This window comes from Heterocephalus glaber, unplaced genomic scaffold (assembly GCF_053883595.1).
Source record: "Heterocephalus glaber isolate CG9 unplaced genomic scaffold, H.glaber_assembly_v1.0 deba00001452, whole genome shotgun sequence".
NCBI lineage: Eukaryota > Metazoa > Chordata > Mammalia > Rodentia > Bathyergidae > Heterocephalus > Heterocephalus glaber.
Window position 1 is genome coordinate 21,021,230 of NW_028258302.1, and position 143,530 is coordinate 21,164,759.

At 43.3% G+C, this 143,530-nt stretch overlaps 4 protein-coding genes and 4 pseudogenes across 8 annotated transcripts; 4 read left to right on the forward strand and 4 right to left on the reverse strand.

Moving 5' to 3' along the window:
- Positions 1-5,407: 5,407 nt before the first annotated feature.
- Positions 5,408-13,544, reverse strand: Pla2g2f (phospholipase A2 group IIF). The gene is made up of 5 exons (XM_004851065.2): positions 13,324-13,544; positions 12,701-12,753; positions 8,969-9,113; positions 7,955-8,064; positions 5,408-7,320 (listed from the first exon to the last, which is right to left on the reverse strand). The coding sequence occupies exons 1-5, from the start codon at positions 13,437-13,439 to the stop codon at positions 7,100-7,102; spliced, it is 645 nt and encodes a 214-aa protein (XP_004851122.1). The 5' UTR covers positions 13,440-13,544; the 3' UTR covers positions 5,408-7,099.
- A 4,605-nt stretch (positions 13,545-18,149) lies between these two features.
- LOC110350462 (small ribosomal subunit protein uS15 pseudogene) lies at positions 18,150-18,593 on the forward strand (annotated as a pseudogene).
- An 8,699-nt stretch (positions 18,594-27,292) lies between these two features.
- On the forward strand, positions 27,293-32,854 carry Pla2g2d (phospholipase A2 group IID). The gene is made up of 4 exons (XM_021262957.2): positions 27,293-27,383; positions 30,624-30,768; positions 31,363-31,469; positions 32,615-32,854. The coding sequence occupies exons 1-4, from the start codon at positions 27,344-27,346 to the stop codon at positions 32,797-32,799; spliced, it is 477 nt and encodes a 158-aa protein (XP_021118616.1). The 5' UTR covers positions 27,293-27,343; the 3' UTR covers positions 32,800-32,854.
- Positions 32,855-49,751: 16,897 nt separating this feature from the next.
- Positions 49,752-62,243, reverse strand: Pla2g5 (phospholipase A2 group V). Of its 2 annotated transcripts, none has more exons than XM_087215674.1 (5): positions 62,146-62,243; positions 57,560-57,609; positions 55,051-55,195; positions 51,681-51,787; positions 49,752-50,995 (listed from the first exon to the last, which is right to left on the reverse strand). In XM_087215674.1, the coding sequence occupies exons 2-5, from the start codon at positions 57,597-57,599 to the stop codon at positions 50,871-50,873; spliced, it is 417 nt and encodes a 138-aa protein (XP_087071800.1). In that variant the 5' UTR covers positions 57,600-57,609; positions 62,146-62,243; the 3' UTR covers positions 49,752-50,870. The 2 variants fall into 2 exon arrangements, with proteins under 2 accessions (XP_087071800.1, XP_004850513.1); XM_004850456.3 differs by lacking the exon at positions 62,146-62,243 and adding an exon at positions 60,654-62,110.
- Positions 62,244-72,376: 10,133 nt separating this feature from the next.
- On the forward strand, positions 72,377-108,264 carry LOC101711672 (phospholipase A2, membrane associated). 4 transcript variants are annotated; one of them, XM_087215675.1, is made up of 6 exons: positions 72,377-72,552; positions 72,854-73,006; positions 101,376-101,577; positions 105,341-105,485; positions 105,745-105,854; positions 107,905-108,264. In XM_087215675.1, the coding sequence occupies exons 4-6, from the start codon at positions 105,382-105,384 to the stop codon at positions 108,045-108,047; spliced, it is 357 nt and encodes a 118-aa protein (XP_087071801.1). In that variant the 5' UTR covers positions 72,377-72,552; positions 72,854-73,006; positions 101,376-101,577; positions 105,341-105,381; the 3' UTR covers positions 108,048-108,264. The 4 variants fall into 4 exon arrangements, with proteins under 4 accessions (XP_087071801.1, XP_087071802.1, XP_087071803.1 ...); XM_087215676.1 differs by having other exon boundaries at positions 72,854-72,988; XM_087215678.1 differs by lacking the exons at positions 72,377-72,552; positions 72,854-73,006; positions 101,376-101,577 and adding exons at positions 104,200-104,230; positions 105,107-105,156.
- Positions 75,598-76,687, reverse strand: LOC106009861 (bcl-2-like protein 13 pseudogene; annotated as a pseudogene).
- LOC147827272 (bcl-2-like protein 13 pseudogene) lies at positions 76,722-91,093 on the reverse strand (annotated as a pseudogene).
- Positions 99,712-101,378, forward strand: LOC147827273 (mitochondrial import inner membrane translocase subunit Tim9 pseudogene; annotated as a pseudogene).
- Positions 108,265-143,530: the final 35,266 nt, after the last annotated feature.

The window sequence follows — 143,530 nt, forward strand, 5'->3', positions numbered from 1 at the left end:
AATAGAGTCCAGACATAAAATAGAGTCCTGACATAAAATTTGCATTGAGAAAGCAAGAGGTGTGAAGACAGAAAGGGAAGCAAGAAAGGGACAGTTGCAGAAGGTCTAGGAACCAGGGCTCATGGCTTCTTGCTCAGCCTGCAGTTGCCAGTAAACTGGTCTACCCTCCGTCCTCCACCTGCATGTGTTTACAAAGAGCAGCGGCAGAAGGGATGCTGGAGGCCTGTGAGCACCAGGGAGGGTCTGAGTGATCTGGGGGAAAGATGAGTATGGAACCAGGGTGAGCAGGCTGAACCAGCTGCACCTCACCACCTGGAGGGTCCTGATCACAGTCAGGGCCAGCCCTGTTCTGGGAAGGTATCTGGCTGACAGCCATGGTGGAAGAAGAGAGGCCAGGCTGAGGCTCAGTGTGGGGAATGAGAGCTTCAGTGTGAGATCCAGGACGTCCCTTCCATTCCCAGGGCCTGGCTCCTGGTCTGGTAGTGGAAGGGATAGGTCTTGGTATTATATGAGCCCTGTTGTAGTATGCCCTGCCTCTGAGCTGGGGCTGTCCAGGGATGACCTTGATGCTCCCTGGGAAATCTCACAGTCCTCAGAGGGAAGGGTTTTATATGTATTGAGGATCAACTCCAAGCCAGGCCCTGTGCTAGGGGCAGAGAGGTAAAGGCACATCATACTCCAAGGGGGTGACACAACAAAACATGATTGCAGAGCATGCTCGGAAATGCTGGGATTGGGGTCAGCTTGGGAGCTCTGACCACTGTCCAGGGAGACTTACTCAAGGAATGCTGCAAAAGGGGGAGGAATTAGGAGGACCAAGTGGGAGTGGGCAGCACATCCCAGATAGAGGGGTTGAAGAGAATTCAACAAAGGAAAACACAGGCTCCTCATCCACCTGCCTCCTGCATTGCAGCTGAGGGTCCTTTCTCCAACTTGGCCCCTCTAGGACAAGAATCAGGCTGCCATCTTCTTCTTAAATCCCCTGCCCACATTCAAGCTGTTGGCATAACCTTCCCAAGACATCTAGATTCTGAAGTTTTATAGAACTTTAGTCAAGTGTTTATGTGGAAAAAAATAAAAGGGAACGTTTTAGAATCTGGCCAAATCCTACCACATTCACTGTCTCCCGCCATCTTGGGGTCAGACTGCCATTGCCTGTGCCTGGGTTACTGCAACTGCTCCTAATCACTCTCTCTGCATCCACCTCACCCCTCAGTCTTCTCCACATAGCAGGCCAACAGGATGACTGGGTCTATCCATTTCACCCCTATGCCCATGTGCCAATGGCTTCCCCAGCCCCTCATCTTTTCAAAGCTACCTACTTCCTACTGCCCTGGCCTTTCTTGTCCTCTCTGGCTTTCCCTTAAGTTTTTTCTACCCCATCCAATGTGCTGCACACTCACCTATAGTCCTTTTTGTGGCCTGTCTGCCCCACCAGAATAGACAATCATGAGGCAAGGATCTTTATTCTTTGAAAAAAAAATCTCTGATATATTTATGGAGTGACTAGAGGTCAAGAGAACATAAAGAAGGTGAGGGAAATAGCTGAGTAGGAAACAGCTGCCTATGAAGGGCAGCAGAGGAGAGTAGTGTTTAGAGCCAGCAAAAGAGATGAGGGGTTGGGCCGTGGATTTAGCTCAGTGGTGCCATTTCCTGCCTCGAAAGTGTAAGATCCTGAGTTCGATCCCCGGTACCAGAAAAAAAAAAAAAAAAAAGATGAGGGTCAGGGCTAGAACAAGAAGAGCTTGTGGTCACTCAGAAATCTGGCCTGAACCCTGGGAGCAGCTGTCTGCAGTGTTCCGGGCATCCCACCACTCTCCCCACTTATGACCTTGGGCAGCCCGACCTCCTGGAACTTCAGGGTCCTCAGGAGCAAGGTGGAGCCTGAAACCATGTGCAGGCTGTGCCCTGTGGGAGTGAGGACTCCTGCTGTTAGCTCCCTCCACTACATGCACTGCTCTTAGAGGCTTTGAAAACAAATGTGTTTTTACAGCAACTCTCTTTAGATTTTACCCGTGTTTCTTGAGGTCTGGATGAAGCTGTCAGATGTCAGGGTGGTGGAGTGGTGATCTCTCCATGGCGGGCTTGTTTGGGGTTCGGTGTCTCACCCAGGAGTGGCTGTTGCTCTTTGTGGCTGGCTCTGTGTGTGGGAGCTGAAGGAGGCAGACTTGCTAGTCTCCATTCCCATGCCAGGGTATCTGAAAAGTCAGGAAGGGGATGACAGCTGTTGGGGAGTGGGGCCTCCAGCCCTGCAGGGGGACAGCCAGCTGGTGAGAAGTGGGCGACTGGGTTTGTGGGTCACTAACTGTGTGGACTGGTGGCTCAGGCCATGGGCCAAGCATTATGGCGGTGTGACCCAGCCCCTGAGAGCCTGAGCTGGGGAGCGGGGAGTCCAGATGTGCTCTCCAAGCTTTGGTAGTTGGAAGAGACAGACTCCAGGTACATGGAACACCTGATCACCAGTCCACGGACAGGTGCCACTGAAATCCCAATCCACTAAGACTTGATGCGGTGAAGGGCTTGCCCGGGCCACACAGCTAGCACACTGCAGAGCAAGTGTTTGAACCCAGTGCCATCCGACTTTCCCTTTGGGCTCCTCTTTGCAAGTTTGTTCCAGAAGAAACCCAGAACAGGAGAGACCCAGGAGAGGGAGAACTAGGAGGCTGCCCCAGGGTTCAGCACTGCAAGAGGGAGCCTCGATTCTGGTTCTGGCCGGTGCTGGGGCCGGACAGGGCTGGTGCAGCTGGAGAGAAGGACCAATCTCCTGTGAAGACAGCTGTGGTGAGAAGGATCTCACACAAGCTTCCTCTTCTCTCTGGGCCTCAGCTTTCTCATTGCAGTGAACACTGATATTCGCGTACTGGTCCCCCTTCCGAGGGTGCTTTCTGGCCCATTGTCATATTGACCATTAGAGGTATCTCAGGCATCATTTATGCCCATTTTCCCTGATGAAAATGGAGAGCCAGTGAGGACTAGGGCTTTGTGACAAGTGGCCCACTAGTGTGTGGTGGGCTGCAAGGCAAAGCCCATCTTCTGATTCTGAATCTCTCGACTCCTTGCTTGGGAGTAGGATGTTGAACCAGAATCTTTCTAAGGTTAAGACTTAGGAGTTGGATTCAAATCCTGAATGACCTTGAGAAATAGACTTAACGTCTCTGGGCCTTAGTGTCTTCATTTTATAAACAAAGTTATGAATAGCCCCCACTTCAGAGGGCTGCTAGGAGGATGCCATGAGATGACATACACAAAGCTCTGAGCACAGTGTAGGACATACACATGCTCAATTCATCCTGCTTTCTTTTTCCTCTTGGCCCTGAAATCCTGGGATCCCAGACCCCTGCCCAGGCAGGATGTCCCAGCAGGTTGGCCATTGTCAGCACCATATATTGCCTTTTTCTCCATCTCTCTACCTGTCTATCTCTCTGCATCTATCTATCTATCTTGCTGTACACACCTGCCTCCTGGTGCTGGAAGCCTTGGTGCTTTTCCTCCAGAACTTTATTTGTCGTAGTTGGTGGCATTATCTGCATGTTAGAAAGGCACAGTTGGGGGAGCCGAGGGCAGTGTGGCTGTGGCAGCCTCTGGGGCGGAAAAGGCTGCCTCTCCACAGTCACGGTCAAGGCTGGGCAGAGGTGGCTTCAGGATGCCGTTGAGGATCGGCTCAGGTAGTGCGCCAGGAGCCCAGCTATGGCTTGGGGACAATAAGCGCCCTCAGAACCTGCTTTCTCTGTCCCTCCTCTCCTCCTCCTCCTCCTCCTCCTCCTCCTCCTCCTCTTCCTTCTCCTGTTCCTCATCTTTCCCCCTCACACCCACGTACAGGAAGCCAAGTTTCTTGCTAAGCTGCAGCTTTGATTCTGCCAAGTTTCTGTTTTGGGGAGAAGGTCACAGGGATCCACTCCCACCAACAGCTCCTCTTGCCTGCTCCTATTGGCCAGCCCGACCCTGAGGCCCTTCAGCCCCGCGCCTGAGCCAGTCCCCATCTCTGACTTAAAGCTTCTGTCCTCCATGCCAGGGACATTCTCATCCCTGACCTCACTCAATCCCCAGACCTCTCATATGCACCTCAGTATTAACCACACTGTACAGAAGGTGGTAAACTGAGGCTCGGGGGGAGCTGTGACTTGCCCAGGGCCACACAGCCTGTGTGTGAGTAGCTGAGCTTCGAGTGCCACCCAGTCTGCTCGGTGCTTCAAGGCCTGCTCTTTGTGAGAGCTGTTGGTGGTAATAACAAGATGGTAGAGGTGACGCTGATGATTTCCTTGTTTCTGCTGGGCATTGTCTGCCTGGGGCAGGGTCTTTTCAGAGCCCAGGGTTAAGGTGTGGAGCGTAGCACTGGTGGTGACCTCTAATGTCCACTAGGTGTCGCCCAAATTCTAGAAAAGAATTGGTTTTAAAAAGGAAGGTTCCAAAGCTATGAAGAGGGGAAAAAGAAGAAAGGATGAGTCTCTAGGGAAGTGAAGAACAGGGATGGACCTAGCTCAGGGAAGGATGGGAGCCCCAGGCCAGCGAGGAGCAAGGACAGCCCCTTCCTTAATCCTCAGTGTGGAAAACCTCACCAACTGGGAAAGAATGACCAGAAGGAAGTTCTAGGAAGGAAACCCTCAGACTGTAGGAGCCAGGAGCCTCCCCGAAGAATGTGACCCCTGCTTCTCCCACACCCTCAGGGAGACCGAAGATACCACCCCAGCCCTACTCTGATCACCTCCGGGGCACCTTGGGGACCACCACATGGACTTGGGGTGTCTGTCTGTGCTCTCCACACCGTGCAGTGCCATGGGAAGGTCGTGAGCTCCGAGTCCATCTCCCCTTCCAGCCCACTGCCTCTCACCACCCCCTTTCCTCCTCACTGTCATTACACCTGCAACCCTTCAGGCCAGAGGCGTGGTCCCAGGTCACGGACAGGACAAGGGATAACAGCTGCAGAGAGAAAGGAGACTGGCTGCCATCCAGGACCTTAGTGACTCTTTCTTGGGGCCCAGCTGCCTGTCATCATTAGGGAGGCACAGGGAGGGTGGTTTCAAGTCAGACACTTGGGATTCAGAGCCCAGCTTAAGGCCTGTAGGGCTTTGGGCCAGCTCCTTTCCTTCCCCGAGCCTCAGTTGTTCAGCATAAAAGAGAGCCCTGTAGAGATGGACACCTGGGAAGCCCACAGCCTGGCCTTGTTATCATTGTCCCATGGTGGGACCACAGGCCTGATGCCCTTGGCCTTGGCGCCCCTTTCTAGCCTTTGCCTCTTTTTTCTGGAGCAGGGCAGCTTCACCCCCTGGCAGGGGCTGGGAGGGGCCAGATATGCCAGAGCACCTGCCTTTCCCAGCTCTGATGACCTTGGAGTGATTGATCCCTGTGCCCTCCAGACCCTGGCCAAGGAAGGCCCAGAGCGTGAATTGAGGCAAAAGGCCTTTATTAATTTGAGGAGGGGGTGCCAAGTCCTGTGGAGATTCTCAGGGGCTGCAGCATCTGGGAGATCTGGGGTGGGGAAAGGGGGGAGGGACCCCATAGCTGCAGTCTCCTCCCTTATCAGGTGTGGACCTTCAGAAGAGGAAGCTTTGCCCAGGCGGACAGTCCATGGCCCTGGGGCCACAGGAGGCTGGAGTATCCTGTTCATCCCACCCTGTCCTGGCTCAGAGGGAGAAGGAGGAGGCTTGCTGGGCAGACTCCTGAGAGGGCAGATGAGAGATCCTGTGACTGGGCAGGTCGGGTCACAACACAGCTGGAGGAACTGGCCCTGGAAGGGCCCCTCCTAGTCACAGTGACTCCTCAGTCCCAGGGCTGCTGTTCTAGGAGCTTCTGCATGGCATGGGGAGGCTTCTGGCACGTTCTGCTGTCTTTGCCGATGTCTCTCCCTGCTTCCACCTCCATCTGGGTTTGGCTCTCTTCCCCAGTGACAGTGGCCCATGGGATACCGCCTGAGCAGACCGAACTTCCTGGCAGCTCTTCTCAGTGTCCAGGCAGGGGGTAGCTTCTCTGGGTCCTCGGGATGGACACAGATGAAGGCAGAAGAAGATGGGAGACAGGGTTGGCTGTGTGGCATCCCTGACTCCACGTGGAAGTCGAGGCCAGCCAGGGACAGAGACCTGGAGAAACAGCACTGGGGACAATGGGGCAGGCGAGCTGTGGAGCCAGGTCCCTCACCTCTGCCGGCACCCCAGGTGCCTCCATCCTGCACTGTGCCTTTTCTGCCCACTTCCCTCTTAACCACATTGCCCTCTCTCTACTGGCTTCTGCAAAGGTCCTCCAGCCTCCTGCCCTGACCCTTTTCCTTTTCCTTTTCCCTTTTTGTTCCTCTTCACTGAGTGGGTCTCACCCTCAGCCTATTCTCATGGACAGGATTGCAGACTCCTGGCCTCTCCCTGCACTGCAGAGGGTCAGTGTCCTCTGTCCTGGCCTGGCTGCTTCAGTGCAGCTAGGAGGGCTGGCCCTGCCACTCTCTGTGCTGGGGGGTGCTTAGGGTGCTCCTCAGAGCAGTATGTGGGCAGGGCAGGGTGCATCTCTTGTGTGCATGGGTCAGAGGTCAGGGAGAAGAGCTGTGCATATTGGGGTGTATTCCATCCACCCCCACCCTAGTTCTGTGTACTCAGGCCAGTGTCACTGGCACAGGGACTTGGTGCCCAGGAGCCTGCACAGAAGCTCTTGGACTTCAGGACTGGGACATCTGTTTGGTGCTGGGGTGGGAGTGCTGAGCCACCTCCATGACGGTGGGGGAGCAGCCACCTGCTCTGTTAATAGGCTCTAATGTGCCAAAAGCCCCTGAGGGAGAGATGTACCATCCTGAGCCAGGTTTCCTGGTGGCCTGAAGAGGCTAGGTCTCAAAGACTTTGGAATCGGGCTGGGACCAGCAATGGAGCCCATTCTTCCTTCTCAGGTCTTGCCTTCCACACTCTGGAGAGACCCCAACAAGCCATGTGCTTCCTACCAAGGCCAGAACTAGCGGTAGGAGGAAGGCCCCACTCCAGGGCTGAGCTGGAAGAGCTGGTAGGGTCTCTGTAGGACTCTGGGGAGGGGGCAGCAGGGCAGCACTGGGCTCAGACCTGGCCCACCTGCATATGCTCCATCCATCTGGTACCCCAGCCAGACCCTCCTCCCTCTTGGCTCTCTGACCTCAGAGGTGCTGGGGCAGGGCAGGAGCTGCTGAGGAGCCATATCCACAGGTGACCTCCTCTGGGGGTGGGTCATAGATGCTACAGTTGGGCATGGGGCCCTTGCAGTAGATGTTGAGGTAGCCACGGTACTCCTCCCTGTATACCCGGTTCTTGAGGCACAGAGCCACGCTTTTGTCACACTCGCATGTCTGCTTATCACACTCTGTCTTGTTGAGCTCACCTGGGGATGGGAAGGGTGCAAGGCTTTGACCGATGGGGCAGCAGCCACACCAGGATGCAGGGGGATGGGGGCCCAGACCTTGAGAGCCTAGGGGCCCTCAGAATGTGGCCCTATCCCAGGCTGTGGGGCTAGCTGCTCCAGATGGGGTCCCTCAGTTTGTTGTAACAAATCCTGCAGTGGCTCTAGTGCAGGCTAAAATTGAGAAACCACTGAAGTCCAACATAGGCATTGTATAGTTGCACAGAGGCCTGGAAAGGGGAAGGTTTATCTAAGTCACCCAGAAAACCAAAGTTCCACCTCTGCCAATAACTTTACTCTTTCTCTTCTCCCAGGCCTCCCCACTTCAGTCCCAGGGTCAAAACCCTCCACCCTGGAGGGAGGGATTGAGTGGCAGAAAGTAGTACTTCTACTAATTTGTACTTGTGCTTATTAGTTCTAATACCAAATGCTTGCTTGTGCTAATTCTTAATTTTATGCTAATGCTAATTTTAGACTGACATTTAATTTTTAGTGTCAGCTTGTCCCATGCAATATTTGGAACACACTTATACCAAATATTTTTCATTGTTTGCCTGAAATCCCAATGCAATGGGGCACAACACAGGGTGAGACGAGTGTTGAGGGGGTGACTCACTGCAGACAATCACAGTGTCATTCTCGATCACATAGTCATAGTGGTCCACATAGGGGCGGCAGCCCTGGTCAAAGAGCTTCTGGTAGCAGCAGTCGTGGGCATGACAGCACCTGGGAGTGGGCAGGGGTGAGCAGGCAGGTGTAGCCAGCTGGTCTATCCCTCCTCCCAGCAGAGAGCTCAGATCATCTGTCCTGTCCCTCACGGGTCAGACCTTTAGACTGTAGCCCAGAGAGGGGCAGTTGCTCGCCTGAGGTCACACAGCCAAACACAGCTGGGACTGGTGTCCTGGGATCTTGTCCTTACTATCACCTCATCATCCTATCCTCAGAGTCCCTACCTTCCCCAGCTGGAGCCTAGCATACAGCTGCTGGGGTATGGGGTGCATTAGGGGGTGCAGAAATGAGGTCAGAGTGGGAGGCAGGGCTTGGGTTCTGTATGGAGAGGCTCCACCTGGCTATGCCTGGTGTCCAGGGAGGGATATGGTCTGGAAGGTCAGTGGGCATTACCAGGAGTGGGGACGGGCAGTAGGTGCAGAGTGGCTGTCCCTGTCACCTCTAGAGGAGTGAAGTCAATGGTTAGCATGCATTTATTAAGTCCCCAGTGATGCCAGACTCGGTACTGACTATTGTAATGGGAGTAGAAGCCGTGGCGTGGAGAGCTTCCAGGCTGGCAGAGAAAGCACAACCCTGCCCTCCAGAGTATTCAGTCCAATGGAGCAAGTGTCATGGTCCTCACCTTTTAGAGATCAGCTGTGTGACTGTTGCTCCTTTATGCATTTGAGGACCCATCAAAGGTTCCATGCACTTCTATGCCCGAGACTTTGGAGGAGGAAAACAGAAAGCCTCCAAGCCAGGTGGGGAAGACATGGTCAAAAGTCAAGATCCTCACCGCTAACATTAAATAGGCCCTGTCCTTTGGGAGAGGGCTTCCTTTGTCCTCACAAACATGGAGGCCAACATGGACCTTCAGCTGTCCCCCTGATCCACGACAAGAGCCCAGAGCACCAGCACCTACCAGTCCACTTCATCCTTGGGCTGGCCGCGTCCCCCCAGCCCACAGTAGCAGCCGTAGCCCACGAAGGACAGGATGGCACCTCTGCCCGTGATGGCCTCCACCATGGACTTGAGGTTGAACAGGCTGCCATGGGCAGTAGACAGAACTGCAAGGGAACCGAACGGTTGTGTAAGCCCTACCCACAACTGTCCTCCCCCTGCCCAGGGCCAGGGGAAAGGGCAGGAAAGGGGGAAAGCAGGAGAGGGAGGGTAGTGGCAGAGAGCAAAAGAGAGAGGAAATCTGTAAGGTCTCAAAGATGATGCATTACCAACATCCTGCATTACACCTTATTTTCCTGAGGAACCAGCATGTTCATTCCAGCTGAGAGCACGTTCCAGGCACTGTGCTGAACTCTTCCATACACCACTCTTGGAGTGCTCACTGCAGCTCTACAAGTAGTCATCTCATTTTACAGACAGGGAGACTGAGGCTGGAGCGATTTTTAACTTGCCCAAGGTCAAGTTGTCAAAGAGCAGTGGAGACAGAATCAGGACCCAGGCAGTGAGGATTCCTCACCCACATCCTGTACCACTTGGCTGTACAAATGCTCCTCTGCTTATGATGGCACATCCTGATAAACCCACCATGCTAGTCTATGTATCACTAGCCTGGGGAAATATACTAATTCAAAATTCAAAATATGGTGTCTAATGAATGTGTGTTATTTTTCACCATCATAAAGTCAAAAAACCATTCAAGTCAAGCCATCATGAGCTGGGGGCCATCTGAACACGGTCCCTAAAGAGGGGCTGCCCACATGCCTCACACACTGGAGGGGCTTTGCAAATACCTCATGTGGTTAGAAGCTAAAGTGTCCTTACACTCCTTTCCTGACCCCTGTCTCTGTCCCCAATGGGAGTTGGGGTCCGCATCCCAAACCTGGAGTTGGTACATCTCAGTTTAATCCTGGGAAAACTCAGAAAAAGTTTCCTATTGCTGGCTCAGACTGGCTGGTGGTTGGAAGAAGCACACATACGCATATTCATGCACATGTACATACACACACTAATGGATGCACAGAGGGAGCAATAGTGTAAGGGCACTTCCTATATCAGTCAAATCCACTTCCTGGTGCTCACCAGGCCCACCCAGTGCAGGGATGTATGGTCCTAGTGCCCAAAGTCCTTTCCTGGGTGAAGCCACCCTACACACCAGCAGGAGAGTCATTCTATCTCCATTTATGGATGAGAAAATTAAGGCCCAGAAAGATGAAAGCTTGCCTGGGTCATACAGACCAGAAGTGGTAGAGCCCAGGATGGAACCTGGGTTTATCACCCCAAAGCTGAGATGCTCACCAGCATGTAGTGCAGGCCCTACCTGCAGTCTCTACCCTCGGACTCCTTCAGCTGCACCCAGAGTTAAGTGCCTGGCTCAGTGCCTGCCTCCTGCTCCCTTCATGTTCCCCACTCTGCCCCACTGCATGAAGCAGGAAATGTTCTCAGAGAGAGGAGGTTGAGGATTTCAGAAACTGGAGGCTGGGTAGACCCCAGGGGCTACACTTGCTTCTTTTTTTTTTTTTTTTTTTTTTGGTACCGGGGATTGAACTCAGGTCCTTGCGCTTGCACAGCAGGCGGCGAAACCACTGAGCTAAATCCCCAGCCCTACACTTGCTTCTTGAGATATGGTTGTCCAAAACTTCTAGTGATGGAGAACCATCACCACCTCAACCAACTTGGAAGAGCTCAGACTTTGGAGTCAGGCAGACTAGAATCAAAAACTACAGCTCCTTGGGGCATCATTTCCCCATCTGTACAACAGGAATGACCGTTTGGACCGGGAGAGACCTGCGGGCCAGTGCTTGGCTTGAGCCTGGCACATCCCAGGTCCTTGCAGTCACCACAGTGCCCCCTCTCAGGGGTTGGTGGGGCCCTGGGTCAAGCCTGTCTGACCTTTAGGGTGTAGAGGTTGGGAATCCTGCTCCCCCAGAGTCCTCCTGGGTTTGGCTCTGTGGTTTCCGTCATTCAGAGAACAAAGAGCAAAGAAGAGGAAGAGGAAGGACAAGGGAAAAGTAAAAGATGGCTCTGAGGAGAATGGCTTAGCACCTCGGAAGGTGGAGGCTAAGGTCCTAGGCTGGGATTCAGGGCCGAGAGGGAGGGCACTGGCTCCGGTAGTCCTTAGCCCTTCTGGATGCAGACAGGGGCTGGCCTGAAAGGCCTGTTGCAGAGAGCAGGTGACGGGGCTTCTCCCTGCCCCACCCTCTTACTGAGTCCTCTGGAAGAAAACTGAGTGTGAAGTTGCTTGGGATCCACCCAGGATTGGGCTGGAAAATGGGTTTATCCAAGTTCCTGGCGAACTTCACTTCAGTTCCAAGATCTGAGGACTGAAGAGAATGAATCCCCCTTACAGGGTCCCTCAGAGGTTTAAGGGCCAGCATGAATGTGCAGAGAGCACCTCGCCTGCAGCACCTTGAGGAGGCACCTGAGGGGTGAGGCCCTGGCCACCACCTCCTCCATGCAGGGTCCCCATCTCCCCATCTGTTGTGTAGAGGTTATGGGGGGCATGGTGGCTCCAGGCCCCAGACTCCCTGACTGTCAGCTTCCACAAAGCAAAAGAAGAGTAGGAGCTTACCAGGTCACACAGAGGGGAGGCGCATGCTCACAGCCTCTCTTACACAGACCTGCTTCACACTGTATACTAATGGACACCCTTGTGCTCACACAGACATCTTATACACTCACACACTTCACACACCTGCACACACTCATATTCTCACGCATCACAAGTGTGCTCACACGCTTGGTGCCCAGGGGAGAATCAGTGGCCTGAGCCGAGGTCACATCCACATGCACACTCCGAAAGACACCCAACCTGGAGTCAGCCCAGCTGCGGGCTCTTGGGCTGGACACAGCAGTAGTTTTATAACTGATAGGTCACTGTGCTCAGATGCAAATAACCCTTCCTCATGGGCAGCCACATTAAACCTCATATTTGTTTCTGGGATTTACTTCTCCACAGTCCAGGCTGTGTTCAGGTGCTATTTAACAATGATGTGAAAGGCCTGCGAGAGGTTCAGGCAACTTTCCACACACCGAGGAGCTGCTGAGGGAACATCAGGGTACTTGGTGGAGTCAGGGTTGTCTCAGGAGCTTCACTTGACAATCCCAGGGGGCAGCTGACCCTGACCCGTGATGACTGGACCACCGCCCCTTGGAAAGGAGCCCACAAACCCACACCCACCCTTGTGCAGAATTGTGTGCCTTACATTCACACTCACATTCTGGAGACACATACCACAATTAATGCACACTCACACAGATACACAGACAGGCTCACACATTCAGTGTCAACCCTGACACATATTTTATGGACATGCGTTGCACACACAGACATTCCCATATGTTCTGACACACCCAAACAACATACTTATTTGCATCTAGCTGCAGTGTACAACCTCATTAACTCTTGCAGACACATACACACGCTTAAGTACACAAACACTTGCCAACATTGCCACTTTACGATGCTTGCTTAGCAATGCACCCTGCTCCCTCAAGGCTCATAAATGCCAAGGCCCCTGGCGTGTTTACAGGTGGCTGAGGAGTAAACAGCCCCAGAGGAGAGGATGAAGCATGCCTGGGAAGTGGAGGCCCAGAGAGAGGAAGGAACTGCCTGGCCAGTGGGGCAATAATGCAGGTGCCCAGGATCACAGGAGGGAGGCTGGGGTGCTGGGGGGTGTCCCAGAGCTATGCTCACCACTGCTGGCCAGGATGGCGATGGCCAAGAACTTCTTCACACCCACGCTGGACCTGAGAGAGGAAACTGAGTCTGAGTCTTCACCCTGCACCATCCTGCAGTTCTGGGCCCCACCACTGGCATCACCCGGGCTGCTCCTCAATGCTCCAGTAGCTGCCACCCAGCTCTGTGATTAACACTTCACCTGCCCACCCTGAAGGATCACACCAGGAAGCGCCGAGACCAGCTTCCCTCCACCCAACAGCTTCCAAGCCAGGGAGCTACTGTCTCAGATCAGAACCCCTCCCCTTCATACTCTGGGGAGTTCTGGGACCCGGAGTCATGTGACCTATCCTGGAAGCTGGGTCTTGAACCCAGAGCCAAAAGACCTGGGTTCCTGGATTCTAGTGTTGGCTCTGCTTCCAAAATGTTGAGTGACCACAGACAGATCCTTTAGCCTTTCTGGGCCTCAAGTGTTTGCAGGATTCAAGGTCCCCAAGGCCCTTCTAGGGCTGAAAATGCAATGACATTCATCAACCCAGCACTCACAGACTCAGAGCTCTCCTTTCAGGAGAAATGGACCCTAGGACCCGGCACAACCCCCGATCCCTGGCCCTCTCCATCCTGGGGCAACAGGCACCTACCTGGAGTGTCTTAATGGAGAAGAGGCCCCAAGGCTTGGGTCCTTCCACCCAGAGGACCATCTAACCAGCACCTTCTTCCTGAACCCTTTGGGGCTGGCCTGCACCCCATCTGCCATGTTCTGGGTTCCGGGAGGCCAGTGACATAGGTCTTGAAATCTCCTTGACGTGCTCCGGAGGTTCTGGGGAGTGGGCCCCAGCTTCACACTGCCATGCACACTGGCAGGGTAGGGCTGGGGCAATGCCCCTGGGCAGGAGGCAGGTGACAGATGCCCTAGAAAAAGCAGGCTCCGCCTCCTCCCTCCCACTGTCCTGCCCTGCCCACAGTCCCCGCCTCCAATGTGCGCTCACTTGCCCTGCTGAGGGGTTTAGGTACCTGTCAAGGAGTTGCCTTCTCTTGCTTGGTGTCTGATAGGAAATGAGCCCAGAGGCCTCTCTATCTCCATCTGAAGATGCTAAAGAAAAAGTTCTTCAGTGACACTTGTCAAAGCACAGTAGAGTGGAATTTATTCAAGGGTGGGACATTTATTCAAGGGTGTAGGAACCACAGCAATGGAGTCTTATGGTGAGGAGGAGAAACTGGACTCAAGCCCGAATACAGAGGGGAAAAGGGGAGTTTCTAGCTAAGGAGTAGGGTGGGGGTTGATGAATGGAAAATTACCAAGAAGGAACCCAAGGGATGAGGGAGTTCTTACTAAACTGACCTAACAGGCTTATAGCTGAAGGGGCTGGAGAGATCAGACACCACCCAGAGGGTGGTGGAGGCTAAGGACCTGATCAGACACCAGGGGTAATCAAACAGATATGGAGGACTGAGATTCTGGCTAAACTAACTCAGAATGATCCTTGCTATAACGGGATGATTTAGAGAGATGGAAGTCCAGGCAAGTAGACCCAGTTGAAGAGAGTTCAGAGGGGTCTGAGTTGAATCTGGTCAAGGAGAAGACTTTTGTCAGAGGGGCCCATGTACGTCTGTCTGGAAGAGAGTTAGTACAAAATTTGTAGCAGGCTCCCTATTCACATCTGGAAGGGGGCTATACTCCTCTGGAAGCAGGTCGGTGTCCATGTCCACCCAGGCTAAGACTAGAGGGGCCTGGGCACATGCTTCTATCAGGAAGTGCTCCCAGCTCACATCCGGAAGGGCAATCCTGCTTGGCCTGGCTGACCTGCTGAGTGCAGACCTCCTTTCTGTGCTTTCCAGGAGGCAGAGTAGCATCCTTGTGCTGCCTTCCCTCCACCCACCCTGGAGCTGTCACAACCAGAAATGTCCCTCAACATTTGAATGGGAGGCACCATTGCCTCTGGTTGAAGGCCAGATACACTCAAGAGTCAGCACAAATTGGTTCTTGCTTGGAAATGAGGTGTGCATGGAAGGAGTGGGCAGAGGAGAATAAAGGGGGATCCTGAGCTCCAGGAGCCACTCCATCAGACTGAGAAGTCATGCTGATGGGGCTCCCATCCCTAGCATCCCCAGTTTCTGGTGCAGACCTTGGCAGGAGTCTTCCTTCCTTGTTCTCTGTGTCCTCAGCTGTGCAATGAGTATACAGGCCTCAAGAGTAAGGACTGTCCTAGCAGATGTCAGGCTCCCTGTAGCCATGGTGCACATGGCTGGTGCTCAGTTTTAGAGACCTGTTCGTTACAAAGTAGAAGCCTTCTCTCCAGTACTGAGGTGAATTGGGTGGGTGGGATGGGAGAGAAACTGACACTCCAATAATGTCTCCCTTGTACAGTGATCTTTATCTCTTAGTGGCCCCCAACATGCTGACAAGGGACAGAAAGGAGCCTCCTGGAACTTCCTTTCCTGCTCGCAGCTTTGCCAACCTCCTCTTCTGGTGTCGCAATCCAATTGGCCCATCTCATGCAGCATTCGTTCTCCCTCCCCCAGCCCCCACCTTTGCTCTGCCCAGTTCCTCTCCAAGGAGCCAGGCCCCTCCTTCCCAGGAAGTTATCCTGCAAAAACTTCACTGCATCCACTCACACATCCTTACATGGGAAGGTGTTAATTTGCACTTGCTTCGCATTCCTTTGCAGACATCCATACATGTTTTGGTTTGTGGATCTTGACACTTCCCTCCAACTGTGGCTCCTCGAGAGCTGAGGCCCTATTTCCTCCAAAAGCCCTGGGATTCCCCATGCAACAGGACTGGGAGTGGCAGGACCGCTCCCTGCCATCACGTGTCTGCACAAAGGGGGGCTTTTATTTTTGCTTGGATGATACAAGCATGCCCCAAAGAAGGAAGAATGAAGGGCCTGTGCAGTCCGCAAACTAAGATACGGCCTCCAACCTACAGGTAGCAGAGAGCCACAGAGATTTATGTTAAGGATGTGAAGGCCAGGAGCCCTGACAGCCTGTGAGCAGCACCACTGCCACTTTGTCCTCTGGAATTCCCATTGCAGGCACTGGTTGGGCCCGTCTTTAGAGAGGCCTGATCCTCCAGGCGAAGGATGAGCTCTTCCGCTCCCTGCCCTCCTCCTGCAGAGTGTAGTGTGCTCAGTAATGAAGTCAATAATAAACTGGTCAACCCAGAAATGCCACTCCTGGGACTATAAACCAAGATACAAACTTAAGTTGTCCCCAGAGACAGATGAGAAAGGATACTGACTGGGGTACTTTTATGAGGGACCCCCCCGCCAATCAGAAGCAATTTAAATGAGGAGATTTGTTAAGCAAATTATTAAACATTTGTCTACAATTATATTCTTATAGAATATTTGATGATATGACAAAAACCTACCCATGTATATACAGGGTAATAGCAATTGTTTCCAAACAGAGGGGATTGGTGTATACCTCTAAACAAGTCATTTGGAAGGATTTATACAATGTATTAGTAAACGGTCATGTGTAGACAGTCAGATGACTTGTGATTTTTATTTTCTTATTTTTAATTTTTGTATGAATATGAACATAGGAATATATTCAACAACTAAGATAAAATGGTCAGTTTCCTTAAAAGACAAACTCACACAACTGGAAATAGTCTTACAGCTATAGAGTATATAGTTTAAACCTTTCCATAAACAAACACCAGGTCCAGATGATTTTACTAGTGAATTCGACCAAATACTTAAGAAAGAAATAATGCTAATTGTATTAATTAAGTATAGGGAGGAATGGAGGGGTTGAAAGGAGGGCTGGGCAAGGGTGAAAAATAAGAACTAAGAGAGATTATGTAAAGGTGCAAATTTCCAATGATGATTGTCATTATGTTGTATACCTAAAATGTACCAATGATTAGAATGAATAATCGATAATGCACAATAGGAAGAAAAGGTCCAAAAGAGTAGGGGTAGTGGGAGGGGCAGGGGAAAGGAAAGAAGGGAAAGGAAAACTGATGAGAAATGGAAAAAATGGAAATAAAGTCTTTGTAAATAGGGAAGGGTGGAGGGGGTGAAGGGAGGGCTAGGAATGGGGAAAAAATAAGAACCAAGATGCATTATGTAAAGGTACAATTCCCAATGAGAAATGTAATTGTGTTGTATACCTACAACGTACCAATAAAAGAATTTAACAAAAAAAAAAAAAAAAGAGAGAGAGAGAGAATGCCACGGGAAATACCACAGCCTGGGGCTTAAACAGCAATTTTCTCATAACTTTGGAGGTTGGAAGTCCAAGATCAAGGCGTTGGTGGGGCTGGTTTCATTTTGAGGTCTCTCTCCTTGGCTCATGGAGGGCACCCTTTTCATGGTGTCCTCACATGGTCCTTCCTCTATGCAAGCTCATCTCTTAGGTCTCTTTAGATCTTCAAGTTCCCTCTTTTCATAAGTACATCAGTCGTGTGCACTGCTTGGCTTCTGTGTTCATGGAAAATGGAAAGGATTAGGAGTCACTCTCATTTTAATATAATCACCTCTTTAAAGGCCCTGTCTCCTAGCATGGTCACATTCTGAGGCACTGGGTACTAGGACTTCAATACATGAAGTCTGAGAGCACACAGTTTAGCTCATAGCATTAATTATACACAAATCCCTCCAGAAATTTTAGGTGGATCAAGTGCTTTCCAACTCACTCTAGTAAGCCACCATTATTTTGATACCAATGCTGGATTAAGACATTATAAGAAAATATATCTACAGACTAATATCCCTCATGAACATAGGTACAAAAATTCTTAACTAAAAGTTGACAAACAGAATCTAACAATATGTAAGTGGGAAAATATACTATGACCAAGCTGAGTTGTTTTTTTTTTTTTTGAGACAGGGTCTTACCCTGTAGCCCAGACTGGCCTTGAACTTGTGACGATCTTCCTGTCTCACTCTCCCAAGTGCTGGGATTATAGGCCTGCACCGCAACATCTGGTCCAAGTTAAGTTTTATCCCAGGAATAAAAGGATGATTTTACATTAAAAATCAGTCAATGTAATTACAATGTTAACAGACTAAAAAAAAGAAAAAAGTATGATCTCCTCAATAAATCAACAAAACAACACCAACCAACAAACACCATTTGATGAAATCCAACATTCATTTCTGATCAAAAGTTGTCCACAGACAGAAGGGAACTTCTTTCATTTAAAAGAGGGCATCTCTAGTAAATTGACAGCTAACTTCATGCTTGATGGTAAAAAACTGAAAGCTTTCTCCCCAAGATTAGGAAAAGACAAAGATATGTACCCCCTCTACTTCTATCCAACATTTTTACTAATGGCTTTAGTTAGTGCAATAGGTAAGAAAAGAAATAAGGCATGAAAAAAAGGACATTCAAATCAGAAAGGAAGAAGTAAGAGCATCTCTATTGACACATCTCTATTGACATCTCTATCGATGGCATAGTAGTCCATGTAAAAAATCATGTAGGCTCTTTCTGCTCTCTGACCAACACCGTCATGAGTTGGTACATTCCTGGGAAGGGCCTGTCCCAGATGGCTCTGCCCTATCACATCAGTGTCCCCACCTGGCTGAAATTGACATCTGATGACAGGAGATAGAAAATTTATAAACTTGCCAATAAAGGCCTGACTCCTTCACAAATCAGTGTGCTCCTGAGGAATTCATATGGTATTGCACAAGTGTTTGGGGATGGGTGATGTAAGCTTGAGAATGCATTAAGTCCAAAGGGCTTGCTCCTGACCTTCCTGAGGATCATCATCATTCAGCTAAGAAGGCAGTTGTCTATAAGCATCTTGAGGGGAATAAGAAGGAAAAGGATGATAAATTCTGGCTGGTTCTGATAATCAAATCTATTGATTGACTCAATATTATGAGATCAAATGAGTCCTCCCCTAAAACTGGAACATGAGTCACCCACAGCCTCTGCCCTGATTGCATAAATTTGTCTATGCACCCAAGCAATAAAGTCATTGTTTAACTAAAAAAAAAATTCCACAGAATCTATTAAAAAGATACTGGAACTAATGATTTTAGCAAGGTTACAAGATATAAGAGAAAAATACAAGACAGTAATAATTTTACTTCTACCTACTAGCAATGAACAATTGGATATTGAAATTTAAAAATGTATGTGTGATAATATCCAAAAATATAAAATATTTTAGGAATAAAGTTGACAAAAATATGGAATATTTGTACACTTAACACTATAAAACAGTGCTCAGAGAAATCAAGGAAGATCAAAGTAAACTGAGAGATATACCATGCTCATGAAATTGGGAGATTTAAAGTCCTTAAGAGGTCAGTTCCCTTGTTCTCTCTATGGAGTTAAAGCCCTCTCAATCACAACCCTAACAGAATTTTCTTGCAGAAATGGGTAAGCTGATCCTAAAATTCATACGAAAATTAAAAAGATCTAGAATAGCCAAGTTTATTTCTCTAAAAAGAAAAATAAAGTTGTGGGACTTACACTATCTGATTTTAAGAATTGTAAAGTTACTGTAATCAAGACAGTGTGGAATTGGCACAAAGAGACAATTAGGTCAAGGGAACAGAACAGATAGTCCAGAATTAGACCACAAATGTGTGGACATTTTATTTTTGACAAGAATGCAAAAGCAAGTCCTTAGAGGAAGAATATTTTTTTTCAACAATAGTGCCAGGACAATTGGCTGTCATTTTGAAGGAAGCGAAGAAGGAAGAGAGGAAGGAAAGACAGGAGGGAAGGTGGAAGGGATGGAAAGAAAGTGAAAAAACAATGATTTCAATCCATACATCTCCCTATATACCAAATTTAAGCAGAATGGATCATAGTTCAACAAAGTTGTTAAGACAATTGAATAGGAAAAATGATCTTTAAACAAAATGCCCGAGATAGCTGGATATTCACTACAAAAGAATAAAGTTGAAATTCTTCCTTACAGCAGATATAAAAGTTAACTCAAAATTGACCAGTGACCTAAAGGTAAACTATAAAACTCTTAGAAGAAAACACAGAAGTAAATCTTTGTGATGCTGGATTAGGCAATGATTTCCTAAATAGTGTAACAAAAGCACAAGTGACTAAAAGAATAATAATTTGAACTTCATCAAAATTAAAAACTTTTATGTTACAAATATACTGTCAAGAAAACAAAAAGGTTAACCCATGGGAAGGAAGAAAATCACATGTCTGATAAGGACTGTGTATCCAGAATATATAAAGAACTTTACAACTCAATAGTAAAAAGATAACCCCATTTTAAAATGGCAAAGGATTTGGATTGACATTTCTCCAACTAATGACGAATAAGCACATGGAATGATGCTGAACATCATTAGTCGTTAGGGAAACACGAATCAAAACCACGGTGTGATACCATGTCACACCCACTAGAATGACTCCAATAAAAAAGATAAAGAGTGAGTGTTGGTGAGAATGTGAAGGAACTGGAGACTTTACTCTTACTGATGGGATTGTAGGATGGCACAGATGCCTTGAAAAATGTCTAGCAGTTCCTTGAAGTTAGTACTTTGGAGTTTCCATGTGAGTCGGCAATCTCATTCCTGGGCATACTCCCAAGAGAAATGATAAAATATATCCACAAAGAAATTTGTACATGAATCTTCATGGCAAAATTACTCATTATAACCCAAAAGTGGGAAAGCTGAATGTTCATCAGTTGGTAAATGAATATATAAAATGTGGAATATCAGTACAATGGGACATTATTCAACTGTTAAAAAGGAATATAGTATATGCTATAAGATGGATGAAACATGTCAAAGGAAAGAAGTCAGCCACCAGAGGTCATATACTATATGATTTCATTTACATAAAATTTTTGGAATAGGCAAATCTATAAGAGACAGGTAGATTGCTGGTTGCCTAGGGCTGAAAGGAGGGAGTGAATGGTGGTGGTGGTGGTTTAGGAAGTGACTGCTAATATGTTGGCGCTCTCTCTTCCTCTCTCTTGAACTAGGGATTTAATCCAGTGCCTCACCCATGCTGGGCAAGCATTCTACCGCTGGGCCACCTGGGCTCATCCCCAGCCCTTTAAAAATTTTTGAGATAAGGTCTCACTAAATTGCCTAGTCTGTCCTAGAACTTACCTTATATGGTAAGAAGACAAACTTCTGGGCCTTCAATCTACTAGTCATTAAAAGCATAACTTGTTTATTCTTATGAAGCAGTCAAGGACTTGAAAGCTGCTTTTGCTTTTGCTAAAACTAACACACACACACACACACACACACACAAAACAGTGACTCTTCCTTGGCCCTTCAGATGCGCCATAGATAACTAAAAGCAGAACAAAACTTGATTTTCATTTCATGTCTTTCTCCTTTATTACCTTAAAATTTGGAGTCAGATCAGGTGTGCATAGGCATGTTAATCATTTAGGAAATGTCTAAAACCTGGCCATGCAAGGTTGATTAGCCTTAAATTTGCATAATCTATCTCACCCGCCCTCCCCCTTTTCAAAACTGAGAACAAGATAAGAGGTTTATAGGGACATTCAACTACCAATTGGTGACCAGGAATCTCCAGTCATTCTCCTAAACCTATTGTCACCTTGGTCTCCAGCAGAGTTTCTGCAAAACAGAGACTGCCTCAAGCAGAAACAATCCCCTCTGTGGAGACTTGCCCCTTTCTTCAATAAGGATTTCTCCAGAGCCTTCTTACCAAACTAGACCTGAGATGATCATCAAGCAGCCTCTCACCCACCTCAGGCCCTTTGTAAAAACTGGCCTGGTTCTTTTGTTAACGGGCCAGTCTGATCTCCCCATTGGAGCTGTGTTCCCTCTGAGACTCAAGCTGAATTCACTTTTCTCTTACTTCGTAACTCTTGAGTTATAAGTTTGCCTAATCTCTCACTGACTTGTCTTTAGCAACAGGAATCAAAGACCTGCCTGAGCCTACTTGAAGTCCCTCTCTCTTCTTTAGAAGGACCTCTTCGGATCTCTCTGGTGACAGAACTTGCAATCAGCTTGGTTGGGTTTCTTTTTGGGGGTATCAACGATGTTCTAAAATTAGATCAGAGTGGTGGTTTCATACAGTGAATATACAGAAACTGAATTATACGCTTGAATGAGTGGTTTGACATATGCATTAACTCAGTAAAACTGTCTTACATGGATCATACTATTCAACCTTTCATTAAAAGGAAAGAATTTTCAAGATGTAACCTGTAAGGACCTTAAGGACATTGTGTTTATGACAAAATAAGTGAAACAAGTCAATCATAAAGAGACAAATACTTTGTGATCCCACTTACACGAAGTACCTAGAGTAATCAAATTCATAGGAACAAAAAATAGAATTGTGGTTTTCAGGGGCTCAGAAAGGGGCATAAGAACTTATGTTTACTGGATACAGAGTTTCAGTTTTGTAAGATGAAGAGTTCTGTGAGTGGATGAGTCTCAAAATAATTATGCAGAGTGAAACTAGGCAAAACATGTACATTTTGTGTTATTTTATACATAAAATTCTAGGAAATGCTAATTGACCTATCATGATAGCAGTTTTCCGGGAGCCAATTTGGAAGCAGGGGTACATTTAGAGGCAGTGGATACATTCTTTATCATTATGGTGATGACCAGTTCACTGATGTATATAGAAATGTCAAAAATTCATCAAAATTATACATTTCAAACATAATCATCTCTTAGTGTCTGAGGAGGAGGTGTTCTAAGACATCCACCTTGGATACTAAAAATCTGGGGATGCTCAATTCCCTTCTATAGAATGGCATAGACTTTGTAATCCTTCCATGGGATTTCCTGGAAGTGTGCTGGGTCCCATAAACTGACAGTAGTAATACCACCAGCCATCATCCCCAGGAGCTTACTCTGCACAAGGCACATTGCCCAGCACTGTGCATTCCCCGTGACTTGGAATTCTTATAACAATCCCACTAGCTGTATATTAATCATTTTCCTCTACCCCATTTCACAGAGGGGAATCAAGATAGATTGGAGGTCAGTCTGCCCCTGGATCTCCTGCTTCTGCCAGGCTTGGCTGCCTCTCAAGCCTTAGATACAGCCTTGGAAAGGCAACAGGGGACTGGGCCAGGCCTGAAAACAAGCAAGAACTGTCTAGCAACAATCATACCTGGAAGGTCCTGGTCATGGGGAGTTCAAGACCATTCTTGGATCACCCTGAATGAACTGAGAGGCCGTAGTGGAAATTCCCCAAGCCAGTGGCCAACTGGCTTAAAAATAAGAATCTCTGGGCTTGGGCTGCAGAGAGAGGTCAGCTTGCCCAGCTCCTTCTACCAGTCAGCACCCTAGGCTTTCTGTCTGCAAGGAGGAGTCACCAGGTGTCATGCATTCACTGACCACCTACTACGTACCAACCATTCTACCTGTAATCATGACCACAAGCCTGCAGAGTCCCATGGGTCCATTTTTCAGATGGGAAACTCAACCCTCTGAGAGATGAAGCAGTATGATCAAAGGTGACACCGTTCCTAAGCTGGAGTTCAAAGCTAGAGTTGTGTGGAATCAGAGCAGCCACTTTATTTCTACTATATGACCTCAGTTCATAATCTAGTCAGTCCCATCATCTAGATGGCTCTCTGAAGTGCTTCTGGCTGAGGTTTGAACCCATCATTTTAATATCATCATCACTGTTATCATTCTGATGTGTTGAGATATAACATATACGGGGAAATGCACAAACCATAGCAAACAGCTGGATGCATTTGGACAGCACAAACACGTCTGTGTAACCATGAGACATTACATCAGCTGTACCTCCTGAGGTCCTCCAGTGATGCCTTGCAATCAGCATGCACACCCATGGGTAACCACTTGTGCAAGCAAAAATTTGCTGGACTAGTTTGGAACATCATCAAGATGGAGTCTTTCTTACAGTCATCCTCTTTCACGTCCTTAAGCTTGTGAGAGTCATCTTCCCTTCTGCAGTGGGTTGAGCAGCAGGTGTCCGGGTTCTTTGTTTCCACCTCTGGCTAGGCTGGAAGGATGGGAAGCAGGTACGGTGGAGCTCCTGCACACAGTGACTCATCTGTGATGTGGGAATCGGGCCGGTGCCCACTTACTTCACACATGTTCGAAGCATGTAAAACCTTTGCCTCACACCTAGTAAAGGTGCTAACCTCAATTCTGCTAGGTACGTGCTGTGGGACCCTGCACAAGTTTATAACCTCTCTGAGCCTCTGTGTTTACCCATGTGTAAAATAAGGATAGCAGTCTCTCCTTGCTGGTATGATTGTGATAATTAAATGAGATAACACTCAGTGCCTGGCACAGGGGAAGGTCCAGACAATGGTAACTATTATTAATAGAATTTTCAATCCAGCATCCAAGTTCCCTCCTGCTCCCTTCCACCCCTCCACCTGGAAAGTGTGCTGTATTGAGGCTGAACAGTACCAACAAGGGTTTTTCCAGCAGTGAGAAGGGAAGTGAAAGTACAGACTTCTGACAAATCTCAAGAAATGCTCCGGCTTAAAGGCACTTGAATGCTGCAGCCAGAGCAAATGTCTGGGGTGTGTGAAGGGTTGAGGGTGGGCAACCTTCTAAATCCACACTGACATGCTCTGGCTTAAAGGCACTTGAATGCTGCAGCCAGAGCAAATGTCTGGGGTGTGTGAAGGGTTGAGGGTGGGCAACCTTCTAAATCCACACTGACACGCTCTGGCTTAAAGGCACTTGAATGCTGCAGCCAGAGCAAATGTCTGGGGTGTGTGAAGGGTTGAGGGTGGGCAACCTTCTAAATCCACACTGACATGCTCTGGCTTAAAGGCACTTGAATGCTGCAGCCAGAGCAAATGTCTGGGGTGTGTGAAGGGTTGAGGGTGGGCAACCTTCTAAATCCACACTGACTTCTGCAGAATGGAAAAGGCTTAAAACCCTTGTGCCTTCTGACCCAGCAACTTCACTTCTGAAAATCTGTTCTAAAACCATCAAATAATAGAAAAAGATCCAGGTATGGCCAAATGATAGAATTAGTAGATAAAAATATGGAAAGACATACCTGCACGTTTAAGAAGTTAAAGGAAAGCTTGAGCATGTTGAGAAGGATAGAAAATATTTAAAAAGACACAGATTAAATTTGTGGAGAGAAGAAAAACGCAGATGTGAAATATACAGTGGAGAGGATCAGCAGCAGATTAGACAATGCAGAAGCAAAGGTTAACTATTTATTCTGTTTACTATGAGCAGCAATGGTGAGGGCAACCAGGATGCTGCTGATGGGAGGAGTAACCCTAGCTCCCACGTATTGATCTATAGCTGTGGACCAAGCCCTATTATGTGTTGCATTAGTCCGTTTTCTGCTACTATAATAAAATACCTAAGATTGGATACTTTTTAAAGAAAAGAGGTTTTAGAGGCTGGACGCCCCAGATTGGGTGGCCCCATGGATTCTGCCTCTCATGAGGTCCCCTCAGCTGGTCCCACCGTGGCAATAGCATCATGGCACGTATGAGAGGGAGAGACTGCGTAGTGAGAGAGGAAGCCACAGGGGCCGGAAGGAGTCTGTTTCTTAGAACTCCACACGGAGGACCAGGCTCCCAGTGCGTGAGTCCTTGGAGGACACACTCATCCATTTCCAAAGCAAAGCACACATCTGCTCCCCTGACCCTCATCATGATCCTTAAAGTCCCACCATGCTCACTCCTGTCTGACACATGAACAAGAAGCAGAGGAACAACTAAGCCATTTGTTCCAGGTTGACAACTGGGACATTGGGAGGATCAGGTTCCCACTCCAGGCTGTCTGGGTTTGCATCCCACCTCCTCTGTCCTTGTAACCTCCATGTAACACCATAGTGAGCCATCGTGTTGTTGTAACAGCGTATGTCCCTGAAGGAGGCTAGGTGAGCAGGCTTTGTGTGTATTATCTCCAAACCTCCCAGCAGAGAATCAGGCAGGGGTGGGGAGGGGATGGCCTCATTTTACACAGGAAACCAAGACTTGTGGAGGTGAAGTGATTTTCCCAGGGTCCCACAGCTGGTAAAAAAATGTGCCCGAATTTGAACCAGGTGTCTCTGATTCCAAACTCATTCTGCTAGATGTGCCCTGGAGCTGCTAGAAGCGCCTGGGAAACTGTGTAGTTAGAGTTTTTAGGGCCTCGTTGCAGCATCAAAACATCCTTCTCTTTCACTAGGAAGAAGTTTCTGGAATCAACAAAAAGCTTGTGGTTTTGCCTATTTATGCTGTCACCCGAGGCATACAGAGTAGTAGGAGGCAGCCACATGATGCATCAAGATCCCAGATCTAGAAGACGAGTTTTAGCTGGGTATGGTGGCGAATGTCTGTAATCCCAGCACTTGGTGGAGCTGAAGCAGGAGGACTGCACATTTGAGGCCAACCTGGACTACATAAACCCTGTCTCAAAACAAACAAACAAACAAACAAGATGGTTTTTAGGGTAAAACACTGTTTAGACCAGTATGTGAGGATGACTTTTGGGTATACTGAGGGAAATGTAACAAAGAAAATATCAGATGGGAGGAAACTTCTGAGGCAATGGACATTGTATGGCCTGATAGTGGTGATGGATTTACAGGTTTACATTTATTCTCAAATTCATTGAGTTGTATACATTAAATGTATATAGCTTATGGCATACCCACATAGCTCCATAAAGAGTTTTTTTTTTTAAGAAAAAGAACATTCCAAAGATATCTACTTTACCTCCTGATCAATTATTTTGTATAGATTGTCTTCTTGAATATGAGGTGGTCAGTTGGTTGACTGAGTCGAGGAACAAAGGCAAAAGGATTTTAAAGAGAAAGGGAAGAGAGATAGAGAAAGAAAATCAAACACAATAAACCTCCCAGCAGTAACAGTTTTGGGTGTGAGCTGATTAGTCAGAAGCAGTGAGGTCAGCCTGGAAATTGTGTCCTTGAAGAGCCTCTGACAAACATCAAAGTACCGCCTTCTGCTGTCTGTGAACAAGGTCACCAGGGAGCCCTTGAGGCTGATGTCTGTGTGCAATGCAATGTCTCGAGTGCATCCTGACAGCTGCACCTCTACCCTTGTTGGGCTGGGCCCTCATCATTTGTCTCAGTAGGACTCTCACACATCATCTGGGGCAGACCTTCCACAGGCTCAGTGTCAACACACATCCCTTCCCTTCAAACTGTGTGTGTGCCTTTGCTCAGCAAGTACGAGTGAGGAGACTGTTCTGCATGTGAAGTGAGATATCTCTTCTTCCACTGCACTAGGATGGTAAAAACAGGAAACGACATATGTGTCCATCAATAAGGGATTCATTAAACAGTATAGCTATATAGTGGAATGCGAGGCTGCCTTTGAAAATGTTACTGCAGAAGAATAGAAATAGGTTCAGATTTTATCAGTAAATGGAAGATAGTCTACATGTATGTGTGCACACTACAGAGAGTAGGTAGATGGGTGGATAGACAATAAGACCAGGACATACATCAAGATGTTAATGCTGTTTAGCAGAGTTACAAGTGACTCTAAATTTCTTGTTTATGTTTTCCAAATCTTCTACACTGGATATGTGTTTCTTTTATCAACAAGGAAAAAAACTCAGGTATTTCCCACCCCCAGAAAAGAGGAAGTAGAAGCCTCATTAGTCACTTCTGCTGGAGCTGGGGGGGCAGGGGGCGGGAGGCGGGGGGCGGGCGCTAGGCTGGGGGGGGCATGTTTCACATAAGGGGCTGCCGAGGTGGAAGGGGACCTCCAGGGCTCCCTGCATTGCTCCTGCTGGCATCATGGAACTTGTCCTGCTGTGTGGACTGCTGATGATGACTGGTGAGTGGGGACAGGATGCATGGCTGGCAAGGAAGGAGGAATGAGAGCAAGCCCGATACCAGTGGTGGTGAACCTATGGCACACATGCTGCAGCAGACTGTTATCACTGAAAGATCTAAAAGGTTCACCATCACTGCTCTCCTCCCTAGACCCGCAATGCCCCAGTCTCCTACCCTTCCACACTGTAAGGAGCCATCCACGGCTACCAGTCCCTGGGAAAGCAGCTTCAGCCCAGTGAGATGTGGGCAGCCAGCCTGTGTGGTGTGCCAAACCTGGGGCGATGGCGCTACAGAAATGGAATCTCCGTGTCCCCACTTTTGATGGGATTAATGGCAATCTTTAGAGTCCTTTGAAGTTCATTATCACTGAACCTGGGAATAGGGTTCCCTTAAACTGTGGCAGGAAGAGGAGCTTGGGGGCAGTTTCTATTCAGTATTTAGCAGATCAAATGTAGAAATGTGGCTGCTAGCAAATTGGCCTTCTTCTTCTTGTTGCATCTTTTAAAAGGTCTTGTATTTTTGTTTTTTTTACTTTTTTCCATTAAGTTTATTGGTACATTTTAGGTATACAATACGGTTACATTCATCACTGGGATCTTGTACCTTTACATGATGTATCTTGATTCTTATTTTTTTCTATTCCCCTGCCCTCCCCTATTTACAAAGACTTTGTTTTCATTTTTTCCTTTTCTCATATTTTTTCTTTTCCCTTCTGTCCTTTCCCATACCCCCCCCCCACTTAGAATGGTCTTATATTTTTAAAAAGTGATTTTATGTGTTGTGGAACTCCCAAATTGTTCAAACTCCTCCAAAGTTAAAGTGAAAACCATTAAGAAGTTTCCAAATAAATAATAAATTCATTTCTGACATAGAGATCCAGTAGAGTAGCTGGGCATGGTAGCATATGCCTGTAATCCTAGCACTTGGGAGGTTGAGGTAGAAGGATCTGAAGTTCATGTATGGCCTAAGAAACTTAGGAGACCCTGTCTTAGAATAAAAAATAAAAAGGGTTAGGGATGTAGCTCAGTGGTAGAGCACCCTTGGATTCAATCCCCATTTCGGGGTGGAGGGAGAAGAACCAATACAGTTTAGAGATAAAATTTATAAATGAACCCATTTCCTGGCAGCATGACCTCGGCCAAGCCACTCCACCTTTTCATATCCTCTCCATGGGGATGTCAGAGGGACTTAATGAGAGAATAGATACCAAGTGTTGAGCAAGTGTAAGTGGGAGTAAACAATTAATAGTGTAACACATGGCACGAGCACAAAGATAGTAGAGATACTGCCTGCTGCCATTCTGCCCCAGGCTACCAAGACAGGAATTGCTAACAGAGCGAGCCAGGTCTCCAAAGCCCCCATAAGCTCCATTTCCCAGGCTGAGTTGTCCTCATCAGAAAATTATGAGAAATAAGGACCCCTCCACCCCTGCCAAGCGTTCAGAATCAAAGCTGAACAGGATTGCTTGTCTGCAAAGGGGGAGCTGGGCCATTCCTGTAGGGGAAGAGGTTAGTGAATCTGTGAGTCCAAATTAGAAGGGCTGGTTTGGGCAAATAAAAGAAAAATGAGCAGAGGAACACTGAGAAAGCAAGATTCTGAATTCAGGTCTTTGGTTGGTCCGCAAGGTGGCTTCTAACTCTCTTTGCCTTGAGATTCCTTATCATGCAATCTAGGAATCCAGGAACTCCAGCTGGGAATCCCGGATGATTCCATTCATCAGCACAGTTAGAGCATCTACCAGATTTCTCTTCAGTGTTCCATTCAGCTAGAGCCAAGGTGTCAGACAGGACTGGCAGTATGGATGCCCACACACCAAGGACACAACAGGCCAGTCACGTCCAGTTGCAGCCCAAGGCCACCTGCTTGTAATCTCACCTTTTGTCCACAGCATGAGACCCTCCCAGCCCCCTTCCTATCTTAACCTCCTCCATGTGGGGCTCACTCCCTCTTCACTGCTTACTCTGTGTGCCTGGGGAGTTTCACTATAATCTCATTTACCCAGGGGTGAATGGGGAGGACTATAAACCATGGTCACCCAAATGGGGCTGCCCCATCCCATCTCCCTGTGACTCAGCTGCATCTGGGCATGCATTGGCTGTGTTCCTGAAGGATCTGCCAGAGTGGCACACACATACACTTCCATCCTCTTGTCTGTTTCTCCCACCTTATCCCTGAATTCATTGACTTAATGTATTTTATTTTTCCTAACTCAGCATAATGTATCCCTCTGCCTCAATAAAATAGATTCCCCTTATGATTGATTTTTGCCAGCAGCTATTATGCCTGAAATGAAAATCATTGATTTCTAGATCACACTGCTTCCCAGGAGAGCCGCACATGCTCTTAATGCTCAGATTTCTCCAGGGGCTGCAGGGAGGGATGCGGGAAGAAGAGTGAGTCAGGGTTCTTTTTCCTGTTGTGAGTAGGAAGTCAATGCTCAGACACAGAATAGATCCAGACTGCCTTGGGTCCAATTCTGGCTCCATTTACTACTCACCATGACCTTGAGCAAGTTAAAATAGGGATTAAAAGCTGGGCATGGTGGCGCATGCCTGGAATCTCAGCCTCTAGGGAGGCCGACGCAAGAAGATCTCATGTTCAAGGCCAACCTGGGCAACTTAGGGAGACTCTCCCTCAAAATAAAAATAAATAAACAAATAGTGCTGGGAGGGATGTAGCTCTGTGGCAGAACACACCTGAATCCTATTCTTTGAACCAAAGGTGGGGGATTAAATGGTATCCTCCTCCCCTTAAAGATATTCATTATACCAATATTAATTTTAACCAATGCACCATAATTAAATAAGATTATAACATTAGAAGAAACTGGATGAGGGGAATATGGGAGCCTTGGTACCATCTTTGCCATTTTATATCACAACTATTGCAAAACAAAAAGTTTATTAATGTTAAAAAATAATATTTATCTTCTGGGATGGAGTCAATAAATCAATGCACAAAGAAATATATAGTAAGCACTCAACAAGTCATTGTATTTATATTTTATTTTTATTGCTCTGGTTCTGGGGATGGAACACAGGGCCTGGTGCCTGCTAAGCTTGTGCTCTACCATTGAGCTGTACCTCCAGTCCCACTATGCAGCAGCAAAAGTAGTTGTCATTATTTTATTACCGTTATCATTCAAGGTCACTCATTTGGTCCAGGCACAGCAGAGGTGCCCGCCTTGTGGCCCCTGGCATTCCTATGACATTCATGCTCTCTCCTCATTGCTGCTTGGCAGGTGTGACTCCAACCCAAGGAGGGATCCTGAACCTGAACAAGATGATCTGGCAAATGACTGGGAAGGTGGCCTTCTTCAACTACTGGTCCTATGGCTGTTACTGTGGCCTTGGTGGCAGAGGCCAGCCCAAGGATGCCACAGACTGGTAACCCCCTCCCCAGGCCTGCAGGTGGCGATCTTACCCTGGGACTTTCTCCTTTCTTCTCTAGCAGTGACTCATTTGGTGAATTCCTCTCATAGAGCATGTGCTATGTGCTCGGAAGTCCTGAGTCCCAACCCTCTTGGAGCTGACCTTCTAGAAGTTTCCCCAGAGTCTCTGAAGGCCTGACCCCTTGCACTCCCACACGCTAATCTAGATACAGTGCCCACACACTTATTCACATCACACATTGTTTTCAAAAGCCTCACTTCTTTTTTTCCATCTCATTTGAGATATGCCAGGGGAGGAGGCCAGCCGAGCCTGGGGCCATTTTCCTTGACCTCCCTGAGTCTGTGTCCCAGTACCTCTGCCATGGGGTGATCATGAGGTCATGGGAGAATATTCGGAGATAAAGCAGGTACCTGGTGCATTGGAAGCACTTGATCAATGTCAGCTCTTGTGATCCCAAGGAAGACCAGAGCCCTGAAGGCCTTGCCTCTTCCAGGGTGGGCACAGGGGAGCAGTAGCCAGAAATCTAAGCCAGCTAATGACCCTTGCAGCTGCACCTCACCTTCCCCACCCACTGTTCTCTCCCGCTAGGTGCTGCCAGGAACATGATTGCTGCTATGCCCTCCTGAAGACCCACAGATGCAGGAGACAGACAGATTGCTACAAATACACCTTTTCCCAGGGCGACATCCAGTGCTGTGAGTGCCCCGGCCTCAGCGCTGGAGCTGGAGGTCCAGGAAGGGAGTTCTGGCCCTCACTGCCTTTATAGGCTGAGTGACAATGCATCTGTGACTCAAGCTCTCTGTTCTTGTCCTGTGTCCGGTGACAGCAGCAGGGGTGCGGAGGAGGGGCAGGAGTGGACGCTGGGGTGTGGAGAGGTCCAAGGGGCAGTTTGACCCTTTTGGCACCTGGAGGTGAAGCCCAGTACTGACCAGCTCACGTGACCAAGAGCCCATTAACTTAACCTCTCTGAACCTCAGTATTCCAATCTCTAATCTACTCCCTAGTTACTCAGGGACTAAAATGAGACCAGCAGGTTGGACAGGCTGCCCATTTTACTGTAACTCTTTTCGCCATGACTGATCCACATAACACCTCAGCAAGGAAGCCGAGACTTTGATCCTCTCCATTCTTACAGACAAGAAACCCCAAACTGGAGTGGGGAAGTGTTTTCCCAGGCCATACAGCTATAAATGACAGGCTCTGCGCTGATACCCAGGCCGTCGGGCCCCTGGGTGTGCTGTGTTCCCAGCATGGAGAAAGATGGCAAAGGGCTTGTCCCCCTAGACTCTATTCATTGAGGACTTAAGAACAACATCTGGCATTTATTGAGCACATACTGTATGCTAAGTGCTTTGCCTTCTTGCTTTCTTACTCAAGCCTTCTGAGCTGCTGCTACTATGAACCGTACTTAACTGATAATGAAGCTGAAGCTGGTGAGCCTCCTGCTGGTCTTGGTACACACTGTTCCCAGCCTGGACTGCTCCTCTCTCCACCCCAGATTTCCCTGGAAGGCGCAGCCCCTTCAGATCTCAGTTCTGGTGGCTCCTGGCCACCCTCCTGCTTCCATCTGGTGCACTTCATGACTTCATTCTGCTATTCTGTAACCCCTGCCCTCACTCCCCCCCGGTACATTTTATTCTGACCTCTCCCTCTGGGACCAGCCTTGTGGCAAGTAAAGGAGGCAGGGCACACAGGGAGGTCACTCACATGCATGCCCATGGCCTTGCAGTCAGAATCAAAGTTGCTGAGCAGGGGCTGCACCACCTTCAGAGACCCTAGTCCCGCCTCTGCTCTGCCACAGTGGCAGACAGGCACTGAGCTGCCCCTCCTCCACCCACAGCTGACAAGGGGAGCTGGTGTGAGCGGCAGTTGTGTGCCTGTGACAAGAAGGTGGCCTTGTGCCTGAAGAACAGCCTAGACACTTACCAGAAGAAACTGCGGTTCTACTGGTGGCCCAAATGCAAGGGCCCGACTCCTCCGTGCACCAGTGCTGCCAACCTGATTGTTCCCGGCCTCCCAGAATGAAGGGGAGCTGCCCTGGGTAGCATACACCATGCATAATATAGTTAATGTATGTAAACCGCAGAACTTCCTGTTTATTTTTATTGATTGATTGAGTTTTGAAATAGGGTCTCACTCTGTAGTTCAGGCTGGCCTTGACCCCACTATATAGCCCAGGCTGGCCTAGAACTTGCAGCGATCCTCCTGCCTCAGCCACCCTACTGCTGGGATTACAGGTGTTTACCACCATGCTTAACAAAACTTCTGTTTTTAAAAATATTTTTTATTAGAATACAGGCATGTCCAACCCAAGGGCCCCAGGTTAGGAGGAGACAAGACCCCTACCCTGTTCCAGGACATCTTGGGCTATGGAAGTCCTACAGCATTGCAACATCCCTCCTGACCAGTCCAGCTTTCAAACCCAACAGCACCCCGGAAGGGAGTCTAGCCTTGCCCAAACCTGCTGCTTTGACCTTCTGAATCTCTAGCCCCACTCCGGCCCAGGCAGCAGCAGTTTCCTCCAGGGAAACAGCTGGATCTTGGGGAAAGCTGAGGCCAGGCAGCCCCAGGGATGATACTTGAGTCAAAGTGTGTGTCTGTGCATTCGGTGGGGTTCTGGGGGGAAGTGTGGCAGGTTCTCTGTGTGGCCCCGTCTCACTCCCTCCAGGGCTTTCCAAGATGCACTCCAAGTGGCTGCTATAAAGGGCAATCCTGGTCCTCCTGTCCATGTGCCTCTCTTTTAAAACCCCAAGTTCCTCCTCAGGCCCAGGATAAAGACCCTCAAAGTGTTTGGATCCCACCATCTGATGCTGTGTCCGTCTCCCAGACTAGGCTCTGAGGTCCCTGCAGGCGAGGCCTCGGCCTGTCTCTGGCTCAGTTGTACCTTGGTGTCCAGAGAAGCCACAGAGCTGAGCCTGTTTTTCCCTGACCCTGGTATGTGCTGGGGTGCTCTCTCCCAGACTCCTCGGGGGTGGGGGGGAAGGGCTGCTTCCCAGGAGACTGAGATGTCTCCCTGGATGATTCCTCCTTCCCAGGTCAGATGGCTCACTTCCTCCTCCGAGGTTCCCTAGCACTTTCTGGGGCTGCCTTTACCAAGCTTTGCTGTGAGTGATAAATGTGACTAGACTAGAGCTCCTGGAGGCCATCTCTGACTTATCCCACATACTAGGTATTCAGTTAATGCTGTGGCTCAGATGAGCCCATAATGGGTGGAGGAGATTGGAGCAGATGTTGATATCCCACCCAGCTCTCCTGACCCAGGCTCTCCCTTCCCAGTAAGGCCCGGAACTGTCTGCTGAGTGCTCCAACCTGCCTCTCCTCTCTGACAGACTTCCCTATCTCCTGGGAGCTACCTCACCCCAGTCCCCACCCCTACCTGCCAGGAAGCTATCTGTGACAGAGGACCAGGAGGGTACAGCACTGTGGGGGGATAAGATCCCATCTGCCTTGCCTGTGTGCAGGGCTGTCTGGGTGGTACAGCGTCCCAGAGTCCCACCTGGATCCAGGTGTTAGGATGCCCCAGACACTCTTCTTCGCTCATCCACCCCTGGCCTGGCCTGTTCTCCTGGTTCCTGTACAGGTTTCCCCAGACAGCACTCCTTCAATAATGCACTTGCACAAGAATCCTCATCTCAGGCTCTGCTCCCAGGAGACACATTTCACATAAATAACCTTTTCACACATAAAGATCCCTGATTGTTACTCATGCATGATTGGCTGTGCTTCCAGCCACCAGGCTGAGGCACCTGGGGCCATCCACACTCTCTAGCCTGTGACCTACAACTGTACAGTGACTGATGGAGGAGTTTTCTCCAAGACCACTGGCTCCAGTAAGGCAATGTGGGAAGAACACAGAACCATAGGCTCTGAGTGCAGAGTCTTACTTGGTGTCCCACTCTAGTGGGGGACAGTTAAGGTGAGGACAGGTGCATGGGTAGAGATGGGGTGGGGAAATCTCTGTATCTTCCACCTAACTTTGCTGTCAACCTAAGACTACTACTTAAGAAACAAAAATTTTAAAAATTTAAAAAATGTTTCCACCCACTAAGCAAATGCGCCTTACCTAAGGAACTTCAGTTTCCTTGTGGGCAAAATCCAGACAAAAATTAGAAGGAAACAAGCAGAAGTCAGGACAATTAAGGGTCCAATAAGGTTAGTGTGAGTGAACTCTGAGGACAGTGTGCCTGGCACATGGTGGCCCTTGGAACTTGGTGACCAGATCTCAAGTCACTCCCAAGGGGAGAATGAGTTCACTAATGTTCATCGATGTTCCCTCTTCCCATCCAGCTCTTCTTTCAGCTGGATTCCCAGGCACAGTGTGCTCTTATCAGGAGCTTGGAGCCCCATTTGTCCCTCAGAGTTCCCTGCAGTTCTGTGCAGCGCCTCTCTTGATCTCAGTGTCAGCTGACAAGGGCATTATTGCCCTTTTTTATACTTGAGGGATCTGAGGGTCAGAGAGAGGACAGAACCTCCCAAGGCCCCCAAATCAGCAAAAGACCCAGCCAGGAGGATTCTACCCCAGGGCCTTTTCCCTCTGCTCCTGTGTCACACCCCCTTTGTACTGGTCGAAGAGCTTCCAGTCAAGGTTTGGGGCTGTAGCTCAGTGGTGGAGCATTTGCTTAGCATGTGTGAAGTCCTGGATTGGATACCCAGCACCCCTGCCTGGGCTCCCCTCACTCTCCTAGCTTTGGGCAGAGGGGCAGGAGGGTCATGGCTCCAAGATGGCAGCCATGGCTCTAGCCCTCAAGCCAGGATGAGCATCCAGTGAAGATACTGTCTATTCCTGTGTCTGGGAACCAGTGCACAACAGAGTTCCCCCTTGGGACTGGTCACCCTAAAGCAGCTGTGACCCAAGACAACAGGAGTAGCCTGGTTGGTTTAGATTCCTTGGGATTTATTTACCTCCTAGAGGGTACAGAGTAAAATTCCCTGCAGGGCGGGTAGCTGTTGGAATCAGCATGTTGGGGTTGTTGATAGAGTTGTAAGCCCAGGCTGAGGACTAAAATGTACTCCCCGGGAAGGTAACTTGGGGTCAGAAACAGGGCATCACTTCCCTGCATGACCACCTTGTCGCTTGGTGCAGGCCTGGCGCTTTGTGGGTGTTCAGTGGGTGTTATGTAATGAGTGCTTTTAGATAGGTAAAGAAGTGGGCCAGGAGGCAATGGGGACAGATGAGGCCTCAGGCAGCCAGGACTTGGTTGGGATCAGGGAGATGCTCCCACACTGAGTTCTTGTTCTGAACCAATTCTGGATGATTCAAACTGAACAAGAGCCAGAAAGGAAGGAGAGACTCCAGGGGGTATCTGCTCTCCACCCACACCTCTCACAGACACCTGGATGAAGATGGCCAACTGAAAGGTGCAGCGCTAACTTCCTGTTTCCGCCTGAGCTAGGCTCTGCAGTGGGAGCAGACGAGGGCAGACAGTGGGCACCTGACATCAGACACCCATGGTGCCCACCTACTCACTCTTCTCCACAACCTGGAGACGCTGTTATTGTTCCCTGCATCATACAGATACAGAAACTGAAACTTTAGGAGTGAGTCACTCTCTGATAAGTGGCAGGGCTGGAATTCGAACCCAGGTCTCTCTGGCTCCAGGGTTATGTTGCACCCTAACTCCTACACTCTTTCCTGGGACAGCTCCTGACTCAGCCCTTTGTTCCTGAAGAAAATTAGCTACACCTAGGGACCATGAGGTGGAGGTGGAATGTAGCAAAGAAGGAAACCAGAAAAAATAAGCATAACAGTCACAAGGATGCCAAGAATGGCCCTCAACTGGAGCCTTCTATTCAGAGGTCCCCCTCAGCCCCAGCCCACCCATTGGTGGGTGTCATCCTCAAGCTTCCTGGGTCCAGGGTTCTCCTTCCAGGGGCCCAGCTGGGCAGAGTGATGGCCCATAACATGTCCAACCCCCTGACTGCTTTTCCAGCTGGATTCTTCTGCAGAATGCCGAAGCTCCTGTCATCCGTCATCCACTTCTGTGCAAGTGGGCTGGACTCTGGTGCCACCCACCTTGCTTCAGTGCTTCCTGGAGGGAGGTGGGGCATCTGCACTTGGGGTCCCAGACATCCTTGCCCCTTCCTGAGGTCAGCTCAGAGCCGTCCTGACCCCAGGGCACCCTGGATGGCTCAGAGTTGGGAACTGGCTACTCCGCTCTCCAGCTGGGGAAGCCCTGTGCTTTCTCTAGAGTTCTCTGATTTTTGAAAATTTTAAATTAAAGAAGAGATTTTCAAACAGTTTGAGGAAGCTCACTGTGGGTCGCAGAAGACAGACTGAGCGCTCCTCTCTATTCTCTTTGAGCTTTAGGTCCTGTGTGAGCCCTGCTGTCTCGGGGCCTCTGCTTGGAGATGCTTCCCAGCTCTAGGCAAGATGCTTTTCTCATCCAGAGCCTCATTTTCCCTCTGAGAAAATCCCCCACCTCACCCCTGAAGCAAATGCCTCCAGACACTGGGCTACTCCCCTCTCCCTGCTTTACACATTTTGCTGGTTCTTACTCCCTTCTCTGCTTTACACATTTTGCTGCTTCTTACTCCCTCCTTCACACAGCTTTCTGTTTCCCTCACCCCTTGCTCACCTAGAATGTGAATTCCTGGAAGGTAGGGGTGACTACAATATTCCTAGCATCAAGATGAGTGCTGGGGGCAGAGGATATTCAGCTGAATGAATGAGTAGGGACTGATTAAACCCATACTGTTTCTCTCAGCTGGGCTCCTTTCCAGCTATGTGACCTTGGGCTAGTGGTCCTCTGATCCTCAGTTTGTGATTAGTAAAATAAAGAGTGCTAATGCCTGCCCACAAAAAGGTTTTTGTTTTTGAGACAGGGTCTTGCTATGTAGCCTGGCAAGACTCTGAACTTCCAATCCTCCTGCTTCAGCCCCTCAGCTGCTGGGATTATACTATGCCCAGAACCATGAAAGAATTTTTTTTTTTTCACATAACTCTTAACTGTTCCTCAAGGGCACTTCCTATTGTTGAGAATTTGGGACAAGGTAGAAATGCAGGTGGGCAGCTTGGAAGGGGGCTAAAGTGGTATAATTATACCACTCCCAGCTCCTTTCCTCCAACAAAGAGACATCAATCCACTCTCTGCCAAGAATACTCTGGATACTTCTTGGGAGGCCACTGGATTGGGGCTAAAGTCCAATCTCCATGTGGGATTCTGAGACCCTTTCAGGAGCTGGGCTGATGCAAAAGGAAGCCAGGGTGGTCCTCTTCCCCTCAGGGACCAGCCTGAGATGAGCTGTAGACCTCTTGGCTCAGCTGGTGGCCTGGAGTAAGTGCCATTCCTGGCCCAGGCACAGCACTGGCACCTGCAGAGCAGGAGGGAAAACGAATATTCCACCATGGTAGTGTCACTGGCTGGTTTGGGTCCTTGCTTTGAGAGATCTTGATGGGAGGTTCCATTCCCAAGAAATGATTGTCTCTGTCCTTGGTGGTTTCAGCTGTGTGGGGCTCTGCTTTTCCAGGTGATCAAGGTTTAGGATGATGGTTGGACACTTCTGGGTGCAGCTGATGCCCTATAATTCTCTTATCCTGGGATCCTTCATCTTGAAGCAGGAGATGAGACAAGCTGATTAGACGGACACTCCCTAATGACTAAGGAGCCTGTACACAGAGCTTAGCAGGCTTTGAGCCAGACTTTCACAAAACGAAGGTCAAGATTTGTTCTTCTTTCAGTTTTCTATAGGGCATTTGCAGGCCCAAGCGAAGGGTCACATTTTTCAGCAAGAAACACTTTTAAATCCTTGACTGCCATAGGAGAAACCATAAGTCATGTTTTTAATGAGTAGCAGGCCAAAAGAACTAGGATTCTGCCCACCACCCCATCCCTGTGGGGGTCTTTGACTGGGTCAGGAGCCCCTGCACCTTGAATAGGAGATGGGAAAACACCAGTCCCAGGATGCCTTGAGCTAAGAGCCTCCTGGGAGTTTTCTCATCTGCACTGCATTATGCATGGCCCTGTGGGGTACTGTTACTACTGGTCCATTCTCCAGGTGGGGACAGGGTGCTGAGGAAGGAGTCTGGCCTCTCACCCGAGGTCACTCATTCAGCAAGAAGGGGCAGGGGCCTGGCCAGGCTGAGTAGAGTCTATGTTAAGCCTCAGCCCCAGTGCCAGGCTGCCCTCCCAGATAGGCACTCACGCCCAAAAGCAGTGGGCCCTCAGCTTTATGGTGGACAAGAATCCCTGCAGCCCTGGGGGAGGTTAAATGCAGGTTCCTGGGCCCTGCTCCATGTCCATGAATCTAGATTCAGACACTGCAAAAATAAAAAAGACTGTATTTGATGAGCTTAGGAATTGTTCTCTGTAAACAGATGCAGAGAACTCCAAATCAGAGTTCCAAAGAACATAGAGGGTGAGGCGAGCTGGGAGCAGATAGAACATGTTATATTACAAGGCAGTAGAAATTCTTTCCTGGGGAAACTCTTTTAGGAGCTGAAGACAGGCGGAGGGACTAGGTGCCTGAGAAATAATATGTGTGTGTATTTAGTAAAAATGTCCATTAAAAGGGCTGGGGGTATGGCTCAGTGGTGGGCTGTGTGCCTGCTATGTGCCAGGCCCTGGGTTCAATCATCAGTAAAAAAAAATCTTCCAACGTTGCCTTTGCCAAAATATTTTCTTTTATTTTCACAACCCAAAGAATTATTCTGTGGACCTGGGGTGGGGTGAGGAACAGAAACCTGTATTTTTAACAAGATCTGCTGGATATTCTCCTGCATTCAGCTAGGGATGAGAATCACACTCTGAAAAGCGTTGTCCCCCTCTCTGTCGCTGTACCCACAGTGTCCCCACCATCCTGCTCCTGGCACCTGGAGACTCACCCCACTGCTAACCTAGGGAAGGACCTGTCTGTTAACACCAAGGTTGTTCATCCTGCCTGGGCAAAGCCACTGGGTTGAAAGACTGGCGACCTCGCTCTAGATCAAATTGCACCCCAGCCAGTTCTGTTGGCCTCCACTGCTTCCTCTGTCAATAGGAAGCGCCCAGGATGATGTTCTCAAACCCCAGCTTGTCACAGGGCACCTCCCTGAGGTTTGGGTGCATATTTACTTTCTTGATCCCCCTACTTTTCTTAAGCTAAATAATATATCTAAGAAGGTAATTTATATCCATCTGGTATAGAGAAAGTCAGTTTCACGTGGGCATCCCAAGGTGACTACTAAGTATAAATATAATCAGGGGCTGGGGCTGTAGCTCAGTGGATGAGCTCTTACCTAGCTGGTGTGAAGCCCTGATCTCAATCTCTGAACACTCCTGGGGCAGCAGGCAGGCTGGTGGAGGCTGAACAGAGCTTCCCTGGGTCCAGTGTTGAGCAAGGGCAGCCAGGATGGTTCAGTACCTGTTCACTGGCACAGGGTGGGCTCTGGGGGCAAAGCATCATGCTGTTCCCCAGGGATGGCTCTCAGGACAAGCTCCTTAGGAGAAGGAGAAGAAGAAATAGAATAAAAACTAATTGGGAAGATCCAGGCAGAGGCCTAACTGTCCTTTTGAGGGAGGGGAATCCCCTCCCCTCCTCTTGTAGCAGGGAAAGAAGCATGATTCTTACCACTGAAGACAGCTGTTGATGTCAGTATGAGTTCAGATAAATAACCATTACTAAAGAAGCCCTTCTCTTCCATTCTTTCTCCCATATATTTTCTGGTTATTTTCCCATAATTCATCATTCCTTGAAGCCCAAACTCACTTCTCTTTGTTAAAAGGGCAAATAAGCCCTGGAGTCAAAAAGCTTCTTTGTTTCACTTTTTTGTGAATTACCATGCACAGACCTAATAATAAAGATAGTGAAATGTTAATCTGTCTTTTGTTAGCTTAATCCTGGGGCGAGGGATGAATGAACCTAAGAGGGTAGAGGAAGAGTTTTTCCTTCCCAACACCAAAGTGACTGAAGTAAAAAAACAAACAAAAAGCAAAAAAACTCCCATTAAATAAAAAAAAGAATAAATAAAGCTAAAACTACATGTACCACAGCCTGTCCACCTTTTTTTGGTACCAGGGCTTGAACTTGGGTCCTTGTGCTTGTGAGGCAGGCAGCAGAACCACTGAGCTAAATCCCCAGCTCTGTCCATCTTGATTCCATGGGGAAATGTGCTGTATGAAAGGCTGGCAGGAGAATCACTAACATCATCATTGAGAGCAAGGGCTTGGGGTCCCACATGCCGTCTTCCCCAGCTCTAGGGTCTCCCAATTTCCTGTGTGGAACTGTGAGTACAACTTACTGAAATTCCCTGAGCAGGTGTGTCTTTACCCATGGAGAGAGGATTACAGTACTATCCCCACAGGTGTGATGTGGCACAGGTGACAGAATGTATGGAAAGCACTTAGCACCCAATGTAGCATGCAAGGACTAATGTGGAACTTGACAGCTGGCATGGCCACTGTGGAGGAGGTGTTGTGAGTGTCGCTATCAGCACTGGAGGTGGCAGCAGCAGCTGCGTTTACTGATGTTTCCTTCCTTCCCTGCAGGCCTCATCCTCCCCCAAGGCGGCTTGTTAGATCTGTACAGGAGGATGGGATGATCACAGGGAAATGGTCCCTCCTTAGCTGCCTCACCATGCTGTCACTGTGGCTTGGGGGCCAGGGGAGCCCATGGATAGGTAACTGTTCCCTCCTGGGACGGCAGGCTGGCTGGCAGAATCTGAATTGAGCCTCCCCTGGGCTCCATTTGAGCAGGGGCAGCCAGGATGATTCAGTGCCTGTTCCCTGGCACAGGGTGGGCTCTAGGGCCTGAAGCCTCATGCTGCTCCCCAAGGATGGCAGACAGGACAAGCTTCACAGCCTCTCGATGCCTCAGTCTCTCTGTGCCCAGGAGGAACGATGGTCATGGCTGCCTCATAGGGTGAACAGGAGGATTCAGTGGAACCATGGGGCAGGGCACTTAGGACCTGATTACACAGGGATCTGATTGGTTGTGCCAGGCACCAGGCTGGGCACTGGGGCACACCAAGGAGCCCATCCCTTTGACGAGCTCTGTAATGCTTCTGTAGGAACCAGCTCAGGTTGGTGGGACTCTGCCCAACTACAGGATCCAAGAACTTGTTTCAAGTCAGGGCTCCACCACTAGCTTGGGCCAAACCTTCATCAGACACTTTATCTCTCAATTTCCCACTGTGTAAAATGGGACATTGTGAGGCTTGAACTGGGGTCCTGGGCTTGAGAACACTTTGAACAGCACAACTTTAAAAGGTGACTCGGGGTGTTCTTTCTGCGTGGGGCTCTTGCTGAACTGCATCTTCTCAGAAATGTGACTGGATACCCCCACAGAACAGACAACTGTCTTGGCAAAGAGATGCTCACAGAATATAATCACAGGTTCAAGGTTTACAGCCAACAAATTTATTGGAGACCTGTGTAATCTCAGCGTCTGGCAGCTGGCTCACTTTGATTTATAGGGAACCAATTGTGCAACATTCTGAATTTACTAGATCAGCAGTTTAGAAATGGTGACTCCAGAAGTTTTAGACATAGAAACACCATTTTTCATATTTTCTGCTCAGACTTGACAAATGAGTTGTTTGCTGATGCCCTGTATTTCCCAGTTTGGAACTGACAGATAGGTGACTTTGAGAAGTATAAGAATCTTTGTGTAAGATCTTGAAGGTTTATCTCAGTTTCTTCCCAGCTTCTTGCTGGGCCAGGAATGGGGAAACCGTAAGCATTAACTCGATGACCTAGAACTATCCAGGAAAGGGAAAGGAAGTTAAAGAGGCATATGCAGTTCAAAAAGGCAGAGAAGTGAGTAATACATTTTAAGAAAATGTTTTATCATGAGAGATGAAAACTGTTGTAAACATATAGATACTGTTGGGAGAATGATGGTGGTATGCCCCCTATTCATTAGGAGGATACGCCTCCTATAGCCTGACCCCTGGGATACTGTACCAAATTTAGAGACCTGGAAAATTAGTGCCAGGACCATAGGTTTTCTCAGTTTCTAGGGATGTCATCAGGATACACCTGTGGGCATGTGTGACCTGTACGGCCTCCATGTCCTGTCCCTCTCTCCAAGGTCCCCATACGGTTGCTAGAGTTGGTTTGAAGATCCACATTTCCAGAGCAGCAGCTCTGACTCTGCTTGGGGACCTGGACACTCTGAAGTGTTCCTTCTAGCTGGGCACCCTTGAACTTCACCGTGCTCCTCCTGTCTCACAGAGCTCTCTCCACTCCACTAGGCTGCGGGGGTCATGCTGTCCCGGTGGAGATTGTGCTGTGCCATGGGGACGTTCTCTGACTAAGAGTCACAGGTCCTGTATTGGAGGATGGTGACATACATCAGGTCCCTCAGCATGTGTCACTCTCTTGCTTTGGTGGAGATGGACTCCAGGAGTCCAGGTGGAGTCCAGACCACCACCTCCTGCCCAGAGAGCAGCCTCTCCCGGCCTCCTTCTTCAGCCTCCCACCCTCCTCACAGAGGACTTGTCTACTGCACATTGGTTCTTTCCCAGGCCCAAGGCTCTCAAGGGACAGACAAACAAGGTGGTTGTGACTGCTGCTGTATCTCTGAGCCGCCCTGCCTAGCCCAGTCCTGGTACAATCAATGTGTGTGGAAGGACAAACCTGTGGGTGTTCAGTTGGATAAAGGAATGGGACTGTAGGAGTCCCAAAAGGGGAAGGAGGACCCCTGCTGGGAAAAGTGGGAAAGGCAGCACTGGAGGAAGCTTTCGAGCTGGGCTGAGGACTGGTATTCCAGACACCACTGGTCGGTCAGGAAAAGACTGGGGCTGTGAGGACTTACAGTTTTGGGGGGTTGGTTGGAAGCCTGCTGGCCCTGGGCCCAGTTAGGGTCTCCCAGTGGGTGCTGCCTGGCCCATGACAGCTGCTACTCGCTCCCGAGGATTCAACAATGCTCCCCCAAAAGGACTCATGCAATCACAGTGTCACTGCTGTGAGTGCATCACAGGACAGCTGAGACTGTGAGAAAAGAGTCACCTTCCTCTCCTCTACCTCACACCTCCCTTGGCTCCCAGGACTTATGTTTAGTACTGACTGTTGGAATCAGACTTTTTGGGTTTGGGGTATTCTCCTACAACAGATGCCATTTATTGAGTGCCTGTGTATGCCAGGCATTGCAGTGCTTTATGTGCATCATTTCATCAAATACTCTCGGCAATCTAGTGAGGAAGATGTTATCAGCCCACTTGGCAACTGAGAAAACTGAGGCTTAGAGGCTTGAAAGCACAGGTCTAAGGTCACGTGGGGATGGTGTGAGATCACTCTGACTCTAAAGCCAGCACAAACCCTGCGTGGCTGAAACCCAGTGGCATGGCTCTCTGTCCCATGGAGGGGTCAGGCCTGTGCTTGTGCATCCTGTCCCTGTGTCAGGTGGTTACTGAACATCTTGGGACTGACGCCATCAGAGGCTTGGAGGTCTCAGGTCAGAAGGCCACATCTGATCTGACATTTGAAGGGGAGGATGAGGGGTCCGGGAGTGTCAAGGAGCATCCAAGAGAACCTCTGGGGTTTTGTATAATCAGGGTTAAGATATGGAAGTCACTCATACGCCTGCTACCTCAGAACCAGAAAGGCCTGAGAGGAGAGGTCACGGGGACAAGGGTTTCTTAAACCTCTTGATGGTTAACCACAGAATGTAATGAAGTCGACTCCTGGACCGAGTGACCCATGCATACACAGCTGCCAGAGAAGCACAGATTGCTGAAGCCACAAGTTAATGCTTGTGATCTATTAACATACATGTACCCACATGCACACGCACACACACACACACACACACACACACACACACTGGATACCACCCTCCACATGGTTGTGACAACTCATTAATGGATCAAGACTGCAGTTTTTAAATTACCTGTCCCACCTGCTCTTATAAGAACAGAAATGCTGAGGTTCAAGAAGGTAAGAGTACTGCCTAAGGTCATTACATGTGCAAGGTCACAACTAGATCCTAGATTCCCAATAGTTGTAGTTACCCAAAACTGATGAATAGGTTATGAACTGTGTGTTTGACATATTTGTATGATTTTGGGTACTAGACACTGTGCTTAATCTATAGCTAGAGAGGATCTCCTTCTGTACTTCTATTATTAGTGTTGTTGCTGTTGTTATTGATAGAAAAATGCAATTCACAGGTAGAAATAGGGGATGAATCTTCCAGAGGGGAAGAAACAGTATGAAACGAAGAAGAGCAGAAAGGAGGAAAGCAGAAGGGAAGATCAGAGGAGTGGATGGATTTCGAGGTAGGGAATAATTTGGAGATCAGACTGGAAGGGCAATGTAGCCACTAGCAAAAAATCTTAAATGTCAGTTTGAGAAACTAGACAATGGGGAGCCATTGCACGTCTTAGAGAAAGGAGCTCATGAAAGAGACCATGGTTAAACAACATTTGACTGATAATAGCCAGCTCCTCCCAAGGAAGACTTTTTGGATAATTGTGGGAAACTATATTTCCAGCATAAAAAGAGACCCTGGCACCATCCTGGGAGAGTCTTGCCCCTGGTTCAGAGTGAGAGCTGGATGGGTCTTTCTAACTGGCTAATGACCCTCAGCTCCTGAAGATGCTGCCTAACATGCTATCTAAGGAAGTGCCCACCCCTCGCCTGGCACAAGCCCAGAGCTGGGAAGTACCAGTGACAGGGAGGCCAAAGAGGGAGCCCAACCCCGTCCAGACAGTCCTAGAGATGTCAAAATCCCAGAATAGCCAAATTGTCCACCAGCAGGTGAGGCCAACATGCCTCAGCTGCAACCTCATGCCATGCCCTGCCCCAGCATTCTGGCCTACAAACTGTATGACTGACACTCTTCATCGACTTCTGTCACTCACTCACAGTCCCTCTTGGGACCCGTACTAACCTTGGAAGAATGCAGGGATGGGAATTTTAGGAAATGTAGTTTCAGCTTAGCTAAGTGACATGACACAAATCCACAATGCGCTACCTCTTGTTGATTGGGCATCCCTATATGCTTTTTCAACTGTAACTTCCAAATAAAGACAATAGCAAAATCATCTTTCTGCCCAACAGGGTGCAGTTATTCCTTACATAATCAGAAACAGCATGGCCTTGAGGACAGTCCTTTCCTCCATCATTAAATGATATTCATTTCTATTCTAGTGTGATTCTAATCATCACAATCACCTTTTGATAACCTCTAATTGAAGCTCTGAGATATAAGATTAACTACATTGACTCACATTATGCAAACAGTTGGCCCACCCTGGGGGTTATGACTATCATGCTACAGCCATCCACTTGCAGGGAGTGCCAGCATATGTATGTAAAACGAGTCCAGATCCTCTTCCCCAGTCAATTGGTGACAGGGAATTTGCCCATGAAGTCAAACATACAGATTAAGGAGGAGGAGGAAGCAGCATGTCAGGTGTAGCACCCATGGCATCTGGGGCCCTTGTTCACACAAATGACTCACACCTTCAGGACCTGTTCCAGCTCAATCTCATATCCATTTGGTGGTGGAATTGCTGCTGTGCATGTCCAACTTTATGCAATTCAGGTCTCATCATAACTTGATCACCCAAGGTCAAAGTCTCTGCCTAAGGCCCATCACCAAGCAGATGTTCCTGAAAAGGGGATTAGTTCTCTGTAGTTGACTGTATAGTTTACCCTCAAATCCCAAGGGTCTGCCTGTGCCTTAGCCAGGGACTGTCAAGGTTCCCACATAGTGTCTCTAGCTGCACACATTTTAAGCACCATTGGATCTTCCAGGTCACATGGCCTAAGTGGCAGAGAAGCTTGTGTGCCATCTGTTGGAGGGCCTGGACCCCCACTCACCTGGCAGCCATTCAGGTCATAGGTTGAAACAATACAACCAGATGAGCCACAAGTCTCCAAAATGCAAAGAGCACACAGGGTGTTCATTATGTGTATCTATCTCTGAAGGGAAAGGTAAGATGCTGGTTCTTGTCCTTCCTCTTGAAAGAAGGATCTCAACAACCCCTAGACTCCAGGAATCCTAGAAATGCTGTGGAGGCAGCAGGCCCCTGCATTTTGAGAGAGTATATATCCCTCTAAACACATGAGCAGAGGTTTACCATTGACTCTGAAGTAGCTGTTTCTTCCTGATTACCAGGTGCATCCAGCATGATGTCACCAGTGAACCAGACCAGTGTGATGTCCTGTGTGTGGAGAGATGATTGAGGTCCCTGTGGGGTGGATCACGATCAGGTCAGAGAGCTGATATCTCTGGGCAATAGGAAAGTAGAGGAAGATCATGGGCCCCAGAAGCTGAAAGCAAGGACTTCTTTTGATGGTTTGACTAACACCTATAGAAAACAAGTCGTTCTGTGGGTGAACAGTCACAAAGTAGGGAGCAGGGGAATGTGTTGATGTGCTTAACAGCAAAACCACTTCTGGAACAGCCACTGTGATTGGAAGCTTCCTTCCTTCCTTCCTTCCTTCCCTCCTTCCAGTTAATTAAGACAAGCTGGCTTGCAATACTTGGTGCTCCTGCTTCAGTCTCCCAAGCGCTGGAATTACAGGCCTAAGGCTCATCTTAGCTTACAGCGTTCCTTCACTGTCTTCCTCTAACAGCTTCCATCATCTTCCCAGGCAGGTGAGGAAGCCTTCCGGTTCCTTAGGTGAATCTTAAGTGAGAACTGAAAGCCTTGAGCTCATTGTTTTCTTCTTCCAAGTTCTCCAACCCCATATTACTTTTTATTTCCACTGAAATGCTTTATGGCATCTACTCCCCAGAGCCAGTGGAGGCAAACCCCTTGTGTAGGGGTGTGTATAGGTGATGGTGTGAGTAACTGTTTGATCCCTGCGGGCCACGTATGGTCATTGTCCCCACTAACAGCCAGTCATTAATGCCTTTAATAGATAAGACAGTCAAGCCCAGCTCACTCTGAAGCAAGTCAGGGAGCCTGACCTTTAGGTTCTGTCCCTTGGGAACCATGTTCAGTACCAAATTCTGTGTCACCAGGGGACTCAGGCAGGAGCAGGAGCCCTGTCTCTGGTGATACACCAATGTAAGGTTTGAAGTTGGGCAAAAAAAGGAGGGAGCTGGCTTAACACATGTGAAGCTCTTTCTCTACAGCCCTAAATTAATAGGGCAGACAATTGGGAAGGGAAGTCGGATGTGACGGGTACTGAACAAGGACAAATGGGAACCTGTGAAGATGGGTGGTTCCCAGAGGATGGGCTGAACCACGTGGGTTTCCACACCTTCAGGCTCCAGCTTGGCTGTTCTGCACTTGGTGAAGAAGCTGGCTCCCTCATCTGTGGAACAAGTACACACCTGGCCCAACACTTGGAAAAGTCAAAGGAACAGACCCAGCAGGCTCTCCCAGGCAAGGCAAGCCAGCTTGTGACAGCATGTCCCAGCTGCAAACAGATCTGCCTCCCTCTGACCTTCCAAGTGCAAGAAAATACAGCTGTACTTCCCTTCTGCCTTCCAAATCTTGTACACAGCACCTCCCTGGCCCTAATAGCCCAGAACTTTGCAGAGAAAGGAATTCTGGGAAATAGAACTTAAGCTAAAGTTATACTATCGGAACTCACTGCACCAATCCTGAACAGAAAAAAATGTGTTTTCCCTCTGTGTCTGTCACAAGACCTGGCCCAGGTTCCCAGCTTCCCCATGTGATGCCATCTGTCCCATGCCCCAGGAACACAGCTTTAGAATCAGGCAGCCTGCTGCTTCCTTCCCACCTGTTTTCCTTATTACCTATGTGGCCTCAGGCAAAGCACTTTAGCTCCCTGAGCTTCCCTCAGCTCCTACTTCGGGGATGAGAACTCCCACCTCAGAGGGTAGCTGGTAACATCTAGGTAGTAATCTAGGTAGTATAAGGCACAGAGGAGGAACAGGACACCCGCTACCACATCAGCTTGCCTTAGCTCTGTCCTCCCTGCTCTGTCTCCCCCAGTAGACTTCCTGTTTGACTCCTTTTCAGTTTGGGGACAGCTGTGAGCACCCTGTCCCCCCACGGATACACATGCTTGCACAGATCATGTTACATATGCTGCAGGGTTGCATTTGAATCTGAAGCCCAGTTCAGACACAAGCAAAGGACCTGTTGTAACAAGGCAGGCTGTCCACAGAGTGTGTGTTTATGTTCTCTGCCTGCTTTTATACACAGGTCTGTCTAGGGAAGCACAAGCAGGCTGCTCCACACCATCCAGTGTCTCTCTTAAGAGGAACTGTGCAACTGTGGGAGAGATGGTTTCTCTGATGTGCTCCTGCTGGCCAGGGATAGGTGACTCAAACAGTTCAGGGTTGTTTCCGCAGTACTGTTCACAGCAGTGAGGATGGGTCCTCTGGGGTTTCCTCCAGGGAGGATGAAGCCTACAGCCCCATACAGACTGACAGCCCAGAGACGGCCTCTGGGATCCAAACAGGTAGTTAGGACAGAGAAGAAGTGGAGCTGGCTCTTGGCTGGAATCCAGAGAGAATGCCCAAGGTGTGTGAGTTCCTGAACTTCCATTTTCTTCTTTCATGAGATGGACTTGAATACAGTGTGGGATAGTGGGCAGATCCCAAGGTTTAGTATGGCCAGGACCTGAGGTCTAATCTGACTTCTCCTGTTGATGTGCTGTGTGACTTTGGGAAAGTCTCCTAATTTCTCTGGTCCCCAATTACCTACTAGATAAATAAAGGTTCTCCATGGTCCTTCCAACTCAACCATGGCTATGTGTTTGTATTAGCCAGACTGATGTTGTTTTCATAACCTCACAGCATCCCCTCTGGTCTGAGCTGCCTGGATACGGGCTGAGTGGGGATCCCTGGTGACCCAGCAGGTCCACAGCCCCCTCCTGCAGAACTTGTCAGAAATACCCCACCCTGCCGGTCAGTGGCCCCTGATGGGAGAAGGGAGAAGCTTCCCCTGGAGCCTCTTCTTGTCACCCAGAATGTTGCAATTAGAGAAAACTGGCACTCAAAACTAGATCTGGGAAATGGCTTTGATTTTTAAAAATTTCATGAGCAAATTGGGCATTTGAGCTCCATTCTGTATTGCATTGCTAAATATAGCACTGAGTCTATACCAAAACACTAGTATATTCAGGGTAATCTCATAATTAAATTTTATTTAGAAAATGTTCAACACTGAAAGTTTGTGAGTATAGATCCCATTTATCATGGGGTTATTTTTGGGTATGTCAGTGGACAGAAGCCAACTATCCTTTCTTGGAAAGGATTCTCTTTTGTTTTGGAATATGACCTTTCTGCCTGTAGTCTTGGTATCAGAACGCCCTTTCTTTTGTAAATTGATAGATGAGTTGGGCATTTAAGTGTCCTTACTTGGTAAAAATAAACCCCATAGTTGCTAGTTTAAAAAAAAATTCTGGTGTAATGAAATCCCAGAGCCTCGGCATCCCCTGAATCCACATCAAAATGGGTGTTAAGAGCCTCAATTCACCTTGCAAGGAACATGACAATTGCTTTTTCAAAGAGATTGAAAATCAGAGAAGTTAAGTAATGGACCCAAGGCCATGTCTCTGGAGAAGCCATCTGGGATTTGATGCTGCCCAGAAGCCCAAGTTGGCAGAACATGGGCTGCCAGTTATCTTCCCCACATCTTCTGGAGGAAGAGTGAGACCCAGCGCTTGGATTGGAGGAGCCCAGGTTAAAGGAAATGAGCCCAAGAGAAGGCCTGAAGCCCATTCCAAAAATCCTCCCTCTGTTACTCATTTTCCCTCTGTCTCTGAGTGAATGCAACTAACTTTGGGCTTAGGGTTTGATGGCAGAGAAAGAGCCCCAGGCAAACCTCCACAGCAGAGAAAATAGCTGTGTGGTTTTTATTAGCCTTGAGAATGAATTATATTTAATATCTATGTAGCAGATTTATGGAGTCAATTTGCTTCTACTTGAGTGAAAATTCCCTGGAGGGGATGGTGATAATCTCACCACAGAAGTTTAAAACGAAATGCAGCCCTGGCTCCTCCTGAGGGGCTGACCAAACAAGTGGAGGCCCAGAGTCCCTGGGACCTTGCCAAGTCATTGAGCAGAGTTACTCTCTCAGGATCCTCTAGAAGGTGAAGTGTGGCCATGGGGCTCCTCCCACCCCAATGGAACTCAGAGAAAGAATGAGGTCTGAGCATCTTGCAGAAGGCAACCCCTGTGCTGTAGAAGAGGATGACACCAGTCGCCAAGGTGGCATGATGTCTGTGGCTGCTCACTGAGGGCGACTAACTGCAGAAGACGTTGGGAAAATACTGGTAATTAGGATTGTAGCTCCACAGGTTTCTCTTCAGGCAGTAGACAAGCTTCTGGTCACAGGAGCAGAGCTGCATTGGGCAAAAAGACTGGAATTCTGTAAAAAGGACACCAAATGCAGAAGGGGGATGAGAAGGATGTCCTCTATCCACCTTGACTTGCTCAAACTCAAGTCTGAGGACAGACAGAAAGCCTGTGCAGACTCCCTGTCTAGTTCCCTTTCTAGGAAGCTCCTAGTATGATGAAAGAGGCACAGCTCCTAAACTAAGGGGATTCATGATCTGATAGAGGAGCCACAGCAGTGGCTGCTGTGCAAGGTGAGGTTTTAGTCCACAAAGTCCCAGATCCTGTCCTCAGGGAGCTTCCCAGTCTGATGGAGGAAACATACCCCCTCCCCTGGATGCTCCCAGCTTGAGGATGGAAACGGCCTCAGCTTAGGAGGAACCAATTCTCATAGAGGAGATGCCATCCCCAGGCTTAGTTTGGAACTCAGAAGACCTGAGCTTGAATCCTGCTGTTCACTGGGAGCCTTTGAGCTTTGTTTTCCCCATGAATGAAATGGGGGGAGACTAAATGTGCTCCATAGGTTATTTGGGGGGAGCAAGCAAAAGGAAGTCTGAAAAACACTTGCACCCAGTAAGTGCTCAGTCTAAGATACGCCAGCCAGTCCCCAGAGGTCTGATATGGCTGTGACAATCCTGGCCCTTTTGTCCTCAAATCTGTCCCCCAAGATACAGGCAGCTGATCTCAGAGGCAGGCCTAAACAGGAAGACCATGCTTACCGCAGGTAACCAGGCCCTGTGTGACTCTGTAATTGTAGTACTGTGATCGGGTATCGCAGCCTTTCCTCTCCAGCTGCCCATAGCAGCGGTCATGCATCCAACAGCACCTGGCAACACAAGGGGACTTGGGTCCTGAGTGGGAGGGGCACTTTCTCGACCCCTTGTCTCTGTGAAAGATAATAAGATGAAATTGTCCTTGTCGAGCCTAAACAAAAGTAGAGCTAGGAAGTAACCAGTGTGTGTGGGGGGAGGGGCTACCTCCCTGAGATAAGCACTTTCTCAAGGACTATTTAAAGCCCCCCTAGGAATTACTGTTGTCCTGCATGCACCTCACACTTTGCACAGCTTGCCTGTATCCACAGATTACAGGAACGAAGTTATCTTTAACATTCCTTAAGACTGCGACAATTCAGACAAGATATTCTCCACGGAGTACTTGCCCAGCAACAGCACCTCCACCAATGAGGTTGCGCCAACTCCTTCCTCACATCTCCGGGACCAATGAGCTTTGTCTCTAAGCAGTTTATATATGTAAATATTTCCCATGGGCTGTTAAACTTCCCCTTGCTTCCACCTCCTCGAATATGCCCATAGTCTACTAAGGCACTTTCATTTTCATTGCAATGTTCTGCTGCCTCCAAATTAATATCATTATATTTTGGACTCTCTCTTTCTCTCTCTCTCTCTCTCTCTCTCTCTCTCTCCTCTTGATTGCTATATAGATTGACATTTTGAACAGGTGTAAAAATTCGCCCATGCCCCTTTAGCAGAGGCCACCTTAGTGGGTGTGAGTGAGCAGAGACAAGATGGGTTCTGATAATATGGCTGAGTACTGTACTCTCTTCTACTAGGGTTGCCACTGACCAACTAGTTCCTCATGAGATAGACTACATTTCCCAGACTCTCTTGCAGGTAGGTGTGATCACGTGACTAGGCTGTGGCCAGGGCACTCTGGGCAGAAGCCATGTACACTGCTTCCAGACCTACCATAAAACCTTCCCATCTATCTTCCACTTCCTCCCTTTCTTCATTTTAGGGTGTGGCAAACTGGCTGTTCAGGCAAACATGATCTGTCAATCACAGCCAGGACATATAGCAGAACAGCTTCTAAGCCCTGCACCTGATACCAACAGGAGAATGCAGTTTTCAATTCTTCTGGCACAAGATTAAACAAATTTTTGACAGGATGGCTTAGATATGACATCAGAATGGAGGCATAAAAGATGGCAGCCATTGGCCTTTGAGGAAACTGTCTTCTTTCTTTTGCAATGACCCACTCTGCATGCAGGGCATATTTTGTTTTTCCACACTCACTCTGCAGAGCACTTTTTTTCAGAGTACTTCTTTTCTCTTTTCTCCCCACTTTTACCTTGAATAAATGTAAAACCTCTATATTCTTTCCTTGTCTTGTCCAGTTCTTTGAACAGGACAACACAAGCCTGGAAGGGACCCTTGGGAACCCCAGCACCTGTTAACAGTATGATACATTTGTTACAATTGATGAACCAATATTGATCTCTTAACTAAATAATAATACATCATTGTTTCATTGACCCTAAAATGTCCATACTTACTTTTCCTTAGTTTTTATTTAATGTCCTTTCCCTTCCAAGGATCTTATACTGAATATCACATTTAGTTGTCGTGTCTTCTCAGGTCCCTCTTCACTTGTTTTTGATAACATTGTTTGGAGGAATGTTGGTCAGGAGTTTTGTAAAATGCCTAGTTACTGGGATTTGCCTGATGTTTTTTTCTTTCATGGTAAGACAGGAGTGATGAGTTTTTTATTTTGTTGCTCAAATGGTTCCAGCTTTGACTATTGAGAATGCTTCCAGTTAGTTAGCACCTGTGACATACCTTTATCAATGTGGGATTTTGTTTTCTTCTGAGCAATTCCTTACTTTTTGGCCCTATGAGAGGTCCCAGGCTCATCTTGGACTAGTCCTATAGTAAGCCACATCTGCAAGGAGCCTTGGTTCCTTTGATTGAAGAAAAGCATAAGAAACCAGATCTAGGCACTAGGTGTGCTATTTGCTACAGGGGTGTCATTTCTTTTAGCTTCTTTCAGCTGCCAGGGCAAAATATGTATGTTTATATTAACCTGGGTATACATACATATTTCTCTATTTCTATATGTTACCATCTATATCTATACTACGCTAAAGGGGAGTTCATACTGATGTCTTCAACACTAATCCATTGGGTCATTCAAGAGTGCCCTTGTTTGTCTGTAAATCCCACTCCAGAAGCAAGAAACCTGGCTCCAATCACCTGCCGTCCATTTGTCTGATTATGCCACTTGCCTTCAATTATGTACATCCAGCAGTATCAGAACTATTAACTCAGTAGGATGTTTTCCAAGGTAAAGTATCTCCCACTTCTCATGTCCTTCTAGAACTGTTGACACTTCCCAATTAAGACGTGGAATCTAGGTTTCCCCCTCTCCTTCTGTTTTTAATTGACACATAATAACAGTACATGTTTATGAAAGACTATGTGTTACTTTGATACATGTATATTATACAATGATCATATTAGGGTAATTAGCATTTTTATCACTTCAAGCACTCATCCTTTCTTTGTTGTGAGACCATTAAACTTCATCTCTCCTAACTTTTTTGAAATATTTATTACATTATTAACTATGGTCACCTTATATGTAATAGAATCTCAGAATTTACCCTCCCTTCCTAATTGTATTTTTATACCCACTGATTAACCTAGGTCTCCTTCTTAAAACCTCCATATCTGCTTCAACCAAGAGGATAGTGTAAACAACACTGGAATTTCTGAGGTTAATGATAAAAATGCTTTTCTCTCTTATCTTATAGTTTGGAAACATACGATTTTAGAACCCAACAGTTGCCATACTGTAAGGAAGTCTAAATATCCTTGAGAGTCTGCAATGAAAGGAACTGAGGCTCCCAGCTCACAGCCTTGGCTGGACTCCCAGCCAGGATACAGGAACAACAACTCACCTGCCATAGACATGAGCCTTGTAGGAAGTGGATCATCCAGCCCCAGTCAAGATCCCAAGAGGAAACTGAGTGAAGCAGAGATAAACTATCCCACCACACCACACCCGGAGGGCAAATTCATAACCAAAACAAATAATTGTGATTGTTTTAAAGCACTGTATCAGTACCATTTTTCATGATGCAATAAAATCAAGTGACTCATTAGCCATGGAGATCTTGGGTTGTTTGGAGATTACTTGGCATATATTAGCAAGCCAGTTAACTTTTCTGAGACACAGTTTTCTCAAATATAAAATGGTGTTTTAATACTTCTAGAACAAACATGGAATTGGATGAGATGATGTGAGTGCAGAACCTGGACCATAAGAGGGCAATTATGACAATCAGCTCACCAATCAGTGCCATCCTTGGGGGTCCCTTGGCCACCCCAGCCACAGTAACAGCCATAGAAACCATAGTGCATCAGGGCATTCTTCCCAGTCACCTTCTCGATCATGGACTTCAGTTCTAGCAAGCTCCCTGGCACGGCAGGCACACCTGCAAGACAGCCCGTGTCCCTAGGTGACCCTGGGTACCCTGCTGCAGGCCCACCTTTCAGGATCTCCTGCCCTTTTACCTTACCCTCTTTCATTCTCCCAATTACTGGGAGGGGAGCAAGAAGATGAGGGCAAGCAGTATAGAGAAGTGATTAAGAGTTTAGACTTGGAAAAGGAGCAGACCGGGGTTCAAATCCTGGCCCTGTCACTAATCTGAAGTATGGTGAACAGCCACTTAATCTCTCAGAGCCTCAGCTTCTTCATCTGGGAAAAGGAATCCAAAGTTAGCACCTACTTTTTAGAGTTATTGTGAGGGTTAAAGTAAGACAGTATGTAAATTCTGAGCACAGTGACCCATCATAAGTGACAGAAATATTCGGTATAATCCACAGGGAAGCAGGCAGCCAGACAGGAGCTTCCTGTTCTTCCCAGCAATACCCCTTTCTCCTCTTGCCTAAGACCTTTTAGAATATAAGTTACAAAGTCTTACTAGAATATATAAAGAACTGAAAAAAATCAGACCCCCCCAATTCAAAGACCCAATTCAAAAATGGGCATCTGAAATGAACAGACATTTCTCACACAAAGAAATAAAAGCAGCACATAAACATATGAAAAAATGTTCAACATCACTGGTCATTCGAGAGATTCATATGAAAACAACACTGAGATTCCACCTCACCCCCGAAAGAATGGCTGCTATCAAGAAATCAACCAATAACAAATGCTGGCAGGGGTGTGGGAAGAAAGGAACCCTTCTCCATTGTTGGTGGGAGGGCAGACTGGTGCAACCACTGTGGGAATCAGTATGGAGATACCCCAAAGAACTAGGACTAGAGATCCCAGTTGACCCAGCTATTCCCCTGCTGGGTATCTTCCCCAGAGAATTAAAAGAATCATACCACAGCGATATATGTGCACCCATGTTTATAGCAGCACAGTTTGTAATAGCTAATACTTGGGAATAGCCCAAGTGCCCATCAACTGAAAAATGTGTAAAGAAGATGTGGTTTTTTTTATAAAATGGAGCACTACTCAGCCATAAAGAATGAGAAACTGGAGACATAGCTAAATGGATGCATATTGAGGCCATACTTTTAAGTGAAATAAATAGGACACACGTGTAAATACCAAATAGCTTCTCTAGTGTGAGAAACTGAAAGTGTAAATAAGGATTAAAACGAATAATTGATAATTTGAAATAGGAAGAAAAGGTCCAAAGGGGTAGGGGAAGGGGAAAGGAAAGAAGGGAAAGGAAAAATTATGAGAAAAGAAAAAAAATGGAAACAAAGTCTATGTAAATAGGGAAGCAGGGGGAAGGGCACACAGATAATGGGGAAAAAAAATAAGAACCAAGATACATCATGTTGGGGCTGGGGATTTAGCTCAGTGGTGCCGCCAGCTGCCTCGCAAGCGTAAGGTCCTGAGTTCGATCCCCAGTACGAAAAAAAAAAAAAAAGATACATCATGTACAGGTACAAGCACCCAATGATAAATGTAAACGTATTGTATACCTAAAATGTTCCAGAAGAGTTTTTTTTTTTTTGGTACCAGGGATCGATCTCAGGTCCTTGCGCTTGAGCAGCAGGTTGCGAAACCACTGAGCTAAATCCCTGGCCCCCTAAAATGTTCCAATAAAAGAATTTAAGTATAAGTTACAGAGCCTTAGATCAGAATGGGAACCTTAGTAATCACTGACATCATTTCACCCAGTTTACAAATTGGGAAACTGAGGCTCCTTCTGAGGCTGGAGGGTTCTCAGTGGGCCCGAGGTGCTCTCCCTGCACTGTCTCTGGTTCCTCCTGGAGACTCCAGAGATCTGGCAAGACATCAAAGGCATGACAGCCTGTGGGGAGAGGGGCTGTGTGCAGGGTTACAGGGTTGCGGCAGGGGAACGAAAACCAGGGGATGGTCACATACCAGCTGGGAAGTGGCCAATGGTTGGGTAAGTAGAAGACCTGGACAGGCCTGAGCAGAGTAATTTAGGAATCAGGGGCGATTATTTCCATACAGATCTTGTGGTCTATTTTGAGATCACTGTTTTGTTTTTGGCCTTCTTTTGTTTTTCATTGCAAGAAAAAATCCACTCCCCAGATTTTCAAGCTGTATATCTTCATGTTCACAACTGACATGCGGCATCTGGACCTGCCACAGCCCTTCCTGTCCACAGTATCACCCTGTGTCTGATGAGGAATCCAAGGGTCAGGGAGATGAAAGCTCCTGTTAATGTCTACGTCTACATGGTAAGTGCAGGGCTGAGACTCAAATGCCAGTCTCTATGACCTCAAAGGCTGGTCTTCTTTCCACTACCCTATCCCTCCCACGGGATGGAAGGTCATTCAGGGGTCATGAGGCCAGCACTTACTGTAAGCCAGGAACCAAGCCAGTGTGAGGAGGCCTTTCATCTCTGGGGTTCTGGAAAAGAAAACACATCCATGCCATGTCTTTCAGCTGTCGCCCCCAAGGCCCACTCAGGCCCACCCAGCTCCACACCTGGCCCCTCTAATCTGCTGCTCCCCCATGTTGGGCAAGAATGAAGACGGAAGAGGCAAAAGACATCAGGAGTTGGTCCAGTGGGGGGCTCTGGAGGGAGAGCGGCATTAGTGGAAGCATTCATGAAATGCTGTCCCCACCAGAGGTGGCAGCGAACTTGCCCATCACGAGCGCTTCCAGCCACAAATGCCCGAAACACATGCCCTCTGCAGAAGATGTCTAAATGACCCAGAGAAACAAATGGGTGGGGCTCTTCAATGGAGATTTAGTGGTACAAATTGAAGGGCAGGAACTGACATAACCTAGATGAGCTGTTGATGAGAGATGGAAGAAGGTGCAGGGAGAGAAGAGGCCGGATGCCGCTGAGGGAGGAAGGGTGGTAGGGAGCTGGAGTTTGCATCAGTGTCCACTGATCGTGTGGTGCTGCAGCTGCCTGTTTTCAAGGCTGTTTCTCAGGCAAGTCCTCTGAAGGCAGAAGCTGGTCACTCGGTGCTAGAACTGAGGGCAATGCCCACCCAGAATGGGTGATCTGGGAATGGACCCAATTATCCACCATGTGCTAGGACCTTTCAAGGCCTCTTATGGCTTTGTGGGCCCCTCCCTGCCTCTGTCTCTCTCTCTGTCTCTCATATACACATGCAAATGTATATATATATATGTGTGTGTGTGTGTGTGTGTTTTATATATGTGTGTGTATGTCAAAATATATCTATATTTGACAGTTGTGTTGGTAGAAAAAACAAATATAAATCAAGCAGTGCTCATTATTACATATTCATGATCATTGCATTACTCCTAATTTTAAAAGAATTTAAAACAAAGATGTTCCCCTAGACCCTCAGCACTGTGCCCACCTGAAGAGCAAGTGGACCCCAGTGCTTTTGACAGCACTGTCAGTATCACTGTCCCCATTTTTCAGGGAAAACTGAGGCTCAGAGACTGCACAGCTAGTAAGGAGTAGAGACTGGATTGAAACCCAGGCCTTGTGTCCCTCACCAAACTGCATTATCTCCCCCACCAGAGGGACAAATTCTCTCCACCAGAGCTGGGTCCCTTCCTGTTCTCTGCCTTCGATACTTCCCTCCTTAGAATCTGTCTTTGGCAAAAGCCACCATTGTTCTGGAGACCACAAGTAGTCACACTGAAAAGGTAGAGGAAATTCTGTGTTGCAGGCTGGTACCTGGCTCTCATTTGGCCCCTTGGTGATTCCATACCAGCAGCTACTTGCTTCTGTCCCCTCCTAGCATCCTAGTCCCTGTTTATCCACAACTTCTCAGTAGTCCTGTGGGCTGCTAGGACTTCCCCCTTTGGTGCCATGAAGTCTTCATGTCCCTGAGTTGAGGGGTCCCTTGTGCCAGTGCTCTGCCTGAGCCCCTGGCACCTCCTAAGGCCTGGCCTTCAAACACACAGCTTCACACCCTCTGAGCTGGCCTTTGTCCACCAGCTCCTCTGAGTTCCAAGAACATTCCTGAGGATTCTGTCCAACCACAGTCCTTGCTCTAAACAGCCAAGGAAAAGGATCCTAGACCCCACTGTCCACACCAGTCTTTCTGTTGCTTCCTGGAGTTGTGACAGGCCAAAGATGCCAGCTACCACTCACTGGTTATTTCCAAGGTGCTAGGTTCTGTCCACTGTTTCTTTAAAATCACCAATGACCTTGACAGGCAGATAATGGAAAGCCTGCCATTGGTCCCCTTAAGTGAATGAATGAATAACAGTTATTGATTTTACAGATTCAGGAAATTGACGCTCAAGAGGGTGAAATGAACTTCCCACAGGTTTCACCCAGGCCTGTGCATCTCCTCCTTTGACTGACTGACTGACTACTCCACTGTCTCTGAGCAACCTCTGGGCACTGAATATATTTTGTATTTTTTATCTTCTATGATGCTTGGACAGCTTGGGGACTTTGCTAACCAGAAAGAGCCTGCCCTTCCTGGGGTTTGTTAATCCCGAGACCTCAGATGACTCCTCCGGGAGCATGACTTCCCTGTGTAAATCAACAGTCCAAAGCCTTTATTCCACTCTACTTTATCTAACTCTTAATGCCAGCTGCTGTCCTGGGCCTTCAACCCCTAGGGCCAGGTTCAGGACAACTAGGGAAGCCTGGAGCAGCAGAAATGATTCAAACTAGCCACTCCTAAGCTGCCTGCCCTGCTGTGCCTTTCATTCACAAGCTGCTCACTCTGCTCCCCTCTTCTGCATCCTGACCCACGCTGGTGCTGCCCCCATGTGACCTGGGTGGTATTTCAGGCCCCCTTCTCCTGGGAACTGTAAGTAACAAGCCCTTAAATGGCATCATTTTCTGATCTGTTGGCCTCACCGAACCCAAACTAACATCCAGGCACACTGCAGAGGTCCCTGGGCTGCTGCTGTCAGTGGCTGGCAGCAGCTGGAGACCCCAGCAAATAAGTCAGAAAGAGTAAGATAAGTTTCATGGATCAGTGGAGGAGGCATCAGAAACAGTGGTCTGGGATCCCAGACCACTGGGGCCCAGAGCATCCCCCCAGCAGGAGGAAATGGCCTTGGCTATTTTTATCAAATGGCCACAGAGAGGAGTAAGAACAACCACAAGTTAATTCCAGAGTGGAGTGGTGGCTGCGGTAATGAGAGGTGGAGAGCACAGAGATAGACTGACGAAAACACAAAGTCCGATGTGGAGGCCAGAAGCAGTCTGGTCACAGGGGGGACAGGGGCTCCAAGCCCACATACAAGAAAGAGATCTTGTGCTCCCAGGGACCCCACTTCATGTCCCCTGGCTGAGAAGGACCAGCAGCACCAAAGCCCACCATTACAGATGTTCACTGAGACCTCCCGGAAAGTAATGCAGGAGGCAGCGAGGCCCGCCCCTCTCTGGGCCCTGCTCCCCTCATGGAGTGGCCAGGGGGCTCCTCTCACAGCCCCTCTTCAGCCTTGCTCCCTGCACCCCCACTGGGTAAAGGAAGCCCCAAGAATGAGACTCTTACCAGTGAGCCCTCTGTGTCCTCAGGCCTAGGGAGAGGCTGTGGCTGGCCCGTCTGGTTTTAAGAGCCTGTGTCAGCCTGCCACACTCCTGCCTGGAGCAGCTCCAAGATTCCTGGTAACTCACACAGGAAGTCTACTCCCCCTACTCCCAAGACCCCTGGGGATTTCTTTTGCTGTATTCAGAAGCAGCTATTTCCTGCAGCAAGTCAGTCAGGGGTGGCTTTCAGGACAGACATCAAGGAGGGTCTGTCTTGGGCCATCCATAGTCCAGGGCTCTTCACCAGGATAGAGGCCTAGAACCCCTCCTGGGCACAGCCTCCCTTCCTGCTCCACAGCAGGTCTTTGAGGAGTCCCTCTGCCATGGCTCCTGTGGTTTACTAGCCCTTGGTGCCTGCTTCTATTTCATTCTGTGTCCCTCAGCCTCAACCCAGGGACAGCCACTGGAGCCAGGTAGCACTGGCTACCCCCATTTACTGCCTGTTCTTCCCAACTTGCCAGCCCCAACTTTCTCTGAAGCTTATAAAAGCCCCTCTGGAGATACTGGAAAATGTTACCTCCCACGCCCAGCTGGTACTTCTGGTCTACCTCACTACTGAATCGGGAAATTGCTAGGTCTGTGGGTAGAGAAATGCAAGCTGCCATCCCAGCTCAGCAACTTAGTAACTGTGCGACCTGGACAAGTCACTACACTTCTCTGTTTTTTCATGTGAAACATGAAAACAAGGCCCCCTCCTCTCCAGCCCCAGAAGCTCCTGGTAAGAAGTTACTATAGAAACTAAAGTGTGTACAATAACGTGGGTCAGAGAAGCATGTGGCTCTATGTATATCACAGGCCCCGAGTCCTGTGATCAAATCCTGGATCCCCACATCTTTCTGAGGAGATTTGGGGGTCACGTTCTCTCTCTTCCTGTCCTGGCCACATAAGAGAGGACCCCTCCTTGGGGGAGCACTTCTCTCCTTGGGCCTAACCACTGAGCTCCCTGAGGGGCCCTGTGGATTCAATTCAGTCCAAAAACTATTGATCGAGTGTCAACCACACACCAGGCACAGGGGCAAACATCATTAAGGCACCAAATAAAGAAACATGCTGTCCAGTGGGGAGAATCCTCTCTTTTCTGTATTTTTCTTTCTCCTTTTCAACCAATTTCCATATCTACTCACAAGTGCTCACTCACCTTGCTATCCTAAGCCAGACAATCTGAGCCAAAAACTGCAAACGTAAATTAAAAACTCCCTTGCCTTCCATGACCTCTTTCTCCAGCTTTCATTTTCCTCTGAAAGCCAACTTTGTGCTCAGAGAGGCCTCCACTTTGCCTTGCTCACTCCTAATCCTTCCTGGCTTGGCTGCTGCTTTCTGGGACCTCCAAGCTTGGCGTTGCTTGGAGGTTTGGGTTTGCTCCTTGATCTCTCAGGGTGTCCCACCTCTAAGAACACCACCTCCTCCCCCAAACTGTCTCCCTCTGTCTTCCCAGGGCCCCTGTGCCCACTGCCTACCAATGCCTGTCCCTCCCACTCTCCAGGAGCAGATGTCTTCGCTTCTCCCAGGGACCTGTTCTCAGGAGGCAGCTTCTCTCTTCACCCTCCCTGAGTGAGCTCTTCAAGTCCAGGGATATCACCCCTATTTCTATGCAGGTATCTGGGTGGTGCACTGGGGCTGAGCAGGGTTGGGCACCAGCTCTGACTCAGCAGTAACGCTCAAGGAAAAAGTGATGGGATGCATGGCATACACGGCATGGTGCCATGCCAGGACTGAAAACCTAAGCTTCGAGTCTCACAGGACTGGGTTCAAACCTGTTTAACCTCTTCAGGTCTCAGTTTTCCCACTATAAAGTAGAATAATCCCAGAGGCAGCTGCAGTTAGAAGTGGTGATAATCCAATGAAGTCGGGCAGAGGGTACCTCGAACCTCCATGCTGTTGTGTCGTTCCAGGAGACTGAGAAGCCCATGAGGGTAAATGTCAAGTCTACAGCCCCTCTATGCCCTGCCTGTGGCACACAGTAGATGCTCAGGAAGAGGTTGCCAAGTGAATGCATGATTCCTTTGGATCCAGCTCCATGCCTACCTCACTGTCTGAGGCCATACCTCAAATATCATCTCTCTCTAGATATAGAAATGTACACATGCCTGTCCAATATTCTAGCTAAGTGACCCTTGGGGACCTCAGAACCAAATACTTGACCTCTTTTACATTTGTGATCTCCTTAATCCTCACAAAGTCTCGAGGGGCATTAGGTAAGCAGATTGAGGGGTAGGTGCAGGTAGTGTGCCCGAGGTCACACAGCTATGTGAGAGTACTCAGAACTGTCAGCCTAATCCACCTGTCACCCAACCCATGTTCTTCCATCACACAGAAAGGCTGAGGCTTGTGATTTTCACAAGACACCTGACCAAAGGGTCATGTGATTTCCTTACAGCAAATGGGGAAGTGAAAGCTGAGTTCCAGCTGGCTAGTGAGATCAAGATTTGAACTCATGGCTTGATGCATGGGACTGGATTTGTTTATAAACTTTCATCCTAGGGTTATGAGCACCCATAGGAAAGGTTTGGCTTGGCCTACATAGTACTTTAAGAAAGTATTCTGTTCCTAATATATAAAATTTAAGAGATCTTAGATAGGAATCCAAACATCCATCTTCTCCTTAAAAAACCTGCAATCATGTGTTGGCCAGGGATCTACAAATTGGTGTGGTAGCTCAGATGTAGGAAGTGATATGTTAATCACTATCTATGAACTGATTCTTTGGGGGCAAAAAGTCCCCCCCTTTTTTTGCCAGATTCCAAAGCATAAATGTTCCTACCATGGAAAATTTCATGCTACCAGCATAAAAGTCACTGAATGCAGTTGGGAAGAGACACCTGGCGATACCATCACAGTGTAACCCCACCCAATCCAGTGGACATAGATTTTCTCAAGAACAGACATAATACTAAAATAATTAGGAAGAGTTTTGAGTACTTGTTATCTTTGTTTTTAATACTGTTCATCAGTTTATATGATTTAATTTTTAAATGATGCCTGCATATTAACAGCTACCTTCCAAAATTCCTGAAAATCTGAGCATCAGCCCGAGTAAGCCAATACAAGCTGTCTCCTGCACAACACTCACTGAGACAGGGTGCCACAGTGGTGAAGAGCCCATGCTCGGAACCACCACTGTGCAACAAACTGTGCAAATTTCTTAACTGTTCTGTGCCTCAGTTTACTGACATGAATAAGGGAGTCATTAATTTTACCTGTTTTGAGGTGTCACGTGGCAGGCATGTAGGCACATATTAAGGTGCAATAAATGTAGGCTATTTCAGTAGGAAGGAAAGACTTTCCCCCACTTGACTTCTCAGAAGAAGGAAGTGTGTGTTAAATGGTTAGCAGGATTCGGGCATGGCAGGAAGGGCTGGCTGAAGAGATGCAGCTGGGGAAGTCACAAGGAATCGTGCGGGTCAGGCTAAGGGATTCATTCTGAGCCTGTCCCAGAGTGAAGTTGACCAATGGTAAGATGATCTGAGTTCAGTAGAAGGCATTGTACACATCCTAACCTGAGCTCTCCTAGTGGATATGCACAAGGCCGGGGGATAACACAGCTCAGTAGTCACAGGTGACCCCCAAACCCAGTACCAGTCACATCCTGGAAGCAGGAGTCACCATTGGCAGTGATGACGGAAGCTTGGTGCCCAGAGTAGGACTTCCAAGCAGACTATACCCAGGGGTGCTGTCAGTGCTGAGCCTCCTCGGAGGTGGTTTCTGGAAGAGCAGGAGATGTCTAGGTCACAGGGGATAGCCTGGAGGGCATGGGGTGCCCTGGTTTTTGGAAGATGGAGCAGGGGCACTCTTCTGTCTCCAAATTTCTGAAGGGGTATTGGGGGTAAAAGGAGTCACAGTTGCTGGTGAGTTTTTGCCCCCAGCAGGCACTTTTTATTTAACATTTTTCAATAAAAGTAGTGTAGCATGGGAAATGGGGACAGAGTGGGTGGGACACACCCCCACCTGACTTCTCAGGAGAAAGGACTGTCTTTAAGGGTTGGGAACATCCATGACTTGCCAAAGCACATGAAATCAGTTGTACCCATCATGAGGCCTAAGTGCTATTCTGTAAAAATGTTTAAAAATTTTTGTTTCAACAATTTTTTTTGTACCAGGGATCCAACTCAGGACTTTGCACTTGCTAGGCAGGACTGGTGCCACTGAGCTAAATCCCCAGCCCAACAATTTTTTTGAAAGAAGAAAATTATGAACCCCTAGGTTGCTGTGTGACATGGAAGGAGCTGTCAAGGGTTTTGTACTCCCTGCCCTCTGGGCCCACCCCCACGTCAACATTTTTATCATGTTTCAGGGTGCTGCAGAGAGCTATATCTATTGCATGGGAGATGCATTGGCTGAGCCTGAGGTGCCAATAAGTTCTGACCTTCCATGGCAGGGTATACGACTCTGCTCTGGAACCTTCCAAGCCTTTCTACTGGAGGTTCTACACTTGTCAAGGCTCTAAGAATGCTTAGAAGTCATGGTATCCTTGATTCTTTAATCCCTGGTATCACCTTAAATGCTACCTCTCAGGAGCCTTGCCCTTTCCCTTATGCAAAGTCATCCCAATTCTTCCTTTCAAAACACTTTAACTCTCTTTACCTGTGTATTCTGTCCATGACTTACACCCCAGTCCCTTCCTTTAGAATGTGAGCATTTGCGGCAGGAGAATCATCCATCCTGTTCTTCATCAAGTTATCAGCAAATAACACAGACCTTAATGGCAACTTGGTGGTTTACACTTATTTTTGGAGTCAAAGAGTGGTTGAATGGATAAAGCCATTTAGTCCAGAGAAGGCAGCAGCCCTATCTGGGTGTGGAATGGCAGCTGGCTCCAAAGATAGACACAGCCAGCCCTTGCTGGGTGGCAGTTTATGGCATGCACATGGCTTATGTGGATGTCACAGCCATTGTTCAGTAACAGGCTCAAGATCTACTTTCACCAACAACTTGGCTAAAAATAAGAGTCAAAATATTGAACTAATAGTGAGCATATATTTTGTTTTATCTTTGAAAACTCAATCAATTCATCTGTTCACTCTCAAGAAACATACCACAGCTTAGCCTTCCTTTTTGTTTTGTTTCTATTCTTCCCTCCATCTAGAATATTCTTTGTTCTCTTTTTCTGACTGGCAAATGTCCACTTGTTTTTTTTGGAAGATGGAGAAATCTTAGAACAGGCTGTTTCTCTGGCTGCCGAGATCACAGATGCACCCAAGGTTCTTGGCTCACCAGCCCAAGACACAATTTCAGTCCATTCCACTAGTCTCATCCCAGGCCAAACCTGGAAACATTTGTTGAGTAATTTCTCTGGACAGAGTTCCCATTAAGGCACCACAGGAAACACATGCAAACCTAAATCCATCACCCTGTGTTTCTGAGGGAATACCTAAAAGAGCCCTCTTACCTCACTTGCTTTTAATTGACTTGAAGATCAGTAATTTGGGAAGTCATACACCTGAGTAATACATTTTTAATTTCCTGCTAGTTTTTATTTTTTGGTACTGGAGATTGAACTCAAGATCTTCATATACCACCCTCCTTTTAAATTTTGAAATAGGGTCTCACTAAGTTGTGAAGTTGCCTGGGCTGGACTCAAATTTTCGATCTTCTTGCCTCAGCCTCCTAGAGTACTGGGATTGCAGGTGTGTGGCACTACACACAGGTGCCCATTAGCTTCACTGTATATTACACACCTGATGTGTGAGTTATGATCAGTCACCTACCTTACTTCTCAGGGACCTGAAGGTCACTTTTGCTGAAAACACTGACTCCTCCCTTGCACCTGAGATGTCTGGCAGGTTCCTAGAATGGGATCAAAAGGCATGGCCCCTCTGACTTCATACTGTGTCTTTCTCTCTGCTGCCTTAACCATCAGGTCAGATTTTCTCAGCTCTGCACACAGACAACTTGACTGCTCATTGGAGCTGGTATGTGTTTCCTTCACCCCACCCCTGTGCTTCCCGAAGCTTCAGCAGCCCAAGCACCTGCAATCCTTTGACGGCATCATGACCAAACCACGAGGCCAGAATGTTCACACGGGCTGATAGCACCTGTCGCAAAAGTAACTCGACAGTTTCTGGCACAAGATGACTGCTGGGTGGTTAGGTCCTTGCACAAGAAGAAAACATCTTTTGAAACTGTGCCCATGGCCGATGGAAAATTACCAGACATTAATGGACCCCAGAAAATCAAGAGAAGCTTGCTTCTCCTTCTGTTCTGAGAACAGCCTGGTCCCTCTTTTGATCATTGGTGACTCCCTGCAGCTCGAGCTGAAGTCAGGCAGCTCAGACTGATGTTCCAATAAATTCTCGCCTGTATGTTCCCAGCATTTGGCTCAGTCTCATTTCTATCGTCTCCATGCCCAAAGTCTCCAAGAACACCCCACTTATGACTGCATAACCCAGCAGTTAGGAAGAGGAAATCGGAACAGGGCTTCCAAGTGTCCACTGCACCTAGAATAACATCTGAACTCTTTCTCTTGGCTGGATGGGAGGCGCTACCTCTTCGGAGATGCCTGCCCTGAGCCCTCCCAGGCAGAGGAGATGACCTCCTCGCCTCTCAAGTCAACTTTTGTCACCCCTACAACAGTGTATAGCATGTCCTGCCCAACTCAGAGGTGAGGTTCCCCCAGTGCAGTGTGTCCCTGTCACCCTCTGCCATGCTCTCCAGGCTTGCTTTCTCCGCCCGCTCCTCAGGACCTTCCCTCAGCTTTCTTCTCTTTCCCTACTGCTGCACATTTCTCTAGACTTAACATCCTTATCCTCCAGTAACTGCTTGGCAAGCACCTTGTGTGCTGGCATGAGGAGACAGACATAAGAAAGCAATGGTTTGTCAGCTAGTAAATGCTATGGAGAAAAATAAAGCAGGGAAGGGAGATGGCAGTGTGTGTGTGTTTGTGTGTGTGTGTGTGCATCCATTCTCTTGTGGGAGGCCTGTGGACAGCAGGAGCAGCTTCTTTAAATTCGCTAGGTAGAGAAGGTGACACTTGAACAAGCCATGAAGGATTTTCTAGCGAAGAAAGTTCTAGGCAGGAGGAGGGGCACATGTAAAGGCCCTGGGTAGGAGAAACAAGGAAGCTAGACCTCCCTTTGCCACAATCTTCTTGTGAACTTGTGTTACCCTGAACTGGATGGGTCCCCCTCCTCTGCGCTCTCCCAGGTCCTGGTGCTCTTCCTCATCTAAGCACCAATTAGATTATGTCACAATAGCCTCCACCAGACTGGGAGCATCTTGGGGATAGAAACTTCGTCTTTTATTTTGTTATCTTCAGCACTCCATTGGGGCATAATACTTACTTATTAACTAATTGAATCAATCAATGCATAGACAAACTGACTGTACTTGAGGATGTCTCATCCATCTATCTACTTGGAAGTATTAGTACACTGTATGAGACAGATTTGGCCCTATAAAGATGTTTGTTGAGTGACTAACAGAAATAGCATTCTGGATGTGGCGGTGAATACTTGCACTCTGGAAGGCTGAGACAGGAGGATCAAGCCCAGCCTGGGTAACTTAGCTAGACTTTGCTGGAGATGTAGCTCAGTGCTCAGGCCCTGAGTTCAATCCCCAGTATCACACACACACACACACACACACACACACACACACACACACACAGAGGAAAGAAAAGACCGAGAAGCAGAGAGAGAGAATAGCTACTACCAAGCACAGTTAACATGCTAAGTTCTTCACATGGCTTATCTCATTTGCTTCTTAAAAAGATCCTATGACATACACGCTATTATCATATTGTTAAGTTGATTGGCCTAAAGCTGCCTCCATACATATTTTAAGTTTGGCCAAAAGATTTATCTGTAAATAGTGAAGTGAAACCTATCTTGATATGAAAACAGACTATACCTACTAAGAATAGGAACCTACTCTTATAGGAACTGAGTCTCAGCCAATCACAAGCAACCAACTGTTCAAACCATGTTCAAATATGACAGACGTGAGCTGTAACCAATCAGGCTGTCTCTACCTCACTTTCTGGTGAGCACTTCTTTTTCTCTGGCTATAAATATAACTGGTGCCCATGTAGTAGGACTGGGCACTCTGAACCATTTTTGGTCTGCACTCCTGTCTGATTCTAGATTCACAGCAGCAACAACAATAACAAAAGTCAATTAAAGTCTGTAAAACTAGATCTGTTGTCATTTTCTCTTTTAGCAATATGCACCTTGTAGATTGGGACACTGAGGCTCAAAGAAGAAAAAATAGCATCCCATATCCTACAGCTGGTGGCAAAGCTCTGAAAGGAACCTGACCAGTTTGACTCCAAGGCCACATACACTTGGCCCAAAGCTGAACAGCCTGGCACAGGTCAGGGCTTGGAGATAGAGCAGGGCTGGAGAGAGTTGGGAGGAGGCCTACTCCGCCAGGAATAGCATGGCACTCATCTCTAGGTTCCTTTGTGCACTGAAGTCCCTGACGTGTGGTGGATGTAGTTAAGCAATGCTAAATAGATGATGATGATTCCTTTTCCCAAAGGGGAATGTTTTCTTGTGGTTTTGGTTACCAAGAAACTCAGGCAATGCCTCAGATTAACATAAACACAAGTCATAACCCACCCTGTTCAAGCCCTGGCCTGGCTTTGCCCCCCATTTTAGGAATGATCTTCCAGGTAGCCTCCATCTTTCCTTTAGGCATGGCCTGGCTTTGCCAACTACCCCAGCCCTCAAGGTCTGACAAATGATGGGTAGAGGACCACAGCAGCCCTAGGGAGGCTCCCCTGGGAGGGATGTGCCTGCCCACCCTGCTCTGGGCCCCTCTTGGGCTTTCCAGATCCCACCTCCCTCTCCAGCCACTTTGCCCCTCCTCAGTGTGTGGAGCCCCATGCTGTAACTGACCTCTGTGGCCTGGCCTCGGATCCTCTCCGGGGACCTGTCCCCAAGGACAGCCTCGTTGGGCAGAGCCTGGAGCCCCAGGCCCTGCAGGCCATCCACATCCAGCCTGAACACTGGAGCCCATAGGCTGTGGATCCTAAAAGAGAAGATCTGTGGTTTCCAAAAATCTTCAGGCAGTGAGTGGGAACAAGCGATGGAGGCAGAGCCTGGAGATGATGAGAAGAGATTTCCTCCTGGGCCCCACTAAGTGTCACTTTACTCAACCCCAGCTGCCTTTGCAGGTGCAGAAAACCCAGCAAAACTCCACTGTGGCACTGGCCGCCCTGCCCTGAGTTATCCAGGTCACGGCTTTATCCACTTCAGAAGCCTCTACTAATTCCTCCAGCCCCAAGTAGCCCCACCTTGGCCTGAACTTTCTTAAATACCTCACAACCTGCTAGTGTCCTGGCTATTGGAGGATTGGGGCTTCTCAGGCTTGGCTGGGATGGAATCGTGAATACAGAGCCTGGAGACTAGATGTCCAGGACCAGCGCCTGAGGATGGGACACCCAGGCTGTAGGAAAACAGACCAGTGTGACTGCAACCATCACAGAAGCAATGCACTTCCGTAAGGGAGTTCTGAGAGCAAGATCAACGGTCAGAAATGTGCTGTGTCACTCATTTGGAAATCATCTGCTGAGTGTCTGGTTGGGAGATGTTGGAGCAAAGTCCTGACCCTTGGAGAGTTTGGAGTTTAGTTTTGGAGACTGCATGTGAGCACACCACCAAAAAACATTGCAGGAGTGAGGAATGAATAATCCCAGAGCAGTAGGTAGGATGACAGCAGTTCCCTGCCAGGCCAGCCAGAGCTTGCCAGGAATAATAATAGCAGCTGCGACAATCACAGTGGTGGTAATTAACACTTTCTTGGTGCTTACCATGTGCAAAGTGTAACACTTGATTTATCCCGTGTATCACAGACATTAACTCCAAGGGAGAATCAGTGTTCAGAGAGGAGGTCCAAGATCCCCTAGCTAACCAGAGGCTCTGTAATCTTACAAGGACTCAATGTCTTTTCAGATTGGCACCGCACCCCCTACTTGGATAGAGTTCTTGGCACAATACAGATATTAGTTCTTTTTCTTTCTTAAAAACTAGAAATATGTGTTGTCAAAAGTAAAATTTGCTCATAGTTCATCAAAGATAACTGTTGAGAACACTTTCTATTTTCCTTTCTTTTTATTTCTGTCTGTATGACTATTAAAAAAATAAAGCTTTACAGATTAAGTTCACAATCTTCACAGTCCCTTCTCCCACCTATTTCTAATTTTCTTTCCTTTCCTTCCCAAAGATAACCAGATGGTGAAATTGATGAGTATTCTGTCCAGCCTTGATACTCCTGCAACATATATGTGTCTATAAATGATGCATAACCTTGTTGCCTGGTTTTCATTTCACATGAGGGGCATGACAGTTGCCTTAACTTACTTTGATAATAGATAGATAGATAGATAGATAGATACCTCTAGATCTGATTTATGCTAAGGTATGTAATGAAAAGTATAATATTGGATCATAGAGCAATTATATTTTCCCCAAAATTTTACTTTGAGAAATTTTAAATCGACTGAGAATTTCCAACAGTAATACTGCAACACTTCATCAGTTGCTGACATTTTTGCCATAATTGCTTTATCGCTTTACTTCTGCCCTCCCCACCCCCCCCCCCTGCCTCTCTCTCTCTCTCTCACACACACACACACACACAATTAGTTGAGGATAAATTACAAACTACAGACATAGTTTCTAAATAATCCCTATCCTTTGTATCCAGTTTGTTTGCTTTTTCCAAGTCCAGAATTCAAATAAGAATCAGGCATTGCTTCTAGTTACTGTAGCCCTTTAGTCTCCTTTAATCTAGAAAGTTCTTCATTGTTTTTCTTTCATGACATTGACATTCAAATCCAAGCCAGTTGCCTTGCAGAATGCCTCTCAATCTGGGTTAGTCTGGTTGCTTCCTTGTGATTATCAGCTTAACCATTTTTAGTAGGAATATGATGTAGGTCAGATTATTTGCTAGACCCTGCAGGCCTGGGTCACTAATGGCCCTTGTCCCTCTGGAGCTCCAAGTACCTGTAGCCCTCAAACCAAACCCTGGGTTACGGATTGCTGCCACTGGCCTCTGTAGCTCTCAGACACTGCCTGGTGCTGCAGAATGCTACCATTCTCCACTGCAGACCTCTTGCTGAGTTTTGCTGCTGGTCTTTGGAACTTTTCAGGGATGGTGGCCCCTACTGTTTATATCTCTTTTTCCCCACTGTGCTGCTGGGTGGGGATTGAACTTCTAACCACACTGCCAAGATAAGAAACCTGAGCAGATTTACAGGCCTGTTCCAGCCCACACTACCCAAGAAATAAGTCACAAGCAGATTTATAGGACCCTCAGAGTGAGGCTTTATTTGAACAGGGCCTGTGATGTAGCACAGAGGTAGAGGGAATTGGCGATGGGAAGGGGTGTCAGTGTGTAAGATGAAGCACTCTTAGACCAACCTGCTTGCATGGGAGCAGCAGGCCTGTGATTGGTCCAAAATGGTCCAAAATGAAGCTTTCTGATTCAAGCAAAATCACGTCTTTGGTATTTTAACTTGCTTTCCTTGGCTGTTAGTGCAAATGAGCACTTTGGCATGTGCTTTGTGACCATGTAGACTTCCGCCTTCATGAACAGACTGTTTATATCTGTGTTAACCACTTACTAGTCCAATTATTTAAATACAGAATGACCCAAAATTGCATAATTTTTGTTTTTTAAAGATATATTATCTAAATTATCTATATCAACAGAAACTATAAAAATGACAATTTTATCAAATTTATTCAATACCAGAATGAACTGGTTGAAATGACACCTGCCGAGTGACGCTCAGGGTAAACTGCTAATGGTTAATTCCGACCATTTTGCCCTCCCCTGCATCCTGGTCCCTCCCTGCTGTCCTCTGTTGGAGACTTGGGGAGCAGGGAACAGGCTCCTTCTCTGGAATGAACTTCTCCCGGGAGGTAAGAAATTGGTGACCAGGACAAAAATCTTTTGCTATACGTATTGCAAATATATTCTTTAAACATGCCGGTTGTTCTTTAACTTTATTTCTAGTATCTTTGTTTGTATCAAAACTTTAATCTGCTTTTAATATCTTGTTTGAAAAGTCCTTTACGAGCCTGGGAACATTAAGATACTTTTCTTAATTTTCTTCTTTTCTAAAGTTTTAGATGTTTATACTTAGGAATTTAACCCTTTAATACATTTCAGTTTATTTTGGTGTGTGCTATTAGGCTGAAATTTAATACATTTTGTTAACAGGCCAGCCTTTCCCCATTGATGATTTGCAGGACTAAGTATGGAACCCAGAGCCTCTTGCGTGCTAGACAAATGTGTACTTTTCTACCGAGTAATCCCCCAGTCCCTTCCCTTCCATTTTAATGCATTCTCGATCATGTAAGTTTCCACCTATGGGTAAGTCTATTTGTGGATTTTGTTTATATTGCTTTGATCCATTTTTCTATATTTGCACTGATATATTTCTGCCTGATTATTATAATTTTCCAAAGACAAGCGTGATGGTGCTCACCTGTAATCCTAGCACTTGGGAGACTGTAGAAGGAGGATCACCACTGGTCTGAGTTACATAGTGAGTTACATAGTGAGTTCAAAGCTAGCCTGAACTACATAGTGAGACCTTGTCTCTAACAAACAAACAAAAAAGTTTTTAAAAAATCTTCATACATAAGCTAAAAAAAGACTTCCATTCCTAAAGGACTTTCTTCTTCTTTAGAAATGTCTTGGTCATTCTTTTTTTTAATTCATTAAGTTTATTAGTACATTTTAGGTATACAATATGATGACATTCATCATTTGGAATTTGTACCTTTACATGATGTATCTTGGTTCTTAATTTTTCCCATTCCCCTGCCCTCCATTCAACCCCTCCACCCCTCCCTATTTACGAAGACTTTGTTTCTGTTTTTACCTTTTCTCATATTTAATCCTTTCCTTTCTTTCTTTTCCCCTACCCCTCCCACTTCCCCTTCACTTTGGAACTTTTCTTCCTATTTCACATTATCTATTCCACATTTTGATCCATATTTACACTTTCAGTTTCTCACATCAGAGAAACTGTTGCATATTTACACACGTGTGTTCTACTTATTTCACTTAAGAGTATGGACTCAATATGCATCCATTTAGCTATAAATGTCGCTAGTTTCCCATTCTTTATGATTGAGTAGTACTTCATTTTATATTAAAAAAAAAAACCAAACACATCTTCTTTAACCAGTCTCCAGTTGATGGGTAATTGGGCTGTTTCCAAGTTTTAGCTATTACAACTGTGCTGCTATAAATATGAGTGTGCATATATCACTGTGGTATGATTCTTTCAGTTCTTTTGGGAAGATACACAGCAGAGGAATCATTGGGTCAAATGGGACCTCTAATCCTAGTGTTTTGAGGTATCTCTATACTGATTTCCAAGTGGTTGTACCAGTCTAAACTCCCACCAACAGTGAAGAAGCTTTCCTTTTTCCCCACAACCCAGCTAGCATTTGTTATTGGTTGATTTCTTTCTGGTCTGAGGTGGAATCTCAGCATTGTTTTCATATGCATCTCTCGAATGACCAGTAATGTTGAACTTTTTTTATATGTTTATTTGCTGTTTCTACTTCTTTGTCTGAGAAATGTCTGTTCATTTCAGATGCTGATTTTTGGATTAGGTCTTTAAATTTATCTGATGTTTTAAAGTTCTTTATATATTCTAGATAGTAGGCCTTTGTCTAAGGAACAGCTGGTAAAATTTTTTTCCCACATTGTGGGTTGTCTCTTCACTCTGTTGGTGGTTTCTCTTGCAGTGTAGAAGCTTTTTAGTAAGATGAGATCCCAGTTGTTGATTCTTTGTGTTAGTTCATGTGGACTGAGGTTTTGTTCATGAAATCTTTTCCTATGCCAATGTCTTCAAGAGTTCTACCTAACTTTTCTTTTTTTTTTTTTTTTTGGTGATCAGGGTAGGTAAAGTATTTTTATTATAAATCTCAGGATCTAAAAAGTAATTTGTTACATTGACTAAGATAAATCTGAGATGACTTCTTATCAAGCTTGTGGGCCCTGCAGAGTCACTGTGCCCCTCAGCTGTGAAAGGATACAGCCTAACCCCTCCTGAGGGGTGGGATCAGCCATGCTGCCCCTCAACCACACAGTGGCCTGGGTCCCTCCAACTTCTTTCCCTTGGCATCTGGGCCGTGAAGAGTTCAGGTGAAGAGGACTCCATACTGTGAAGGCCAAACTAGAACCTCACAGTAGCCTCAGACTTAAAGTTTAAGCTTTTAATTCTTACTTTAAATTTCAGTGATATTTGGGATTGATAAAATATTTATCATTTTATTTCAATGATAGCACAGTTAATATGTCCCAATTCGCTCTGTAAGTCTGAGGACAACAATCCTCACTTACCACATAATAAGAGACCCACAGAGCTGGACGACCAGTCCTGGGACAGGCCAGATACTGGAATATACTGACCCAGGGCCAGACAGCAGCACACGACCCCCGAGGTGCTGGCAAGTCAGTCACTACAGACAAGTGGGGTGACCATGACAAAAAGGGCTTAAAGAGGCCCCGCTGGTTGGGTCACCACCCCGCCTCTAAAGACAGATGTCTCTGCAGCCAGTAACTTACAGGTTAGGGAAGCCTGGGCCTGGTTTTTTGTTACTGTCTATTTAATTCTTTCAAGATTCATAAAGGCAGCATCTCTGCAAAGAGAAGCTGCAGGAAGCCTCGGGGGCTCATCGGGCATGGCAGAGGCATGGGGCGGATGAACCCTCTCCCAGGGACCGGTTGAGGACATGGGGAGAAGAGCAGCTCAGTGCCTGTGGGGTGGTGCGACACAAGGCCAGTGCCCTTACACTACAGGATGGTGGGGGAAGAGGAGGCAAAAGAAGACCTGCTGCGGAACACAGGCTGTTCATCAGGACAGACTAAACTCACAGCTAAGCCTGGGAGTTTCTACCCCAGGTTTCCCAAAAATAACCCTCTCCCTCTAAAGCAGCGGACCTCCACAGGGGGTGACTTTGCCCACAGGGGACATTTGGCAATGTCTGAGACATTTTTGGTTTCCTCACTGGGACGGGGTGCTACCAGCATCTAGTGGGCAGAGGCCAGGGACATTGGTGACATCCTCCAGTGCACAGGAGCCTCTCTAACAGGGGAGCATCGAAATGCAGAGAAATCTTGTTCTACAGGGAGTACTTTAGTCATGATTCTGAGTCTAGCATGAGCCAAGGCCCCTGGAATTGACGATGAGATCATAGTGAATGCACCCTATCTACCACTGGCCCCAAAGTGTGGGTCAGGCCACTGCTTGTTGAGCAGACATCCCCAATTCTCTCAGCGTGTTCCATAAATGTCCAATCAGATGCTGGCACCTCAAATTCCAGCTAATACAACTAGAACCTTAGACCCTTTTCATCTTCTTTCTCTTCTGAAAAAGCCACTGTTTTCTTCTCAGAGCCAGGGCGACCCCAACTGCCACTGCCAGGAGGGCCACAGCAGCAGCCCCTCCGAAGAGCGTTATAGACTTGCCCTCAGGCACAGAGAAGGCCTTCACCTCCTGGGCAGGAGGGCACTCCCTGCTGAGTCTCTCCTTCCTCACAGGGGCCTCCTTTTCCCTCAGCAGTGAAGGGGGCACCCCCTCATCCACTTCATGAGGCTCCATGATGGCTGCTCTCACCTCTTCTTCACTGAGTTCTACGAACAGAGACGGAACAAGGCTGACTTCCTCAACTGTGATCACTTCCGGGTCAGGTTCCCTTGTCTGCAGCAAAGAAGTGGCAGTGATGTGTGGAAGCAAGGGAGCAGGGGCTCCAGGCAAAGCCTCTTGTGGCTCCTTGGTAGGCAAGCCAGAAGCAGCCCTGGCCACCTCCTCTGCACCCTCAGGGATCTCTTCTTTCTCCACATGCACAATATCAGAGTTGGAAGAGTTGTTCTCACTCTTCTTTCCAGCTCCGTTGCTATCCAAGCTTTTGACTTCTTCAGGATCCATTGCAATCTGCTGCCAGGACTCAGGGCCAAGGGACACTGGGAGGCTTTCTGTATACCAGCTCTGGCTTGCTGACATGGAGACAGGCAGGCTTTCCAACTGCCAAGAGGTTGTTACGGTTGGAGACTCTGGGGGGTTGACTTATCCAGAATTGTCACTGGGCAGAATGTAAATGTCATTGTTGTCTTCTGCAGTGATGCCAGAATATTCCTCCTCTTTGGACTCAAGACTGAAGACAGTGGCCCAGCCACCTTGCTGAATGATGTACTCTGCAGCATGGTCCTCCAGATACGTCATGCCAAACTGCAGCAGTGTACTCAAAGGCGCTTGGCCACGTCTTGTCAACTCCAAAAGCATTTGGTGTAGCAAAATCAGAGGCACCAAAATCTTATTCCAGCCGCTGGCATGAACTGCAGTCTCCAGTATACACTCTCGATATGCCTGATATGTCACTGGCTGGCTAAGGAGCATTTGCAATGCTTTATGCAGAGGTTCTTTCAGTTCTTGGGACAATCTTTCTCCAAGATGGGCCAAGCAATCTTCTATTGAGCTTTCTGGGTTAGCAGGGCTGAACACGTGAGAAGTGTGACTATCAAAGCCTGTGCTGGTGAAGGCCTCAGAAATTTCTTTGTCCAGGGATTTTAGCTCTTCTTCAATTTCAGATTTAACTTTCAATAAAACTTCTGGGTCCAGAGATTGTGAAGCTACATCTAGTTGAATCCCGGAGTCTGTCCCTGTATGTCCTCAGCAAACCAACTCAAAAGTCCATTTCTTTCCTCTCCCACTCTCTCTAGTCAGCCAGAGAGGGAGTGGTAGACAAGAGTGCACCAGTCCCTCTCTTCTGACTCATATAGCAGGAATCTAGGCCAGTGCTTTTTTCTCTACCTAACTTTTCGTCCAGCCAGTTTAGTGTTTCTGTTTTAATATTTAGATGTTTGATCCATTTCAATTTTAGTTTAGTGCATGGTGAGAAATATAGGTCTAGTTTTAATCTTTGGCAAGTTGAAACCCAATTTTTCCAGCACCATTTAATAGGGAGGCTATCTTTCCTCTAGTGAGGGTGTTTGGCTCCTTTGTCGAAAAATGAGGTGGCTGAGTGTGTTTGGAGTTGTGTCTGCATCTTTTAATCTGTTCCACTGATCCTCAGGTCTGTTTCTTTGCCAGTACCATGCTGTTTTTATCACAGTAGCTTTGTAGTGTAGTTTCAAGTTGGGGATTGTGATACCCACTACCTTGTTTTTGTTGTCTAGAATTGCTTTTTATATTCTATGTCTCTTCTTGTTCCAAATGAATTTTTGGACTGTTTTCTCAAGTTCTGTGAAGTATGCTGTTAGAATTAGTTAGGATTGCATTGAATCTATATAGCAGTTTTGGAAGTATGGTCATTTTCATTATATTGGTTCTTCCGATCCAGGTGCAAGAGATGTCTTTCCATCTTCTGATATCTTCTTTGATCTCTTTTTTCAGCGTGCTGTAGCTTTCAGAGTAGAGGTCTTTGATTTCTTTCATTAGGTTGATTCCTAGGTATTTCTTTTTTTTTTTATGCTACTGTGAAAGGAATTGTTTCTCCAGTTCCTCTCTCAATGAGTCTGTTGTTCATGTACAGAAAGGCTATTGATTTTTTTGTATTGACCTTGTATCCAGGTACTCTACTGAATTTGGTTATTAAGTCTAGAAGACTTTTGGTGGAGTTCTTGGGGTCTTCTCTATAGAGTATCATGGCATCTGCAAATAATGATGATTTGACTTCTTAGTTTCCTATCTTTATTCCTTTTATTTCTTTCTCTTGTCTAATTGCTGTGGCTAATGTTTCCAGAATTATATTGAACAGGAGTGGTGATAGTGGACATCCTTGTCTTGTTCCTGGTTTAGTGTGAAAGATTTCAGTTTTTGACAATTTAGTATGATATTGGGTGTTGGTTTTCCATAGATGGCTTTTATCAGGTTGAGATAAAGACTGTCTATTCCAATTTTCTGCAGGGTTTTTATCATGAATGGGTGTTGGATTTTGTTGAATGCTTTTTTTTTTTTGCATCTATTGAGATGATCATATGATTTTTGTCTTTGGCTCTGTTAATGTAGTGTATTACATTTATTGATTTGCATATGTTGAACCATCCCTGCATCCTTGGGATAAATCCCACTTGGTGAGGGTGTATGATCTTCTTGATGATCTTCTGCATTCTGTTTGCCAGTATCTTATTGAGGATTTTTGCATCTATGTTCATGAGGGACATTAGCCTATAGTTCCCTTTTTTGGTTGGGTCTTTCTCTGCTTTTTGGGATCAAGTTGATGCTTGCTTCCAGGAATGAATTTGGGAGTATTGCTTCCCTTTCAATTTCATTAAAGAGTTTAAACAGTAGTGGCAATAGTTCTTCTCTAAATGTCTTGTGTAATTCAGCAGTGAAGCCATCAGGACCCAGGCTTTTCTTTGTTGGTAAGGTTTTAATTATGTTTTCAATTTCATTGATTGATATTGGGTTGTTTAGAAATGTTAGGTCTTTGTTCAACTTTTGTAATTTGTATGTATCTAGAAATCTGTCCATTTCGTTTGTGTTTTCCATCTTATTGGCCTATAGGTTCTCAAAATAGGTATTGATGAGCCTCTGGATTTCTGCTGGGTCCATGGTAATTTCATCCTTTTCATTCCTAACTGCATGGATTTGGGTCTTTTCTTTCCTTTTTTTTGATAAAGTTGGTTAAGGGTTTGTCAATTTTGTTTATTCTTTTGAAGAACCAACTCTTTGCTTCATTGATTTTTTTGTATCATTCCCTTAGTCTCCATTGCATTGATTTCTGCTCTGATCTTTATAATTTCCTCCCTTGTATGAGCTTTGGGTTTGTCCTGCTCTTCTTTTTCTAGAAACTTGAGGTTCAGGATTAGGTTGTTTATTTGAGCTCACTCTGCTTTCCTAATGTGAGTACTCACTGCTCAGAATTTCCCTTGTAAAACTGTTTTCAATGTGTCCCATAAATTCTGATATGTTGTTTTGGCATTGTTACTTAATTGTAGAAACTGTCTGATTTCTTCTTTAATTTCCTCTGGGACCCATTCATTATTCAGGAATGTGTTGTTCAATTTCTATGTATTTATGAAATTCTTGTGGTTTCTTTTGCTATAGATGTCCAATTGCATCATATTATGATCTGATATTATATAGGAGATAACTCTAATTCCTTTGCATTTACTTCAACATATTCTATGAGCAAGTATGTGGTCTATTTTGGAGAACAAAATGTGTGCAGTTGAAAAGAATGTGTATTCTGATTTTGGGGGGTGGAACACTCTGTGAACATCTGTTAAGTCCATTTGTTCAACAGTTTAGTTGAGTTTTAGTATTTTGTTGTTTATTTTTTGTCTAGTTGATCTATCTATTTGAGACAGTGTGGTATTGAGGTCCCCAGTACTATTTTATTAGTGCTTATTTGACTTTTCATGTCTGTTAATATTTGTTTTATATAGTTGGGTGCACTAATATTTGATGCATATATATTTATGATTGACATCTCTTCCTATTGGAAGGAGATCCTTTACAAGGATGTAGTGGCCTTCTTTGTCTCTTTTAATTAGACTTGGTATGAAGTCCACTTTGTCTGCAAATAGGATAGCTACTCCTGCTTTTTGGGGGGTTCCTATCACATGGAGTATTATTTTCCACCCTTTCATTTTCAGTCTATGCATTTCTTTTTGAATTAAGTGTGTTTCTTGTATGCAGCATATTGTTGGAACTTGCTTCTTGACCCATTCTGCCAATCTATTTCTTTTGATTGGTGAATTGAAGCCATTAACATTAATGGTTATAACTGATATGCATTGACTTATCCTTGTCATAAGCTTTCCCTATTGTTGGATTCTCCCCCTTTGCATTTAATTTCTTGTCTTGCCTGATGGATTCATTCTTCTGGGCTTTGTGGGTTTATGACCCTCATTATCTTTTCCTAGGATATTGTTTAAAATTTTTTGGAGGGCTCGTTTGGTATTCATGAAGTTCCTCGGGTGTTCTTTGTCATGAAAGTATTTTCTTTCTCCATCGATTTTGAAAGGTTGTTTTTCAGGGTACATCAATCTTGGGTTGGAGGTTGTTTTCTTTTAGGGCTTGAAATACTTCACTCCAGGCTCTTCTTGACTTGAAGGTTTGTGTTGAGAAATCTGCTGTGATTCTGATGGGCTTTCCTTTGTATATGATTTGTCTCTTTTTCTCTAACTGCTTATACTATTTTGTTCTGTTGGGTTTCTGGAAACTCTACTATAATTTTTTTTTGTTCACAGCTAGTTGGAGTCCTATATGCCTAACTTATCTGTATGTCAAATGATTTTCTCTTGCTTGGGAAGTTTTTTGCCATTATTTTTGTGAACAGTGTCTTTATGTTGTTTGCACTATCTATTATTATTAATATTATTATTATTATTTTTTTTTTGGTACCGGGGATCGAACTCGGGTCCTTTCACTTGCGAGGCAGGCGGTGGAACCACTGAGCTAAATCCCTAGCCCATCTCCTGTTTCTTTATTAACATTAATCAGTCATATGTTTTTATTTTTGGTATCATCTGGTAGCTGCTTGATTGATTTCTCATGGTCCCTTGCTATTTTAAAGAAATCTTTCTTTTCCTTGTCATTAATCGCAATCCTGTCTTCTATATCTGATATTCTGTCCTCACATTGGCTCATTCTTCTGCGTAAACTTTCAATGGAGATTTTATCTCCTGGATATCTGTTTGCATCTGTTTTATGGATTCCATTTGTTTCCTACGCTGGGATTCCATCATGTTCCTCAGCTCCTCTATTTATTTTTTATCTGTGTCTGCTCTAGAGTTATTAATAATGTCTTTCACTATGGGAACAATCTCTGCTGTCATCTGAGAAATTATTTCTGATTTTATTTTTTCCAGATCCTCTTTTATTGCCAGTTCAGGGAGTCCAGGTGATTGAGTTTCAGATTGTTCCATCTCGTTGCCCATTGGGGTTGCTTTTGGTGATCTGGAAGTCTGGTTTTGAGTCTTGTTTAGGTGTCTTCTCATTTCAGCTGATGCAGTCTGCTGTGCCTTTATTGAGGTGACTCTTTGCTCTTCCAGTTGCTTCAATTCTCAACAAGCCTCAGAGAGACCTTCTCTCTGCTGCTCACCACTACACCAATTCCAAGGTCAGAATCATGACCTTCCAAATCCCCATGCTGGGCCTTTGGCTGGGTCCTGCATGCCCAAGCCTCTGGTGTCTGGGCAGGGCCCTGGCTGGGGCCTGCACACCCGCATCGCTGTTGTCCAGGTGAGCTGCTGGGCTCTGCAAGCACTTACTGATAATATCTGGGCAGGTCTCTGGCTGGGGCCTGCACTGCCAAGTCACTGGTGCCTAGGCAGCATGTCTTGGTTATTCTTAAACCTTTATTCTTCCATACAAATTTTAGAATCAGTTTTTTAAATTTCATGAAAACTCTTACTGAGAGTTTCATTTTTTATTAGAATTGCCTCGTATTTCACAGATTACTTGGTGATATTTACTCTTCCTCTTAAACATAACACAGTCTTACTCTCTATTTCTTCTTATATGCTTTTCAATAAAGTTTTGTTATTTTTCTTCATAAAGGTTTTTACATATATTTTCAGATTATTTCTATGAATCCTATATTTTTTTTTCTTGCTGTAAGTGGCAATTTTTCCATTACATTTTCTAATGGGTTACTAGTTGTACAGTACATAGGAATGCCAACCATAGGCTGAAACCATGAGCCAAAATAAACCATGCCTCCTTTAAGTTATGAGTTTTGGATATTTTGTCCCAGCAATGGGAAAATAACTAATACATGGGCCACAAAATATTTATGTTTGTTCTTGTTAAGTGCATATCACACTATAGAGCTAATGGATACTTTGGGGACAGTAAGGACGTGTTGCTTGTGTGAAAAGGTGTCATAAGCAGATGGCAAATATGAGGCCCCACCTCTTAAAGGTCCTTTTTTTTGTACTGGAGATCGAACTGAGGGCCTCGTGCTTGCATGGCATGCACAGAGCTAAATCCCTGGCCCAACTAACTCTTAATAGTGCCACAGTGGAGATCAAGCTTCCATCACATGAACCCTTAGCATACAAACCAGAGTAAAAACCTTTCCAACTATGCTTTCTTTATTGTTATTCTAAGCATGTTCATTCCAAATCAGGGCTTAGCTCTTCCTATTCCAGGAAAGGGTTTCATGTTTTCAGCTGCATCTCCCCCAAGCCTCACGCTCCTCTCTCATTTGGACCATAGAATGTGGCCATATGAGGCTCCTGTAAGTCCTGGGCTCTAGAAACTTTGGATTGCAATTCTGTCCAGTGGTGAGCTAGCCATGACCCAGACATCACCTCAGTGCTCCCCAATTGAGGCCTAGAATTCATCTTGTTACTTACTACTTGGTGTCTAGAAGGGGCCCTCTGTACCTGCATGGTTACCATTCATTCATTCATTCACTCCCTCACTGAACACACATTGATGGGGATAACTCTATTCAACAGGCCCTGTACTATATGTTATGGGACTAAGAAGTACAGTAGCTTACCATCTCCCCTTGCCAACTCATAGCAGAGCCTCTCTGAGATTTCATCTCAGGGGAGAAGAGGGGCTTGCTTTCATTACCCTAAGGCCACCAAAGACTATCCTCTCAGAGCATTTTCCTGCTTGCCTCTTGTGTTCTGGAGCTCACCACTGGGTTTGGACCAAAGGACAATTGTTTATACCTCTTCATAATATAAATAGAGAAATACAGGAATATGAAATGCAGAAAGTCTCCTATCTAATACGAAAGACTAGTCAATATTCTCAAGGGTTTGGGATACAGTCCTTCCAGACTTTGGAGGTTTCCTTCTTTGGGGGCCTCACTAGATACATGAATATAAACATATAAAGGTATGTAACATTTTACAAAAAAGATGTGGGCTGACTTTCTGAAGGAAGAACTGGAGGTGGCCTATCCCTAAGGCAGTCCCTTGAAATAAGATATCTGGAAACAGAGATTCTACTAGACTCTGTTAATTTCAAACATGAAGAAGCCCATGTTCATATTTGTGCAGAGATTTATAATGTGACTATCACAGTCAGGGCAGGAAGAAGTGGATATGAGATGAACCATCCTAGAGCAACAATTCTTAAAGTGGAAACAGAAAGAAATGTGCTCTCTGGGAATGATGAAGAGGTGGATTTATTTGTGTTTTGGGTCAAATCTCAGGGACCAGCCAGAGTAATGAAGAGATGCAGTCAGCCTAGAAGAGAGGCCAAAATCACCAGGCTGTGAGGTCCAGGGAGGACTGTCCAGTGTAACCCCCTGCTACAGCAGAACACTTGCTCCCTTCAGCACCCAAAGGGACTGTGGGCCTCTTCCTAAAGATCATTTCAACACTAGCCAATGGTTGCCTCTGGGTCTTAAAACTCTTTCCAAAGAAGGAGGTTGTCTTTACGTTCAGCCTAATCTTGCCTCTGCTCTACGGTCTCTGAATTGATTGGTAATAGGAGCTGAACAATAATAGTCTACCTTTAAAGCATGGTCATATATATATATATATATATATATATATATATATATATATATATATATATATTTGGTGCTGGTAATCAAACTCAGGACCTTGCAGTTGCCAGGCAAGTGCTGTGCCGCTGAGCTAACTCCCCAGCCCTCAAGCCTCATATATTGAATCTTATTTACAGAATTTGAATCTCCTTTAGCAACTTAGCTTCAAAAGAGACCAGGCAAACTGTTTACAAGAAACCTACTTATTTAAAGTACATATACAGATTAAAAGTAAAGAGGTAGAGAAAGATATACCAGGTTAACAGTAATCAAAAGAAATGGGAGCAGCTGCAGTAATTTTAGACAGAACAGGCTTCAGAGAAAGGAAAATAATCAGGGATAAAGAAGGCATTTACATAATGATCAGGATCAAATTTTTTAAATTGGTGGTACTGGGGATTGATCCCAGGGCCTCACACTAAGCTATATCCCCAGGACTTTTTAAAATTTCATTTTTTTTTTATACTGAGAGGTCTCATTAAGTTTTTCAAGCTGGTCTGCAACTCATGATCTTCCTGCCTCAGCCTCCTGACTATCTGGGGTTACAGGTGTTCTTCACTGTGCCCAGCTCAATTCTTTAATAAGACATAACAGTCCTTAATGTGTATGCACTAACAACAAAACATCAAAATGCAAGGCAAAAGCTAATAGAATGGAAAGAAGAAATAGAAAAATTCATTATTACAATTAAAAATGTTCCTTTCTCTCAGTAAGGGACAGAGTCACAGGTAGAAAATCAATAAAAACATAGTTGAATTGAACAACATCATTAATTAGCAGGATCCCAAGAACATTTATAGATTACTTCATCCCAAAACAGCAGATGACACATTCTTGAGCTCTCATGGATGTTCACCAGCATAGACTATATTCCGAACCATAGAAGACACTTTAACAAATTGAAGAAAATATAAATCATATGTGTATGCTCTCAGACCACAGTGGAATTAAACTGAAAATCAGTAACAGTTATCAATTAGTTAGAAAAATCTCAAATTAATTGGAGATTAAATGGTACAGTAGTAATGCAAAAGAGTGAAGTTCATTTTGGTATATTGGAAGAGGCTTATAACATTTTGATTATTTTCAACATCATTGCTCCTCCTCCCTTGCCTCCCCCCCTTGCCCCTTCCCTGTCTCTAAAAATCTACCTTCTAGTTTTTGTCATCTCTCCTTTATTTTTTTCATTTATTAAGATTTCTCATATAAGAGAAAATGTGATAATTAGTTTCATGAATCTAGTTTATTGCACTTAACATCATGGTCTCCAGTTCCAACCATTTTCCTATAAATGACATGATATCATTTTTCTTTATCCGTTCATCTGTTGATGGCCATTTAGGTTGTTTCCATAGCTTAGCTGTTGTGAATAACACTGCCTATTCTTTTTGAGGCTATAACGAGGAGTGATATAGCTGGATCAAGTGCTATTTCTATTTTTAGTTTTTTGAGTAATCTCTAGACTGATTTCCATAGTGTCTGTACTATTTTGAATTCCAACTAACATTGTAGAAGGGATTTTCCCCCTCAATATCCTCACCAACATTCATTGTTTTCTATGTTCTTGAGAATAGTTATTCTTACTATCGTGAGACAGAATCTCAGTGTAGTTTTGGTTTGCATTTTCCTAATGATGAAAAATGTTGACTATTTTTACACTATAAGATATTTGTACTTCTTTTGAGAAGTGTTAATTTAATTCATTTGTCTATTTATTGATTGATTGGGTTATTTGGAGGAGGTTTCGAGTTAATGTTTTTGGAGTTCTTTATATATTCTAGATACTAGTCCTCTATCAGAAGAGTAGCTAGCAAGGATTTTCTTCCATTTTATAAATTGTCTTCTCACTCTGCTATTTCTTTTGTTGTGCAGAAGCTTTTTAATTTATTGTAGTCCCATTTGTTGAATCTTAATATTATTTTCACTGCTATTAGAGTCCTAGTCAGAAAGTTTTTGTTTGTGCATATGGCTTCAGATATTTCCCCTATGTTTTCTTCCAGCAATTTCAAAGTTTTTTATTTTTTATCTAAGTCTTTGATCCATTTTGATTTGATTTTAGTATAGAGTAAGACGTAAGGATCAAGTTTCAATCGTTTGAATGTGGATATCCAGTTGTCCCGGTACCATTTGTTAAAAAGGATGACTTCTCTTCAGAATATGTTCTGGGCCTCTGTGTCAAAAATCAGAAGGTTGTTTGTTTCTGTGTCTTTTGTTCTACTCTATTGGTATAATTTCTGTTTTTGTGGCAATATCATGCTGTCTTTGTCACTGTATCTTTGTTTTAGTAGTTTTTAGAGGGGAAGGGTTTTTTTTGTTTTGATTTTTGTTTTTTGTTTTTGGTACTGGGGATCGAACTCAGGTCCTTGTACTTGTAAGGCAAGCAGTGGAACCACTGAGCTAAATTCCCAGCTAGGGGGTAGGGTTGAGACAGGGTCTTGCTATGTAGTTCAGGCTGGCCTTAAATTCAATATGTAGCCCAGTCTGGCCTTGAACTCTTGGCAATCCTCCTGCCTCAGCCTCCCAAGTGCTGGGATTACCAGTATGTGCCACCATGCCTGGCTCTGTTACTATATCTTTGTAGTATACTTTGATATTGGTTATTGTGATGCCTCCAGCATTGCTCTTTTTGCTCAGGATTGCTTTGGCTGTTCTTGGTCTTTTTTGTTTCTGAGGAGAACCAAAGTGCAGAGCTGTTTAGGAGTTGGTAGTTTGACCCTCGGTCAGGGTGGGTAGGAGGGTTCTTCCCAGGAATTGTATTAAATCTGTAGATCACTTTTGGTGATATGACAGTTTTTGTTGTTGTTGTTATTGAGTCCTTATCTGGTTTTAGTATCAGATTACTTCTGGTTCATAGGTTAAATCTGCAAGCATTCCTTTCTTTTCAATTTCATGGAAAAATTTGAGGAGTATTGGGGTTAGTTCTCTAAATATCTGGCAAAATTTAACAATAAGTCCTTCAGGCCCTGGGCTTTTCTTAGTTGGGGACTGTTTTTATTACTGATTAATCTCATTGCTTGTTATTGATCTGTTTAGATTTTTTTATACCTTCTTGGTTAAGTTTTGGTAGGTCATATATGTCTAGGAATTTACCCTTTTCCTCCATTTTTTTTGATTTATTAAAATATAAGTCTTAAAAATAGTTTCTAATAATCCTCTGGACTTCAGTGGTGACTGTTGTAATTTAGCCTTTTTTTGTCTCTTATTTTATTAGCTATGGCCTTGTCTCTCTTTCTTTTGGTGAGTGTGGCTAAAGTTTTATGAATTTTGCTTATCTTATCAAGAAACTAATTCTTTATTCTTCAATCTTCTGTATGGTTCTCTTAGTCTCTATTTCACTAACTCTCACTCCAGTTGAGTCTGGTTTTTTCTTGTTTTTCTAAGACCTTGAGATACATCATTAGGTCATTTACTTGCAGTCACTCTGATTTTTTAAATGCAGACATCCAAAACTAAGAACTTCTCTCTTAGAACTGCTTTCATTATATCCCACAGAATCTGATGCTGTGTTTCCACTATTATTTGATTCTATGAATTTTAAAATTTCTCTCCTGGTTTCTTCGATGAGCCACCAATTGTTCAAAAATATATTGTTCAATTTCCATGTGTTTGTGTAGTTTCTGTGGTTTCTTTTGCTGCTGATTTCTAGCTTCATTCCATTATAATCTGATAAAATATATTTTATTATTTCAATCTTTTATACCTATTGAAACTTGCTTTTTGGCCTAAAATGTGGTCTACTATGAAGAAAGTTCCCTGGATATTAGTTAAGTTCATTTGATCTATATTGTAGCTTAACTTCTGATGTTGCCTTGCTGGTTTCTTTTTTCCTCCAGTTGTTTTATCTATTTGTGAGAGCAGGATATTGAGTCATACTTGATTTCATTGTGGTCTATCTGTCCCATTATGTTAAGTAGTGTTTGTTTTATGAATCGGCATGCACTAATGTCATGTATGTATACATGACATTATTAGTATGCATATATTTTTAATAGTTTTTTCTTCTTGGTGAATTGTTCCCTTTACCACTATTCAGTGACTTTTTTTTTTTTGTATTGGGCATTGAACCTAGGGCTTTTGCATTGCACTATGTCCCCAGACCTTTTGATCTTTTTAAAAAAATTTTGAGATAGGGTCTCACTAAATTTCCAAGGCAGAGCTGGAACTTGTAATCCTCCTGCCTCCAGGCCCCAATGTGCGAGATGCACCAATGCACCCAGCTTATAGTGATCTCGTCACCTTCTGTTGCTAATTTTAGTTTCAAGATTACTTTGTCAAATATTACTATATATACTACTTGCTTTTGAAGTAATACTTTCCATCCTTTCACTTTTACTCTATGTATGTTTTTTGTAGATTAGGTGTATTTCTTGAAGGCAACATATAGATGGTTCTGTTTTTTGATCTAAACTGTCAGTCTCCGTCTTTTAATTAGGAATTAAGAACATATAAATTAAGTGTTATTATTGAAAGTTATGTACTAATTTTTTTCATTTGGATGTTTTTCTAGTGTTTGATTCATTTCTGACTCTCACTTATTTATCTATGCTCCCAGTAGGATTTATTCTTTTCTTTAGTCTCATAGTTGGGGTTGTCTTTTTCATCTATGTTTAGCAATCCCATAACTATTTTCTGCAATCCTGGCTTAATAGTCATTAATTTCTTTAGTTTATGCTTATGTTAAAAAGTCTTTAATTCTCATTCAATTTTGAAGCAAGACAATTTTTGCAAGACATAGTAATCTGGATTGGCAATTGTTTTCTTTCAGGGTTTGAAATACATCATCCCTACCCGCCTTGCTCTTTAAAGTTTCTTCTGACAAATCTGTTGTAATTTTGATGGTTTTGCCCTTATTAAGTAATTTGACATTTCTCTCTAATAGCTTTTAATTTTCTTTGTTCTAAAATTTTGGCAAGTTGACTATGATGTGTAATTGAGGTGTTCTTTTCTGGTTGTGTCTATTTGAGACTCTAAATTCCTCTATTACTGGGGTATCCATCTCATTCCCAAATCTGAGAAACTTCCTACTGTAATTTTAATGAGTAGGTTTTATATACTATTAGCCTGCATTTTTTCATTTTCATTAAATCTAGTCTTTTGGAGTTCTCCAAGATGTCTTGAGTGATCTATTATTGTTTCTAATTCTTTTTTCTTTATTACTGACTAAATGTCCTAGTACATCTACCTTGTCTTCAAATTGTGATATTCTTTTTTCTGTCTCATCTTTCCTGCTGCTGAGAGTTTCAGTTGAGTTTTTCATTTACTAACTAAAGTTTTCATTTCCAGGATTTCTGCTTGATTCTTTTTCAGAATGTATATCTCTTTTCTGAAGTGATCTTCATATCCTACATTGTCTTCCTCTATTTATTCAGTTGTTTATTAGTTTCTTCTTTTAGATCATTGACAATTTTGGTAATTGATTCATTCAGTTATTTATTTGTCTCTTCTTTAATCTCATCAATCATGTTAGCTATCAGCTTAAATTCTTTGTATGGAATTTCACCCACTTCAATATCTGTGGTATCAGCTTTTGGGGAGTTCTGAATTTTGGGAAGATTCTTGTTGCTTTGTTTTCTTTTGACTCTTGTGTTTTTGTGTTGTTTACAGATCAGTTGATCTGGTTTCTCTACCATTATTTTTAATAAGTGGCTTTCTCTTTGCAATGTGCCCTGGGCTATGGGTATATCGCCATATGAAAGTACCCATTCAGTCAGTTCTGAATGCTAGGTTCATTCCCCAGCACTCCTTTGAGAGGAGAAAATAACTACCAGTAACATCAACAACTAAAAATCAAAGCACATATTAACATATAATTAAGAACTTTTTCAAAAAGATCTCTACTATTTCACTAAGCCAGGAAAAAATAGAGAGAGTAGTAATATACAACTGGCCAGAGAAAATTGAGCATTAGTGATAGTCAGATTAATATTAGTTATATATATATATTATTGAGAATAACAGAGACATATGAGAGAAGGTATAAGAGAAGAAGTAAAGAAAGAAGAAAAGGGAAGGGAATATAAATTGGAAGTGAGAGAAGAGATACAGAGATTGAATTCAATTATTGTACTAATAGTAAAACAAAATTAGAAAACCCTATGAAGCAATCATTAATATGGAAAAATGTGACAAAACAACATAGAATACTATAGAACCAAAGAAAGAAAACAAAACACACTTGTATACACACACAAATCAAATCAAATCAAATCAAATCAAACAAAAAAATCAGCAATTAAGTAACAAAATAAATACTAGGAATAATATACCTTCTTGTGAAGGTATTTCAAATGGGGAAAATTAGTGAACACTGCTTGATGTAAGGAGGGTTGTGATAAGGTTTTTTTTTAAGTCCAGAGTTCTCTTTCCTCTGTCCAAGTAGGACAAACTGTTAAGGGTATTATATACTGAACTCAAACTCTCAGTTTTCACAGGTGAGTGCTAAGGCAAAACTGTCAGTGGCAGGGCTCAATTCACACCCATTTTCTCAGTGAGGAGAAACTGTGTGTGCGTGTGTGTGTGTGTTTGTGCACACACACCTGCCTGAGAATGAGAGTGCAGAGAGAGTTGGAGATGTCCACAAAAGCTCTTACTCGCCTTGCCTGTGGAATAGTCTGGATTGTGGGTCCCACTTCCAGGGATTTATAGTTCATGCTCTTAGACAAGGCTGGCAAGTGTCTATGCTGCAGCATATATTTTAAATATCTCTGAGCAGGGGAGAGTCAGTTGGGCACATAGGTTCTGCACCGTTGATTAGGGTGAATATCTCAGAGCAGCTTTTCAGGGCTTCTGCCTGTAGTCTGCCACGTCCAGGAGACTCTAACATTCTCAAGATGATGGTGGGAAGTTCACAGTGCTTCCTTGGGTGGGTCTCAATCTGATGATCCCACACTGCTCGCACATCACACTCCTGGAGCTTCTCAGCCAGTGCCACCAGGGCTGCTTCTCTTTCCCCCCAGCTCTCCAAGTTTCTGTCCATGCTGCAGCCCTCTTCTTTCTTGATTCATGGTTCCGGTGACACCCAGGGCCCAACAACACACTTCTTAACAAAATATAGGTGAAAAAAAATCTCAAGAGAAATTTTAAAATATTTTGAAATAAATTAAAATGAAAATAAAGCATCAAGATTTGTGGAATATGAGCTGGGGAGGTAACTCAGTGGCAGAGCACTTGCCTAACCTGTATGAGGCCCTGGGTTCAATCTTCAGTGGTTAAAAAAATTATGGGATGCAGTGAAAATAGTGCTTAAAGGGAAATTTATGGTATTGAATGCATATATCAGAAAAGAAGAAAGTTCTAAAATCTGTAACCTAAGCTTCTACTTTAGGAAATAAGAAAAAGAAGGTAAAATTAAATCCAAAGTAAGCATAAGAAAAGAAATAAAAATTAGGGCAAAAAAATCAATGAAATTGAAAACAGTACAACAATAGTGAAAATCTGTGACCCCCAAAAGCTAGTTTTTTTAAAAGATAAACAAAATCAGTAAATCTCTGGCCAAGGAGCCGAGACAAAAGAGTATGTAACTCACTAACATCATAAGTAAATAAGGAACCATCACCACTGTTACTGCGGACATTAAAGGGATTGTGAGCAACTCCATGCCTCAAAATTTGGTAGTTAGATGAAATGGATCAATTCTTTGGAATATACAATTTGCCTAAACTCGTACAAGATAGGTAATCTGAATAGGTCAATATCTATTAAAGAAATTGAATTAATACTAAGTAATCTTGAAGAACATAAACCACTAGTTCTAGATAGAAAAGTCAAGCAGACATTTTTTAAAAATTCTAACAGTTCTCTACAATCTCTCCCAGAAGGTAAAAGAGGGAATATTCCATAACTCATTCCATGAGGTCAGAATGACCCTACTCTAAAATCAAACAAAGATGCTAGAAAAGAAAATTACAAACATAAATATAAAAATCCTCAACAAAATATTAACAAGTCAATACAAGAATGCATAAAAGAATTTATACACCACAACCAAATGGGATTTATTTCAGATATGCAAGACTGATTCAAATCAAATTGATTTGAAATAAATTAATGAGAGAGAGAGAGAGTTCATAGTTCCTGGTTCATAATTCTCTCTTCAAAGCAGTCTACAGAAATGAGAATTACTCTTGCCTAAGTCATAGAGACTTTTATGTGCCCCTGCCTTTCTCTCTTGGACCTGGCCAAAAAGAAATTCTCTAATAGAAGTTCACAAGTTTTCCATATTCTGGAGCGTTGCCCCACACCCTGAAGGGAGGAAGGCTGTACAGAGAAGCCAACAACAGTGCTGAAGCAGGCAGGCCTGGCCCATTCAGTCTATTGGCATCAGGTTACATCCTTCTGTCCAATCCATTCAAGTTAAAATTAGCATTAACTGGCACATTGGAACAGGTAATGATTTTCTGGATAGGACCCCCAAAGTACAGGAAACAGCAGCCAAAATTGATAAATGGTATCAATATCAAACTGAAAAGCTTGAGGGACATCAAAGGAAACAATCAGCAGAGTGAAGAGCAAACCTAGAATGGAAGAAAATATTTGCCAGTTAGTCATCTGACAAATGGTTAATATCCAGAATATAAAGAGAACTCAAAAAAACTTAATAAAATAAGAAATAAATAGTCCAATTTAAAAATGTACAAATGACCTGAATAGATATTTCTTGAAAGAAGAACTACAAGTAGCCAATAAATATATGAGAAAATGTTAGGAATCAGGGAAAAGAAATTCAAAACTGCAATGAGATATTAGCTCACCCCAGTTAGAATAGCAATAACAAAAACAACAACAACAAATGTTGGCCAGGATGTGGAAAAAAAGGAAACTCTTATACACTGTTGGTGAGAAATGTAAATTAGTGCAGCCACTACGGAAAAGTGTATGATGTTTCCTCAGAAAACTAAAAAGAGAACTACTGTACTATATGATCCAGTTATCCCACTTCTGGATATATATCCAAAGTAAATGTAGTAATCTATAAAAGAGTTACACATGTGTCCATGTTTATTGTGGCATTATTCACAATAGCTATATGCTTCTGTCAATCAACAGATAAATGGACAAAGAAAATGTATATATATATATATATATTATTCATGATAGAAAATGAAATCCTGTCATTTGCAGCAAAATGGATGGAACTTGAAGACATCGTGTCAAGCGAAATAAGCCTTATACCAAAAAATAAATATTGCATGTTCTCTCTAATATGTGGAAACTAAACAAAAAGTCAATACATCGTGTACAGGTACAAACACCCAATGACAAATGTAAATGAATTGTATACCTAAAATGTACCAATAAAAGAACTTAGAAAAAAAAATTAAAACATTGGGTCCAGGATTTAGCTCAGTGGTGCTGCTGCTTGCCTTGCAAACGAAAGGTCCTGAGTTCCATCCTGAGTACAAACAAACAAACAAACAAATAAATAAACAAACTGATTATTCCTCCCATAGAAAATAAGTAAAAATATTGCATAAAACAATTTTTAAAGATTAAATTATTAACCACAGATATTCATGTTCAGTTTTGTTTATGAGGTGATCGTTGTCTTTTTTCTTGGAATAAACTGAAAAATACTGTATTGGCAAGCTGATGGAAAAAAAAACAGTGAGTAGTAGGGACTGGGAAGATTTCTGAGAATTAGGGGGTGACAAGAATAGAAGAAAGGTGTATGGGCTTAGGGCATAAGGCCATAAAGCATGATGAATGCACACTGTATACAAGTATGAGAATTTCACAGTGAGTCTCATCAATATCTGTTAATACAAAAAAAGTTTTTTTCAAATCTATATGAGGAAAACTACAACACTTTGATTAAAGAAATCAAAGAACTACATACATGGGGAGATATCCCACGTTCATAGATAGAAAGTCTCAATATTGTTAGGATGGTAATTATTCTCAACTTGACCTATAGATTCAAAACAATCCCAATCAAAATCCCTACAAGTTCTTAGGTAGATATTGACAAGCTGATTCTAAAGTTTATAAGGAAAGATAAAAGATCCAGAATATCCAACACCTTATTGAAGGACAAAGTTGGAGGACTGGCACTACCTGACTTGAAGACTTAGTATAAAATTACAGTCCTCAATATAGTATGGTACTGGCGTAGATCAATGGAACAAAACAGAAAACCCACAAGAAATATAGTCAGCTGAACTTTGGCAAAGGAACAAGGACAATTCAATGCAGAGACAACAGTCTTTTCAAGAAATGTTGGTGAATAACTGGACATGTACATGAGAAAATAAATAAATAAATCTGGAAACAGGCCTTATATTCCACAAAAATTAGCTCAAAATGAGTGGTAACCGAAAATGTAAATCACACATCTGCTGACAGAAGTGTGGTGTTGATTGATGTGTGTAGAAGGAAAAATATTTTTGTTTTTTTTCTTTCTTTTTTGAAACTGAGACATAATCTTTGTATATTTTCATGGAATAGAATAAGAGTTCAATATGTGTATATAATGTGTAATGGTCAAATCAGGATAATAAACACATTCATTTCCTCAAATGTCAATTATTTTTATGTGTTGGGAAGTTTGTATTCTCCTACATATTTTGAAATATATCGATAGAGTTTTATAACCAATAATTATTTACTGTTCTATAAAAAACAGAAATAATTCCACATCTCTGTTTTGGTGCCCTTTATCTAACTTCTGTCTTCTCTCATCCCTGATCTTCCTCATCTCTAGGTTTTATTCCATTCTGTTCTTCTGAGATCACAAATAAATAGAAACATGTGGCACTTGTTTTTCTATGCCTAGTTTATTTCACTTAACATAATTACCTCCAGTTCCATCCATGTTGCTCCAAATGAGAGGATTTTATTCTTTTTAATGACTGAAAATATTCATATATACATATATTTAATCTCACAACATACCTCAGAGTTTCCTTATCTATTCATTTATTAAGGGATACTTTGGTTGATTCTGTATCTTGGCTACTGTTAGTAGTGCTGCAATAAGCAGAGTGCAGGTATCTCTTTGATATAACTATTTTATTTCCTTTGGATATATACCTAGTAGTAGAATTACTGGATCATATGTTGGTTCTGTTTTTAGATTTTTAAGGCATCACCATATTGTTTTCTATAATGGCTATGCTAATTTACATTTCTAACAATACTGTGTCAAATTTCCCCTTTCTCTGTATTCTCAACAGCATTTGTCTTTTTAAGTAATGGTTATTATAACTGGTGAAATGATGTCTCATTGTGGTTTTGTTTGCATTTCTCTGATAATTAGACATACTGATCATTTTCATGTACTTGTTGGTTGTTTGGATGTCTTCTTTTGAAGATGTATGTTCTTGAGTCTATTTTAAATTTATTATTTAGGGTTTTGGTGTTTAAGGTTTTTTTTAGTTTCTTATATGTTTTCTATATTAAAACCCTGTTGGATGAATCCCATGTTGTTTGAAAATATTTTCTATCATTCTATGGCCCTTATTTTAACTCTTGATTGTTTCCTTTGTTGTGCAGAAGCTTCTCAGTTTGGTGTAATTCCATTTGTCTATTTTTACTTTTGTTGCCCTTGCCTTTGGGGTCCTATCCAAAGATTATTTGCCTACACTAATGTCTTCAAGTGTTCCCTATATTTCATTATGGTAATTTCATAATTCTGGGTCTTATATTTAGTACTGCTTTATTCTATTTGAGTTGATTTTTGTGTATGGTGAGAAGAAAGGATACAGTTTTATTCTTTTGTATATGTATATCCAGTTTGGGCATCACCATTTATTGAAGGGACTGTCCTTTCTCTAATGTATGTTCTTGGCACTTTTATAAAACTCCAAACTCTTAATTCTCCAAAAGCTGACCCAGGGACATCAATGGAAAGAAAATCAAAAACCAAATGACTGAAATACACAAAAGGATAAAAGAAGAAACAAACAAATAAAAAAAAAACAGTTCACTAAGGCATTCAGTGAGTGCAAACATGATGTAACTAAACAGATAATGGACTTGATTAACAAAATGATTAGTGAAATTAACAGACACAAAAAGCTAGCAGAGCTAACCAAAACAAGCAAAGCTAAGCAAAATATGAATGGTCACTTTAGCATATAATAAGATTCCATTAAAAGTTACCAAATAACAAAAGAGGAGTTAAAAAATCTGTTGAGATTCACGTGTTCTCTGCCATTATCCGACCAAGGTGCCCACTTTAACTCCTACAGGCCTACAGCCATGGCAGTCCCCCCAGCCTCCTATGGATGAAAGCCAGTGACTGAGTAGAAATCAGGCCTCACTGGAACCCTGAGCAGAGGTTGGACAACTGCTTCTCAGGAACTCAGGAAACTCATGCATCAGAAAAGGTGACTCATAAATAAACCAAAAGAATATGGCTGCACAGAAAGAAGGTGAGCCGGTCCGAGCACCAGGAAGGAAGCTCCCCCACCACCATCCTGTGCTCCTAGGGCAGAGAAGGTGAACCGGTCCCAGCACCCAGAAGGAAGCTCTCCCGCCGCCATCCCAGGCTCCTAGGGCAGAGAAGCTGAGCTGTGTGGGTGCCAGAAGCAACCCCCTCCCCGTGGAAATGAGAAGACACGTAAACAAGCCTCAAAAACAGACTTCCAGATCACCTACAGCAACCTCAAAGGGAAACAATATGGAACAATCTGATACTCAACCACCTGGAGTCTCTGAACTGGCAACAAAAGAAGATCTGGGAAAAATGAAATCAGAAATAATTGCTCAGATAACAGCAAAGATTGTGCTCATAGTGCAAGACATGATTAATAAATCTAGAGAGGACACAGATTAAAAAAATAGAGGATCTGAGGAACATGATGGAATCCCAACATAGGAAACAAATGAAATCCATAAAACAGATGCAAACAGATTACCAGGAGATTAAAAACGCCACCAAAAGTCTGCGCAGCAGAATGAACCAATGTGAGGATAGAATTTCACATATAGAAGATAAGATTGCAATTAGTGACCAGGAAAAGAAAAATTGCTTTAAAATTGTAAAGGAACACGAGAAATCAATCCAGCAGCTGCTAGACGATACAAAGAAGAATAACATAAGACTGATTGGAGTCAATGAAGAAAGAGGAGAGAGTGCAGATGACATAAAAAAAACTCTTCACAGAAGTGATGGTAGAAAACTTCCCAAGCAAGGGAAAAGAACTTGACATAGAGACAAGTGAGGCATATAAGACTCCAGCTAGTCTTGATAAAAAAAAAAAAAATCTACACATAGGCATATAATAGGATTCCAGAAATCCAACAGAAGAACAAAATTCTACAAGCAGTGAGAGAAAAGAAACAAATCACATACAAAGGAAAGCCCATCAGAATCAGAGCAGACTTCTCAATGCAAACCCTCAAGGCAAGAAGAGTTTGGAGTGATGTATTTCAAGCCCTAAAGGAAAACAGCCTCCAATCCAGATTGATGTACCCTGCAAAACTATCTTTCAAAATTAATGGAGAAATAAGATACTTTCGGGATAAAGAGCACCTCAGGAACTTCATGCATACCAAACCAACACTCCAAAAAATTTTAGACAATACCCTAGGAAAAGGCAATGAGGATCACAACCCCTGGAAACCCAGCAGAATGAATCCACTGGGCATGACAAATTAAATGCAAAGGGGGAGACTCCAACAAAAAGAAAAAGTCATGACAAGGCTTTTAAAACTTTTAACTTCATCTCCCTAATGAGTGCATAATTCAATCTTGTTATTGTACTGATTAGTGTTTTTCTGATTCTAGAGTTGCACACCTTTCCTTGTGCTATACTGGCTATTTATCATCTTCTTATGTCTACTTTTTAATTGGGTTGTCTATTAATGAGCTGTAAGAGTTCTTTATATATTCTGATCATAGGTTATATGCATTGTAAATATGGTCTGTTTAAGGACTACTTTTCATTTTAATGATGTCATTTAAAGTTCTAAATTTTGATGGAACCTCATTTATCAATTTTTTTCTAGTATACATCATGTTTTTTGTATCCTACGTAGTTCTTGCCTACCCTGAATTCATAAACATTTTCCCTTATAATTTCTTCTTAAAGTTTTATACTTTTAGACTTTCATATTTAGGTTCATAGATCCCTTCAAGTTATTTTTATGTATGGAAATAAAGAGTTGTGGTTAATTTTTTATATACAGATATCAGGTGTTCTAGTGCCATTTGCTGAAAACATTATCTCTTCCTCAGCTCTTGAATTGAGTTTATGTTCTATAAAATGCTAACATTAAATAATCTTTCAAAACTCAGTGGACCATATATGTGTGGTTCTATTTCTAGATTCTCTGTTTTATTCAAATGATCTATATGCCTTTCCTTACACCAACACTGCCTTGATTACTGTAGCTTTAGAAGAAGTCTTAAAATTATGTACTAAATGTCTTCCAACACTGTTTTTTTTAACTTTTCTAGGTCCTTTGAACTCCTACATAACTTTAAAATTTCAATATCCAGTTCTTCATTTATAGCAAGTATACACAGACCTGAATTTTTATATATACTTTGTGTTTTCTAATCCTGCTAAATTCAAATACAAGTTCTCAGGGCTCCTAGAGATTTCTTAGTATTTTCTCTGTAGATGATCATTTCATCTACATATAAAGATTTTGCTTCTACCTTCCCAATCCTATCCTAATTGTGTCATTTTATTTCCAGACTCTTTTGATTGGGCCTAGGTTTCAAAGTTTAATGGACAGATAAAGAGTAAGCATATCTGCCCTTGTTCCCCACTTTAGGGAGAAAGCTTTGTATCTTCTCCATTCATATAAGGCATTCTCGCTGGAAGTATGGAGTATATGTCTTTGATCTGTTGAGAAGGTTCTGTTCTACTTCTAGTCTCCTGATAGCTTTTACCATGAACAGCTGTAGAATTTAGTCCAATACTTTTTCTCCAACTAGTGACAGGATCCTATGGCTTTCTCCTTTCCCCCGTTAAAATGATGACTTTTGGGGGTGGATCTTCCAATGCTGAACCAACACTGCCATCCCTATAACAAAACCACTTTCTACATGCTGCCAGATCTGACTTCTAATAGTTTGTTTTGTTATACAAATTTCTATTTATGTTCATACTTCTTTCTTCTATTATCTTTATCCAGTTTTAGGATTAGCACAATGTTGATTTCCTAAAATGAGGGGAGAAGTGTTCCTTCTTTTTTCTGCTTTAATTGTTTGATATAATTTAACAGTTAAAATGTATATGAGCCTGCTGTTGGCATATAGGTAGGTTTTCAAGCTAGGAATATACTTTAATAGGTGCTATTCAAATTTTATATTTCCTCCAGAGTTAGTTTCATTAATTTGTCTTCCAAGGTACTTCTTAGAAGTTGTCAAATTTATCTCAAAAAAGATTTTTGTAATATGCTTTCCATATCCTTTTAAATTCTGTAAAATCTGTGGTAATGTTTCCTAGATCTTGATATTGTAATTTTAAAAATGTATAATTGATTTTGTGTAATAGGAAGAAAAGGTCTAAAGGAGCAGGGGAAGTGGGAGAGGTAGGGGAAAGGAAAAAAGGGGAAAAAATATGAGAAAAGGAAAAAAATGGAAACAAAATCTTTGCAAATAGGGAAGGGTGGAGGGGGGGAAGGGAGGGCAGGGGAAGGGGAAAAAAATAAGAACCAAGATACTCATGTAATGGTACAAGGTCCCAATGATGTATGTGAATGTATTTTATACCTAAAATGTACCAATAAACTTAATGGGGAAAAAGAAATATGGCTGCACAGATATCAGAATCTGATCAGACGAAACAGTTTAGGGAATTCCTGGGAACCTACAATAAACTTACAGAAACCTGCTTTTTGAACTGTGTTAAAGACTTCACAACAAGAGAAGTAAAACCTGAAGAGATCACCTGTTCAGAACATTGCTTACAGAAATATTTAAAAATGACACAAAGAATATCTATGAGATTTCAAGAATACCATATTCAGCAGAACGAGGCCCTGGCAGCCAAAGCGGGACTTCTTGGCCAGCCTCGATAGAGAAGTCCCAATGGCTGAGAGCTCTGAGTGGAGGCTGCCATGGCTGTTGCACTGGGAAAGAGGACTCATCAGGTGGAATCCCTGGAAGTGGTGGGCACCATGTTGAACCATCTGTCATGACTATTTGGCAAATGGAAACCACTGGAAAAACAAAACTGCTACTCACCAGGAATAATCAAACTAGAGGATCTTATTGTTCAGTGAAAATAATAAGGTGCAACATTTGTTGAGGCCTTAAGATTCAGTAGCTTGGTAACTTAATTAGAAAAATAAGCCACTGTTTCTTCAACTGTGACTGTTAATTTTAAAGCAAAATATGTGTTCAATCATGTGAGAGAAAAACATTACTGAAAGTGAAATAAATGGGAATATCACTGAAACAAAAATCTGTTGAGGGTCAGGGATTTAGCTCAGTAGCACTGCGCCTGCCTCACAAGCACAAGGTCCTGTGTTCGATTCCCGGTACAAAAAAACCCATCTGCTCCAAGTGTGGTTAGCAAAAGTGACCAGTGTGAGGACAGAGCATCAGAACTAGAAGATAGGGCTGAAGCAGGTGACCATATACTGAGCAATACCTTAAAAACAAGAGAACTGGGGAAATGGAATCAATAGCTGCTAGATGACACAAAGAAGACAAACTTAAGAATAATTGGAATTAGATAAAAAACAGAAGGTTCCACAAATGATATAAAAATCTGTTTACAGAAATCATAGCAGAAAAAATTCCAAATATGGGGAAAGAATTCAACATACAATATCAATAGCATTCCTGTACGCCAACAGTGAGCCCATGAGAAAGAAATCAGGAAAACAGTACCATTTACGCTAGCTTCAAAAAAAATCCCCAATTCTTAGGAATTAACCTAACCAAGGAAGTGAAAGACCTCTACAATGAAAAATATAGTATGAAAGAAAGACTGAAGAGAACAAAAGAAAATGGAAAGACATCCCCTGTTCCTTGCAGGTAGAACCAATATTGTCAGAATGGAAAGACTACCAAAATTGATATATTTCATGCACTCCCAATAAAAATGCTAATCACATTTTTCACAGAACTAGAAAAACATTACTCAAACTTATATAAAACCAGAAGAGTCCCAGAATAGCAAAAGCAATCCTGAGCAACAAGAGGAAAGCAGGTGGGATCACAAACTCTGACTTCAAGTTATATTACAAAGCTACAGTGATTTAAAAAACAAAAAAACCAAGTGCTGGGATTACAGGTGGTGATTCAGGGTTGATTAACCTTAAATTTATGTAACCTATCTCGTCTCCCTTTCAAGATTCAGGACACCAAGATAAGAGATTTATAGGGACATTGAACTATCAACAAGTGCCGCCAAGTCTCTAGTCATAGCCCTAAACTCCCAGTCACCTTGGATTCCAGCAGAGCTTCCACAAAACTGAGACTGCCTCAAGCAGAAACAGAAGCCAGAATAAGCAATAAGAACCTCTCCAGAACCATCTTGCAAATCCAGAATTGAGGTAATGATCAACCATACCCTATCCCACCCAACTCCTTATAAGCTGGTCTCACTCTTATTCTTTTTATCAGTGTTGTTGTGTTCCACCAAGCTGAAGTCCCTTCCTATTTTCTCTTACTTTCTAACTCTGCCTAATAAATCAGCCTATGCCTCTCACTGATGCAACCTGAAATGCTTTTCTATGTACAAAGCCTATCTACAGTGAGTTGAGGTCACCAACTCCTCTTTGAGGGAGCTACTCTGACACTGTCCAGTGAGAATAAAGTCCATCAACTGAGTGGCTTAAGCAATAGAAGTTTATTGTCTCAAGGTCCTTTCTGAAAGCTGGGCTGGAAACTTTGTTCCATGCCTTTCTCCCACTTTCAAGTGGTTTCTGCCACTATTGGTGACCTTGTCTCGTGGAAGCATCTTCCTGATCGCGGCCTTCACCTTTATGTGGTGTTCTCCCTCAAGAATGTCTGAATTCACATCCTCTCCATTTTTTTTTTTTTTTGAGAAAGGATCTCACTCCATAGTTCAAACTGGACTGGAACTCCCTGTCCAGCCCAGGCTGACCTCAAAATTGTGATCCTCCTGCCTCAGTCTCCAGTGTACTGGAATTACAGGCATGTACCACCGTGTCTGGCTATATTTCCCCTTTTTAAAAAGACTAGTCATTCAGGATTAGGGACCATCCTAATAGCCTCATCTTAACTCAATTACATCTGCAACTGCCCTATTTTCAAAGAAGGCCACATGACAAGTTACCGGGACTTAAACACATTTCAACCACTAATGTAAGCCTACCGCTTCAAGTAAATTCTATTTCTAAAAGTTGTGAGAAACAGATTTGCTTGTCTAGATCCCCCCAGAAAATGGACTCCAGAGGCAGAAAGAACAGCAAACACAGTCAGTCTTCCAAGCCTGGGTGTCTGACCTGACAGGCACACACAAGTTGAGAAGCTGTGTGCTTTTATTCCTGACTCACAAGAATCCCTCTCCCCATCTTCCATGGCCTGGGATCTGGGGTTCACAGTCTATCCTGCCTGACCCCTATTACTTCTTTCTCCCCTCTCCCTTTGTGCCCCTTCTTCCCTCTGTGCATTTTTTGTAGTTATTTATGATTTTTTTGGCTTCTTGGGATTGAAATTCATGGAAACTTATTTGTCTAGCAATTATGTCTTACCTCAGAACCTGGTTGCTGGTGTGAGCCATTTCATAGCCTGTGTGTCTGTGTCTGGCACTTGAAACGATTAATTCTGTGAATTAGGGCTTGTTAAAGTGCTTAATGAAATATGGACCAATTAAAATATTTTTATTTCTTACAAAAGGAAAGCTGCCTGAATAGCTCTTAGGATAAACTGGATGGTGCTGAAATAATTACAAATCTGAACTGTTAGTCGGTTAATATAACAAATGTTTTTTATTCCTCACTCATGCTAGGTCCACTGAGGGCAGAAGGGCTTTCAGGGACAGCTGTGCTCCATGCCACAGTGCAGCACACAGACTGCTTCCAAGTCCACCACGAGGGCTGGGAAAAGCTGGGAGCTGCTCCTGGTTTTCCCTGGTCTCAGCCCAGAAGTAACCCTCCACATACGCTCACACTGGAAGCAGGCTCAGGACTGCACACTTGTGAGGGGTTAGAAAATGCTGCAAAAATAAAATGTTCACAAACTCAAAGGCTCAGCTACAGGAACATTTTAGGACTGGTGTTTGGGTGTTTCCATCATTCTCACCACAGGTTGGCGAGCAAGGAAAAGGTATTTACTTTAGGAATTAAAGCTGGAGTAAAGACTGAAGAATAAAGAAGCAATAGCTTAGGGGAGAATTACCTGGCCTGTCTCTGAACACAGGAGGATTGGAGCTAAGGTGGAAGCAGCAGCTTGGTGGGAGTGTCATTGACAGCCCCTGGATTTCCCGGAATTAGAAACTCACTGGAGATGACAGAGAAATAGAATGAAGGGGAAGAAAAGATTGATTCACTGGCTCCAGTTAGAGAAAAAAAGGAATCTTCCCATTCAACACTTTTCCTGATGGACTGCAGGGACCCCAGGGGCAGGAGTAGGGTATAGTCTGCATCACTGCCCAAAAGATTTACATGGGAACTTTATAGAAGCTTAGTATTCATTTCCTGTGAATGAATGTTTGATGGATGGAATGAATGGATGTCACTAAATGCTCCTCTCAATTCTCAAATGCCATGCTAAGCAGAAGGAGCAATGCTTACCCAGTAACCGTTCCATTTACTGTGCCGGTCAGCCCACAGCCCGTCAGAGCACACAGTCCCTGTCCACCATGAAATTGGCTGCAGGGAAGTAACTGACTGGTAAGCATACCCAGAGCTGGCTATGGAAATTTACCCAGTCAGGAGCTAAGCCATGGGAAAGACTTCAGAATGACCTGAAATTTATTTTGGCACAGCTCATAGAACGAAAGACTTTCCAATATTCATTTCTGTCCTGCCACCTGATGAGAGGGGAGAACAGGAGATTGCCCAGGGACATGGACATGCTAATTTTTGAGTCCAACAACTGGCCACACCTCAGTTAGCTACCCCTCAACCATATGCTTCAGCAACCCCAAACTTCCGGGGATCAGTAGCTATTTAAAGGCAGCTGGAATTCAGGAAAATAAAACAGTCACTTGGCAGGATCAACCACAGAGTCCTCTGAAAGGTAAAAACCCAGATATTAATGCCCAGTGAAGAGCATTAGGATTTCTGCTCATTTTCTGGCTTTCCAGGTTGTTTTGTGCATTTCTGTAGGTGCATGTATGTGTGACCCACATGTGCACTGTATGACTGCACAATTTGATATGTACAAGAAAGTGTGAATATACCAGTGTGCTAGTGGGTTTGTGAGGGTTGTGCTTGTGAGCTTTATGAATACAAGGATGTGTGAAGTAGTGGAGAGTTCAAGAGCATGTGCACAGAGGCATGCATGTGGGAGAATGGGGAACTATATCCATGTGTGTGCATGTGTGTTTCTGTGTGTGTGTGTGTGTGTGTGTGTGTGTGTACACTTGCATATGGCATGGGGTTGGAAAAGCTTGCAAAGAGAAGGTGCTGCTTTATTTCAGGAGAAAAATATTAGGGACCAGACTCCATTGATGAAATTTCCAGGACTTAAATACAGTGCAGTGACAGGTTAAGATATGTCTAAAGGGGAATAGAAGGACATGTCCTCTGACCTCAGGAAGCTCCTAGTTTTGTGGGATGAACTCACTTCCACCCTCCGAGGGATTCTTGGGCTGATGGGGAGCCAGGGAGGCTATATCATGTGGCATCTCCAGGGGTCTGAGGCCTGCATATGTGTGATACCATTCCACAGAACTGGAAAGGGTCAGGAGGTGGTAGGCACATCTGTAGGTTGTTGCAGGTCACTCTATATGTCTTAGTGTGTGACAGAGGTGCTCTGGCTAGATGTGGCCTGGATGAAAGTCACTTCTATGTGCTCCAGGGTGGAGTTGGGTGCAGGATAGGCACCAGGACAGAAGCTGGGACCAACTAGGAGAGGGGTGCAGGCCAATGAATGTAAACCTGTCCTTCATAGAGTTCTCAGCATGAAGCCCCTCCTGCTGCTGCTGCTGGCCATGGTCTCTGGTAAGAGCTGACCCTGACTCTGGGAACAGGGGGAGCAGCACAGTGGGGTAAACACCCAACCTCTAGTTTTCCTTCCCATTGAAGCAGTCTTCCCTCAGTGGGAAGAGCAGAGATGACCCTTGTAGGGAAGGAGAGAGGCAAAGAGAAGGGCTCCACACCTCATCTACAGGTACTTTCCTTCCAGGCTTGCCACAGGTCCATGGACATTTTACACAGTTTGCAGATATGATCACACTCAAGACAAAAAAGAATGCACTTACAAGTTATGGCGCCTACGGCTGTCACTGTGGTGTGGGTGGCAAAGGAACCCCCAAGGATGCAACAGATCGGTGAGGTTATCCCAGCCTTCCTTGCCCTCTCCTCATTTCTGGCCCTGCCAGGGTTAGGAGTTGTAAGGACAGAGCTGATGCCCAGTGGCTCAAAGTTCCCAGGAGGTCCCTGATGGAAAAGCAACCACCAAGTTGAGGACTCTGCTCTTGACTATTCCAGGTCACAGAGTTTCTGTCCAATCACGGCAAGGGGAATGATGAGACACCAGGACCCCTAAAGCTGTGAGAAGGCAGCCCCAACAGGATGTCTTCCTACCAGGTGCTGTGTCAAGCATGATTGCTGCTATATCCGGCTAGTAAAACGTGGATGTGGCACAAAACTTCTGAAATACCAATATACCAAAAGAGGGAGCTCAATCACCTGCAAAGGTAGGAAATAACCCTGTGACACCATCATGTTTCCTTCCTGCATATACTGAGTGCCCACTGTGCCAGACACCACACTGGGCACCAGAGATAGAGCCACAAAGAAACACTATCTCCGTCTCAAGAAGCTCAAGGTTGAGTGGGAGGCGAGGAAACTGAGAGGACCAGGTGGGGGAGGCTACAAAAGGAAGGAAGCAAAAGACAGACCCTTAATACACCTTAGGCTCAAGGAAGAGCCTCAGAGTGGTGACATCTGTGCTGAGTCCCAGAGGCTGTGCAGAGAGGCAGGGAACAGAAGGCTTGGGGCATTCCCAGAGGAGAACCTGAGGGGACCACAGACCACACTGTGCCACTAGGGGAAGTGTGAGGGATGGTGAGACAAGGAAGGGGCTGGATCAAGCCAGACCCTCCAGGCCAGGGTGTCTGTAGGTTTTGTCTTAAAGCAGTAGGGAGCTATTTAGCAAAGGAATGCAGGAATGGGTAATGCATTTCAGAGCACTCCCTCTGTCTCAGGATAGAGAGGGACTTAGATTGGTGAGCAGGCTGTCACCAAAATGCAGACAAGAGAGAGCAACCATGTGGAAGAGAGCACCGGTGGGCAGGAGGGAGTGGGTGAACTGCAGTCCAGATGCACTGGAGGAGAATCCGCTGAGCTTGGCAATGGCCCAGGGAGGGGGTAATGATGAGCTCTTGGGTGGGTCTGCTACTGTGCAGTGGTACAACTGAGGTAAAGATGGCAGGAGGAGGTGCGTGATCGGGGAGGAGCCACTCTGATTGGAGCAGAGGGAGGTTGGGGGCTCCAGATGCCCCGGAAGCTGGACAGCAGGCAGCTGGATGTGGGAACTTGCAGCTCAGGGAGGGTCTGGCCTGCAGCACATTCAGAAGTCAACAATAGGGAGCAATAGTGGGGTGCTCACTCATTTTTGATTAAAGGCCTGGGAAGGAGGCCAGAAACTTGGACAGAGATCGGGGAAGAGGACAAAAGGAGAGGTCAAGGGGCCACTGCGGATTAACATGGGCCAGTTAACCAGAGGAGACCGACATGAAGAGGATGCACAGGGCTCCTTCACTTGAGGAACGGGAAGGTCTCTGAGGGCTTCAGAGACAGGTGTTCCCATGGGGTGTGAGGCACAGCCAGATTAGAGCAGGTCAGGCAGTGAGCAGGAAGTTGAGACCCCTACTTTAGACAACTGTGTGGAGAAAGCCTGACTGAAGAGGAGGAGGGAGACTGGCAGTAGCTGGGAGCTAAGTCTTACTGTCCCCAGACAGTGGATCCATAGGTGCAACTTTGAAGATCACAAATTACTTCTACCATTGTGCCCTCTCCTCAGGGCGTGTAACTCCACAGGCTTTAAGTCCCAGGCCACCTGGTGCCCAGCTGACAGTGCTTTGGCTAATGGGAACACCTGACTCTCACGTAATGAGAATTCTAGAAGAGGGCAGCACCATGCCTGGGGCAGCTTCTCTGCCATGTCACCAGCACTACTGCTCAGCTAGGCCAAGGTGGCTGAATCTACCTTGTGCTCTCAAGATGCCTGTAGCTCCACACATCATGGCCTCAGCTATACAACATGCTTTCCCACTATGCCACTGTCTTTTTGGAGGGAAGAAATCCATGTTTCCCTGAAGCCCCCATCAGACTTTCCCTCATAGCTCATTGGTGAGAAGTAGATCACATCCTACCTACAGGCCAATCACTGCTGAGGAGAAAGGGAGCCCATGCCTGGCTTTTACCAATCACCATCCATCCCTGGGATCCCTGGGGCTGGACTTGGCCACCTGGACAGGTCAGTTAGCAGAAGGAAGGGAGGACAGCGGCTGGAAGATCTATAGCAATCCTGGTGCTTGGTGCTCTGTGTCCTAGGTGACCAGAGAGCCAGCCCTGAGAGAGCAGAATCCTGCCTCCCAGTGGTCAGGATGATCTGGAGCAGGCAATTGTGTCACAGAAGGAGCATCTAGGCCCTGAGCTGTGGTTTCTACTCCTACCCCGAAGCCACAGAATAATAAAACACTGCATCTGGTTTTTTATTTTATAATAATATTCTAATTTCAGCAAACCAGAGCTCCTGTCAGAAGCAGCTGTGTGAATGTGATAAAGCTGCTGCCTCCTGTTTTGCTGCAAACCTGAGGAGCTATTCGAGAAAATACCAGTTGTATCCCAATCAGTTGTGCCGTGGGAAGAACCCACGTTGCTGAGAGGCCACCCAATGGTGAAACTTCTTCTCTAACGCCTCTCCTTCCTTCAAGCAAATTCCCTGGTGATAAAACAAACAATTCTCTTCCATCTGGGGGTTGGGCAGGAGCCCTTCATTCTGACCCAGGAGGTGAAGCCCAATGTGGGGTGGGGGTTGGGGGGGGGACACAAGCTCTTCTGAATAAAGCAGTTCATCCGCAAATATCACATATTGGTCTAATTGAGTGTGCATGTGCATGTGCATGTCGAAAGGCTCACACACAATCACTCTTTGTGTACACAATGAACAAGTTCAAATTCCAGGCTCTGGATTCAGGCTGTCTGGGTCCGGTCCCCCCTGCCCCACAGCCCTAAGCCTTGGTTTTTTCATCCAAATAGAGATAACAATAAGGCCTCCTTGTTTAAGAATGAAGAAGGATGCAAATATAAAGCACTAGGTCTGGCCTGTCTTCTGCTGCCTTTCCTATTAGGAGTGAGACTTAGGCATCCTTCTCCTCTTCCAGGGCCATAGCAGGGCTACTGGCCTATCAGGGATGGAAGAGTTGTCCAAATCAAAATGGAGTCGTATTTGCCAAATTAACTAAAGAAAGCAGAGGGATGTGAAGGAGGGGCTCTAGTGCAAGAGTGTCTGATACAAAGTGCACTCACAGAAGACTCCACCAGAACCAAGACTCTGCACAAAGGACTGCACCAGACACACTAAAATCCTTTGTCAAAGCGAGGCACTGTGACCAAACTCTTAAAATTACCTGATGGAGATTAAAGGATTTTTTGTTTTTGAGAGATTGATAAGAAACAAAATGGAATCCAAAGTTGTAAAGCATGAAAAGAAGGTTCTGACTGAGGATATAGCTCAGCAGTGCTGGACCTGCCTGGGAAGTGCAAGGTCCTGAGTTCAATTCCTCATACCGAGAAGAAGAAAAAAAAGAAAAGAAAGTTCTGCTCCAAGAACTAGACCTAGTGATGCTGTGGTCCATTTCCATGCATTTTCTTTTTTTTTTTAATCAGCAAGATAGAAATATTCTTAAACTGCAATTATAAGGTTAACAAGTAAAGTCCTTTTAACTCTCTGTACATTGTTTTCTGTCTGCCTATTTTGAATCTGCTAATTTTTTCATTTATATTAAGATAAAGACAAATTGAAATCAGAAAATCTCACTTAAAAGTGTTTCTTATGGCATTTCAACCTCTAGAGGAAAATCATTTTCCAAACAGTGATTTTGCAATTTACAACTCCATGGCAACCTAGACACCTAACAGTTATCCTTCTTGGAGATGAAAATTTGGTTTAAGTGGCTTTAATTACTTAGGGTGCTAAAACCATTCTGCCTTTTAAAACCACTTTTCCATCTTAGTCAAAATCTTGAGCAATGAAAAGAGATTTCTGCCTGGCATAAAAATTATTGCATTTGCTACACAGGCCAGGAAAAACAAGGAAAAAATACAAACAAACTTTTAAAAATTATTTCTAAAAATGTTTCCTTCCTGAGTTGATCAGTCAAGCAAACCAGCCAGGCCAACAACAACACAAAAAAACTTAATTATTAAAATCAAAGTTGTTCAGTGATTTTTTTTAACTCTAGCCATTCCTTCCTAAAATGTAAATACCTAAGAGTTAACCCCTATACTCATTCAAGACTGAGGAAAAGGAAGAAAGAAGGAGCAAAATATCTCCAGTGCACCATTTTGTTCAAATAAAATGGTTGTTCCTTTTTATTACACATACTCTCTCATTTTAACCCAATCACAGGATATCAAATGATACAATCACCCTAGATTATTGCTTATATATGAAAATGTGTTAATGCTAATAATACATGTTTTACTTGGAAAATCCCAATCCTGACATCAGGTATACCAACCTAACTAAAAGTAATACTCAGAATAATAATTTGGGGAGGGGAGACGGCAGAACATTGCAATATGTGATTACTATAAGGGAAACAGAAATGTTACCCTCGAAGATTAAGGGAGTTGTAATTGCCATCATCTGCATGGGATGTATTGTCAGTCTAGCAGAGGAGAAAGGTAGGGCAACATAATACAGGCCAGCAGTTGAACATTATCTGCTGACCCAAGGGCACTTCCTAGGCATGGGTCAATTGCAGTTCTGCAGGCCCCTGTGTCAGACTGGTACTAGGTCTATGCTCTGCTGCAGTTATTGAAATTCTACTAATTTTAGACAAAGGGCCTGATGCATTCATTTTACACTTTCATGCTACCTAAGTGGTATAGCTGGAGTGAGGAGAGAGCCATATTACTACTCAACGATGATTCTTAACTTTAGAGAGAGGTGCTAAAATGCTCTTGAAATAAAGCCTTAGTTAAATGCTTGCCAAGCACTTTTTTCTGCCTTGATTTACCAGAAGGAAAAGGGAGAGAGTAACTTATTTTCCTCTGCCCCATCTTTCTGCAGTAAAGACTATACCTTTGAACTGAAGTTCTTCCAAGAACATTTTCAACCTAATTCTTTGTGTGCAACATTCCTGAGAGCATCTCATTTACAGCCTCACATTGAATAACAATTTGGAAGGATGTGACATTCTGGTTTGTTTTGTTTTGTACTTAGAGTCATTTGTTTATTTCTTCTTATATCCAGTATTGCTAACAAGAGATCTGTTATTAACCTGACATTTAACTTTGAATGATTACCAGCTTTCTCTCTGGAATCATTTCCTTCTAGAAGCACAGAATGGCCCTTTTTGTTTAAAATCACTTTTTCCACTTTCACTAGAGCATGCCTAATTGGGTGTTTGTTTTTTTTAAATTGTCTTCTTTGTACTCGGAGGTCTTTCATCTTTGTGTAATTATAGGAATTTTAAGATCTTATTTCTTTTAATATTTTGTCCCCTTCATTTCCCCTCTCTTTCTTAGAATTCTATATGTGGATGTTGGAGCATCTATTTGCCATATCTCTGGAAATTTCTTTTCTTTTTTCTTTATATTCTATTTTCTCTTTCCCCTGGAGGATTTCATAATCTAAGCTTCTCTATATATCATTCTTCAACTAGATGTATCTCATTTCAATTATTACATTCTTCATAACTAACTACTACACTTGGGGATTTTGATGAATCATTTCTTATTCTTGTCTTAGTAACATCTTCTCCTATGTGACATCTGTGTCAGACGTTCTGAGTTGTCAAGTAAAGTTCCTGTTTCCTAGTGGGTGTGGTCTATGTGCCCGAGGTGAATTTGGGATGTAAAGAGATGATGAGCATTAGGGTTTATGATTCCCATTCACTCTAGGTGCTCTGACCAGGGTTTCTGCATTAAACCCATGGAGGTAGCAGCACTGGCAGGAAGCAGCTTTCTAGGGTGGTACCCAGCCATTCCTGAGATGTAGGGAGGAGACAGCAAAGGATGAGAAGAGGAATGAAGGCCTGAGGGGAACTGAGTAATTTGTCTTTGTTTTCTTTTTTGGTACCAGGGATGAACTCAGGACCTTACGCTTGCGAGGCAGGCGGCAGAATCACTGAGCTAAATCCCTGGTCCTGCATTTGTTTTCAACATCTTCTTGTCCAAGGAGTGTTCTTGGACAACCCTCATAGTGTTTCTAGAACTTGAACATCTCAGCTCTTGCTTCTGGGATGAAGGGCCAAAGTGACAACACAACTTAAAAGACTATCTTGTTGGGGCCAGGGATTTAGCTCAATGTTGCCGCCGCCTGCCTCACAAGTGCAAGGTCCCGAGTTCATCCCCGGTACCAAAAGAAGACTATCTTGTTAAGTAAAATAAGCCAGACCGAGAAAGTTAAATATTTCTTGATTTCCTTTGTATGAGAAGTCTTTAAAAAATAAGGAGAAATGACAGAAAAGGAAAAAGATAGATGAGGGAGAGGATTGGTGGAGACTGAGTAAGGAAAAGGGGACTAATTGGGATAATAATCATCAAAAATATATTACATGCATTACCAATATACCCAAATGAATCTCATTATTCTGTATTGCTAATGTGCACTAATAAAATAAAAAAGCTTTCTCCTAACTTATGCATACTTTGTCCAAACTGCCTCTCCTCCGCTCCGGAGCAAAGTGTACTCCTCTTGCCCACAAATACAGCCTGCAGCCAACATTGCTTCCTACTTCCTACAAGGCTCTGCATAAGTTCTTTTGTTATTTCCTCAAATCTGAGCTTCTCTCTCAGATCTGTCATTTTGTCAGATTGGTTTTGGCAAAGGAAGGCGGCAACCTATGTCCATTTGCAATCTTGGCAGAAAAACAGTGAAATGCAATAGCTTGAGTATAATTTGAAAGCACACAGAGTTATGAAAACAGTAAGTATTTTTCAAAGAACCATAAATCTGAATAAACATCTAAAAGATGAATTATAATGGAGTAAAGGGGGAAATAAATAAATAAAATAAATAAATAAATAAAATCTTTGTCTTCCACGATCCAATAAAAATAATGTGCTATGAAGAGAAACCATGGCCAACATAGATTAAGAATTGGTCAATCATAAATGGATTTGGATTCGACTCAGCAACTCCACTTGTAGAAAATTACCTTATAAATGCACACACACATACACACACATAATCATACATGAGCAGTGTTTCAGGGAGACACTGAGAATTCACACTCAGAGCTGTCTCCCTCTAAAATCTGGTCCTTATACTGTTAGTGTTGAGGGAGGATGACTACTAGGTCAAGCCCCAAGATATGCAGGCCCTTGTTAATGAGGAAACCAGAGGATTGCTGTCTCCCCAGCAGTCACAGAAAAAACACACATAGGCATCACAGTCCAGGGATCACAGACTTCAAAACACAGCCCTGCTTCAACATAGCACCAGTTTCTGGCTGCTAACTCCAACGAAGTTCCTCAACCTGTAAGAGAGGTGCCACTCTGGTCCTCATACCAGCGGTCCCTCTCAAGTTTTATTCCAATAAAACCTGTCCTCTTCTGTGAAGCTCATTTTCCTTTGCTTTTTTCCTAACAAGTGTCTGCTTGAAGTGTGACTGCTTGGAGGTCTCCAGACAGACCACCGACCACCCTGAGTAGGAGCAAAATCAACTTTTTTTGCCAGTGACTTCAAAGGATTCAAATCGCCTCGAAAGCGTCAAACAGAAGTTTACTCTCATTTTTATATCTTTATATTTCTATGGGAGGGGGAGACAGCAACCGTAATCACTGGGGAAACATCTATCAATCTAAACATAACTACATAAGCAAAGGGGCAATGAAGGGAGAGCAGGAGGTTTGGCATGGTTTTCTGAGATCGCCTTTCTCTAGTGAGTTTGCATTACAATAGTGACTATAGTTACAATATATCTTTCTCCGCATGCATAGTTATGCAATTAACCCATAGTTGCCCATTTTTACACCAGGGAGACAGTTTTCACCTTATACTGACAAACCAGCCAGCTGAGCCTTGGGATCCTAGTTTATTCTATCTAGCCAGAATGAAATATTTATTGTTCAGTTATTGCTATCTCTTGGCTACAGTAACAGAGATCATAGGTAATCAAGAAATCATTTTAGTTCACTTTGGTCCATGTTTTAGAGTGGAGATAACTGGGAAATTCTACCTAGTTACCAGTAGAATCAAGTCAGGTTCCTTCCAGATGACAGATGGGTGACTTGACAGCATTTTCTATACAGGTGCTAAGTGTCAAGGAGACAGATGAGGCTGAAAGACTATCTGATAGACACAATAACTGTGCCCATCAGTCTCCCTTGCAGTTACTCAAATCCACCTGTGCCTTCTATCCCATCGGCCTTTATACTACATACTGCTGCAGCTTGTGGTAAGAGAGTGCTGGCATTTCACACTGAGAGGGAGGAGCAAGGTTAGTGGGTCAGAGTGTCCATCAAGATCCAGGCTCAATGTCCTCAGAATATGTTAAAATAGAAACTTAGGTATGTTAAATTTTAGCAAGTTTATTTGATTGGACCCTGATTCATGGATCAGGCAGCTCCAGACTATAAGAGGTTTAGAACTCTAGTGTAGGGGGAAGTGACAAGAGGGAAAGAGGGAACAAGAGGGAACAAAGGCTGAGGCTGTAGCTCAGTGGTAGAGGCCCTGGGTCCCAGCTGCTGGACTGAAAAGAAAAATTCATTTTCCACTGCCAGTAGTCCTAAGGCCTCATGCCCGCTAGGCTAGTGTTCTACCATTCAGCTATATCTCCAGTCCCAATTAAATATTTTTAATCCACCCAACCCAAGAAAGTGAATGTAGTAAATGATTTTGAAATGACAGCAATCTAACATGATTATATAGGTAAGGAAAGAAACAAAAAAGAAGAAAGTCATATTATTTCCAATAAAATTGACATACTTTCTTTTTCGTTTGTTTCCTTTCTTATCTTTGCAATTATATTATGTTGCTATCATTTCAAAATAGCTTGTTACAGCCGGGGATTTAGCTTACTGGTTTCACCTCCTGCAACGCAAGCGCAAGGACCCGAGTTCGATCCCCAGTACCAAAAACAAAACAAAACAAAACAAAATAGCTTGTTACAATGAAAGAGTACTTTTGTAAGCTTTATGGTAATCAAAAAGCAAAAATCTATGATAGAAAAAATAAAAATAATGAGCAAGGAATTAAAATCCACTAGTAGAGTAAATCACTTAACTACATTGAAAGATTGAGACAGAAAGAGAGAAAGGAACTATTAGAAAACAAAGTGGCTGTAGTATGCCTGTACCTATTGAGAATTACCTTAAATGTCAATGGATTGAACTTCCATTTAAGAGACAGAGACTGACTAAATGAATTTTTTTAAGTACTACTATATATAATTTACAAGAGTCTCACTCCATGGAATTAACATGAGAAAATGAAAAAATGGAAACAAAGTCTTTGTAAATAGGGAGGAATGGAGGGGTTGAAGGGAGGGCAGGGGAAGGAGGAAAAAAGTAAGAACCAAGAGAGTATGTAAAGGTGCAAATTTCCAATGATGAATGTCATTATATTGTACACCTAAAATGTACCAGTAAAAGGACATACAAAAAAAAAGAGTCTCACTCCACCTCTAACAGCATGCATAGACTGTAAAAGGGTAGAACAAGATATTTCATGCAAATTGAATTCAAATGAAAACAGGACTGATTATATTTATTTCAGGTTAAATAAATTTTGAATCAAAAGCAGTAAAGACAGATAAGGAGTGTCATTAATTAATGACAAAGGGGTCGATTCAGCAAGAGGAAATAACATTCTAAGTCTATGTGTACCTGTTGCATCTGGGGTTGTGCACTTCAGTGCTGCACTGCAGCCAACCAGGATTGTGGAAACTCAGTGCCAGTAACAAATTAAAGGGACCAAGTTTAAAAGGGAAAAAACTCACTTTAAAAGAAAGAAAGAAACGAAGGGACAGAAAGCTACCCTGTGAGAGGGTAGGGGGCTTTGGAAAGGTGAATACCCATAGGTCTTTGTCCTCAACTTCCTTTTATCATGTTTCGGGGAACATTCCCTCCCAAGTTGATATCTGGAACTTGTCACAAACTGATTGGTTCTCTGGACTGTCAGATGGATCCCAGGCCCAAGACCCTGACACCCACACTATTCCTACATGCACATTCTTGAGTAGTTTTATTTGATTTTCTCTTTACATGTCAGGGCTTTATCTCTAGAATCTATAGATTGGCTAAGAGGGACCTTACATACAGATCAAGTTAGCAATTAAGTAAAGGGCTAGTGCAGTAATATAGTGGCCCTAGACGGGGGAATATATATGTTTATAGATGCATAGGTGTGTATGTATTTTTATATACTAAATAAGAGGTTTCTTTTAAGTGGAACCTCCTTGTCTCCTTTGCATTTTATTGGGAGTGGTTGGAGATGGGTGATGGCTTCCTTGATTTTGAGCACCTGGCTTCCCCTGTGCTCTGCCTGTCCTATTTGCCTCCCCTCTTGTCTTGTTAATTGCTTTCTCTAGTAAAGCTTTAACTCCTTCTAGTCAGGAATTTCCAGAAAACCTAATGAGACCCCTCTCTCTGCCTATAGGCCACTTTCCCCTACATACTCAATATATGGCCCAAATATATAAAGCAAATATTAATAGACCTAAATGGACTCCAATACAATAATTGTACATAATTTTAACACCTCACATTCAGCAATAAACAGATAATTCAGACAAAATAAATAAGAAAAAAAAACCCTAAGCATGGTGGTGTGCCCTTGTAATCCCAGCACTTGGGTGGCTGAGGCAGGAGGATATCTGCAAGTTCAAGACCAGTCTGGGCTCCATAGTGAGTTCAAGCCCAGCCTAAATTACAAAGTGAGACCCTGTTGAGAAGAGGAGAGGAGAAGAGAGGAGAGGAGGAGAGGAGGAAAAGGGAGCTGCGACCCACACAGCGTAGGGTCTGAAGCTGGGGAGAGCAATAGGAAATGAAGAAAACTGAAAAATACCAAGAAAGAAGGATACATACCAAGATTATACTTGAAAGCTGGGACCAGGTGGAGCCATCCTGTCGGGAGAGGAAGAGAAGGTGGGGTCTTGTGATTGGGGCATGCCCAGAAAGGGAACAAGGAAGAAGAATACATAATATAACTGTCTCCTGGGGCTGTGCCATCCAGGGTCTTCAATCTTATCTAATCTATGGAGGAGAAAGGGAATAAGGATTAGGTGAAGTGCCATCTTCAGGCTGGCCTGTGGCAAGAGAACAGTCAAATGTTACCCTACATCAGCAATGGTGACCTTTTAGAGCTTTCAATGATACAAACAACCCTCTGCAGCATGTCACCACTGTCCTAAATCAAATGGATCCAATGGATATCTAGAGAACATTCTATCCAACAAATACAGAACACTCTTCTCATCAACATATTGAGTGTATTCCAGGATAGGTCATATGATAGACTATAAAACAAGTCTCGGGCTGGGGATTTAGCTCAATGGTTTCGCCACCTGCTGTGCAAGCACAAAGACCCGAGTTCAATCCTCGGTACCAAAACAAACAAACAAAAAAAAACAAGTCTCAACAAATTTCTAAAAATTGAAATAATATTAAATATATTGAAAGGGAAATCATTTTCTCTGTAGCTAAAACCAAACTTGCTAACAGGGAAAGATGATTTCTCTCTTATTCTTTTAACATGCCGGGGCTTTGCCTCTTTTAACATGCCCCACTCCCTCAAACATCTCAGGAATTTTCCTTGTTCTATCTTCCCACCATATGCAGACAAGGTAAAACTCAATGTACTGTGTTAACAAATGAACCCGCTATATATGAAACTCTGGTTGCTGGGCCCGTATGTAAATGAAGCACTGAAACTTGTAACTTTCTAACCAATGAAAAGATGTTCCTGCAACCCCACCTCTTCCCTAAGTGTATAAAATCCCAGCTCTGGCTGAGCTGTGCAGTCAGTCTCTTTGCAGAGAAATTCCAGACTGACCTGCGGGCATTAAGAATAAAGCTGTACACTTTACCTCTGAAACTTCTGGGTGCATCTTCCATTCTCCTGGACTATCTACATTGAGCTGTATGCTCTGGAGCTGTAACACTGGAGCTGCAAGCTCTGGAGCTGTAACACTAGAGCTGTATATACTGGCTAGCACTTTGCCACAACAATATTTCTGACCACAATGAAATGAAATTAAAAACCAATAACAAAGCAAGTTGGAAACTATGCAAATATATGGAAATGAAACAACTCACTCTTGAACAATCAGTGGATCAGGAAAGAAATAAAGGAGGAAATTTTTAAATTTCATAAAACAAATGAAAAACATAAACGCAACATATCAAAATCTATGAGATTCAGCAAAAGTGGTGATCAGAAGGAATTTTATAACAATCAATGCCAGCATCAAAAACACCTATCATAGCAACTTAGAAACTTACAAATGAACAAAACCAGAACAAACCAAGCCTGGAATTATTAGAAGGGAAGAAAAAATCAAAATCAGAGCAAACATAAATGAAATAGAGAATAAAACAACAATAAGAGGTCAAAAAATAGAGATCAGAATCTTCAAAAACATAAACAAAATTGAAAACCCTTTGGCTAGTGTGTTGGTCAGACTTCTGTCACTGTGACAGATACCTGAGATAACATATAAAGAGAAAAGAGTTATTTCATCTCACGGTTTTAGAGGTTTCAGTTCGTGATCAGTTGGACCCACTGTCTTTGGGCCCATGGCAGCACATCATGGCAGAAGCATGAGGGCCTGCTTCCAATGACCTGAAGATTCTCACTAGACCCTACCTGTTAATGACTCCACCACTTCCCAACAGTGCCACCTGCTGGGGACCAAGCCTTTAACACCTGGGCTTGTGGGCGATAACTAATATCCAAACTGACCCCTAACCTTGGTAGTCAACTTGACTGTGTTGAGAGGTGCCTAGGAAGTGTAACAAACGCTTGTGGGCCTGTCTATGAGACAATTCACATGGGGGTAATGAACTAAGAGGGGAAAACCCACCCTGAATGTGCACAGCACTGTCCAATAGGCTGGAGCCCTGGCTGGAACAAACTCAGAAGGAGGAAGCCAGCCAGCACTTGCAAGTTCAATTCTGCTTGAGTAAGTGTGCCTTTTGCTGGTGCCATGGCCTGTGCATATTGGACTCTAGCTTCAGACTTTAGATGTGGAATTACACTGGTTACTCTCCGGAGATCTTCCTGTCCTTCAGCTTTGGGCTGAGGCTACATCATGGGTCCCTCTTTTTCTGAGGCATTCAACTTCTTGGACTGAACAGCTGATGATTTTTCTGGCTCTCCAACATGCATACAGCCATTTTGGAACTATACAGCCTCTGATCTTATAAGACAACCTAATATATCCCCTTTTGTAATTATATATGTTCTATTGGTTTTGTTCTTCTAGACAATCCTGACCAATACAAAAACTATAGAAACTAGACTATGAAAAAGAAAGAGAAGTCTTAAATAAATAAAATCATGGATAAAAAGAGAGACATTACAAATGATACCACAGAAATACAAAGTATCATTAGAGTTTGTCACAAAAACTATATGCAAATAAATTTGATAACTTAGAAGGAATGCATAAATTTTTTAACACATACACTTTACCAAGATTGAATCATGGAGAAATAGAAAACCTAAAAAAGACTAATAGTGAGTAGTAAGATTGTAATGTAACAAAGAGCCTTCCATTACAAAAATACCAGTAGCTTCACTACTGAGTTCTACCAAACATTTAAAAATAGAACTAATACCAGTTCTTAAATTATTGTGAAAAAAGAAAAATAAGGAAGTGTTCCAAACTCACCTTACAAAGCTCACATTACCTTAACGCCAAAACCAGACAAGGACACAACAGGAAAAGAAAGCTATAGGCCAATATCCCTAGTGAATGCAGGCACAAAACATTTTAACAAACTACTAGTAAAGTGAATCCAACAGCACATTTAAAAATTCACCATGATCAAATACAATTCATTCAAATGCATTGATGATTCAACATATAGGAATCAACAAATGTGATATAGCACATCAACATAAAGAGGTGAAAAATATGATCATCTTAATATATATAGAAAAGGTATTTGACAAAATTCAACATTCTTTCATGATAAGTATTCTGGACCAATTAGTGTACAAGGAACTTCTTCCAGCATTAGAAAAAAAAAAGGACCGTGTATAATAAGCCAACAGCTAATATTACGTTGAAAGGGGAAAAGTTGATTACTTTTTCTCTAAGATCTGGAAGAAAACAGGGTGCCCACTTTTGCCACTTTTATTCAAAATTGTACTGGAAGTCCTAGCCAGAACAAAGAGGTAAGAGAAAGAAGTAAAGGACTTCCAAATTGAAAAAGAGGTACTCAAAGTGTCATTGATTTCAGATGTTGTGTTCTTACATGTAGAAAACCCCAACAGCTCCACCTAAAATGACTTAAACTAATAAATTTAGCAAATTTTCAAGAGACAAAATCAACATACAAAAATCAATGGCCTTTTAATACACCAATAATGAATTGTCTGAACTAAAAATTAAGAAAGAAATTATATTTTAATAGTAACAATAATATACAACACCTAAGAATAAACTTAACCAGAGGCAAGATATCTCTATAATAAAACCCACAAGACATTGATGAAAGAAATTGAAAAGGACATGCACACACACATACACACATGAATGTACACATGTGCACAAGTACATCCTATACTCGTAGATTGGAAGAATCAGTGTAGTTAAAATGTCCATAATAACCAAAGTTCTCTACAGATTCAGTGTAATCCCTAGCAAAGTATCACTAACATTTTCCACAGAACTAGAAAATAAAATCCTAAAATTAGTATAGCACAAAAAGAAAAAAAACACCAAATAACCAAAACCTAGCTTCATTAAAAACAAAAAGCAAAGCAGTAAGCGTTACACTACTTGAATTCAAAATATAGTGCAAAACTAGTAATAGCATGACATTAGCATAAAAATAGACACATAGGCCAAAGAGACAGAAGAGAATGCCTAGAAATAACCCTACACATCTACAGCCAACTGATTTTTTTACAAATGTGCTAAGAACATGCATTGTAGAATGGACAGTCTTATCTATAAATGGTGCTGGGGAAATTGGGTATCCATATGCAGAAGAATAAAACTAGACCTTGTCTCTTACCATTTACAAAAATCAATTCAAAATGAGTTAAAAACTTAAATGTGAGAACTGGAATTATAAAATTACTAGAAGAAAATCTTTGGGGGGAATACTTTAGAACATTGGAATGGATGAGGATTTTTAGGACAAAACTCCCAAGCACAAGAAAGTAAAGAAACAATAGAACTAATGTGATTATATAAAAATGAACAGCTTTTTCTAGGCAAAGGAAAAAAACTGTGAAGAGAAAAACACAGAATGCAAGAAAACATTTTCAAACTATAATTGTAACAAGGGGTTAATGTCCAGAATATATGAGGAACACCAAAACCCATGGAACTAAATAGACATTTCTCAAAAGAAGACATACAGATGGCCAACAGATATATAAAAAATGCCCAGCTTTACTCATTATCGGGGAAATGCAAATCAAAACCACAATGAAATATCAACTCATTGCAGTAAGAATGGCTATGAGCAACAACAACAACAAAGATATCAAGATATCAAAAAAGATATCAAAACTGGATGTGGAGAAAGGGGAATCCTTGCACACTGTTGAGAATATAAAATACTAGTCATTATGGAAAACAGTATGGAGGTTTCTCATAAAATTAGGTATAGAACTACATATAATCTAGCAATCTCACTAATGGGTATATATACAAAAGAAATGATATCAGTATGTCAAAGAGAATCTGAGCTCTAATGTTTATTGCAGCACTATTCACAGTAGCCAGCAAATGAGAGCAGTCCACCAACTGATGGATGGATGAAGAAAATGTGGTACATGTACATCATGGAATAATATTCAGCCATAAAAAATGGAATCCTATGAATTGCAGCAACATGGATACAGCTGGTGTTATGGTTTAGATCTAAAATGTCCCCCCAAATTCTCATGTGTGGAAAATGATTGAATCATGGGTGCTATACTCATCAGAGGATCCATCCATTGATGAATTTAGTAACTAAATGTGTTGTTAGGAGGTGGGGCCTGGTTGGAGGTGAGCCGCTGGGAGCATGACCTGAAAGGGTTTATTCTTGTCCCCAGATCCTGGCCTCTCACTCTCTCTGCTTTCTGGCTGCCATGAGTAGAGCAGCTTTTCCTCTGCTGTGCCCCTCTGCCATCCTCTTCCTGCCTTGAGGCCAGCCTACCATGGATTGAAACTGTGAACTAAAATAAACACCTCCTCCTTTAAGTTGTGGGTGTTGGATATTTTGTCCTAGTGATGAGAAAGGGACTAAGACAGCTGAAGATCATGGTTTCAAGTGAAATAATCTATGCACAAAAAGACAAGTATTGCATGCTATCACTCATATGTGAAATACAAAAAAATTGATCTCATCAAAGTAGAGAGTAGCATGGTAGAGAAGTAGCAAAGTAGAGAGGAAAGCAGATAGGGAAAAGGGATAAAGAGAAGTTGATCAATTGGCATTAAGTTAGATTTAGATAGGAGTAACAAATTCTGCTGTGCTATCAGTAGGATGAATATAGGTATTGATAGTGTACTGTGTCTTTCAAAAATCCAGTGTTTTGAATTTTTTCATTGTAAAAACTAATAACTATTTCAGGAGATAGATACTTTGAACCTGATTTAACCATTATATGATGTATCAAAATATTATGTAGTAGCCCAGAAATATCTATAATTTTTATGTTTTTATGTATTAGTTAAAAATAAGTTTTAAAAGAAAAGGGGTTAGTGAAATAGCTGCAGCTCCTGCCACTACAATTGCTGCTATGGTGCAAATCAAACTAATTGAAGACTTGTTGTCTCCTACTATATTCTCAACTTGTTCAATATTTCACTTCAGACAACAGATGGGTCCATATATTTCCCAATTTACCAAATAATTCTCTAGTGGACACCAGATGTATGTACAGCAATAACTCAATTCTAGTACCATCTACCTGGTATTAGTAAGAGATCCCACAAGTTAAGGGTTTGGTTCTACAAGACTCCTCAACTTCAGGTGCCAAACCCAAGACTACATCAATTCACCTGTGTTGCTGACCCACTGGCTATAAATCAGGAGTTCCCACAGCCTCTCCTTAGAGTTAAGTCCTTTGCTAGAGCAGCTCACAGAACTCAGGAAAACAGAGGCTCCCTGGCCACCATTCCACCACTACCAGGGCAGAAGAGGAGAGTCGCGGGGGTGCCAGCAGCACCCCCACCCCGCACCCCTGTTGAAATGAGAAGACACGTAAACAAGCCTCAAAAACAGACTTCAAGATCACTTACAGCAACCCCAAAGGGAAACGAGCTGTGATACTCAACCGCCTGGACTCCCTGAACTGGCAACAAAAGAGGATCTGGGAAAAATGAAATCAGAAATAATTTCTCACATAACAGCAGAGATTGTGCCTATAGTGCAAGACATGATTAATAAATCTAGAGAGGACACAGATAAAAAAATAGAGGTTCTGAGGAACATGATGGAATCCCAACATAGGAAACAAATGGAATCCATAAAACAGATGCAAACAGATTTCCTAGAGATTGAAAACTCCATCAAAAGTCTATGCAGCAGAACGAACCAATGTGAGGATAGAATTTCACATATAAAAGATAAGATTGCAATTAGTGACCAGGAAAAGAAAAATTGCTTTAAAATTATAAGGGAACACGAGAAATCAATCCAGCAGCTGCTAGATGATACAAAGAAGAATAACATAAGACTGATTGGAGTCAATGAAGAAAGAGGAGAGAGTGCAGATGACATAAAAAAACTCTTCACAGAAGTGATGGCAGAAAACTTCCCAAGGAGGGGAAAAGAACTTGACATACAGATAAGTGAGGCATACAGGACTCCAACTAGCCTTGATCAAAAAAATCTACACATAGGCATATAATAGTTAGGATTCCAGAAACCCAACAGAAGAACAAAATTCTACAAGCAGTTAGAGAAAAGAAACAAATCACATACAAAGGAAAGCCCATCAGAATCACAGCAGACTTCTCAATGCAAACCCTCAAGGCAAGAAGAGCTTGGAGTGGTGTATTTCAAGCCCTAATGGAAAACAGCCTCCAACCCAGATTGATGCACCCTGCAAAATGATCTTTCAAAATTGATGGAGAAATAAGATACTTTCATGATAAAGAGTACCTCAGGAACTTCATGAATATCAAACCAGCACTCCAAAAAATTTTACACAATATCCTAAGAAAAGACAATGAGGATCACAACCCCAGTAAGCCCAGCAGAATGAATCCGTTGGGTGTGATAAATTAAACGCAAAGGGGGAGAATCCAACAAAAAGAAAAAGTCATGACAAGGCTTTTAAAACTTTTAACTTCATCTCCCTAATGAGCGCATAATTCAATCTTGTTATTATACTGATTAGTGTTTTTCTGATTCTAGTGTTGCACACCTTTCCTTGTGCTATACTGGCTATTTATCATCTTCTTATGTCTACTTTTTAATTGGGTTGTCTATTAATGAGCTGTAATAATTCTTTATATATTCTGTTCATAGGTTATATGCATTGTAAATATGGTTTGTTTAAGGACTACTTTTCATTTTAATGATGTCATTTAAAGTTCTAAATTTTGATGGAACCTCATTTATCAATTTTTTTCTAGTATACATCATGTTTTTTGTAACCTAGGAAGTTCTTGCCTACCCTAAATTCATAAACATTTTCCCTTATAATTTCTTCTTAAAATTTTATACTTCTAGTCTTTCATATTTAGGTTCATAGACTCCTTCAAGTTATTTTCATGTATGGAAAATAAGGGTTGAGGTTAATTTTTTATATACGGATACCAGGTGTTCTAGAGCCATTTGCTGAAAACACTATCTTTTCCTCTGTTCTTGAATTTGAGTTTATATGCTACAAAATGTTAATGTTAAATAATCTTTCAAAATTCAATGGACCCTATATGTGTGGTTCTATTTCTAGATTCTTTGTTTTATTCCAATGATCTATATGTCTTTCCTTATACCAATACTGCCTTGATTACTGTAGCTTTAGAGAAGTCTTAAAATTGGGTACTAAACATCTTCCAGCAATGATTTTTTTTCTTTTTCTTTTTACTTTTCTAGGTCCTTTGTGCTCCTACATAACTTTTAAATTTCAATATCCAGTTCTTCATTTATAGCAAGTATACACAGACCTGAATTTTTATATATACTTTGTGTTTTCTAATCCTGCTAAATTCAAATACAAGTTCTAGGGGCTCCTGGAGATTTCTTAGTGTTTTCTCTGTAGATGATCATCTACATATAAAGATTTTACTTCTACCTTGCCAATCCTATCCTAATTGTGTCATTTTATTGCCAGACTACTTTGGTTTAGGCCTAGGTTTCAAAGTTTAATGGACAGATGAAGAGTAGGTATATTTGCCCTTGTTCCCCACCTTAGGGAGAAAGCATTGTATCTTCTCCATTCATATAAGGTGTTTCTTGCTGGAAGTACAGAGTACATGTCTTTGATCTGTTGAGAAGTTTCTGTTCTACTTCTAGTCTCCTGGTAGCTTTTACCATGAACAGCTGTAGAATTTAGTCCAATACTCTTTCTCCAACTAGTAACAGGATCATATGGCTTTTTCCTTTCCTCTGTTAAAATGATGACTTTTGGGTGTGGATCTTCCAATGCTGAACCAACACTGCCATCCCTATAATAAAACCACTTTCTACATACTGCCAGATCTGACTTCTAATAGTTTGTTTTGTTAAACAAATTTCTATCTATGTTCATACTTTTTTCTTCTATATCTTTATCCAGTTTTAGGATTAGCACAATGTTGATTTCCTAAAATGAGGGGAGAAGTGTTCCTTCTTTTTCCTCCTTTAAATGTTTGATATAATTTAACAGTTAAAATGTATATGAGCCTGTTGTTGTCATATAGGTAAGGTTTCAAGCTAGGAATATACTTTCTTTAATAGGTGCTATTCAAATTTTATATTTCCTCCAGAGTTAGTTTCATTAATTTGTCTCCCAAGGTACTTCTTAGAAGCTGTCAAATTTATCTCAAAAAAAGATTTTTGTAATATGCTTTCTATATCCTTTTAAATTCTGTAAAATCTGTGGTAATGTTTCCTAGATCTTGATATTGTAATTTTAAAAATGTATAATTGATATTGTGTAATAGGAAGAAAAGGTGTAAAGGAGCAGGGGAAGTGGGAGGGGTAGGGGAAAGGAAAGAAGGGAAAAGAAAAAATATGAGAAAAGGAAAAAAATTGAAACAAAGTCTTTGCAAATAGGGAAGCATGGAGGTAGTGAAGGGAGGGCAGGGGAAGGGGAAAAAAGAAGAATCAAGATACTCATGTAATGGTACAAGATCCCAATGATGAATGCAACTGTATTTTATACCTAAAATGTACCAATAAACTTAATAGGAAATGAAAAAAAAAAAAGAACCCAGGAAAACATTGTACTTACTACTGCCAATTTATTATAAATAATATTTTAAAGGACATACATAAAGAGTCTGATGAGGAAATACATCAGGTAAGATGTGCGGGAAACTTCCATGGCTTCACTATATGCCCTATCCTCCAGACACCTCCACAGGTTCTATTACCTGGAAGTTCTCTCAACCCTGTAAGTTTGTGCTTTTATAAAGGCTTCATTTGGATAAATTCAACCTTCAATCTCTCTCCCATCTCCTGAGGCAGTGGTGGTAGTGAAGGCAAGGAATTGGAAAATAAAAGTTCTCACTCTAACCATATGATTGGCTCACTTAGCTGCCAGCCCCTATCCTGAGATGATCCATCTATCAGTCATCTCATTAAAATTAAAATGAGTCTTATTACTTTGGAGGTTCTAAGGGTTTTAGAAGCTGGTACCAGTTAACGGGACAAAGATCAAATATGAGGGATTTAGCTCAGTGACGCTGCACCTGCCTCGCAAGTGCAAGGTCCTCAGTTCGATCCCGGGTACCAAAAACAAAACAAAACAAAACAAAAAGATCAAACATGATTTTCATTAATACAACATTATTATGGTTTAGATTTGAAATGTCTCCATAAAGTTTCACATGTTCAGAGGTGGGCTTTCTGGAGGTAATTGAATAATGAGGATGCTACACTCATCAGTAGATTAATCCATTGATTAGTTCATAGCCAAAGGTGCTATTAGTAGATGGGGTCCAATGAAGGAGAAGGGTCACTGGAATATGGTTTTGGTGGGTATATCCCTTGCCATGGCACTTCCTTTCACTCTCTGCTTCCATGAGGTGAGCAGCTTTCCTCTGCCATGCCTTTCCATCATGCCATTTCTGCCCTGGAGCTAGATTCCTATGGACTTAAACTTCTGAAACCCTGAGCCATAATAAATTTCTCTGCTTTTTAGTTGTATTAGACATTTTATCGCAACAGTTGAAAGGTGACTAATACTGAAAATTCATACCAGAGAAGCAGGGTTGTTACTTTATACCTAACCATGCAATTTAGAATCCTTTAGAACTGGCATGTGGAAGGCATTTGGAAAGGTTTGAAGATGTAAGTTAGAGAATCTCTAGAATGTTGTAAACAGAAGTTGAGTGATTCCAGTTAGGGCTCAGAAGACCAGAATGGTCATAAGGACATAGTCAGTACAGACCAGGTTCATGATGTTTCAGATGGGAATGAGGATTGTATTGAGAACTGTGTTACATTTCAGCAAAGAATCTATCTATATTTTGTCCCTGTCCTAAAACTTTGTGTGAGGCTAAATTTAAAGGTGCTAGACTATTATTTGGTAGAGGAAATTTTAAAATAGCTCAAAGTTTAGGCTGTGGCATGGGTATTTTGGCTGCTTTTAGCCAAATTTATAATAAGAATTAGGGGCAACAAGCAGAACTGAAACTTTTTTTTTTAATTTCAGTTTGACCAGAAGAAAAGCACATATAAAGCTGGGGCCACAGAACTGTGATTGCAGGAGAGATTAGCTCCATTAAAAAGAAAACAAAGTAATTAGCACCTACACAGTAGGAAAGATGGCATGAGAGCATCTCACAAATTGGCCAGAGCCCACCCAACACAGGTTGAAGGCTGTAAAAGTTTAAAGTTGTTTCAAAGAGTTCTCATTAAGAAGAGAGCCTCAGAGTGCTCTGCTCATTTAGGCACACTTAAGCAAGTATTTTCCCAATTTCAGCTGTTCAGGCACTCAGAGGCCACTGCACCTATGATTCAAGGGGTCCTGGCTACTGTTTAAGATGTCAGCAGACCTCAAAATTGTCCCCGTGGTGCTTATTTCTCAGACATGTAAAGTGAAAAAATTGCAGTGTCACTCGTTTCCACCTGGATTTCAGAGGAAGGCCTGGAAAGCCAAAAAATGTGTTGTAACAAAGTCATAGTCCCTGCCAGGAGGCATTGAAAGGGTGAGGTGTGGCAGTGAAACTGAAAATGCAGTGGGGATCCTAGGAACTGGACCATTCCTGAATATCCCAGGAACATGGAACATCTGCTAAGAAAAGCTACAGGCAGTGAATGGAGCCAGCCCAAGAGAGAGGATATGTGGCTTGCAACTATCAAGGCCATATGAGTGGGGCTACCTAAGCCATTTGGAACTCCTTATCACCACCATGTGTCCTGGATACTGGATATGGAGCTGCAGAATTCAATATTTGCTCTGCTGGGTTTCATTCTTGCTTTGGTTTGATCTCTTTTAATCTCCCTATTCCTCATTTTTGGGCTGGGAATATTTATACTGTGCCATTGTATGTAGGGAATACTTAACTTTCTTTTTTATTCATTTCAGGATCTCACAGCTAAGAATTTGCCTGAGTCTCAGAAGAGACTGAGGACTTAGATTTTTCAGCAATGTTGGAACTGTTTAGACTGGAAACTCTTGGAGATGGACTAAAAGCATTTTGCACAATGAGATGGACATGAACCTTTTGGAGGTAGAGGCAGAATGTTTTGTTTAGATACAAACTTTCATGAGTTCAGAGGTGGAGCTTTTGGGAAGTGATTGAATCATGGGGCATTGTACTTCTAGTAGATTAATCCGTTGATGAGTTTATAACTGAATGTATTCTTAGAAGGTGGGGTCCAGTTGGAGGAGATGGGTCATTGGGGCCATGACTTTGGAGTATATCTCCTGCTCTGGCTCTTCTTTGAACTCATTGCTTCTGGCTGCCATGAGGTGAGCAGTTTTCCTCTGCCATTCCCCTTCCATCATGCCTCATCCAAGGCAGAGGCCCTAGTTACTCAGATGCTATAGTTTGGATCATGAATGACCCCCTAAACACCTTGAGTGAAAGTCTTGGTGCCAGGCTATGGTGCTATTTGAAAGTGGCTGAGCCTTTAGAAGAGAGTTTTAGTGAGAAGCTTTTAGATCATTGGGACATGCTGTTGAAGGGCAATGTAGAATCCCAATACCTTCCTTTTCCTTTTTTTCTTTTGCTCCCTGGTCATGATGTGAGTGATTTTGCTCAGATTTTGCTCACATACTGCCTCTATGATATGCTGCCTCATCACAGACCAAAGTTATGGGCCAAATGATCATGAAGTAAAATCTCCAAAACTGTGAGCCAAAATCAACCTTTTCTCTCTCTCTTTTTTTTTTTTTTGGTACAGGGGATTGAACTTGGGACCTTACACTTGTGAGGCAGGCGGTGGAAACACTGAACTAAATCCCCTGCCCTAAACCTTCTCTCTTTATAAATTGATTATCTTGGGTATTTGATTATAGTTATGAGAAGCTAACAGACTAGTTCCAAGCGAGGTATTGTTGGTTCTCTTTGCTAAAAAACTCTGAGAATGGACTTTTGGAGAAAATCACGTTCCTAAAAAAAATCATGTTCTTAAATAGAAAATTTTAATAAATTGAATCTATCCACTTAATTGCTTTAATTACAACTTCAGGATTTAGGCAACATCATATTCCTGAAGTAAAAAGGTATTCTAATAAGCTCATCAGAGAAGGTGGGCTTTTTACTTAGAAGAAAACTATGAAACTTTGTAAAGGATTATATCACCTACAAATAGAGATAGTTTGACTTCTTCCTTTCCTATTTGTATTCCCTTTGTTTCTTTCTCTTGCCCAATTGGTCTGGATAAAATTTTGGTATTATGTTGAAGAAGTACGGTGAATCTTTTTTACTATTACTGATCTTAGAGAAAATGATTTCAGTTCCTTCCCCTTTTAGTATATGTTGACTGTGGGTTTGCCATATATGGTTTTATCGGTTTGAAGTAAAGTCGTCTATATCTATTTTCATCAGGGTTCATCATGAAATGATGCTGGGTTTTGTCAAAAGCTTTTTCTGCATCTATTGTGGTGATCATGTGATTTTTAATCCTTGATTATATTTATGTAATATATTACATTTATTGATTTATGTATATTGTACCCTCTTTTCATTCCTGAAGCTGACTTTGTCAATGGTCTTTTTAATAATTTGCTGAATCTTGGTTGCAAGTATCTTTGGCATGTATGTTCATCAAGGATATTAGCCTGCTGTAGTTTCCTTTTTATGTCAAGTGTCCAGTTTTGGTACCAGGGCAATTCTTCCTTCATGAAATGAGTTTGACAAAATTCTTTCCCTTTCAACTTCAGGGAAAATTTGAAGAATATTGACATTAGTTTTTAAATTTCTGGTAAAATTTAGCTGTGAGTCTATCATGTCCTAGGATTTTCTTAGTTGGTAGGGTTTTTATTGCATAAATTTCATTGCCTGTTATTGCCCTGTTCAGAGATTTTTATCTTCTTGATTCAATTTTGGTAAATCATATGTGTCTAGGTATTTATTCCATTTATTCCAGATTCTCCAATTTACTGGAGTATATATTTTCAAGATAGTATTTTATATTTCTCTAGGTCTCAGTGTTGTATACTGTAATTCTGACTTTTTCACTTTTAATTACATTGATATGGATCTTTTCCTTCTTTCTTTTGGTAAGTTTAACTATAGGTTCATCAATCTCATTTATCCTTTCAAAGAATAAACTCTTTGATTCACTGTTCTCTTGTATTTTTTATTTCTGCTTTGATATTTATAATTTCATTCCTTCTACTAGTTTGGGGTTTGAATTATTCTTGATTTTCTGGTATCTTGCAGTGCATCATTAGGTTATTTAATTGGGAGCATTTAATTTTTCTAATGGAAACTCTCATGGCTATGAACTTCCCTCTTAGAACTGCTTTCATTGTGTCCCATAGATTCTGATCCATTGCACTTCAAGTGTTTTATTTGATTATTTTAATTTCAAAATTTCTTCCTTGGTTTCTTCTATGGTTTCTTGATCTTTCAGAAGTGTATTATTCAGCTGAGTGTGCCTATAATCTCAGCACTTGGGAGGCTGAGGCAGGAAGATTGCTGTGAGTTCAAGGTCAGCCTGGGCTACATAATGAGTTCAAGGCCAACCTGAACTACACAGCAAGGCCCTGCCTCTAAAAACCAAAAAAAGTGTTATTCAATTTCCATGTGTTTGTGTAGTTTTTGTGGAGAGCATGTGTATGTGTTGTTGTTGATTTAGTTTTATTCCATTATGTTCTGATAGGATGCATAAAACTATTTCAATTCTTTTATAACTTTTGAAACATGCTTTATCATCTAAAATATGATCTGTTTTAGAAAGTTCTGTGGGGTATCTGAGAAAAATGTATATTCTGCTACTGTTGAATAAAATATTCTGTAGATGTCTGCTAAATTCATTTGGTCTCTGCTGTGCTTTAACTCTGTCATGTCTTTCTTGACTTTTTGTCTGACTGCCTTGACTATTTGTAAGAGTGTGGTCATAAGTTTCTCCACTATGAATGTGTTAGCATAGATCTTTCTTTTTGTCAAGTAGTTTTGTTTAATGATATTGGGTGCATGGACATTTAGAGCATTATATTTACAATTGTTATCTCTTCCTGGTGAATTGTTCCCTTTACCAATATGTATTGAGTTTCTTTGTCTCTTCTGACCAGTTTTGGCTTGAAGTCATCTTTGGCTTAAATTAGAATAACTGCTCTTGCATAGTTGGGGATGCAGGTGCATGGAGTGTTGTTTTTCACTTTCTGTCTGTATTTCTTTGTAGATTAGGTGAGTCTCTTGCAGGCAACACATAGTTGATGTCTTAATCGCTGTTTTGTTACTAGGATAAAATACTTGACACCCACAACTTAAAGGAGGAGGATTTTATTTTGGCTCATGATTTCTAGAGGATATACTCCATAGCAGACTGCCTTCAAGGAGGAAGGCCATGGTGGAACAGTCTGGCAAAAAAAAGCTGCCCATGTTATGAAAGAAGAGAGAGAAGGGAGGAGCTGGAGAGGGGGTAAATCACTACAGGTCATGCCCCTAGTGAATCCCTGACCAGGCGCCAGCTCCTAACAGCACATTCACCTATGGCTTCATCACTCCCATGGTCCAATCATCTCCTGAAACCCCACCTCTGAACACATGAAGCTTTGAGGAGACATTTTTTATTGGAACCACTAACGGTAGTGTTTTCTTTTGTGTCTCAACTTGCCAGTCTCTCTTTAAGATTCCCTTGGATATTTTCTGCAATGCTAGTTAGATGATTGTGGATTTCGTTAGATTCTCTTTATCATGGAAAAATCTTTATTTCTCCACCAATTGTGGAGAATAATTTTGGAAGATATAGTAATTTGAATTAGCAAGTGTTTTAGGTCTTGAAAAACTTTATTCCAAGTTCTTTTGTCTTTTAAGTTTTGTGGTGAGAAATCTGCTGTTATTCTGATGGGTTTGCCTATAGTATAAGTTTTTTGGCATTTTTCTCTAAAAACTTTTAGTATTCTTTGTTTTCAATTTTGGGAATTTTGACTATGATGTGTCACAGTAAGGTACTTTTCTGTTCTTGTCTATTAGGGGTTCTAAGTGTCTCATTTGCCTTGGTATCCATTGTATTCCCTATACTGTAAATTTTCTGCAATAATTTAGAAGAATAAATCTTATACCATTAGATTCTAATTCTAACCCTTCCTCTATTCTAATAATCCTTATATTTGTTATTTTAGAGTCCCCTATGAGTTCTTAGATTGTTTTCTGATTATCTCTTGTGATTTTTTGACTAGCAGTAAGTGCTATTTAATCTACCTTGACCTCAGAAGCTAAACTTTTATCTTCTGACTCATCATGCCTACTACCAAATTTTCAATTCAGTTTTTCACTTCTGGGATTTCTGCTAGATTCTTCTTCATAGTTCCTAAATCCTTGCTAAAGTGATCATTAATATCTTGCATTGTCTTCACTAATTTTATTCACCTTCTTATTTGTTTCTTCTTTAAACTCATTGATCATCTTAGTGATTGAATCATTCAGTTGCTTCCTTATATCTTTGTAAATTTGATCATTTTAGTAATAGATTCAATCAGCTGCTTATTTTGTCTCTTTTATTATTTTCACAATTTGGTTTGTAAGTTCTTTTGTCTAGAGATCCATCCACTTTGGTGTCTATGAGATCAGCTTTTGGAGAGTTTGAGGTTTTGGCATCATATTGCTTTATTTTCTCATGTTTCTTGTGTTTTGTGGGTGAAGGTTGTAGATCAGTTGGTAAAGAAGGCTCTTGCACTATTGTGGAGGTCTTTTTAGTACATGGGTTTCTCCCTGTAATATGCTGTTGGCATATAATCAACATATTCAAAGCACAAAGATCAGTCCTTAGCACTATGTCACAAGGAGACAACAATTACCAGAAATATCAACATCCAAAGAATCAATCATATATTGACATAAAATTTACAACTTGTTTAAAAAGTTCTCAATGCTTTCAATAACCCAGGAAGACAAAGGGTTATTAATAATAGTGAAAAGTCTGAGGAATAAGAAGCTAAAATAAAAATGTGTTAAAAAGAAAAAATTAGAAAACCAGAAGGAAAATAAAGAGAAACAGAAGAAAACAAAGGAGGGGGGAGAGACAAAATAAGAGAAGGAGGAGGAGCCAAGAGATAGAGAAAGGTATATGAGGGGAAAATAATGCTGGTAGGGATAGGAATAGAGTCTAAAGAAAGGTGAGAGATAGAGATTATATCCAACAGTTTTACTGACAGTTAAACAAGGTTAGATAATACTAAGAGACAGTTGTTAATATGGACATAAATGACTAAACAACATGTACTCTTATGCCATCAATAGCATAAAACTTACATGTAGCAATATCCATATCCACATATATAAAAGACCTAACAATCAGAAATTCTAAGACAGTAAATTAAAAGAGAAAAAAGAAAAATTTAACTTGATGTTTTGTTTTGTTTCTTTTATTAGGGAGACTGTTTTAACTCAGGTTATCTATTCTGTTGTCTCTAAGAGGCAATGCTTGGGACCCTCTAGTAATCTCAGAATGCTAATAGGTCTCTCCCACCCTACTGTCTTATAGGTGGCAAGCTCCAGTTTCCAAGTTGACTTTCTGTCTTCAGCTCTGCTATTTGCACCAACCTGTCCCCCTCTCTTTGACTCCAATGCTCTCCATCTACAGTTATGCCACTGTTCCGTGGAGCTTTTCTCTAGCCAGCAACCTTAGTAGCCACCAGATGTCATGTAGGAGACAATTTCCCAATCCCCATGTACCATTCTGATGACTTGGATTTAAAAGACTTCCCATTCTGGAAAGTTAAATGTTTCCTTATTGTATATGAGAAGGACTATAACCAAGGGAAAATCTAAATAAACCCTCTAGCATCACTTGCTTTTTGTTGACCTTGTTTAATTTTAATTGTTGGCAGTACTGGTTATTGAACCCTGAACCTCACACATGATAGGCAAACACTCAACCACTGACCTACAACCCCACCCCACTGGTTGACTATAAATCACTAATTTTGGAAGTCACACATCTGAGCAATGTATTATTAGTCTTTCATTGGTTTTGCTGTAGATGAGCCTTCTGGTAATAATAGTGGCTAGGGTACTTTCAGGGACTCAAATGCCATTGTTTTCAAAAGCACTAATACTTCATATGGACCTATAGATGTTCAAAGAATGACTTAAACGGAGTGTAAAATCTTGGCATCCCTGAATTCATATTGTATCTGTCTCCTTTGCCATTTTAACCTTTGGGTCAGATTTCTGCTTTACTCACACATAGACATGTTAATCATTTAAGGAATGTTTGTCTGGAACTGGTAATACCAGATGGATTTGCCTTGAACTTTCTTAATCTCTTTTCTTCCCCTTGAAAGCTGAAGACACCAAGATAAGTTTAACTAAAATATTTTCAAGATTTACAGGAACATCATGATCAGCAGATTACCAACCACTAGGTTTCACCACATCCTGTTCCAGAGCACTGGAGAGGCACAAGTTCCTAATCAATCTTTTCCTAATCTCTTTCCCTCTTGGCATAGGATTAAAGGAGTTTGAAACTCAGGGCTGAATTAAGATGATTTTCCCCAGACTACTGGCCTTCCATTTTTAATTTTGCTGACATTCTGCATAAAACTTTTTTGTTGTTCTCAACCCACTTAGCTCTTCTCAAATCATGAGTAAATGGACTTGGGTTCAATAACAGGACTTTTAAGGTCTTTTTAAAAGTTTCTAATTAGTTCCCACTTTCAGACAACCAATCTTTTATTTCCCCTTCCACTTCTGTGTCAGTCATTACTTTGAGTGTCTCTCTTTTCCATCCCCTGACCACTTGTTTTGTATTCTTGTGCAAAAAGCTTTGATTCCTGAGCAGGGGATTGAGTCAAAAGATTATTGTCTTTTATCAAATTCTTTGAGACAGAGATATCATTATGTGTGTTGAGAGCCATTCTACATAAATTTTGGGGAAAAATCATTTCACAATTAAAGTATGACTATAGCTGTCCAAGGCTCAATGTCACCTTGCCCATGAGCTGGCTATGGCATGTGGAAACATAACTCCATTTTGCCTCTGGTCACAGCTGAGGCCTCAAGGGTCCCGTGATGCTGTGGTGCTCAAGGGCAAGACTGCATCAGCTGAAGACATCCTGGTTCCTTGAGAACCCAGTAGTAAGAGAAAGCTTTCATCTGGGAAGGGACAAATTCCTTATAAGCTTAACTCATCCCACCTATTATTGTAAGAATGCTCTCCTTACAGTCCTCCACAACATAAGAACTTTATGACCTAAGATCCTAATCAGCATAAGATCTACATGGACATAGGATCCACATGGACATGGACATAAGATCCATAGGACATACTGGCACCCCCTATGTCATCTGATACTCCCTCCAATTATTGTGTGTACCCAATAAATAATGGCTAGCTCGGAGAGTCTTTGTCTTTGCCCGCTCTGAGACACTGAATTATGCAAGTCTCTATTGTCTATTTTCTCTTTAGCTCTCACCATCCCCCTTTCTAAACAGTTGGAGGATTGATTGCCCCTGATAATATGACCCAGTTTGGCCTCCAAATGGTGATACTCCTGCCTCAGCCTAAGTGTTCTTTTGTCAGTTTTATTCTTGATTTACCTATCTGACCACTACCCTAAGCAATTGTTCATTGGTGATTTACTGTAACTGAAACCAAAGGAAAACTTGAATATTCTCTAGGTTTACTTGCTTTTAGTTATTTGCTTTACTCACCAATTTAGAGATCATGTATCTAACCAATATATGCACATTCACTTTGCTATAGACAATATTTCTGACAAGGCCATGATGCTAACGTTTCCTATGTTGTTTTTCAAGAATGTAGATGTAGCCCAAACCAGTGGAAGCCACTGGCCCTTCACTTGGTCTTGTGTAAACATCCAGAGGGTGACAATGCCACCGTTATCTGAATATGTGTCCTATAAGGAACCAAGAAGTTTGATTACACATACACAGACCACTGATTACTTCACTTTTCCTCACCTCCAATTACCTTTTCCCACACCTTAGACTACCTTGCTTCTTTATCCCATAAATATTCCTAAACCCTATCTTTGAGGAAGTGAATTTGAGATTTGCTCTACTGTCTCCACAGATATCTCATGTATAAACTCTTTGTCATCTGCAAAATATGTCATTTCAGTGATTGTACAACAGCAAAACAGACCTGTTTGAGTAACAGTTTGGGAACCCACCCAGGAGACAGGTCTGAACTGATCTTTTCCCCACAGCTTGTCAGCCCCTGGCTGGTACTGAGAGGCTGAGGACAAGTCTAAGCCACTTTCTAAGTCACTTGTCCTAAGGACAAGCCCCAGGACTTTCTATCAGATCAGCATCCCATTGATTTATAATTTCATCTTTCCAATAGAGAAATAGTTTCTTAGCTTGGAAGGAGTTTTATTCAGTGAGTAACTTCGGTATCTGTGACCATATTCCTGTTTCTTCTTCCCTCTTGTTTGTACTTCATTGTGAGGGTCCTGGTTAAGGAATATCCAATAGTAGGAATAATCAGAAGATCTCAGTTCACAGCATTTCTCTTAGTTTTATTTGGCTTGAATTGTGGTTCTAGGTGAAAGGTAGGTCAGAAATACCCCAGCCCTTCCCTTTCCCCACTAACACCATGTTCTCATTGAGAGCTACAGCTGCATATGTCCTAGATGTTCTGAGCCACCCCTGGAGATATGTTTTGGCTGCAGCAGACTTGAATTTTGGGCCAATCAGTGGTTTTGAATTTAGGCCAATCAGCAGCCTTGAATTTGGGACAATCCAGATGACTCTACCCTGTGTCTTTCCTAAGATACTGCCAAAGTGTCCTAAGACTTCAACCAATCCCAGTTGACCTCCCAATGTACCAAATCCCTCATGACCCCACCTTGTCAAGACTTGAAACTTGGACTAATTTCAGATGAAATCTGCTGTGCTATATACTCCCCTCACAGGGTTCCCTCTAGTATACTGTCCCCCCGTACCATAGCACAGGTCCAGTTCAAATACAGCCACATGTCAATGGTCTTGTAATTCTGCTTGTAATTCATTCCTCAGGTATTACAGGTTTGGAAGGGTCTGTAAATCTACTCAAGATTCTTGTCCTGAGTGTTGTAGACAACAAAGATCACACTAACATTAGCTATAAACACTAAGGACTGTTAGCCCTGAAGAGTTCCAGAGATGGGTGGCAGAGATAAGCAGCAACCAGAAGTCTCAACCAGCAATGACTGGAATTGACCAGCATCAAACAGCAACAGTATCCACCAAGGGTGGAGACCAGCAGAGATCAGTTGCACTAATGTGTGGAAACCAGCCAGAGATGATCAATGCCAGCCACTAGTGGTAACCGGCAGCAACAATCTGCAGCAGCCAGCAGCAACAGAAACCAGCCAATAAGAGCCAGATAGTAGCAAAAGGTTAGCCTCAGCTGCTAAAAAGCTGATAGGGGTGGTTGAGAGCCCAAAGCTATAATGTTAAGAGTCAAGCACCACTGACACTTGGAGTCCCAGAACAGTGACACTAAGGACTTCAGGGAACCAGCACTCAAAGTCCGGAGCCACTTGGAAAGCTATACTTTGTCGATTCATGATTTCTGTTGAAATTTAACAAAAGAACCCTCAACTTATTATCAATAGTGCCACATTAAGTAATATAAGTATATAGTTCTGATTAGCTGTGTCTAAATTCTGATGGCCAGAATGATGATAGAAATCTGGATGGTAAAGGCTAGGCTATGGAGATTTCAGTTGGAAACAAGGACTCCATTGGCAGTTGAACTCAAGGCCATCTGCTATGCTCTGGCAGAAAACTTGTCATCATTTTGCCCATGTCCTGAGACTGTGCAGGAGACTGACATCAAGAGCAGTGAACTAATTAATATGGCAGAGGGAACTTCGAAACAGACCAATGTTCAGGCTGTGGCATGAGTACTGCTTGCTTCTCTTAGCAAGATCTACAGAGAGAATCAGGAGCAAAACCAGAGCCAAATGATATGAAGTTTAGATAGAAAGGAAGCACCTGCAAAGTTAGTACCTTGGAGAGCCTGGTTGCTAAAAATATTAGCATTTATATGAAACCAAGTAATTTGCTTCAGGACAACATTAAGAATGCTTGAGGTCATCTCAGGAATCAGCAAGATGTCATCCTTCACTGGTTCAAGGGTATAAAAAGGTAAAGGTAAAGAGCTCTGAAAAACTTTGCTTTGAGAAAAAAGCCCCAGGGCCTGGGATTCAGCTCAGCGGTTCCACTGCCTGCCTCACAAGTGCAAGGTCCTGAGTTTGATCCCCGGTACCAAAAAAAGAAAAAGAAAAAAGCCCCAAGTCACCTTGCTTGAAAATGGCTATCTAGGGAATTGATACCCTTGGTTTTGTTAACAGTGCTCAACTATCCAGGAACTCAGAGGCAGCTGCAGCCTCTGAGGCTAAGGGGACCAGGTTACTGCTTGAGCTAGCAGCTGACCTTGGCATCATTCACAGGGTATTGGTCTTACAGGCATGCAGAATGCAGGAGATGTGGAGTCAGGGAGGATTACGTCCAGATTTCAGAGAAAGGCCCATGAGTACCCATGAGTGGGCAATGTGTGAAACTGTAAGAGTAAAGTGAGTGGAGAACCCAGGATGCTGGAGATGCCAGGAACATGAAACATCTGCTGAGGAAAGCTGCAGGCAGTGAATGGCGTTACCCTGAGAGAGGTCATAAGGGCTGCAACTGGCAATGGGGTCACCCAAACCCTTTGTAGCTCATATCTTGCTGCAATCAGCCCCAGGTACTGCACATGGAACTACAGGATTTAATGTTTGTCCTGCTGGGTTTTAGTCTTACTTTGGCCCGATTTCTTTCCATTCTCCTATTCCTCTCTTTTGAAATGGGAATATTAACCCTGTGCCATTATATGTCAGCAGTGTTTAACTTTCTTTTTCATTTTTACAGGGGCTCACAGCTAAGCGTTTGCCTTGAGTCTCAGAGAAGGTTTTGAACTTGGACTTTGCAGTGACTCTTACAGATGGACTAAATGCATTTTGCATGAAAAGACATATATGAGTCTTTTGGGGGCCAGAGACAGAATGGTATGGTATAGATCTGAGGTGTTCCGTAAAAGCTACCTGTGTTTGGAAGATGATTAGATCATATGAGTGCTATACTTATCAATGGACTAATCCCCTGGTGACCTCATAGATAACTGTTATTATGAGATGAGGCCTAGTTTCAAACGGGTCATGAGGTCATGACCTGAAAGGGTATATGTCCTTATCTGGCTTCTCCCTTTTCTCTCTATTTCATGGCCACCATGACATGAACAGCTTTCCTCCTCCAGATCCTTCCACCTTGCTATTTCTGCCTTGGAGCCAGCCAACCAGGGTCTGTAACCATAAGCAAGAAGAAACCTCTCCTCCTTTAAGTTGCAGGTGTTGGATAGTTTGTTCCAGCAATGAGAAAGTGACTAAGACACCTGTTTCCTGTTAAGATTCTGCAAGTATACTACATCCAACAAGGTAATATTGGCCCAGTTCTTTGAGATGATATCCATGACCTACAAAATAGATAAAATTGAACTTAACAATGGACTCCAAGTAAGCTGAGCATGAGAACTACCCCTTCCTAACCTCAATGTTCTTCAAATGTGACTAAAAGTGTTTTGATACTGACTTCCAATCATTTGTTACTTCTCTTCCAGTGTGGGACCAGATCAGACCAACAGCCAGGATAGGTCAATCCTATACTATACAAACCTAACTATAGGATAGTTAGTTAAGGTATTTTTGGAATAAAATCTTATTCAAAAAGAGGGAATATAAAGAAACATGAAAATTGTCAGGACCAAAATAGAGTACCAACCCTACCAAAAAAATTAAATAAAACAGACAGGATGTGAAAGAAGAGTTCTTATGCGTGATTCTATGATAATAAGTATCACAAAAGACCTTGCCAGACTACAAACTTGCACAGAGGCCACTTTGCAACCATAAAGTGCTTCAAAAACATCTACTCAGCAACTGTCTCCTCGACCTCAGACTGATGACACTTTTGTTATCAATTATTGTGTTCAAGGATTGATGTTTCAAAACACCTGATGTAACTCTCCTTGTTTTATTTGTTAAAATTTTTCATGTGCCCATGTAATTAGTGATAACAAATTCGTTCTTGATATCTGCCTGCAAAGTAAGAAGTATGAACAGTCACTCATTCTATTTGCTATACTTATATTATTATCTGGGGAAAGGATGTAACTCAGTGGTAGAACACTCACCTAGTGTGCACAGAACCCTGGGTTCAATTCCCCACACCAAAAACATCCAGGGAGAAGTAGAAACCTGGAGAGATAGCTTCAGGATGTAAAAAGGACCCCCCCCAACATGACTTATTTATTAAATGCCTTCTAGCTTTGACTCTCTTTTGCACTGCCTTGTAGTTTGCTAATTATAACTTTAGGCTAAGCATCTGGCTCTTTTTTTTAAAGTAATACTTAATATACTTCAGGCATTGTTTAAAACCTAGCTTGTTTCCTTCTCATGTACTACTTCTCCACCAACAAGAATAATCTTCTAACATTAGTTTGCCACCTTGCCTGGGAACCCATGAACATTGATTTTGTTTTTCTCATCCAAATCTATGCTCCTGGTCAGATGGAAATAACCAGACTTGTTATTCGCGCTGGACAATGAGGAATGAGCAAAGAAAAGGGGGCACTGAAACCACAGAGAAATATGAATAAATCCTCCAGCTTTACTTGCTTTTAGTTACTGCCACCAGTTTCGGAGGTCTCATGTAAACAACATGTTCTTGTTAGTTTTGCTATAGCTAACACTATGACATATGAGTCATGAAAATCACAGTTGCCTAAGTTATTTTTCAGAAACTTGGAGGTAGCTCAAACAAGTTAAAACCTTTCAGTTGGGCCTGTGCAGGTATCTGATGGGCAACTTTTTGATGTCAAAGAGCTAAAAATTAGAGCATGCTAATGCCTCCACTTTCTTAATATTCATCCTATAATATGCAACCAAAAGGATAAAAAGGATCTTTAAATATTAGGATTTTTCTAGAAAGTGATAATTTATTTCTCCAGGTTTTTGTGCTGAGAGCAGAACCACAGTCCTGGCATCAAGAAAGATTCAACACTGCCTAGGCCAATGATGATGAACTTTTTAGAGACAAGTACCAAACTGCAACCCAAAACCCACTGATTTATCACAAAGTGCCAACACTGTAATTAAACCCAAACACTGAGGTTTTAGTTTAGAAAAAACAACTCATACATTAACATCTTCTGTGTTAAAAGAAAAACGCAATAACACACACGTATGCTGTAGGTTCACCACACTGGCCTAGGCCCTCTGCTGGGCCAAAGCCTGATTAAATCTACATATGCATATTTTCTGCCCTTTTTTCTATGTCTTCTATAAACTGAAGTGCTGCTGGGTACGCAAGTGGAAGGGAGTAGACCAGTTGCCCTCCCAATTTAGCCAAATTGTAAACGAACTCATTTTTCCAATTTTATGGACTTTCCTCATACTCTTGATGATGGATGGATGAATGAATTCAGATAGTTGGGCCAGATTCAGGGCCTTGACTGAACACCCATACACACATAACACACATGGTATCATGACGGGATTAGCATTCCCTAATGGAGTCATTCAGATATTATGTTCCCAGGGGTTTTACCACTGTCTACTTAGCCATGGAGGAAGGAGAATAAAGTTATTTCCCTTTGAGCCAGTATTGGCTGCCTTTTGCCACTTTTAGGAAAATCAAAAAAAGAATTTTTAGGAATCTATGGGTGCAAAGTTTGGAGGCTCCTGGTGTGCTCTCATAAGCAGTGAGCACCAGATCTCATCCTTCCTTTTCCTTTTCTTTGTGTCTATCAGTCAATTTAGAGCTTCTTCTTAGCCATTTTTGAATCCTTTGTCTGACAAGGAAGTTTATGACCAGTCTGCTGGGAAGGGACAGTGAAAGGCTTAGATAAACTAGGCTGTGTTTGGAGACCTCTGTTGTGATTTACTTGGGAATGAAAAGCACTTATTGTACCTCAGAACACCCAAGGAAAATTTTTATTACTTGTAACTTAGAAAAAGATTATTTCACTGTGCCACAACATGGCCAGTTCAATTGTTAATGCACCCTGACTTGATTTAGCTGTCCTCAAGGTTTTTTGGAGTAACTGTGACTAGGATAGTATCTGTGGCTGCTTTACTTTGGCACTTTGAGCTCATGTTTTTCACTGGTAAATCTACTTTTTTGGTTCTTCATGCTTAAATTATATTAAATATCCTTCTGAGACTTCAATTCCTTATTGTTAATGAGCACAGAATGGCTGAAGGGTTGTCTTCTTATAACTGCTTCAGGCTGAGGAGTGGCATTGATCCTTCCCAGCTAGCCATGGAAAGTCTTTCCCTGACTGATCTAAAGGAGACAAAAGAAGATAGATGAGTTTTGTTGTATGATAGACTATCATCTTTTGATAGTCTGCAAACGAAGACAAAAACATTAGCAACTCACTGATGCTCAAGTTTCACCTTATAACCAGGTTAAACAAGCAAGGCCCAAAAATTCAAAGTAGAACTCAGACAAAATTAGGGAGCATTTGGCATATCCTCTTATTTTTAATAACTTCTATTTGTTTTGAGGTGTTTACTAAAATACAACAGGTGGACTTTTTTTTTTTAGTTCTTTTATTGGTACATTTTAGGTATACAATTCATTTACATTTATCATTGGGTGTTTGTACCTGTACATGATATATCTTGGTTCTTATTTTTTTTCCCCATTACCTGTGTGCCTTTCACCCCCTCCGCCCTTCCCTATTTACATAGATTTCATTTCCTTTTTTTTTTCTTTTCTCATAGTTTTTCCTTTCCCTCTTCTCCTTTCCCCTTCCCCTCCCTTCACTTCTTCATCTTTGGATCTTTTTTCCTATTTCAAATTATCAATTATTCATTTTAATCATTTTAACCCTTGTTTACACTATCAGTTTCTCACACCAGAGAAACTATTTGGTATTTATACATGTGTGTCCTATTTATTTTACTTAAGAGTATGGCCTCGATATGCATCCATTTAGCTATAAGTGACTCTAGTTTTTTGTTCTTTATGGCTGAGTAGTACTCCATTTTAATTTTAAAAACCACATTTTCTTTATCCAGTTTCCAGTCGATGGGCACTTGGGCTGCTTCCAAGCTTTAGCTATTACAAACTGTGCCTCTATGAGCATGGGTGCACATATATCACTGTGGTATGATTCTTTTAATTCTTTTGGGAAG

Excerpts from the sequence above, each read along its gene's own strand:
- Pla2g5 (XM_087215674.1), bottom strand. The coding sequence starts at position 57,599 with ATGAAAGGCCTCCTCACACTGGCTTGGTTCCTGGCTTACA. Across the intron at positions 51,788-55,050 it reads CCCAAGGATGGCACTGATTG|GTGCTGTTGGATGCATGACC; the intron begins GTGAGCTGATTG and ends TTGTGTTGCCAG. Across the intron at positions 50,996-51,680 it reads ACAGGGCCTGGTTACCTGCG|AATTCCAGTCTTTTTGCCCA; the intron begins GTAAGCATGGTC and ends TCCTTTTTACAG.
- Pla2g2d (XM_021262957.2), top strand. The coding sequence starts at position 27,344 with ATGGAACTTGTCCTGCTGTGTGGACTGCTGATGATGACTG. Across the intron at positions 27,384-30,623 it reads TGGACTGCTGATGATGACTG|GTGTGACTCCAACCCAAGGA; the intron begins GTGAGTGGGGAC and ends GCTGCTTGGCAG. Across the intron at positions 31,470-32,614 it reads CCAGGGCGACATCCAGTGCT|CTGACAAGGGGAGCTGGTGT; the intron begins GTGAGTGCCCCG and ends CTCCACCCACAG.
- Pla2g2f (XM_004851065.2), bottom strand. The coding sequence starts at position 13,439 with ATGGCAGATGGGGTGCAGGCCAGCCCCAAAGGGTTCAGGAAGAAGGTG. Across the intron at positions 12,754-13,323 it reads TCTCCATTAAGACACTCCAG|GTCCAGCGTGGGTGTGAAGA; the intron begins GTAGGTGCCTGT and ends TTCCTCTCTCAG. Across the intron at positions 8,065-8,968 it reads CCCAAGGATGAAGTGGACTG|GTGCTGTCATGCCCACGACT; the intron begins GTAGGTGCTGGT and ends GCCCACTCCCAG.
- LOC101711672 (XM_087215678.1), top strand. The coding sequence starts at position 105,117 with ATGAAGCCCCTCCTGCTGCTGCTGCTGGCCATGGTCTCTG. Across the intron at positions 105,157-105,340 it reads GCTGCTGGCCATGGTCTCTG|GCTTGCCACAGGTCCATGGA; the intron begins GTAAGAGCTGAC and ends CTTTCCTTCCAG. Across the intron at positions 105,486-105,744 it reads CCCAAGGATGCAACAGATCG|GTGCTGTGTCAAGCATGATT; the intron begins GTGAGGTTATCC and ends TCTTCCTACCAG.